Raw genomic sequence first — 120,341 nt, 5'->3', positions numbered from 1 at the left:
AAGCCAGGAAAATTTGTTCCTCCTCTTGGTATAAATGGCACTGAAATGAAAGAAAAAAAATAATTGCAGTTTTCCAAAACATTTTAACTTAGCACTGACTTTATAGTAATAGTTTAAAAAGCAGTGATATATTTTATAAAGGCTTCTTTTTCATTGAGAAGAGACCATAGATTGGGTTGAACGTGCTGGCAAGTACAACTCTGGAAGTGTGCCAGAAGGTGCTTTGTTGTTTGAAAGATGCTGTCACTCTTAAGTCCCTTCTATTTAGTTCCTAAATTAGAGAGAGTAGTTATTGGGAAAGGCTGAGACTTATGTGAATGCAGCAAGTAGGATTAAGTTTGAAAGTGTTTGCCATTTCTCCTTGTGTCTGTGGGAAAGGTGGTTATTTCATAACGACAGTCTGCTGAAGGTAGCAGTGTGACTCAGAGGAGAGGGCAAAGCCCTCCGTGGGAACACTGTGGGTGGCTGTGCTTGGCGGAGCCTGGGAGAGCCACCGAGTCGGCGGACTTGCTTACTGTGCTTGTCTGCACGCCTGAAAGTGCACCCTATCTGAAGGGGTACGAGGTGAGTTGCCCTGGTTCTGAGCACAGAAGGAAGACTTGAATGGAAGCAAAAAAATGACATGGAGGAGTTGTGGATAGAATCCCTGCATCATTCATCGTGCGAGTTAAATAGTCCTCGAAGGAAGGCAAAAATCCATTTGTTGAACAGTGAAGATAAATTAATATTCGCAGAGGTGTTTTCAGTCCCATGTGAGATGCAGGTTTTATTTTAAGAAAATGTATGATTTTGCCCATTTGTTTGAAAGATTTAAATGGCACTTGTCACCATAGCATCTGAATGCCTCAGAATTGTAAATGCTTTTTCCTTATAGTATCTCTATAAAGGCATAGCAGTGCTGTTATCCTGTTATGGTTTTGTAAAGGAGGAGAATTATGAAGGAATTGTGACTCACCTATGCACACATAGAAAGTCTGTGGTAGCAGAGGAAATACTTAATATTTATTATTATTCAGCCAGTTTGTTAACCATGAGGTCATTTTTCCTGGCTTCATAAAATTACTCACAAGTTGTGCAAGCCACACATCATTTTTATGCAGCATAGTTTTATTTTGTTCAAGTGTTTCACTTTTTAGTTATGATAAGCTGTTAACCAGAGCTTTTTACTCTTCTGATGACATTTCCTGTCTTATTTTAAAGCATCAGCCTAACTGAAAAAATATAAGTGAATAGCACAGTCTATTTCTGTAGATAAAGACTACGCAAAAATACATAAGCATTTTATCAATGAAAAGTATGTTGGAGATCAGTGTTCCATTCTTTTTAGGCTTGCTTTGCACTGTAAAAACAGTAATAAGCTTCATATAACCACACTGCTTTCCTCTTTGTCATGATGCTTTCTCACTTTTCGTGTTTGTCCTATAGTTTCAATTATAGTATCTATTTAAAATATAAGTATGTAAAGGGAATACCACTATAGCACATTATTCTTACATGGGCTAAATTAGTAAAATCACTATTTTTATCCATAAGAGCCTTTCCACACAGCACTGCAAGAGCAGTATTTTACTGCTTTTCACTATATACAACAGAAAAGCCTACTGAAAGCAATATTGTAAACGTCAGGAACATCTCACTGAAATTTGGCAGGCACAAAAAATATCAGAACAGCATGTAATCTGTTTTGTTCCTATAAAAAGACACGTTAGGGCTGTAATATGTGTCTAATAACTAAGAAGCTAAACATTTTTTCATTCAAATAAAAGTCTGTAAAAAAAAAATAATAATAGATTGGGTGTATAACCAGAGCTTAAGCAACGGAGGGAGTCTGGCCCAGCTCAGTTCCTAACTTCAGCACTGAAGTAGCTGATCTTAGAGGGGATGGACAAGCTACGTTTCTATAGCGCAGAACTTGTCTGGAAAGGAGCAAGGGCTTTAAACCGACACTCCTGCTTCAATTTGAGGCTGTTCTAGAGGTTGTTAATCCCATATGTAGTTTTAGAAGACTTAGAAAACAGCATCTACATTAGAGCAGTCTCCCCGGGCTGCTGCTTATGTTCCTGTGCTTGTCTGGTGTCACTGTAGGTCTGTAATATGAGCCCTTGCTACAGACACAACTCACCTGTCCTGACCCCTTACCTGAGCCCTTTAGTACATATCCTGTGCTGAGTCATTTTGAGCATGATGTTCCTCTTCTGCAGAGCTTGAGTCAGGGGAATGCACCTTCAACTGGAGCCAAGGGGTTTCATCTCACTTGGCACCGAGAGGCTGGAGTTAGGGTCACACTCATCCAATGAATTCCACGTAGTCTAATTGTTTTAATTTCTTGAATTAACTATTCTATAGATGATGATCCCATTCAAAAATAAAAGCAGAGCAAGAGAATCAGAATGTACTGTTGTTAATTATACCACTTAACAGGACTAAGAGGGAATTTGCATCCTTTTTAAGAAAATCACAACATTCTGTACAGCATTTTCTTTTTCCTGTAAAATTATTCCATGTGTTTTATTGATTAAAAAAAAAATTAAAGAGTCTAGTGAGCCTCCTTTGTAGTTTGTTTGCTTTTCATTGATATCATTCATAAGAATAATATAAAGGCATCTCAGTACCTAAAACCGAATCCATCTACCTGTCAATAGAAAGCTATTGTAGAAATAAGCATTCGTGCACAGCATAACATCAAGGAAAGCTTGAATGTGGTCAAGCTGTCAGAAATACACTGCCAGTAATTGTACGGATTGTGTACTTACAGCCACATTTGAAAGCTTTTCAGAGGACCATACAACTTCCTGACACACATTTGTTTTCATGACATTACATATATAAAAGTTGAAGACACATTCATTCATCTAACCATTCTTTCTATCCAGTGATTTTTCTGTACAACTTATTCCTGTGACCCAAATAGTCCGTTGTCTTGCAGTTGTAAATGATTCATATCATCTTTCTTAAAGCCTAGTAAAAATTTGTATCAAAACTTCCTAGAAGACAAAGATTACACCTTTTATATCACAGTTAACTTTTAGAAAACATTACAAACCATGTAATTACTTAACTGTTATCAGAGACTACTTTGATGGTGAATCACAATTCTCTTATAGCAACATCCTGTCTAGTCATAGGGGAGTGCTTACCAAATGTCCTACTCTGTATATATCTGATCATTAGAGTTTGCTGGACATTTTCCATGGGAGTATTTCAATGAAAATCAGAAAAAAAGCCACTTCTATTTTTGTTTGTTTGTTTTAAATTGCCTTTCAATGGAATTAAAGAAGAACTAGAATCACTTTCTCACAGCAAGAAGTGTAGTATTATATATCATTTACACAAAACTAGATTATAATTCATTGCATTTCGCAGAAGCAGCCCTAACACTTCACATTTCAAAGGCAATAGCAGTTTATGCAGTGGGTGTGGTTTGAGCCCTGTAAGAATGAAGAGTCATAAAGATTAAAGCACTGATGAAGTTTAGCAACAACTGGCTGATACCACAGTTTAGACAGCACAACTGGATTCTGTTTAAAAAGTGGATGATAAAGTGAGCTATCCTCAGTGCAATCATGTTTTAATTACAAAGACTGAGGGCTGACACCCCAGAGATATTGGACTTTTCTCATTCAGTCAAAAAAAGGGTGAGTAAAAGACCCTCAGGCAGATTTTTCTTCTGACTCCAGTACAGCGGGGCATAGTGCTCCTTTACTGCTTTCCCCCTCTCGTGCACTTACCCTTCTGCCCTTCTCCTTTTCTGTAAGTCTTGTTGTAAGTCTTCTCAGAAAGGACAGACATTCCTCAAGGGCTCACTGAATGTTGCACCTCCTAGGGATTTTCAAAGAAATGGGAGGGGGAGCAGAAGTATTCAAAGTGGATTGCACATTTAGATCTAGTGGGCCAGTTGTCTTGGCACACTTTGTCCATCCTTTTTGCACACTCTCTGTTCACTTTCAACAGTGGCCATGGTGAAATCCCACTTCTCAGTTATAGTTCATCTTGATTTGGTACTGGAAGTTAATATTTATTGCAAAGCTTCACGTATCTGGTTCACTATTCCATATGGTCCTTAGGGTTTATTCATGTTAAGGGTGCCATTGTTCTTCCTCCTGGGGTAAAGGAATAGGATCTCTCTGTCTAGTGAAAGTTTCTTCATATCGTCTTCCATTACAGAGCCTTTTCATCTTATCAGAGAGGATAAGATGAGAAACAGAGGATCTCCTCAGTTTTCCCTAAAAAGCATTTGAAGTTTTGCAATTTTGTGACAGTAGACATAGTCTGATAAAGTAATTCATTTTCTTTCCTTTTGGGGAATTGTATACACAAACCTTGCTGAGTATTCTCATCTCATGGCCCAAATTAATAGCCATTAATAGCTCACTTTCTAGTTTGCTAGCTCATAAAATCTCACTGACAAGAGCCTATTACTCTGGCCTCAGTCATTTTACACTATGCCACAACAGATGCTATTACATCTCAAAACTTCCAGGGTTCAGCTGAAACTTCCCACTACCCTGTTAGTCAGAAAGAAAAAAGTTCTGGTGGTATATGTGTTGTAGGTTTTGAGACCCTCAGGAACCTCAAAAACTACTCAGTTGCTTTTTGCCATTTATTTGAGGGATCTGCCAAAATTAATTCACAATCTCTGGCCTCCTTTATGTCATGAATTTCCAGTATTTGGAAAGATGCCTATAGCTCTCAGCAAACAGTCATTAGCAAGTGTATTTAGAGAGCAATGTGTGTCTTACAAGATACTGCTGCAACATAGTTCGTCCTTTCATGCAAAGCACCTTAAGGTTCCATTCCAGTTATTGAGGGCTGGCCTGTTTGCCCCCCAAGAGAATTTTTCTTCTAGGATAAGAAAGATTTCTGCAACCTGATAAAGAACACTTGTACATCCAGTCAACTAGATGACAGTTGATCTCCTTACCACATTTTATGCCCCACCCACCTGCCTGATAATTTATCTTTAACTCAAGGTTTAGTAGCTCATGGTAGATAATGTAGAAAATGATCAGTTGAGAATAGGTCCAATTCAGCAGTTATGTGTATACCAAAAGGGGTTTTTTTTAATATTCAGTATTATTTTTTATTAGCTTAACACATTTAAGCTGCAAACAATATAAGAAAGAAAAAAGAAAAAAAAACAACAACAAAGCAATGCCTTAAGACTTAAATACATGGCACCTAATTAATTTAAAATTCAGTGTGATTGTGGGAATTGTTAAGGGAGTCAGGTTTGCTAAAAAATGCCTACCAAACAATGGAGCAACTCTTTGTGACAGGCAAATAAAAAGCAAGAATGGATAGGTCTTAATTCCACAAACCAGAAAACAACCACTATGTTTTCAAAATAGAAATGATCAAAAATGTAAATAGAGGCATATTCTGAGGAGATAGAGATTCTCGTCTTCTCATCATGTACTTATAAATCCTATCTGAGAAATATTTTCAAGATACCCACTATTTTTATGAGTTCAAGTGGTTATTGGAGCTGTATCAAGGTTAATGCTTTGGTAAATGGGCTGAAGTTGCTGGGGTAGCACACCAGCTGCTCTAGAGAGCATGAAATTATGTAGGCTGCATTAGCAGGCTCCCATATAGGGCCTCACTTTTGGGGGTCACATCTGAATGGAAACATTTCTTCACTGGCTACCTTATTTCCCATTAATATAATTTCCCCATGACAGGCACAAGCTTTGCTCACCTGGAAAAAGAATTGGTAAAAATATGTATATACTCTGTGTTAGGTAGGACATAGTTCAGTCAAAACAGCATGGAATAGGTAAATGTGTGCTGGTATAACTAGAGTGGGAAGCAGTGCTGTGCATCAGGAGCAGGACTGGAGAGTGAATGATACAGCTATTGCTGAGGATATGATGCCCGCACTATATGCTTTTTGAAGGTTTTACTTTGAACCCTGTCTTGAATATCAATTTCATATTCATTTTTCAGAGGACCACCTCACTTTAAAGGCCATTAATGTTATTGCTGCAGGACTGCTCTTCAGATCAGAACACTGGCATACTTGCCTTTGCCTGTAGTGAAAAGGAGCCTTAAGCTACCTATGGCTGCTGTGTTTTCTCCCTAAAATCCTGACTTCTTCAATATTCAACCCCATTTAGTCCCTCCAAGGTTCATACTACCTGGTTAAGAAATCAAGTGCATGCTGACCCAGCCAGACCTTCAAACATTTTGCCATGGTCTATGTTGAGTTTTTGTCATCTCTATTAGCCCTTTTCTGCTCATTTTTAACATTTTTGGTGGAAAACAGGTTACTTAGTTTAAATTTTTTCCTCTGGGATGGCTTGTGAAACAAGGTAGGTTATTGTTGATCACCATGTGAGAAAATCAGCTTCCCAAAGTGGATTTGGATGATTCTCAGAGGGGGATGATTCTCAGAGGCTTTGAGATGCATGGGGAGGTAAAGGAGGCAACTCAACAGATCTGCCTTTTGTCTGCTTTTATAACCCATGTGAAACTTCCTTTGTGTCCGTCTGTGTGTGTGTATGTTAGTTTTCAGCCACACCAACCCCCTGACTGCCTCCTCACACCCTTGTACAAGTGCTAGTACCACCACAAGAGGTAGAGTTGGGAATGCACAGCTAGGCAAAGAGGAGACTGAGTCCAGACTTACCTTGGTTCAAAAGCACAGAAAGAATGCATCACCTATGGCAGGCATGATCCATTAACTGCTGTACCTTGTGACTTTTCAACTGTGAACGCTAAGCTCAGGAACAGGCACTAAATATGGGGCTCAGTTTGCCTCTCATGGGGCGTGCATGTGTGCGCGCCTGGGGAGGGGGCTCAACGTACCACTTTACACATTGCTCTACATATTACATACTACTTTAGGTGTCTGACACACCAGTCCTCCTGAACTATATGACTGCTTTTCCCTTCAAGTCAGCAGCATAGGTGTTTCTGAAACCTGCATAGAGAGAGTCTTGCTGCCTGAATTAGCTGTCCACCCTTTGCATGCAGAGGCTTTCGAAGGGAAGCAAGACTACAGGATATTTTCAACTGTCACTGATCTTCTGCCCTCTATGTGGATTCCCAGTAGGGGCAAAGCAACTATCTTGTTAATAATACAATATGAAGAATACAGAAATATATCTACTAAAGTCAAATCAGCCATGATATTCTCAATAATGGCTTGGAATTAAATCATGGAATGAGCTAAATACTACAAATAACCAATCCTTATACATACTAAGAAGTCTGTCTTCCTGGTTGTTCATTATAATTCAGTCAATTGAATAGAAAACTATAAATCGGCCCAATGGCAGAAACACATAAAAGAACCAATATTAACCAATATTGGGTCTATGCAGTACCAAGTCCTGTCTCATGTCATCCAAAGCAGATACCATGGGCATGCAGGCAACCAGCTTCCCACAAGCACTCTTCCAGCCCGCAGCCTTTTTGCAGCTCAAGGTCTTCAAAGGCTGGGAAGGTTTCCATGTGTTTAGCAATCCCTGGCGGATTTCTGTTCCCTGACCTTGACTGGGAACCCAGGCTAACTTTAAACATCTGCCACCCTACAGCACTGCAATCTGCACCTGCATGCTCCCTGGGAGAAGAATCGTCATCTTCTGTTTGTGCTGATCTTGCTATGTGGCAGCTTCAACAGACATCCCTCCCTCATGTATTGTAAAAGACAGAGTACAACTGAATCCATCAGACTGATCCATGCCCCTTCTAGTATGTATTTACTATGTCCTTTTAAAGGCATCTCTTTTCCAGAGCAAAGAATCTTAATTTACTTAATTAGCCTTGGTATTGAGGCCATTCCTCACCTACCTTACTCTGTCTCAACTTTTCCTAGTTCTGCTGTAGCATCTTGAGATGATTGAAGTAAAATTGCACAAATGGCAAAGTGCTGTTTTATTCTCTACTTATCACCTAAATAGTTCCTAAAATCTCATTTGGGTATTTTTGACCTTTTCCAGTTTAATTCCAAAACCGAATTATTACTAATGTCTAAACTACATCCTCACAGCTAATTTTAACATTTCCTTTTTAGATATTATTTTATTTTAGTAGCTTTTTCTTTTTTCCTTCAGTGCAGCCCTTAATGTAACATTTTTGTTACAGACATCATGTGTCTGCCAAAAATAATAACTGATACTTGGTAGCCCTTCCCTCAGGTAGCCCTTCAGACTGAAGGGTAGCCCTTTAGACAAATCACATCAAAGGACTGACCTGGAGCCATACACCTTGGCCTTCTGTGTGTGTAAATTACATCACCTTCGCAAGAGCCCCTCCCAGAAATACATTAACAAAAAACTCCTCAGTTTTGCATACCACAGAAACTCTGATTCTGTAGCCACTCCTCACAGATGACAAAAATGGAAATACCTGAATGTTTTTCTGAGAAGGCTGGCATTAATTGTACATTTTGTCATCACATTAAAAAGCTAGGATAACACGTATTCGTTGTAAAATTCCACAATAAAGCTGGTTATTACGTATATGTTCACCAGAATACCTTTTAAAAAATCAAATATTTGCTCAGTATCTTCCCTCTGCAACTTTTAATTTTTCCTGAAAATGCAAAAATTATAGTGATCTTTTTGTAGTGGAACTGATCAAGCGACTTGCTTCCCACAGTCCTTACCATGAAGAATAAAGCTTTTTCGGCCCTTGCCAACAAAAGTGTTTCTTCTAATGTGCAAGTAATCCATATTTGCATAGAACCAAGCCTGAAACTTTGCAAACCAGCTCAGGCAGATATGGTGGTTTTGGCAAGTGTCCCTGTGATCACTGACAAGCAGACACAACAGGGTGCTATAAAACACATCATTAAACAACAAAGACATGTAGAGCAAAGGATGTGTATCAGGCCCCTTTTTAAATTGCAAAGATAAAAAGCACTAACCAAACTGTTCTCGGAATGATTTTTTTAATCAGTGTAGGTGAACTATAATAAAGAATATTTTTTCTGAATAAGTGTAATATGTATAAAATAGCTGAAGAGAGTCAAAAAGGTGAAATACTGCACAATAGAGAAAACCTTGTTTTCTATAACATGCAATATATAGTTCAGGGTTACATGAGAGGGTTGTTATCAAATGCCTTATAATCTATTTAAAATAGCAGTATTCATCTAAGGGAATATTGTTAAAGAACACAATAATTCTCACAGTATTTATTCTCCTATGATGTACTCTGTAGATACAGACAAATGTTGGTCTGAGAAGCAACACCCCGGGAGACAGCCTTTGTGTGTGAGAAAGTATTTTTCAACATTGTGTCTGGATGAGGAAGAAAGTTTCGTATCCTTAGGGTATATTTATAATTAGAATGATGTAACTGAATCAAAGACATTGTTTCTTCGGAAACTGAGACATCTTAGTCTGCGGAGGTTATTTTAGGGTGGGGCACAGGGGGATTCTAGGTTTATTTCATCTATTAAGAAACCTTTTTTCTCTATGCTGTGGATCTTTTCTGTTATTGTCCTTTCATTAGAATCCATTAATTAGTGTTGTTCTTCTTCCTTGTGGAAGTACAGATTTTCATCCTTGTCCCAGAGCTGCACATGTATTTATACACTCAGCGCAGACAGGAGGAGAAGCGGCTAGAGCTGCTCTCCCAATCACAATTTGCCTACTGGTCACTGGATCGCACTTGATGCTGAAGCTGACGTTTCTGCCTTAGGTAGCTGCACCTTGAAGTGTCTGTTTGCAGGGCTCCTGTGACACCATGAAGAGGAAACCCAGGGACTGCTCTGAGACACATGAGTCATTTCTGGTAACGATTGACCGAGGGCTTCAGAGTTCGGAAGTGGCGGTGTCTGGGGAAGTGCTCACAAACACTGAGTCCATGTGCAAGTTCATGCGTTGGGATGTGTAACACATCTGTGTGTCCTAAAAGAGTAAGTACATGAAAGAAATCAATGTGAGTTATACAGGGACAGGTCCCTGCTGTACTTCCATCAATGATTTTAATGTCCTGGCAGAGCTTTCTTGAACTACGTGATGTCCATAAAGAAGCAATGTCCAAATAAATACCTGTTGAACAATCCCACCTGTTGACAGGCTTCTTCATTTTAACTTACAATTCAGATTCAGAATGTTAAAAAGAAATAAGAAACTGAGAGAACACGTGTACTTTTATAGCACTCCTGAAATAAAAGCTACGATCTGTGTCACGCCTAAAGGACAATGACCTAGATGCTGAGAAGGGTGAAGGAAGGAAGCATTTCTATTTCAATTTTCCAGCCAAACTGTCTTTTTCATTACACAATGTTAATGCCAAGAAGTTTGAAATTATTCAGCAGAAATCATGGTTACAAAGTAGAATACATCCGGTATGAAAAGGTAGAGCCACAGATTTTTATATTTTCTGGAACTGTGGGATGGAGAAAATGAATGTTTCTCAAATACTCTGAATATACACTATTCAACTAGTGCTGACAAGGCTAGATAGGCTGAAAGTTCCACAGCACACAGGTACCCTGCACTTTGCACTTCTTTCTGATTTCTTAGCAAGTTGAAATCCTCACCTCCCTGTTTTTACTGGCTTCAATTCACATTGTCTGCCTGGATACTGGCCTGGCATCTAAGCCAATGTAGGCAGTATTCTGCATAGGCAATACACCCTCACCATCACTGCCAACTTCGGATGAGTTGTGTGGCGAGGCTCCCGGATCCTGTTGCACTCCTGCATAGGTGAGGGCATATTCTGCAGGAATTTCATTTAAAGGAGAAGATACAGACTCAATGTCACTGAATGTGCAATTTAATACTCGAGGAAGAGAACCACTCTACGCTGTCACATAAATCCACCTTTTACCACGATTCTACATTTTTCTGACGCCAAAACTCGGAAAGAGGCATCCCCGCCCCTCCAAAGCATTGTCGCAGGGTACCCAGGGCTGAGGCGGCGGTTCCCGCCGTGCCGGTGGCCGGTCCTTGCTCCGGAGCCCTCCTTCCAGCGCAGCGCCGAGCAGCGGGCACGCAGCCCTGGGCAGCGCCAGCCGGGGCGAGCGCGGGTGTCGCCTCTAGGGACGGAAACTGGGGGAGAACCGAGGGGGACAACCCGGCTGCAGAGTTTGCAGGGGACTGCCGGGACCCCGCCGGGACCCCGCCGGCGCGCACCGCGGGTGTGGCGGGGGGGGGGGGAGCTGCCCCCGGCCGCTCCGCGCCCGCGGCACGCAGGGGGCGTGGAGGAGGAGGAGGAAGAGGAGGAGGAGGAGGAGGGGTATTTCGGGACGGCGAGGAGCAGGTGGCGCTCAGTGCCGCGCTGGGAAGCGGCCAGCTCGGGAGCGGCATGGGCCCGGCCTTCGCACCGCAGCGCGCCATGGGCTCTGCGGGCGCGGCGCTGTCGCCGCTGCTCCTCGCTCTGGGTAGGTCTGGCTCCCGGCTCTGGGAAGGGCTCCCGGCTCTGGGAAGGGCTCCCCGCGGGTGCGGGGCAGCGGCTGCGCCCGGCGCGGAGCGGGGGGAGCGGGGGCGGCCTCCGGCTGCCGCCGCCGCCGCCTCTCACCGCGGCGCCGGGGACGGGGCAGAGCCGGGCGGTGAGCTCCCGGCTGCCAGCGCCTCTGTGGTTTCTGGGCCAGAAGCGTGTGTGGTGGCGGTGACCGCGCGTGGAGTGCGATGCCTCGGCGGTGTTTTTAAAGCAGGTTAAACCCCTGAGCTCCTGGATTGGCACGGAGTTCACCTTCCCGTAAAATGGAGTGTGCGTGCGCTGGGGGGGGGGGGGGGAATGGGTGCAGTTTGACGTGTGAATTTACGGTTATATGGCGATTATGCCTTTTTAAAAGGGAAGATGATATTTTCATTGTGAATGCTGTTCCTAATTTGCAAGAGTCCTGTAGGTCTCTTCCCACCCTGTTGGGCAGATGTCGCTCCTTGGAAAAGGACAGGGAAACTTGAACCATCTCCTCCTTCTCTTGGCTGACTAAATTACCATTACATAGATTTTCCTGGGAACTATAAGCCATCATATTCACTTGCCATGAGCAAATTCCCAAGCACTTTCAGAGTTTTCGTATTACTGTATACTCTCACAAACCCTTAATTAGCAAGTCACTGAGAAGAAGCAGCATAAAAATGAGTTTTCGCTGATGAGCTGTTCCAACTTGTTCTTTCCGTAACTATAGCAAACGCTGCAGTGGAATGTGCGGCTGCAGGGTATGAAATCAAATACAAAAATATTAACCTGTGATGAGATATACAGCATACAAACAACCTAGTGATTAAAAAAAAAAATTCTTAAAAGTATCAGTGGGCAAAACATTCACTCTGCACTTTTGCTTAATCCATCCTTTATTCTCCTCGTTACAGTCACTGCACACTGGGACCATTAACATGCCCTGTAATTCACAGGGTCTTAGGACTTGCAAAGGTTTGTAGAGTGGTGCTGAAAGCAGAAGATAAGGACTGATTTTTAGAGGAGCATTCACCTGGCAGTAAGACTGACAGAAGTGGGACTTTGTTCAGTCACTATCCATGATTTGTCTTCATTTATATGGTTGAAAGCTGTCATAATTTTGATTTCAGATGTGTCATGACATTTGATATTAGTGGATGTAATTGCTGAGTTAATACTCACTTAGGCCTTTTTGATCTTGTAGAAGTAGCAGGGAAAAGAAAGTTTCAGGACGGGAGCATTTTCCCTGAGTGATTTGGAGTCCCACTGTGGTGGTACTGTTGTAGCTCTCCCATAATCATTTTCAAATTGATTGAATTCTAATGAGCTGTTTTACTTTCAAAGGCAATATTATTGAATTTAATTGGGCTAGCTTAGCTGAATTAGTACTTCAAGAAAATATTCCAAGTTTAAAATAAACTTGATTTTATGTCAGTATATTAACTTCTGAATTATCAGCTATATTAAATGGACCACGTAGGGGTATTGCTTTGTTGTGTCTCCAAATTCAACAGAAAGTAATGCAACAGTTAGTAAAGGTGTGGGTTATTCGTTGTTGGTGTGTACTTTTGTGTTTGGAAAGTCATTGAGACTTTGTAGATGCTATAAGAGGAAAGGAATAGAAATGCAATAGAACTACCATTTTGATAATATGACTTTGCTACGAACCTTGTTACTTGTTGACCAAAAAGCATATAGCATACAGAAGCAGGTTATGTTAAAAGGAATAACAATAAGCGAAGGACTTAATAGGGCAACTTATACAACAAAGCGTGATGCTTTCTGTTGTAACACACTGCTCTTAGCTGCTTATAGGTTTGCCACATCTGGTTCTTTAAATTTACATTTTAAGCTTCCAGTTTTTTCCTTGGCCTGTTCTTAAAAATCAGAGCCAAAATAGCCCAGCTCTTTCTGATAGTAAGGCTAGTGGAAAATACAGTAGCTTTCCTGGGCTCAATTCTGGTAACATTTTCTTTGGAAAGCTCTAGTGCCCTCATGCTTCAGAGCAAATATTTGAAATTTGGCAGGATGGTGCTATTTGCATCGTCTTGAAAATCTACCTAAATTTGGCCAAGTAGCAAATCTTTGGAAAACTGCATTCCTCTGGAAAGAAATCTATTTTTATTAGCTTGATTCTAACAAATTCTGTCCATCCTTGCTGTGGAGCTTGGTCAGACTTCCTCAGCTATTGGAGTTGTAGTGGGGTGTAGCTGTTTCTGTGTGAGGCCTAGGTCTACACTTGCAAACACAGAAACTCTCTCTCTTGTGTTCTCACATTATTTGGTATTTTTAGAGCAATCTCCGTCGTTCTTTGAGACACTTGCTTTCCAGTTTGCTTCTGGATCCTGGTCCGCTGATTGTCTGTACTGCATGCTGTTAGCTGATTCCTGGGCTCTGGGTGAAGCAGCTGGTTCTCCCTTTTATGAGAATAATTCACTTCAGAGTAAATTCTCATGTGATAGTGTTGGAGGACCATGCCTAGTGGAGGAAATCAAATTTATTGTGGCCTCACTATGCTATCTCAGCAGGCCTTCACATTCAAGCGCACCATGCACCTTCCTCCAGCAACCCAGGACATGAATGATATAACTCTGACATGTTCTTAAAATCCCCACTCTGTGAAACACACATCCCTCATGCTATTTAACTCTGAAGTGAAAAATCACAGCTAAAGAAGGGTTATGCCTTTTGGGCCACAGGTGTGTACCACTTGAGGACCACAAGTCCTCAGGCCTCCCTGTGGGACCCAGGCAGCCTGGAGCAGAAAGCAGCCCTATCTGAAATTGGGAGGGGGGGTTTCTCTGAAACTTTGGATAGAATCCAGAATTTCCAAGTGTGACGCCTCTTCTGTATGGTACATATCTGACGCTTGCTGATGAAAGACATCCTGTTGTCCTGGGGACCTTGTTGGCAATGGGCTATAGAGCTGTATAGAGGGATAGGAGAGGACCCCACTAACATAGTCTTTTTCTTCAGATCACTTTTGTTTAAACTGGGATGAAAGTTGTGATAAAAGAACAGAGTTTAACATGCAAAAGTTAGGAAGTGCCTGAAATCAGTTAGCAACCTGGACTTGTCCCTTCTGTGCATCAATGCATCATGCTGCCCCTGCATGTGGACAAGGGAAGGTAGCGTGATCAGAGAAGAGGCTGGGACTCCTGCCTTGCTTAGTTCTGAAATTAGAAGGCACTGTATGAATGAGGAAGAAAGGTAGGATGAAGAGAAAGGAATATTCCCCCCCCCCCCCCCCCTTGCAAAATTGCATTCTTTCTCTCCTTTTTTTTGTCACAAAAGCCAAGTGCAATTTCAGGCGAGTCATTTAAATCAAATCTTTGACACGTGGTTGGAGCTTTTGTGTTCCTCTCTTTCTCTTTGCTCAGCCAGGGGTTCTTAAAACTGAGGCTGCGTTTTCACGATCTGGTTAAGCTGACCTGAATGTGGGGCTGACGCTGCAAGGACATTTCGTCCACTCCTGACTGCATGTTGCCACCAGTTTCCCTGTGCTACCACTGGGGCTTGGTCTGGGGAACAGGTCAGGAACCCATTTGCCTGAATAATTTTTTCCCTTTTTTGGGCCAGGTCAGTTTTGGAGATGAGCTAAACTGATCCTGTTCACTTGAGCAATTTATTTAAGTGTTAGCGCTGGCATAGGGGACAGTCAGAACTCGTGGCCAGAGGAGGGAGGGAAGCTGGAAAAGTCTCTTTCACTGGTAGCCAGAACTTCCACTGGCTTGAGCTGGTTGTGGAAGTGCATCTTGACATGCAAAGCTGCTGTGTATTCACAGCTGTGAATGAAGTCAATGGAAATTGTACTTTGAATGTGCTAAGTATTCTGAAAAAATAAGGTTTTAGCTATATCACTAGATATCCAAAAGTGGTAAGTACTTTTGACCTTAATCTTTTTTTTTTTTTTTTTAAATGGGGCTAAGGATGATCTCTCATTTCACTTGAGTGTTGAAAAATAAATTCTCTGTCACTTGCAAATACCTATATGCATATGGTCAAAATATGTAGATATGAATCCACAAGGAAGCTGCCAATTCAGTAGGTTAAAGTAGTATACATAAAAAGTACAATGCCATGTACTGAGCAGCAAGGACTAAACTGATAACTGAATAGCAAGTGAAAATTGCACATTTGGTGCAATAAATGAAGCCAGAAGTCCAGGTGAAAATGCAGTGTATGATCGTAACACACGTGCGCACACACCAAGTTAAAGCTGCACAACCCATCTTAATTTCTGCCTTTCTCCCTCTTTGTGATCATCTTTTGTTACCTTGCTGTTTTATTATCATATTTGTGAGTAATGTCAAAAATCATTCTAAAATCTGGAGATTGTTTGAAAGCAGGACCCAAACATGAACTCTTCTTAAACTAGAACTATCTCTAGTTTTTCGTACTTTAAGAGAGTTTGTCAGGTAGTAGGAGTGTTATTATGTATTATTTTTGGAGTTTTGCCTTTCACAGCATTGCACATTGAAGTAAGGCTTCATTCATAATGTATTACAGGACTTGTATTTTGTACAAATGATGTTTATTTTAGAAAGCGTACAGGGTATTACCATCACACTCCTAAACACATTAACAGTTAATATTTATTTGTGCGTAATTTGGGCAAAGTTAACATGAGACCTTACCAACAAGTTTTAACTGTTTGCTGTCTGGCTCTGGAACAATTTTTGAATTGTTCTGTGCGTTTTTGATTCAGTAACACAGAATTTTCATTTAAGAATTCAAAGAAGTAAAAGGACTGATACTCCTTGGTGTTATTGTGTTTCTTAGCCACTATATAAATGTTATTCATTGTGGTCTTTCTTCACTGTTGTTAATTTTGAATGAATGAAAGTGGGTTTTGCATGTGCTTCATGTAATATATTTTCATGAGGGCTAATAACTGGAACTGTCAATGTAATGGCTTAATGTCAAAACAGCTAAATGTGAATAAAATACTTTCCTTTAGGGTTAATGCAGGTAAAAGGGAGTTTTTACATCTTTAGACGAGTAAAGCAAGTCATTTCCCCCAGCAGAAATCTTGAGCAGTCTCTATCCAGTGTTGTTATTTTCATTTAAAGGTTTCCTTTGTTAGGCTCTGTGCAGGCTGGTTCCCATTTCCATGGTGACCATGCCGAAATGCAGACAGGACACAGGCTGGATTCTCATCGGCGTAGCCATGCACTTGCATACCAACACATGTTATCTGCTTGGCTTAGGACACTTCTATTAGCAGTTTTAACGTTTAGGACTTTTTTTTCACATAGGGATCTATGGCCCTGTGATACTGTGCTGTGTTAGGATTTCAGACCCTGTACAGCGAGAGAAAGCAAGTTGATAAGCTTATTTTTTGTGTAAATAAATTGGCTGTACCATTCCCATTCAGATTAGCCAAGGACATCAGAGAACTGTCTCAGCCTTGGTTTTCATTTCTGTTAAAAAAAGATAACGGAGAAGGATTTTTATTGATAAACCTTTAGGTGAAAGACTGACACGTATCTGTGCTAAATGGTTATATGAACATACCCTGTTCTCAAGGCACTGATAAAAGGATAATAAAAATAAATGAATGTGAATTACATGGGATAAATGATACCTTCTGTCTATATTAGCTGAGTGTGAGTGTGTATCCCTGTAAAGCAATATGTGATAACGTTCTTCCTGCTCATGCTGCACTCATTTTCTGGAGGTGGAGAATACTAAAGGCATCTAGTGGAGTCAACATAAGCTGTGTGAGCATTTCCATCGCTTCCAAATCAGGCTGGGAGTTCTGAATTACCAAATAAACTCAATATTCGGAGTGCTAGTAATTGTTACTTTGAATTAGTCCCTGTATGGCATTTCAGGATCTTCAGAGGACTAAGTTAGCTTTATTTTCTCCTGGAGATGCATATTCTTTAAAAATCTAGTAAGACTTCCATATTATTCAGGACTTAAAAGAGGAATTACACAGGCAAAGAAGTAAGATCAACACAGACTCTTTGAATGCAGGACGAGCAAAGACATTTTGTGTATAACTGAATGGCATCTGCATGGTTGAATGTCACACATGATGAATGTCACGGATTCTTTTGTCTCTTTCAAATTACTGGTAGACGGGGTAAAGGGCTTGGAAGTTATGCACAGCTCTGGTGGAACTCTCTTGCCTTATTCCTAATTTATTTTGCCCTTTGAATTGCGCTTCCAAGTTCGTCATTCTTCCTTTATTTCATACAGGGTATTTTTTTTAATCACACAGACCTCCTTGGCTAATACGGTTTGTTATTTCTAAAGAACAGACAATAAAGAAATCTTGAGGAAAATTACTGTTAACAACACACTTCTGGAAGGGAGCGTATTGCACAGTGGAAATACCTAAGGACATAATGGAGTTTGAGGATGGGGGTGGTGGTGAAAGATTGAATTAGGTTTTTACCTTTTATCTATCTATCCACCTGTCTAGCTATCTATCTCAAATATAAGTGACCCTTAAGCAAGAAAGCTGGCAGTAGTTGATGCTGTGTTAAGGCTGCGATACAAAGCTGTGTGTAATGGTAAGACTTGCAGATGCCCAGGCTGCCTGGCCCACTGGATTACCCAGTAAATAATTACCGCAGCCGACTGCAAGATCAGACTTCTTATCTGAATGAGGTATAGTCAACCCATGCTTGGCTCACATGAGCTTAGTGCAGCGATGGATGCCATTATGAGAAGTTGTGAACCCAGCACTTTTTTTGGGATGTGTTTGTGTCGTGCTCTGTGCTGCCTGGAGTAAGGCAGCTGCCCGCAGGTAAGCCAGCTGGATTAGCTAACAGGGTGTCTACCTTTTCCACATACACAGCAGTCACTTCTCGTAACTTCTCTTGTGACTGTTGTGTTCATGTCTCCCTTCAACTGCAAAAGCACACTGGGTAAGAAATTCTACTTCATTATGTAATCTGCTGAAACAACAAATCAGTAAATTACTGGACTTTAAGCCTAAATTTACTCTTGGCTGGTCCCATTCTCTTAGTTAGGTAAATGTCTGCGTAGGTGTCCAACTCAGGGCAACCTGTGTCAAGGAGTTAGTGGCCTGGTTTCTTAATAGCAACATGCTACAAAAAGGAAAGTAAAACACAGAAGAATCCCCTTGATAGACACCTGTCTGAAGCAGAAGCAAGTGGAGTATCTTGTCCCCGGGCAACTAGTGTGTCCTAGATGGTTACCAAATATCATTGCAGTGGGGGGGGTGTGACTCAAATGTTTCTGTGCCTGTACCCTTATTTGCATTTTCTGTTTGAGGAGAATGGTAATTGCTAACTGAAGAAAAGCACAACATTTTATTAAATAGTTTTTCACCGATTCTACTTTCTTAACTGTAAATTCTAATAAGACAATAAAAGTAGTGCTCTAATAATGAACATGAGAGCAATTTAATCCATTATTCCTACTGTGTAGTATAAAATTCAGTTATCTTTATGTGCAATACTTCAGATGGACGTAGAACTGATTGGATTTATAGATATTAAACTCAGATTTAGCTGAAATTTCTCAAATGAGAATTTAGCTAACCTTTCCTAAGTGGAAAAAATTTAAGTGGCCTGACACTTTGTCTAACTATGCCCACCAAATAGAGTTCCCATTTAAATATGCCTGAAATACATATAGGTCAAATTTAGAATAGCAGAAATGACTGAAATTGAAGTTACTCGATGATTAAGATGGGCAAAACAATAAATAGAGAAAAAGATCTAGCAGCACTGCTTGGATAGTCGTCCTTTAGTAGCTCTGCTAATAATAGTTATCCATTTGACTGTAGCCAAATATCCTTTCATTTCACTGTCTCTACTCTCTTTTTTGTTTTTGTTTTCTATTCCAAACTGCCCAAAGCCAGTTCATCATATTGAACAGTAAAAAAATACTTCAAGAGTTTCTGGAGTTGTCTTTCTGAGAAGTTGACAGCTACAATAGACTTTGCTTCTCCGAAGACAAAAAGCAACTGTTCTGCTTTTGTGGAAGCAAGTATTATCTCCAGAAAACTCTTCTTAAATGTACATGGGCCCTTCTCTCTGACCCCAAAATGTACAATGGCTGCATTTTACAAAAAAGGTAACTTCTTTCCAAACTCTGACTAGAGATAGCCTGTCACCCACCTGACCACAGGCATCTGGATATGCCAGAGTCTGGTGTGCAGGCTGAGGGCTGGGAGAGTGCATGTTGCAGCCCCGCTTCACCTGAAACCTGGTCCCCTGTCCCAGAGTGCAGAGTTAGGTGCCTTGGACTCAGCAGAGACATTTAGGCGGTTTTAAAGTGCACAAAAAGTATTTGCATGCAAAGCAGGTTGGCTCCTGCAGTTAAGCAGTGGATCGAGGGGAGTGTTTGAACTCTATCCTTCTCAGGCACCTGCATGAGGTGCCTCTTTCCCCTGAGGTCAAGGGTGGGGAAGAATTTTGGGAGGTAGGTGTCTAGTTTAGCTTTTTTTTTTTTCAAGAAGTAGCTGCCTGAGAAGTGATGGTAATAGTCACCTGGGAAATGTGGGCTTAGTTCTCCCTTGAGGCTCATGGCGATGTAGACTCGCCTCAAACTTTTCCAGAAGCGTCTTTGCTGCCAGGCAATAAAGTAGTCAGAGAAGTGCTCTCTACCTCTACTATTGAAACCAGGTCTCAGCTCATCCCGGGATGCATAGTTGTGTTTCCAGGCAGATAAGCAAAGACACATCTTGCCTGTGGCCTAATGTCTGGGGCACTTAGCTGGGAGGAGAATTCTGGGTTGGCCCTTTTGGGCTGCTCACGCAATTCACATTTGGCAAATAGGCAGTGCATAAAAAGAAGTTATTTAGCTATTTAGTTAAATCATTTAATTATTTGGAGCAGAAATTATTTCATCAGGAAGCATTCATCACCTCTGGCCATGATACCAGAGTGGGCCTACACTAGGGTAGGATACCTTGCTCTTAGACAGGGGTGCTTCTACACCTGTATCGTATTCTAAATTTTTATGTGACTTTGTGCTATTAAGCCTAGGTGACAGATAATTTTAAGTCCATTCTGGGTTAGGCAGCTGCTGAAGTCTGGGCTTCCTGGATTGTTTTCCTGATTTTAATGAGCCCAAATTCTACCTAGGCCCTATCTGGTGCCAGAATTGATCATTTCAGTGTGCATTAAGGAGGAATTTCAGGTGAGTGATTGGGACTACCTACCTGCCATTCAGGCTGCCAGGCCATGAGCTCCCATTACAATCACGGAGAGAAATAGTCGTTACGTCTGCTATAGGAAAACAAAAGTTCTGATAATTATAGCTCTTCCAACTATTGTATTATATATCCTGTGGTGGTTTGGAGGCTTTCTTGTTGCAGGAAGCTGATGTAGCAAACTTTTTACAGCTGAGGCTGATGTTGTTTCTGGGGCTGTCTGTACAGCGTGGAAAGCTGAGCTCCCGGCTAGCTCTTGAGAAGCTGTGAGAGAGGAACAGGGTCCTAAACGCAGTGTCCTAAACGGCGTGATGGCAGGGTTGCTCTCGAGCGACTGCAGTCCTCGCACTGCAGGCTGTGACACTGCAGTGGCAGAGGAATCGATAGTGATGGCGAGTCCCTCAGCCTTTTTCTAATTTAGCCTTTTCAGGTCCCATTTGACAGTGATTATAATATGATCCAATACACTAATATGTTATAATACACTGAAATTTTCATATAGCCTAAAGTGTGATATGGGTAGGGAACTACAGACTCCTTTGGTTGCTTTCCCATCTTCTTGATACCTGTGTGCAACCATGCATTTTCGTCTGTGTACAAACATGTTTTCATAGCAGCTGAGATGAGCAAATGCAGCAAATAGGGTACAGAGATAGCAGTCGCATTGGTTTCTCTGTGATGACTTGCATTTCCTTTCTTACGGTCATAATGTGGCTCATGCTTTTCTGACTATATTTGGAAATATTGCTGGTTTAAAAAAAGGGTCAAAAACTGATAATGTGGACACAAGGGAAGAGAATTTGCTGGAGTGAAATGCTGCTTGAAAAGTCAGTTTTTATCATAGGGAAGCATGCAAAGTTTTTTTTTATCATCATTACTTGCGAAGCCAGTGACCTAACTGCACACATAACACATGTGTGTACAGCTTGTTAGCCTCGTACTTTTAATCTCCTTGTGGTATGTTGAGAACAAATTGTGGTACTCTAAGGACAAAGTTAAAACAATCCTGTTTGTTGTACCAAGATAAAAGAAAAACTGCAGGTCATATTAAAAAGATGTAATTTATGTGATTTTTCTGTAAAAGAAAGTTTTTCCTACTGAACTTAATGATGGAAACATGCCAGGATAATAAATTTTAGTAGGCTTGAATACTGCTGTGTTTATTAAAAACACATAGGAAGTTGTCAGTCCTGCAGGAACTGCTCTTAAGCATTACTTTGGAATCAGTCCTTGTGTGTACAGTAGGCTGTTGAGATTTCTTAACTCCAGATGAACAGCAGCTTCTTAGTCTGCTGTAGGAGCCAAGGAGGGCAATGTGTGGGCCACGAATAGGGAGTTATCGAGAGAAAGACAAGTCTTTCGGAGTAGCTAATGCAGTCGTGGGTAAATTTAATTAGATCTCTTACTCTGCAGCAGTGCCGGAACAGTAAAATAGGCAGCACCTAGTTGTGTTATCCCAGTCTCTCCTACTTTCATTCACAATTTGTGTGTTGTATCATGTTTGGGTTGCTTTTATAGCAGGTTATTGGTAACTCTTCAGTGCAGCTTCTTGGATCATAAACAGTTGTAACTGAAAGGCAGTGACTCAGGCTTTCACACACTCGGAGGCTTTCAGACTGGAAGCTGACCTACTTCCAGGAAGGAGTCAGCCAACTAAGCCAAGAAAACTTGTTGGAGGGAGGGAAAGGAGGGGAGGAAGAGGGATGGGAGGGAGGATTTGTTACTAAATGAGGCATTGTTTTTCCTTTCTTCTGGGTGGTGGGGGGTTTTTTTGCGGCCTATAATTTATTTCTACACTAAACGTTATAATCTCTGTTAATTATTAAATAGTTTGAGATATTGTAGCTGATGTGAAGAAAATGTTGGTCCCAAGATAAAAGAAAGTAAAACAAATAGATGAAGCAGAAATGAAGACTTGCCTTTTAAGGCTTCTGTAAACATAATGAAATATCAACAAAGTAATTGGAGTGAGGATTATAAAATACTGTGACTTCTAGTACAAAAAATCCAGTGTCTTGCTGATCGCATTCTTTGCTCCTTTTGATTCCTGTCAGAGGTTCATGTTGTCTTTATTTAGAAGGTTGTTCTCAATAAGAAATCTGATAGATTTAAAATAAAAACAGATTAACTGTGATTATAAAACTGGTGTTTCAGTACATGAGCTGAAGATACCTACTTGCCATTGTGCGTGTATACTGATGAGGTTATGCATCTTCAAGAAAAAATTACAAAAAACAGAGAAGTAAATATACAAGAGAAAACTAATGAGAAAATATTTTACTTATATTGACCTTATTGGGTAAAGGTTAATATACCTTTCCAGATTGAATTATAAGTAGTCCTCTATTTTCCCTGCATTAAGTGGGTTGGATTCCACATAGCCCTCACCGAGTATACTAAAGCTATATCAAAAAGGTGTTTTGTATTTATGCTCACCTACAGAAAAGCCCCAAACAGTGCAACCAATATAGAATTACTTGTTTTACATGAAAACAACTTGATTTGATGTCATGACCTGTGCTTGCACACAATGCACATACCAATACAGTAAAGCGGATCATGCTGAAGACTAGTATGTTAACAAAAAAAAAGCGGTTCCTTTTTTGGGCAGATTTGCTCCCTGAACAAGCTCATTGCAGTGAGAATTGCTTGGTGGCTTCTGAAAGCCACAATGAAGAATATCTGTACTGCAGTTCAGTTGAATGAAGTAACTGCATGCTGCTTGTTTTGTTCTTTATGTATTCAGTCTTGTCAATAAAACCTTCAAAACACAATGTATTATGAAAACTGTTCAAATTACGAGTTGTTCATTCCATAAGAATAGTTGACTAATTCCAGTTGGATTATTGCTCTGATGACGTAAGTTCTGAATAATAAGGGAGTAACTTTACTCTTACACTAAAATATTGTTGCCTTTTAATAAAAACACTAAATATATTTCATATGAAGCAAATACTACTTGACTGCCTTCTTTCATAACTTTATTACTTTCCCTTCCTGCCTTCATTCCACCTTCTGCCTAGTATTTCAAGGACAGTAGGTGATTATAGGGTGAACAGTATCTGTAGGTGCCTGTACTTCCTTACTAACTTTGGAACCTGTGAGCCAATTTCAGCAAATTTTTGCAGAGGGATGAAAAAAATAACCAGTTGGGTATTGGAGTGAAACAAAAGTGCTTTTACAAGTTCCCTGACAACTAAGGAGATCCAGTGTGACCTTGCACAATACAACACACCAGAAAATCCACTCTAAGAGAGCCCTTAGAAATACTTCAGTCATGGAGAAAGCTTGAACCAGAGTGCACAATCCGCTGTGAGACGAAGCCAGCAGAAAGCAAGAGTGATGAGTTCTGTCATCCCTCCCACCCCTGTCTTTTCTCTACCCCCAGCAGGGTCTGACAGGCTTCAGGGCCCTGCCAATGTGTGTTCTTTGGAGGAAGAAGTCTTTGAGACCAAGGGGAAAATTTTCTTTGTGGAATTTGTAGTGGCTCTCTTGGAGCAGATTAACATAAAGGGCAAAGTAAAGCCCTCTTCTGGAAAGAACAGATACTTTAAAAATGCTGGACTGAACAATTAAGGCAATGTAGGCTGTACACATCTTACTGGCTGCCAATCTATGAAACTGCTTCAGGAAGCAGACAATAATCCAGTGGGATTTTCTTGATTTTTTTTTTTTTTTTTTTCCCAAAACAATTGGCTAAAAAACCCACGCAAGAATGCGTGTAATACTATCTTGGTTTTACCATAATGCCAGGTCATGGCCTTGGTCTTCTTTAGTGACTACATGCTTACCCCTTCCACCCCCAAACCCCCCCAGTGTGCTGATGACTTTGGGTTTGGGTTTGTCAGGGTCCGCTGCCCTGTTGGAGGTGGCACACGGGGCAGCGGTTTTAGCTGTGGCTGTGCTACCGAGCAGAGGGGAGCTGCCAACCGAGGCTTTTTCTGTTCCCTCTCCTGGCGTCGTTACTGGTGTGAATGCTCACTCACAAAGACAAATGGTTGCTTACCTGGATTATATAACAAACTTTTTCTGGTTTATAGCTAATAGTTGTTCAAAGAAGCATACCGTTAAGGAAAAAAGATGATGAAGTATCCTTCATTGTAAAGCTTCCTACTGGCAAGGGTAATACTAAATAAATTTAAAACTAATGCTTAGTGTGAGGTGGATCCTTGTAGACTCTGGTCAAATTCCATCCTGTCTTCTTTTTTCTTTTTACTGTGATTACTAGACCCATTTTATGCAAGCCATAAATAACAGCAGCAGTGAATGCCTCTGTTTGACTGGACGTTTTAATGAGAGCTGAGACTTGGCATAGCTGAGTCTGTATGATTATGGGATTCTGTCATATATTGCTATCTTAAATTGGAGCATCACCTTTGCAATGTAGTAGAAAGTGATTGAAAATTCAATTTTACTCTTTAGACTGAAAACAAAAGGACACGTCTAGTATGACACTTATGACACAAAATGCAGACTAATAATATTTTTAGTATATTTTATTAAACTTTTATAAACTTATTTCACAAACCAAGTAATCAAACACACAAAATCTGATTTCATTTTTTCTCATCCAATTAAACAAATTTTTTGGTTATACTGTTTAATCTGAATAAGGGGTTACAATCAGACTACTGTTATAATCATGACATTAAATGATTGATTACCAAACGTATATTTCCTGCTTGCTCAATTTAAGCTGTGAGCTTTGCTTACAAAATCAAAACAATTATGAACTGGGTGTACCTAATATGAGCTATTACTTCAATAAACTTGCTTCAGCTTGTACTTCAACGGCAGCAAACAGAAGGCATTATAGCCATCGTTAGACATGTCATTTATAGTTACGGAAGAATTTCCACACGTTTGGGCTTAAAGGTGCACAGTCAGAACATGTATTGTTTTTCATCCTACTAGGAGCAAGAAAATGGTGGTGCAGAAGTATAAAAGCAGCTATACTCCTACACTGCAGCTCCTGTGGTATACACTGCAATAATGCAGTTTCTGAAATACGGGAATTCCCAGAAAAAAAAATACCATGCAAAGAGATACTGGACTTTATTGGAAAGCTTACAGTTCCTTTTATCCCATTAAGGATTTTTTTCCAACTTTTCTTGTCTGAAGCTTTGTGTTGGGAGCTACTCTGCTTGACGAAGCTGCCCTCTTTAAGCCAAAGCGCCCAAGCCTCCTACCCAGTCGGTGGAGAGGAACTGCTGCTTTTGAAATCTTCAGAGGGGCCTTCAGAAGCTTTAAGCTTGTATCTGGCTTCCTTTGTTCCATGCAGTCTGTTTATTTGACTGTAAATAAAGTGCCATTTACAGACAGAAATTAGGATGTGGATTTTTACTTGCCCGTCTAATCTCTCATCGTGATTGTTCGGTCACAAAGTAGAAGTCTGTCACCAAAAGCTATTAAAATCCAGATAGTGAATTAGTTTTCTTTATTTCAAGGTTCTTAAATTATCAAAGTTCATTGCCTGAAGGCAGCAACAGATACTGAATCTTTCCAGCCTAGAATATACAGTACTTTGAACCTAGATGCTTCAATGATTGGCACCCTTTTAATGCATAAGAGACCCTCTTATTCTGGCACAGGCTTAAAATAGGCTAGAAGCAAACTTAGCATTTTCTCTTTTTTTGGCTACAAATGCTTGAATTTCTTTTTCTGAATACTGTATTTATATAGATGTACAAAATGGATAAAAGATGTCCTTATAGTATAAACACTATATAAGATGGAGGAAAATGGCAGGACATTGCCTAGTATTTTATTGCAAGTATATACTTGCTAGGCGCAAATAAAGTAAGATTTGTGTGGAGTAGATCTAAAAATCAAAACCTTGTTTTCTCATTGCTTTTTTGCTCTTTTCTTTTCGCTGCCCTTGACTGGCTGCCTGGCCAGAAAGTGAGGATGAGAGAGGCAGTTTTGAGAAGAGACCTGTGGTCTGGTGGACACTTTTCCCATTATTCCAGGTAGAAATTCTTGCCCTCAGAGAGCAGCACTCTGATGCTGCAGTAGTGCAAATGATTAAAAAGACTAAAATCAAGCCCTAGAGGTAAATGGGAAGGATGGGTGAAATGGTTCAGTGAGGAGGCGGGATGGGAGGTTGGGGAGAAAAAAAGAGCATTGCTTCCCTAAGCCATGATGAGGCCCAGAGGAACCACAAGGAGCTGAAGCATCCCTGGGCTGGGCCAGGTGGTGTCTTTGCTCCTTGGAATCAGCACCCATCCTGGAGAAAGCAGGACCACAAGAGTGGCCCTGGAAGGTCCAGGGAGGGATGTTGCAGCACTCATGGGAGGGCAAGGGGTTACGTGGAAAGGCAACGTGTAACCCAGCACGTGTTGTGTTGACTGCTGTCTGACTTGTCACAGTGCCCTAGGGGAATTTGAACCAGCACGGGGACTTCTGTTCAGGCTGTTTCGTTGTGACATCTGATCTCTGTAGTTTTATCCAGTTCTGGAAATTTTTATTCTGGCTGTAGCATTTAATAAAACCCTCACCTTGGACACAATTCAAAAGATCTTCCATGCATTTGCACCGACGTTGGCCAATGCAGTTAGACAGAAGACATTTAGCAAAGTTACCATATGGTTAGCAGTGTGATTTGCTAATAACCGTGTAACAGAGTCCAGAAAGTCAAGAGTTTTTCTCTACATGTCATTGGATTTGGGGTCAGACTGGAAATGTTTATCATTCTAGGATGCTTTTGGCTCTTCATTCGAGAGCTAGGGTTTATTTCCATGTGCACCATATAACTTGGAGAGTTCTTCTTCTTCTGTATTTACATGCGGGATGGCATTGTGGTATAGTCTCTGTGGTGTCTGAGAACAGGGTATGCTAAATTGTGCTTGATTTTCTGACTGAGGATAATATAATTAGAAAACATCAGACCTAAAAATAAACCTAGGATGTGACATGAGCAAAGTATTTTGATAAAATGCAAGTATATTAGATCACAAAAGAATTACTGGCAATAGTCAATATCTATCTTGACTCCTCTTTTCCCTCTCTGCAAAGCTTAGACATGAACTATGAATATATGTGGTTGTGTTTAGTGTTAAAAGTATTGCAAAACACAGAGTGGTATGTCTGTACACATTCTCTTCTCCAGTCTTAAATAACATGACTCAGGAAATATATTTATCTCTAAGGATGTTTCTCAAGGAACTATACTTTTAGCAAAGGGTGATTTCTTGCTTTCCAGAGGCCAGCTGTAGATAGTGGTTGTTTGAAACAACTAATATATGATTTCCTGTTTTGAGTTTGTGGTAAGAAAGTAGTAACTGTGCAAGTTGTATTTAGTCTTCTGCTAGTAATGTTTGTGTTTTCTATTCTATGGGCGAAGGTACAGAATTCATTGAAATTTTTTATGTCGTGAACTTTGCCTGCAAACCTGGGATTGTGATTTTAATGTTCTCACTATGATGTTATTATTGTTATTACTATTACAGCTAAGCTACTGTGATGGGCTGTTTTATGCTGATATAATCCCTGTTAACCTCTCTTCCAAAGCTGGTTTTGGGACCTGGAAGAGAGTGATACCAACAACGAGCTCTCTGCCCATCAAAACTAGAGAAACGCTTAGAATTTAAGCTTGTATTTTTAAGATGCCAAAGATTGTCACATCTCTCCTTAAAGGGTCCCTGTTATAAGGGATTATCATAAAGGCTGCCACTTTGCTACACAATGACTCGTACTAAATAACTATGGTGAGGCATATTTTGTGTGTGTACAGCAGATAAAACTCATTCTGTCTGAGCACACAGGAAGGGAGGGGAAACATGAGGGATGTTGTTTAACTCATGAGCAACTCCATGAACCTGCCTCACCCGGGAAACCTCGGGCAACAACTGCACAGTGCAACCACAGGTCATGATTTCTTCCATCACAGCCATTTTTGGAGGGTTTTCAGGAGCCCTAAGGTGTTCCTCAGCTGGGCTGTAGCTTCTTCTGGGGACCCCACCATTGTCTTAGTCCTTCCACCTCCAAGCTGGGGGAGGAGTTACCTACTCCCAGCTATTAGGGGACTCTGGCCCTTTTCCTGCAGCTTCTGTAGTGGACATTCTCCTAGATGTCCACCTACAGCTCTTGATCAGAAAGAGATGAGGTCCTTTATGAATGAGGAGTGGGCCCCCATGCCCTGCAAACTCTTGACACTTGGGACCTTGTCCCCAGCCCACACTGCCAGTTCCCCCCAAAATGGCATAGAGTGGCATACCCTTATTCCTAGGCATGCAGGTGCCCAAGGAAAAGCAATTAATACCATGACCACAGCAAAGTGGAGTTTCAGTGTTAAGTGTCATGATTTATTAATGCAGTTCTATCTTGCATGTTTGTATTTCTAAGTTTTCCTGTTTAGACAACTGTTCAGACTGTTTGGACTGAAAACAAAGCCTTCTGACGTGATAATGACATGACTCAAAAATGTAGGTTTTCTGATGCAGTAGATAATCTGATTTTTGTTCCAGTGCTTCAAACATTAAGTTGCAGATAGACACTAGAAAACAAGCAGTATTAGCAGTTACAGTCAGTGCATTTTCATTTTAATGAAAACTGGCTGGATGGCCAGGCCCAAAGAGTGGTGGTGAAAGGAGTTAAATCCAGTTGGCAGCCGGTCACAAGTGGTGTTGCCCAGGGCTCAGTATTGGGGCCAGTTCTGTTTAATATCTTTATCAATGATCTGGACGAGGGGATCAAGTGCACCCTCAGTAAATTTGCAGATGACACCAGGCTGGGCAGGAGTGTTGATCTGCTTGAGGGTAGGAACGCTCTACAGAGGGATCTGGTCAAGCTGGATTGATGGGCAGAGGCCAACTGTATGAGATTCAACAAGGCCAAGTGCCGGGTCCTGCACTTGGGTCACAACAACCCCATGCAACGCTACAGGCTTGGGGAAGAGTGCCTGGAAAGCTGCCTGGCAGAAAAGGACCTGGGGGTGTTGGTCAACAGCCGGCTGAAGATGAGCCGGCAGTGTGCCCAGGTGGCCAAGAAGGCCAATAGCATCCTGGCTTGTATCAGAAATAGCATGGCCAGCAGGACTAGGGAAGTGGTTGTCCTCCTGTATTCGGCACTGGTGAGGCCACACCTCAAATGCTGTGTTCAGTTTTGGGCCCCTCACTACAAGAAAGACATTGAGGGGCTGGAGCCCGTCCAAAGAAGGGCAACAAAGCTGGTGAAGGGTCTAGAGCACAAGTCTTGTGAGGATCAGCTGAGGGAACTGGGGCTGCTTAGTCTGGAGAAAAGGAGGCTGAGGGGAGACCTTATCACTCTTTACAAGCACCTGAAAGGAGGTTGTAGTGAGGTGGGTGTTGGTCTCTTTTCCCAAGTAAGAAGAGATAGGACAAGAGGAAATGGCCTCAAGTTGCACCAGGGGAGGTTTAGATTGGAAATTAGGAAGAATTTCTTCACCGAAAGGATTGTCAAGCATTGGAACAGGCTGCCCCTGGAAGTGGTTGAGTCACCATCCCTGGAGGTATTTAAAAGACCTGTAGGTGTGGCACTTAGGGACACGGTTTAGTGGTGGACTTGGCAGTGCTAGGTTAACGGTTGGACTCAATGATCTTAAAGGTCTTTTCCAACCTAAATGACTCTATGATTCTATCATTCTATGATTCTAATGTACCTCAGCAGGCCGTTGATGTTTTTGCTGTGCCATAAGCTTAACTTATGCCTTAAGGTAAAGGAGGATAACAGACCTCTGAATATTTCTTGCCTCCCTTCAGCTAAAACATTCCCATTAGTAATGCTGCAACTTTTGTTAAGTCAAACAGTGAATGTGTCATTGATCTCTGCCCACAATGCTATAACACATGTAAAGAGTGCTAAACAGGCATTATGCATGGGCAGATGGATACTGTAGGGAAGAGGCTGGTTTTTTCTTGCACGTGTCAAAGGCTACATTTTATTTTCTTCTGTTGGGGGAGCTGGCACAGATGAAGACCTTTTTCACTGGGATCAAAATTCTTCTTTAATTGCTTCTGTGGTAATCGTAATCTTTCTGTTAACAGGCATTCTTCATAACTGCTGTGAAGCCTACAACGTTGGGCTCCTAGAAGCAAAAATATTTTCTGGTCCATCAAGAGAGCAGTTTGGATATGCAGTTCAACAGTTTATAAATGAACAAGGCAAATGGTAAGCAGTTTGAACAGCTTGTTATATGTCCAGTTAAAAGGTTAAGGAAAAAATGTTGCAACTGGTTTTTCTTTTATAATTCTGCATTGCATTTAAACATATTCCGGTTAATTCCTTTTTATATTAGAGTTATCTTTTTATGAATAAATACTTATGTTATTAAAACAAAAGTTGAAATATTCTAAAGATGTATGCATGTGAAGGTCCAGGCTTTTTTCCTTTACACAGTGCGATCTGAGGTCTTTCTTTCTGTTAATCTTTTACTTTCATCTCCAGTACACCAGTTTCCTCAGACTCACAATTTCTGTAGAATTTTAACTCTCACTTCATTCCTTCCTATACCAATAGCATCTTTGTTACACATTACATATACGTGGGATATTTTTCCATTTTAATGTTGTTGAGGTTAAAACAAATGATTAGGGCTGGAAAGTTCTAATTATTAATATTAAAATTAAGTGAACTTAAATTTATATCATTTTCTGTCTGATACAGCATTAAGTGTTCATTTCTCAAGGGATGGTGTATCTGGATGTATATAACAACACAGTCCTAGCAAAGGCCTGCCATCCGTTGCATCTCTTCAGCCATAAAATTTGATGTGAAATCCACTGTTGCCACAACATTGGGCTTGATGAGTAATTAGTAAAATATTTTTTCTATTAATGTTGGTTTCAAAAAGAACTTTAAAATATTAATGCAGAGTAAGCCCATTTAGTGGAAAACACATTGTTTCCTCTTCTGCAGCCTCAGCAACCACAAAGCTTAAGGTGTCTTTCATAGCAAGGACTATATGTCTATAAATAGTTCAGTGGTACTCAACTACTTTAAGTGGTTATTTGTGTATACAAGGTTTTAAGTCTATAGCGGAAAGTCACACAAGTTATATCGTAAGCTGAGACAACATTTTAGATGTGTCATTCTTCATAGCTTGAAACAGTGTCAGAACCAAAATAGCCACAAACTGGCATGTTTGCTTAAGTGATGATGGACGGATAGTGAGTGACTGAACTTTTTTCAGTAAAAGGAAAGTAAGATGTCAAAATCTGAAATCCATGGAAATGCATATGAAAATGTATTTTACAGTTAAAGTTTGGAAAAACCCATACAAAAATGTTGAGCTAGCTGAGACATTTATGCATAGCCCTGCACAGAGACACTGTGCAGTTGCAATTGGTTGTATAGGCAAAGACGTAAGACTACCTAGATCTCACTGCGTCTCCGCCGTTACCGTGTTTACCACCAGTGACCAGGAGGCAAAATAAGAGGAGAGCAGAGCTGTATCCTCCAAACTAAGAGCTTGGCGTTTCCTCTCCCTCCATTGGGTAGGCTCCCAAGCTACCCCAGCTCCTCGCCTGATGTTGTAGTTGCTTCTCACTGCATTTCTGCCTGCTTTAATTATGCATTTAGTCACCCATAGATCAGAGCTCTCTTTTTTTAAAATTTCTGTGTAAAGCCACTGAAGGAGAACAAGAATGTCTGCCTGAAGTGAATTGGATGCTTTGGCTCATACATGGAGAAACTATGTCTTGTGTTTTACCCTCCTTGTAAGTTTTTCTATAAGCTTGCAACAGGAGCACTAGGTTCCAGACTCACCCAAGCTGTTTATGTTTTGTATTTGCCTGTTTTATTTTTAATTCTGATATAAAAACTCCTCTGCTACCGCTGTCTTGGATAATGTGTGGTGGAGTTGGGGAAAGAAAGTAACTTTGGATTAACTTTTCCTATCTTCTCCCAAGTATATGGATATTACGAATCTGGGAGACTTTTCTGTAGATAGGCACTTCATCATTTGTTCATTCACTGCATGGCGTCTGACCATAGCTCCAAAAGTCAGCGAATTTTATCAGCTCTTATTCGAGTAACCATGACTTGTTAGAGACTCTTCAGTGAAGAAAAGCTTTTTTCAGTCTCCCTTTAAAGAAATAATTAGACAAGCTTAAAAAAACTCAGTCATGGTTTACTCTCTTGTTCTCTTCATTTCTAGGCTATTTTCTTTTTCTTGGGACAGTAGAGCTTTTTTTTGTGTGCATTATTTAAAAAAAATCCCAACACTCAAGCTGTTCAGTGGAGTTGGTTTCTCCTATAAGCGACACAGAGGCTGCAGTGCATGTGCAGAGCGCTTGTTGACATGGCTTAACTAGAAGTGAGATAAACAGCCCGAGCTTTGTGTAAGATCGGGACGCTGTTTGCTGTCAGAGGGGAGCATTTATCACCGTATGCTTTTATGAAGAGACTGTCATTGTGCAGCAAGAATCTGATGCACTTGAAAACTCTGTTCAGGTACAGTGGGGTGGCTCACCACATCAAACACTGCTGGGGTGGCACCTCTGTCCAAGGGAGAGATTATCCAGAATCTGAGATCCACCAGAAATTTCATCACTTCCTAGACCTTGCTTCTGTAATAATATAAACATGCAGTGCTATATTAAATACAGCTTTAGAAATCCTCCTGTACTCTTTGAAAGAGCAGAAAGGAGATACACACAAAAAACGTCAGATGCTAGTTATATTATTCAGCTGTGTTTCTGGGAGGTACATCTCCTGAGGCAATAAGGGCTATAGAAAATGATAAAGAGAGGAGAATTTTTGCAGAATTGGGACTGCATGCAAGCAGTGTGTTACCACTTTTGCTTGGAAATGAGTTCAGAGAGAAGAGGGAAGACAGTCCAGCCAGGAGCGCAGGGCTATAGAGGGAGCTGGTACGTGTTGGGAAGCTGTGACACAAACCAGCAAGGGGGCCCTTTTTGTGTGGAGTCAGATGATCCCAGATAATTGGACACTGGTCTGCTGTGCATTGATGGCATGTGATGCTCGTAAATAAGGACAAACTCGCAAGTCAAGCACAGCTCAAGCTTTTCACGGCATCTGGTGGGAATTTCAAAACAGGAGCTCTTTAATGAAGTCAAGGAAAATTGTGAACACCAAAGAAACTCGTCAATTAGAAAAGTTGAGGCAGTCCACCACACAAGTAATTAGCCACAACAGAAACATCATTCAGTTTACGCTCTGGTTCTCCCTGTCATGTGATGATTTGTGTTTGAACCTTAAATTGAGACCAAATTCCCCGTTATTTTATAAACATAATCTTTTAGAAAGGTGGATTGTACTCTGTCAAGTTTGTCTTGAACATGCATGCCCTGAACAGCAGCTGATAGTATATTCTGCAAAGATAACAGTACCTAATCCATGCTGAGATTTGGTTTTATATCTGTCTCAGGTGAGGAAGATTGAATAGCTGAATATAGCTGTTAAAATGCTTTTTCCTACCATATGTCTCTTCAGTCTGTGGATACATCCCACAACAGAGCTAAAATCTCAGTCAGCTGTTGAGGTGCTGTTTGGTGTCAAGTTGCAGCCACCCTGCTCAGTTGTGTCTGCATGCTTAGGATTTGGAATTTTTGAGTTTTGTTTTGGAATTTATGTTATGGGATTTTTCTTTTTTAAAATATTTTGTTTCATTCCATATCATGTCAGTAATGACACCTTAATATGCACTGCCCTTACTGATGTATCACATAATCATTACACTACTGAATAGTTTTAAAAATCATTGCATACTGCTCACTCGTCATCAAAGCCCAGCAGCCTTTCTCCTGAAGTGGTGTGTTGCCTCTTCAGACCAATAAGATATATTGGTGAAAAGACACATTTCTGTAGTAACTTTTGTTGAAATCAATACATTTTCAAAGCCTTCTGCTTTTAATGAGGAGGGTGATTTCTGCCAACTTTTTTTTTTTTTTTTTTTGTTGAACAAAATGCTGCCATTGTTACAGCACTGTCTTTTCAGTGCCAGCACCACTGCTAATGTTGAGTTCTTTGCCCAGCTTTTGCTTCCCCCGACTGCATGCCCTACAGTTTGCCTTTTTCCTGCTTGGAGAAACAGCTCTGGCTTCTGTCTTCTAGGCCTTTTAAGTTTGTCAGTCAAACTCTCTTGCCATAGCTTGCTGTAGTTTTTGAAGTTTTGAGTCTTCTGTTCCAAGGATCTAAAGTTTTAGATGGTGATAAGTGTTTTGGGGTGTGCAGAGAAGTATCTATGAAAGTGAAGAGTTTTCTGGTCTTCATATCTATTCATCACTTCCTGTAATTGTAGGGAAAAGGGCCAGATGATTTAAGAGGTCCTTTCTACTTTTATTTTCCTATTTCCTATTAGCCATCTTTGTGTTTAAAAAAAACACACTAAAGAGCAAATGCATGAAAAGAAAAAAAAAAAAAGAAACCAGAAAATATAAAACATGCTCTGACAACAGCTGGGAATTCAGCCCTTCGCCATGAATTCTGATTTTGTTTTCTGCCACATCACACTTTGCCGGTTACTAGCTTTGTCATGGTGTAATTTCCCAGAAATAATTCCTGTTGCACTTTGATCTGCCACTCCTGCAGTCTGTGTGGTATGGCATTGCCGCTGAACTTTATTTGACTTCATGTAGTTCCATTGCTTTGTATACAGTGTTGAGACTGATTAAGCAGCTGAATAATAAAATCAGTGGCAATATTAAATGCTAATCACTATAGTATTGTGTAAAGATAGTCTACAAGGACACATAAGGAAGTTTTGTAAAAATAAATATTTAACTCATGGCTGAAAAAGACCCTTAGTTAATACACTGTACATGATACAGTTTATTTGGAAACAAGCATTTTCAAGTATTTTATTACTCATTTCTTGCATTCTTTCCTGATGCATTCTGTTTCACTCTGCTTCATGTGCATCCTGTTTAATCACAGTAAAAAATATTTTTGTAGTTAGCAGGATGCTAGCCAGATACTCTCTTGCTTTCTTCACTTCTGATGTTTCAGAAAGATACACATGCATTTTCCCAGAGCAGTATTGTGTAACTCTCTACTGTAATGGTTTATGTTAATTTTCAAAGGCAAGTAGGACTTGCTGATTTCTAATGTAGATTAAGCTAGTATTAAGCTCAAGTAAGGCTCAGGATACGAGAGAAATAATAATTAAGTTATTTCTTAGGACCTTTAAGATTGGCAATTAAAAGTAAAGGGCTAGGCTTGGCAGAAGTTGGTTAATAACTTTTTCTCAGGAGCGTATTGATGGCAGGTTAGACTAGTTAAGTCAAATAAGGGAAGGGGTTTAATAGCTCTGTTCATTTCTGAAAATCACAGTGTCAGTAATAGTTAAATTCTGTGTATGGAGTGGCATTTTTTGGCCTATAGCATAGTTACAGCATTGAGATTCATGGACACTACAAATCTACAAGGAAGGCTAATACAGCAAAGGGGAAGGTAGTGTAATAACTTCTAGTAAAGTATGAGGAGTGCAAGCTAAATTAAAGACAAAATTAAGTTTGCTTTGGGCACAGTTGGCATAGATTTAGATTTGGGTTTAAAATTAGATGAGATTGTCTTGTTTGGCTTACATTTTTCTGTTTGTACCACGGAACAGCTACAAGGTTAGTTTTAGGGCCAGTGAAAGTAAAATACAGTTGTGAACGTTAAGTTCTAGAAGTGGACTGGGTATAAAGAATGATGGTTTCTTGGTATAAAAAGATGTCTGGGTTGGAATTAATGTTGAGGCTGGGGAAAACAGGAGTTTCAGAGCCCACATTACTGCTGAGCAGCATAAAGCCCATGGAGTGAGCGCAAATATGCATGCTGAAAGGGAGAGAACTGCTTTTTGTAAACTCTGTGGATGGTGTTTGTCTCTAGTTTATGCCAACAGCAAGGGTGAGGCTTGGAGTTAGGCTTGGAGTTAGGCTTCGATTTGGGGACAGCTAGTGCTTAAGCATGCATCTCCTCCTCTTCTTCTCCTCCTTTCATTCCTACTCTGTTTGTGAGTGAATCTGTGTGCTTTGGGGTTCAGGATAACCCATGGCTGCAAAACGATGCCAGTGCAGTGCAGAGATTTACAGCGAGTTTCGTGACCAGACAGAGTGGTGCAGGCAGTATTTCCAAGATCCGTTAAGGTCATTCTTTGAATAGTAGCTGTCCTCCTGCAGGGACTCTGAAATACATTTGCCTTCTGGGAAACTTAGAAAAAACATACAAATATTTATAAATGTACACAGTGCAATGTTCAGCTTGACAGTTAATGCTGAAGAGCTGTTCCAGTTTCAGATATTACACATGCAGTGCTGTCATCCTTTTTAAAACTGTTTTCTGTTTCCACAAAAACTGTTAGCCCTTTCTCTCTCCCATCAGCCCAGTTAGCATTTTATAACTGTAAATAACTCTGTAGTACCTAACAACGGGGGGAGACTGTAACACCATGTCTTCCTCCTGTCAATCGCTATTGACTGGCTCCAGTCCTCTCTGTCACTGCAAGTGTTTGCAGGTTGTATCATCTATCGGCACATGACCAATGGAGTAGTGTCTCATGAGCTCTGGTTATTTGGCCCTGAGCTGTGGTGATTCTGGTTTCCACAGTGCAGAAAAGGCTATATTCCTCAGAAAAGAACAGGAAGATCAGAGGCCTCCTCACAGCTAGTGTAACATACACTGGTTTTATATAGAGAGGTCTTTATATGAACCTGAATTGCAGGTTTAGAGATGCTAAAAGGTACCCAAGTTCCTGTTTCCGCTGCCTGCGTAATCACTGTTTTTCAACAAGGTAATTGAGAAGGAGTTAGGTATTTTTAAATTACTCCTACACACAGAAAATAGTATCTGAAGTTACCCCCAACCAAACTGGTAAAACAGAATTGCATTATTTGTGCTCTTAAGTTTGTGTTTAATTGAGAGGAAATAAACTAAAAGAATGAAATTAGCAGTGTTTTCTTTGAGAAAGCTAAAAAGGACTCAAATTCTTGCTTGTGTATCTAAAACTATGTATTTTTATCAAAGCTATTTTATTCAAACTAGTTATAAAATTGCAGCAGTAGTCAGATGATCCCTGGGAAGTTAATATGATATATAGCAATTGCTTTGAAACACAATAATTGTATAAAATTTGTTCTTTTTATAGTGCAAGGTATTTGCATTAGCTACCTATAAAATTTTAGAGGATGACAATTTTGCTTTTAGGAACCTAATGACCAACTAAAAAAGATGGTTTCTTATGAAACTCCATATTCTGTACTGGGGTCCCATTGCTTGTCCTTTTACTATCCCATAAATGCATTAATTACTACTGTAGACTGTTCTGTATGAAAGGAAAGTCATATTGCTGCTGGAGCAAATACCCACAGTCTCTGCTTTCTAATCATCTGTTTCTTTTTTTCATATCCCTTGAGATCATCTTCCTCTGATCATATTTTGCCTTACCCTTGTTTCACTGCACATTAAACTGTGTAAAGCATTGTCCTTCTCTTCCAGCCCTGTATGGCCCTATACTGTCTGGTGGTTTCACTCCCTCAGACAGTTGTGCTGAAAAATAGGTGTTCTTAAGCAGTATTCCCCAGGGGGTTAATTAACTGGTTTTGTGAAGGCTTTCAGATAAAAATTAAAGGGGTCTTGAGGAGCAGATACTGGAGGGGAAACCTTACGGCAGACGAAGGAATGAGTCAAAGTGAATCACTTTGTGTTGTAGGCACAAATCATCATAAGTCTTAACTTTCTTGTTCAGGATTAAATACTTTGTGCAGCAGACTCTTATCACCTGCAGTATTTTCTTTCTGACTCAGTGTTGTGAAGGTGTGGTAGTGTTCAAGCACAGACATAAGCATTTGACTGTTGCTGAGCAGATCCTGTAGGAAATGCTTCTTATCAGTTAAAAGAGTAACTTAAAAGGAATCAGTTAACCGTTAACTGACAGGACAATAAATTTTTTGTCTCTCTATAATCCCCAACGTATATATTTCTAAATTTGTATTCATCTGTATATATTAATATCTTTGCTGTATTTCTTCTGACACTACAACACAATGTCACAGAAACAACAGTACACATATTTGAGGCAGCCTAAATCCCAGAGGCTTCTCCACTGAAGTTGCCCCTGGTGAATCCAGTGTATTAACATGCAAGTAAAGCTTCTGAACAGCTCTGGGGAAGACTCCTGAGTGCCTTAGCTGCTATATCTGGTAAAAGCCTCTTTACCTGTTACCTACGGTGTGCTATGCAATAATGCTGATGGACTTTTCCGGTATCATTAAAGACCTAATGAAGTTCCTGTTACTTTAGGTTGTTGGTGGGTTCACCCTGGAGTGGCTATCCCGCTAACAGAACTGGAGATATCTATGCATGTCCTGTTGGGACGTCCAAAACCACATGTAAAAAATTGAATTTACAAGGTAAGTTGTAACGAATAATATCTTGCTACAATTGTTCAGTTTTTCCTTGTTTCTGTACCAGGCCAATCTATCTTATTAAATCTTTTCTTAACTATCTCTCTGCATAATCTCAGTCTCTGTCATGTGTGCGTATGAGTGCACTGCAAGGACTCAGTGCCAGCTACTGTTGAGACCCGTGTGTGTGTGTGTGAGCAAAAATTGGTGCCTGCCACTGGAGTCAGGCTGGCGGTGTGCGCGCCCCAGCCTGTGGTGCCAGCTGCTGGAGCCACTGGGGTCTCAGCATCAGCTGCTGGAGCAATTGGGGTCTTTTAGCCTGTAGCCATGGGGCGGGAACGGTGTGTGTTCCAAAACCAGCTGCTGGGGGGGACCAGGGCTCTGTGTCAGTGAGGGGCTCCGTGCTGGCGGCTGGAGCAGGACCGCGGGTCACAGCCTAGGGGGGCTGATGCGGGCTGCTGGGGGGGCGAGTGTCAATATCTTCCCCAAACCAGGTGCGCATGAGTGTGTGTGTTCACTAGCAAACTTTCAGCTGGACCAGCCAGCTTAGGGGGCCTCAGGTCCAGGTGTCAGGCGGGTGGGGGGTCCGTGCTGGTACACCCAGGGGGACCTGCGAATGTGGAGTGCATGAAGGATGAGTGTGTGAGTGGATATGAAGCCTTTTTTGTCTCTGTGTGTTTGCAAACTAAGTAGAAAATGGGATTCACTTTTGGATACAGTGAAAATATGAGGGAGCAGAGTGTGCTGAGATGCCTACTTTACGTTTATTTGTGGCGCGGAGCATTTCTGTCCTCCACTGCTCCTTCCAGGCTTTTGTGTAAAGCCTGATACTGGATCAGAGGAGTCTGGTGTCCTGAGGAATGTAACAGTAGCTGCTCGGCTGCAGCTACTCAGCCAGCCAAAAATACTCAATAGGTAGACCGTTTCTTCCTCTCTTTTGCCTTCAGCTCTCTGGAGGGCACATACTCTAAATGGCCATACTTAATTCATGTCTATAGTTAATGGTTAGCAAATTTTTGACAAAGATTAGCTTTCATTTCTTTTGTCTCAGAATTGTATGCAGCCATTTGGAAAAGGTGTCTTAGATTCTGAGAAATCAAGCTTTCGAAAAGGAATTCTAACTTACTAAATTGTTTCTACATCTTATTTACTATTCTGTCATTACTTAATCTCTTTTTGTTTCAGCTTTAATAAATATTCCAAATGTGACTGAGATAAAGGAAGACATGAACCTTGGCTTGACACTGATACAGAACTCAAAAACGGGAGGATTTTTGGTACGTATCAAGGACATATTCAGTACACACAGAAATTCCTAAGGAGAATGAAGAAACTAGAATTCTCCACATTTTTTTATAAGTCCAAGCTGAATGTATTTTATTATGCAGCATAGATTAATACATATTTTGCATATTTTAAAATATTGCATGCCACTGTCATTACCTAGGGTCCAAAACCGGGAAAATTACAAATTCTCTCCTTCGTCATTTATCTAAATATCCTATGGAAGGGCACATAATTGAAGATTCTGTAATTTAAGTCAGACAACATAGGCAAGAATATTTCCACGATGGACATCTTTAAGGCAGTCTTGTATAGTTCTGATTATGCTTTCAAAAGACAGTATGGGATCTCTTCTCCACCATACGCACTTGCACAGTGACTGTTCTCCTGACATGTTAGGATTTCTAGTCCCGTGGGTCTGCAATATGTTTTATTTGGTTAGTGAGCTGGAGGAGGATGCATTTTCTGTGTGTATGTTCTGCAAACCACTCTCCTTGGAGCCTGTAAAACAGATTTCATAATTGAAAGGAAGTTAACGCCTATTTAATATGCTTTTTTACAATCTTAACCGTAAGCATGAAAACTGTTGCAGTGTAGGTGTATTCCAGTTTGATGCATACATTGTAGGCATGTGCAGTAATTAAGTGAAACAATATACTACAGACAAAAGAGCTTTGAGGCTCACTTTAATCTTTGTATTTTTCTGTTGCATCTTCCTAGTAATCGCAAAATTATTCAAATGTTTATTATCTTCATTACCACATAGCCCAGTTCACTGAAATACTGAAAAGTAGGTCTAATTCCAGCCTTTCCAGCAGGTCTCTTGCTGCAAGTTAATAATGATAAAGTTAATCATAACTTCAAAATACAGCAACAGTGCTCTTCTTGATTGTTGGTTTGAGAAGAGATTGATTAAAAAAATGTTATTCTGTCTCTTGGATAATACCTTTAATTACTGCTAATACTGTCCCATGTATACCCACTTTTAATCAGTATCAGTAACCAGGGATTTAAAACATCTCATGCAGAAAAATTTGTATTTTCTAATAATATTTGAACTTCTTTCAGTTAAGAAGAATTTCCTGATCCATACGTTACTGAATAGGTCTCCTTAAATTGCATAAAGTAACAAAAAAAAAAAAGTTGAATGTTAAGACATGAACAGTTAGCCACGTCTTTGGTGACAGGAGCACTTTTTGCCATAAGGAGAATGGGGTACTGGAGACAGGTGCTTATCTGTGACTCAGCCTCAACAAATATCCAAAGCCCCATGACTTAGTTGTGGCAAGAACTGGACAACAAGCAGAGACTGTCTGCTCGTAATTGCAAGCTGCTGCCAGCCAGGACTTCGCTCCGAGACGCTGCCTCTGTCAGCTGGCCTCTGTGGTGGGCTCTGTGGGTTATGCTCAGGGCTTCCTCCTCCCAGCTCACTGTGCTCCTTCCTCCTGTGGCTGCTTCTCTCTCAGCCTCCATCCGCTTGCACCAGTCTGTGCTGCATCCCTGGGCTGCTTGGCTGGAGCGTGACCCAGCCTGGCATGTCTGTGCTGTAGCTCGTGAGTCCTGCTGGTTCAGCTGTTTGGTGCCATGTGATTGCCTCCCCCAGGTATCCTAAGTACAGGGCAGTCATTTCCACACGCTCATTACATTTTTCTGAGGCATGCTGAGTCCTGTTGGAAAGGTGTTTAAGAATTTCACTGATGGTTAACAACTTTTCTCCGGATTTCTGATCTAAGTTTCTATCAGTTTGTTCTTGGGGCAGTGCTGTGCCTTTAGTTGAAAGGAACAGCTCCCATATCCCTGCATGTAAAATCTCCCTTCTGTATTTAACACCCCACAATTGTTCTCCTTTGTCCTTCACTTTGCTAAACAAACACAGAGTTTTTTGGCTGAAATGTACTTTTTAAAATATACCTCTCGAACATGAATGACCAGATCTATGCAGTATTCCACATGAGTCTTTCCAGGGCACTATATAGTGTATTTGATATTTCTGTGTCTGAACTGCAGGTGCTTCTTGTCACATATCTTTAGGCCGTATTTGCTTTGCATGCTGGCTGCATGCTTATGATCACTCTGCAATCAGCCAGTGCCTGATCTATCTGCTCCTCTCTTCCACTCAATGAGCTCCCAGTTTATATCCCCATTTTTTAACATTAGTCCTTGAGGGCAAGTCTATGCCCCTTTCTAATATTCCGCTTTTCAAGTTCTTCGGCTCTTGAGATGTGATCTCTGAGTTTTCCCCTGCATTAATGATGCATCTTAAATTTCTGACTGTAACGATGCTAGAACATTAGAGCTTTTCTCTTTCTTTTAAAGTGATCAGCAAAGTTTATTAGAACATTTCTATTTTTTTCTCCAAGATTAATATCACAATTTTGAACTACCACTAATACAGAAGAAAACTAGAAAATGGGCAAATGAGATTGATCTGAAAAGAAGTTTGAATTAAAAATAACTTTAAATTAAAGACTAGTGGCTGTCCTCCAGCTTCATAGTTACTGATATAGACAATTTATTTTGTACCTCTCACCTCTGTAAAGATCCATCTTTTCCAGTAAAACTAATCATACCCTATGTAGCAGCTAAAAAGAGCACTTATTTCAAGGTCAGATAACATAGATATACTTCCTTTCTCTTGTGTAGAAAATCTGCCATCTTGTCAAATGTTAGGATAGTCTGATGTGGTCTACCACTGGTAAACCAGTGTGTGATTTAGCTAATTTACCGTTTACTTCTGCCTTTACCTTTTTTCCAATATTCTTGAGAAAAGAGTAATAGTGCTGTTCACTCTCTCTTCTCTTCCTGAATAGAGATGGTGCATTTTCTGTTTTCCAGGCTCTCCCGACTGGATAGGGCAATCAGAAAGTATACGTAATGAAGCTATAATTTCCTTCAGAGCTGTTGGACAGAAGTTATGTAGAGGTTATGTTTTTAACTTGAGTTCCCCCCCAAATATCCTCATGACAAAATACTGTCTCAGTATCTGTCTTTTTTATCTAGGTGCTTTTGTACCTATCTTTCTAATATCACAGGTGTGGCTGTCATGCAACCAGCTGGTTGATCCAGCTGAAAACGTTTCTTTTTACAGAGATCATTTTCAGCAAAGAAGCAAGATTATTTTCCCCGAAAGGCAATGAAACATGTAGCCCAGGGGTATGTGAGGCCAGGGCCAAACTTCTGCTTTCAGCGGCAGCTAAATAGGACAGTGCATACTGCGAGACTGCACCCTCACTGGAGATGATGAAGTTTAACTTGTAAATATTTTGGCAAAGTGAATTTCCCTTGGGAACAAGGCTTCCAAATTAGTAAGTGTGTGTGTGTGCGTGCATGCACTGATCACAAAACTCTTCAATCTGGTCACACTGTTGGTGGTAATCGGACGTACAGCAAGAAAAGCTCCTCTCTGCGTCTTTGCAGCGACCTGCATGCTCACGGCTCTGATGCCACCTCCTGGTTAGTGGAAGTAGTTCTCTGCACGCTTATAAGCGATGTGCAAATACCAACCCTAGCTTAAAGCAGCACAGATTCTTTGCAGACCAAGTCACGCTCCCTAGATGTTACAGCTGTGCATAGTCTGGAGGGGCCAGTTTGCAAAAGGAGGCACTAGGATAATCATGAATAGAAAATCCTTTCAATGAGAAAGTCTATGAAAGGGGTTACACTGTCACCATGATTGCAAGGGATTTGGCCTGATAACCCAAGAGGGCTCCTCTGATCCTATATGCCTGTAGTCCTGTTTATTGTGCTTTTGTATATGGATATGGTGAAACAAGTATTTGTTATTTTTATAGTTTCTTTTTGTTGTTATTTTTAAGACTTGTGGTCCCTTGTGGGCACAGCAGTGTGGAAGCCAATACTATGCAACAGGAGTCTGTTCTGAAATCAGTCCAAGTTTCCAGATCCTAAGAAGCTTTTCTCCTGCTGTTCAAAGTAAGGCAACGTGCAAAACAGATTCAATTAAAAAAAACATATCAAACAAAATCAAGATACGTTGTGTCAGGGACTCTTAATTTTGGATTTTTTTAAAAATGTATGTGCAAAAAGCAAAGTCCTGTGATTCACACGTGGGGACTGACAAATCGTTACCCAATGCCGATACGAATATGGATTCACCCCTCTGAATTCAGAGGCATTGCACCAGCACAGGCTCAAAAGTGCATATGCTTCTATTGAGTCCTCATTCTGGCAAACCCTTCCTGATCTAAAGTGTTACCTGTGTGAGACATAAATATGCACCTCTGGATTTATCCAAAGAGTTGTAAGTATATTGAGACTGAAAGTGCATTTAATGTCCACTTTTTGTTTTAGAGTGTTCCTCTGTCATAGATGTTGTGGTGGTTTGTGATGAGTCAAACAGCATTTATCCCTGGGATGCAGTGCGAGCATTTTTGAAAAAATTTGTACAAGGCTTAGACATAGGCCTTAACAAAACCCAGGTAAGTCAAAGACATCTTTGAAAAAGACACAAAAAAAAAAAAAAGGCAATGGGGTTTATTAGGAATTTTAAAGGAAACCATGTGTGCTTTAGCGTAACTACAGTACCTCCCCCAAAGCCACAGATTATGCAGTTGTCCTGTATCTTTCAGTATTGTTTTTTTTCTCACAGCTAACCTATTTCAAAAAGGATTAGTAATTTGATTCAAAACACAAACCAACTGAAACAGAAGTCTAGGTTATATCTAGGGGAGTCAGACCTCTTTCATGCATTAGGTGTAAAAGTAATTAAAATATAATCTGTGGGGATGTGGTAAAAGTAGAACAGACTTTTTATGGGCTTTTCATATGGCTCTTACTTGCCAACTGCTGCATCTTTAAAATAGGAGTTTTTCCTGCTTGGTTACTATCTGATCTTCGAGTTCTTTTTTCCTTTTAATTTGATGATGATAAGGAAAATTTTGTTGCCTTTTTTAAAATATTTTCTGTCTTTACAGTTGTCCATTTTCCATAAACAATACTGGGAACAAAGACTGGGGCACTGGAAATCTCTCTCCCAAAGGCTGCCTTCTTCCTTGGGCTACTTTGGAAGTGAGGTGCTTAAAAGCTAGGCTTCCTGCTCAGTCCTTTCTGAACCTCACCTTTAGCATCTTCTCTTTTTTTCTTTCATACTAAATATACATCTTAGCATATGTCTTTATCTTCATCTGTATTAAAAATAAATAAGGTTTGCAGTGCTGTCAAGTAACTAACCTTTAGGATTTCCTTAGAAGAGGTCAGATTGAGGTGTTGTCAGCTTGTAGAATTTTTGCTATTTTCTCATTTTTCCCAGAGCTCCCTGTGTTATTGCTATCCATCAGCTCTTCCAGAAGTAACCAAGCAAATGTTTAATGCCTACTATTTCAGATTGTTTGCATTAACATATTGTAGTCCATAATAAATGACATAAGGTGCAAGAGCATTTTAGCTTTCTTTGCTTTCCAAACATGTTAATATTAATTGGTTTTATATGTGTTGAAAGAAAATTATAACCCCATGTGCATCTGCAGATCTTTTACTCCAACGTGATAAATAAGTAAGTGTCATGATTCTATGTAACTGTAATGCGTGGTAATCTAACGTAATTTCTTTATTGCATAGGTGGGTTTAATTCAGTATGCTAATGATCCCCGTGTAGTGTTCAACTTGAATACATATAAAACAAAGGATGAAGTTGTTAAAGCAATGGAGGGAACGTATCAGAAGGGAGGAGACCTCACTAATACTTTCAAAGCCATTGACAATGCAAGGTAAAACACATCGATGATTACTGTGCAACTATTGTAACTTACCTTACAAGGCAACAAGCACATCCTGAATTTCATTCCCACTGGGAGTGCACGTCCTCGGAGCCTCTGAGGAGGTTCCCAGCAGCAGGCAGAATCCTTCAGGTACATTTACAGTGCCCCATGCAGAACAGTACAGGGATGTGTAAACTAGACTTGCTGAAAAGCATGTCTTTAAGCATTGGGTTAAACTCTACACTAAAGTAGTTGTGGTACCCAGCAGAATTGTTTGGACTGTCACAGATGTCTAAACACGACAGTGCATTGAACACCATGGACAAGCTTTTAGGAAAGATACAAAGCCATTGAAAGAAGTAAAGTTTATCCAGGGATTCAGTGGGACCAGTAACATTTGTGTTTGCAGGTCAGGCTTTGGTTGATTGCGGAGAAAATAAAATCTCTTGTCTGTTGTTAGTTTGTCACTGCAGCACCAGCAGCGTGAAAAATAGGAAAAACTTAAAACAATGTGCTATGACTCTGAATATGTATACAGACCAGGTCTGTTTCTCAATAGGAAGATGCTATTTTGCAGTTGAATCAAGGACAGGACTCTAGGCCAAAATACATGTTGAATCAAATGGCCTTGAAAATTTTGTTTAGGAGCAGACTCAGCCTTCAATGGAGTCCATATTTGCAGTAGTACTGAGGAACCTGTTATTAATACTCTTCCCCTTTTGTTTGAACTCGGTGGAGCCAATTCCTGGCTGCTCTGGTGTTACAAAACAATAGTTCTGACAAAAACCCCTTTTTATTTAGAAACATTTGTACAAAAAAAATTGTTTTCCCTGGAATGTACATTTCTATCAGAAATACCATCCAGTCCTACTTGGTTGTTTTTTCTGCTTCCTTGATTATATTTCTGATGGCTCTTTGAGCAGTGCTTTGAGAAGAAGCTATCAGGAGCATAATTGAAAATTCTTATTGCAGATTGTTAATTTACAAATAAAAAAGCACTACAGATGCACCTTATTCTAAGTCAGTGATGGACATATTCATTACAATATATATACCAAATTCCATCCATTATAAATTGACATGTGATAAATCCAATATTTTATAACAGACAGTATGCCTTCTCACCTGAATCGGGAGGACGTCCGACAGCCACAAAAGTCATGGTTGTTGTGACGGATGGTGAATCACACGATGGCTCCAACTTGAAAACAGTGATAGGTAAATGCAACGAAGACAATATAACCAGATTTGGCATTGCTGTAAGTAATACTATAATTATATATATTATTGCAATTTTTGAAAGATCATTTTGTTGTTTATGTATGAAAGTGTATGTTCTATACATAAGCTGTATATAATGCATGTATTGTTACACTGGTGGGCCTGAAATTAGGTGAAATTAATCTTTATGAACTAGTGAAATACTGGTCGTCTTTAACTGCCTGAAAAACCAAAACCAATTATTACCTGAGCAACTTCAGTGGTTTTCTCCTTTGCCTTGGTTTATGTATTTTTCCTGTCTGAATGGTCCCTTGAATAGGAATACAGTCTGATAAGCAATTCAGTAATATGAATGAAGGTAATTTTTTTTTTTAATATGTACAATGTTTACTGAAATAATACAGAAGGAAACACCATGACTTCCTTCACTGTTCTTATTTTGTTCTTTTTTACCCAAGGTTTTGGGATACTTAATAAGGCATGAACTTGACACTAAAAACTTAATTAAAGAAATCAAAGGAATTGCTAGTCATCCAACAGACAAGTATTTCTTTAATGTGTCATCTGAGGCTGCACTACTGGAAGAAGCAGGAACTCTTGGAGAGCGCATTTTTAGTATAGAAGGTAAAATACTCAATGTCTCTGAAAAATTAGATCAGATTCTCTCAGCTGATGAACTAAGGATTTCATTTAGCTTCACCTTAGTGTAGTACTGTGAAAACAAGGGGCAGCTGGAGCTGCGAGCTGCTCCCCAGGAGGGCTCTGGTTTGCACAGGTGTTCCCTCAGCTACCCCACCCTTAGTAAGCCTGAGCTTCAAGTTAGTTTCTGCAGTTTGTAGGAAATATTCCTCAGTTGCTGAAAATTCCAGTCTAGTCAAGGGCTTCAGGCATCCACTGGGGACTTCTCCATGTGCATCCAAATGTATTTGGAGCTAATTACCACCGGAGGAGTGAAGGTATCTTTATGCTTGTCAGATTCACCTGTGTGAATGCTAAGCAAGTGTAAATTTAAGAAGCAAATCAGACTAGGTTACTGATTATAGAACTGAAAAGCTACAGTAATGCAATCTGTGTGGCATCTACCAGGCTCCATCCCTAGCATCACCCACAGTCCTCTGTACTCTCTGGAGGAAGGTACTGTAGAATTGACTCAGAGGCACTTCATTCCCCCAAAAGCCAGCTTTTTAAAGTCACATTTAGACCTTGCTTGGGAGACTTGTGACCTGCCCTCAGCCCTCCCTAAGGAGCTTTTCATGGCTGCACCCTTCCTGTGCTCAGGATGAAATCTTCCCTTCTCTTTCACTTCTATTCTTTACTAGGCTCATGCTGCTAATCAAGTCAAGGGGATAGGTTGAGCTCCCCCTCTTGGGTGTTTTTGAGTACTCCTGTTGAATTCCTGTTACTTGAGTCCCATCCATCTAGCTTAGGAATTATTCCTGGACATCACAGTATTTTTCAAGACAATTACAACAGTTTTTGTAAGTCCTATATGACAATAAACATTCATATTCTATTTGAAAGTTGTGAATATACAGTTATTAAAGCTGCTAAATTCAGTGTATTATTAGTTCTTCCTAGGAAACATAAAAAGATATTAGCCACAGTGACAAGACTGTGCAGACTGATTCAAGCCATCTTCTGCCTCTTTTTGGAAGAGATTCATAGCATCGTGGCTCCATCTTATCAATTTGCCATTAAATCCTCCAAATATTCTACAGCTTATCAGCTCTCAGATTTCCGTTGTTTCTAAATGTTGGAAATGCTTTAGCAGAATTGGTGGATTTGGAAAAACTAACATACAGTCCCTATATAGCTACACTCAGAGGCAGCAAGATTGGATCTCTTGTGTGGTTCTATAGGGTTAAGCTTATATGAATATTTGTTTTACCAGGTACAGATCAAGGTGATACATTCCAAATGGAAATGTCACAGGTGGGCTTCAGTGCGTATTACTCACAAAAAAAGGTATGTGAATTGAATTATTTAATGATACAAATAGATGTAATTACGTAGACATAAATGCTTAGAAGTGCAACAAAATAAGACTAATAAAACACAATGACCAATTTTAAGGTTATTTTACAAGCAGGAGAATGTCAAATTATCCTCCTTTTTTTTTTTTTAACTTGAATACCACTAAAATTACTTCTAATAGGTGGTGTATATCTCTAAAATGAAAAAAATACACATTAATATGGAAAGTTGAGTAACAGTTTCTTTCGTGTAATGATTTTGAGATGTGTTAATCCAATGATTTCAGTGATTTGAGTTCACGTAGCATGAAAAATTCAATTGCTCCAAGTTAATATTTTGCAGTTGAATAACTGAGGAGAACTGAAACCATATTGTAAAGCTGGTATATTTCTGGGCAGTCACTGAGATATAAATAAATCAAATCTGAAGAGAATTTGTCTAATATTTATAAAGTTAATAATATTTGTTTAAAGCATATTTCATGTAGAAATTAGAAAGAATAATAAATTAGATATATTTTTCATGCTAATAAAATTTAAGATTATCTTGACCACATAGGTCCTTTTTGTAAAATTCAAGTGTGGTTCAAGCAGCTTTCAACTGAAAATACAGGCAGGTTGTTTCTTTCTCATAACCCATAAAGATGAATGAAATAACTTTTAAAAAGTCCTCTGTATTTGCACAAATTGAAGTTTTAATTTACCAAGCACTTGATGCTAGGAAATGGCAAAACTTAAGAAAGGTTTGGGGGTTTCTTCAGGAAAATTACACATCCTATTTTTATTGCAGTTTTCTATAATGGTATCTCATTCAGTAAAGAATTTTAATAATGTGAATAATCTAAACTATGTTTGTTTTCTGCGTACAAGTCTAAGATTAAATATTTATGTATTAAGTATTTGTATAATAAGCCATATTAATTTGGATTTTAGATTTAACTGTTCTCTCAAGGACATCTCCTTACTTAAAGAATGAAATTTTGTGTCTTTTTCCGTCAGCTTTTGTGTGCTGTCATTGGCACTTTAGTTGTCAAAAAAGGGGCTTTAGCTTTTTCTTACAGTTTTGTTTGTGTGATCCTCAGTCTTATAAGGATCATGACTGCATAAAAGCATAGAATTGGCAAGCCCAACCTCAGGGTGGACAGGCTTAGGAAATTATCACAGTGTTTAAATAAACCCATTTTGTCTTGAGTTGCAGTGCTCTGGGAGCTAAAGCAGTCACTTATCCTCTTGCAGTAGAGGGGTGATAATCCCTCTTAATAGGGCAGTAAAGTCCTGCATGTAAGTGGTAACTATAAGCAGCTCCAGTCAACTGCTTGCACTCATTAGACTGTACATCAGTACCTTAAATACAGTGATGCAGGAAGTTATGTATGGTAACTTCAGCTTTGCTCACGCTTCTTCTAAAATAAGTAGTTCTAAAAATGTTGATTTTTATTTTTTAAAGGATGTTCTGCTGCTGGGTGCTGTTGGGGCCTATGACTGGAGTGGAACAGTAGTTCAGGACTCTTCAGAGAGAGTCACCACCTTTCCAAGCCATGTGTTTGAGAAGATTCTACAGGACAGAAATCATAGCTCTTATCTAGGTAAAGGGCTGAAATACAAATCTGGAAATGTATCAAACCTTTATTAAGATATTAAAGAACTTGGAAAATTCTGCTCTAGTCAGACTCCTGTTAAGAACTGATTTGCGAATATGAAAATAATTTTGCATCCAAAAAGATTTTATTTACTGGTCAACAGTTCATTGAATGAAATCTTTATTGTGTTTTTAAAATTCTACTCATATCAATATGGTAAGCTGAAAAAAGATCAGGCTTTGTCACAGAGACATAAGAATTCATGGGATTTGAAAAGGCTGCTTAGTGTATCATACTGATTGTTATGGGTACCCTGTGTTTTAATATTTGTATGTACTTCCCCAATTACATGTGGATGAGAAGTTGATTGACTTGCTATCGTTCCATCTGTGCCCACTCTTTTCTTGGCCTTTCCCAGTTCAGTTTATAGTTTTAGGAATATTGCTGCAGTTTAGCAGAGGTCTTATTTATAACCCCCATGTATTTTCTGACACATATTTTTGTAACCCAATAAAGCCAGTCAGTTTGTCTTCTCAGTTCATTGAAATGTTTTCTGCAAACCTACAACATGCCTGCTCTGGCAATTCATCTCTGAATAATGCTACTACATTAAGCACCTATGACTTTCTTATCCTTGAAGTTATTTAACGTGATGCTATTTTTGCAACTAACATGCGCTTTTCCCTATGGCTTAGCATTACTTCTATCGAACACAATGAATAAATCTAAACCTAATTTAATGAGCAGTAGCTCTTTTGCATGTGTGACCTCTTCAGACTTTCTATTCCTCCCTTTTCTAGAATAATTCTTAAAAGGTCAGGTCATTTCCTTTCAGCACTTCTCCACAAGGCACTTCTAGCGTGTTTGCCTTAATCTTTTTGGAACAATGTTCTTGCCTTTTCTGTCCCTTCGTTTCCCTTCCACCTCCTTCTGTCCCCCACTAAGAGCTCTCCGCACCAACTCTCTCTCACCAGCTTGGGGGAGCCCAAGCTAAAGGGCTGCTTGCACATCACAGCTTGCTAGATTGGCTCCCGTTCTGCACTGCACCCTCTCACTTCAAATGGCTGTATGCTGTATTAATTAGGAACACGTGGCCTTAACTTGCAGAATAAAATCTTGTTTTGTTGTTGCTTGTTGAACGTCTAGTCTCCGGTGATGTTCTCTCCCTAGAAAAACAGTGTCTGAACACAATCTGAATTAGACTGGTATATGTAATGACCAAGGCATAATCCTTTTAGACTGTGCTCCTCACATTGTCCTGCAGCTTGCTAAAGACCTGCATATTCTGCCCAGTCACTGGGATTTTGTTATTCAGTTTAACTATAGTCTTTATAAAGGATGATTTTATTTTCTTCTGTTAAAATAAATTTGCTGTAATTAAACCACAGAAATGTAAAATATGTACTAATGCTAGATTTATAGTGCTAATACATGTTTAAAATATTTGCAGGTATTAAAAGATGTTTCCTGAAAGCAAATAATGTTAGAATAATGGGGATGAGGATTAAAATGTTCAAAGAAGTTCAATCAACCTAAGCCCTTCAGCTGACAAGCTATTAATATAGCCTGTTCTATTCAGCCAAAGCACTGGGCTGTGGTTTGGTGAGCTGTGGGAAAATGCACTGCAAGCTTTGCAGAAGCTAGGTGTTCCTTCCCAGTTTGAAGGCTGGCCCAAATGTTCATCTCATGTTTCTCTTTATTTCTTCATTCCAAGGATACTCTTTGCACTCTTTTTCCTATCTCCTTCACAAGCATGACATTTTTGTGGTCTGTGTTTTACTGAATAGGCTAACTATTGTCCATGCTATTCTGCAAACCTGTTTCAACTTGATGTGTGTGTCATTGTTCTCTCCAGAAGACTACTGCAAATTTTATGCATATGCGACAGCTTAACTTCCCATCTGGAAGCATCGTTCTCTGTGACTAACATACCAGATTGACTCATCCTCTGTGCCTTTATGGATAACCAACTGACGACTTGTAGTTAATGGTCTCTCACACATGTTAAATGTTGGCTTCTCTCCCCAGGTTATTCTGTTGCTGTTCTCTCAACTCAGAGCTCCGTCTATTTTGTTGCTGGCGCACCAAGATCCAACTACACTGGCAGAGTAGTGGTTTATGATGTTGACAGCAATGGTAATATTGCAATTGTGCAGTCCCAGAGAGGCGAGCAGGCAAGTGTACTTTGGTCATGAACGCAGATTTTGCAGGCATTTGTTTTGATTGACACAGCAGTAAATTGCAGTGCATTTGTTTTGAAAATTCCTCTTTCTTGCAATGCGTTTAGAATCCACTTGAACTTTTCTCTGCCACTAGACTATTTCAATGAGGTTAACTAACTCTTAAAGAGTATTTTACGAAGTCGTCCAATTAGTGGTAAAAGATAATATACAAAGCTACTTAATGTATCATTCTGTCAACACCTCTAATTGGGAGAGACTCAGTGAGCTCCACTCTGCCTGAGAAGTTGCGAAGCAGATGACATCAAAAGAGAGATTTGGAAGCTCATTATCTTTTTCTCCATTTGGAAAAGAGCAGTGAGTTTAGATGGTTTTGGTTTTGTCTCTTTGTAAGACAAATCTGAGAGTAAATCAGAGATTGGGTAGTTTCATGTGCAGAGTTTACTATAAAAAAGTATACCTTCCATAGCTTATTTTCTATTTGCATTCTTACTGCCAAGTGGTAAAGCCATAGCAGCAGCTACTGGGCAGAAACAGTGGACATATGGCAAGGATATGATTCTTCAAACACTGGAGTATGTTATATAGTAATTTCATTCCAATGGGCAGTTTCATTCATTAGTATTGGACTATTTCGGGGTTTAAGTTTTCTGAGTCAGGTGCTAAAACATTATGCTTTACAAAATCCCCATACAAACATGACTCTCTTACTACTGATTTCAGATTGGTTCCTACTTTGGCAGTGTGGTGTGTTCAGTGGACGTTAACAGGGATTCTGTGACAGATGTGCTGCTTGTGGGTGCACCAATGTTTATGAATGACCTGAAGAAAGAGGAGGGGAGAGTATACATGTTTTCCATCACAAAGGTAAGAATGGCACTGTAGCAAAGCTAGCATCAGCTTGTTGCCTCTGCATCCATGATAAGTGCTGATATTTTCATATGCAGCTGGAGGGATTTACTGTTGTTCCCTGGGCTACAGTTTTACTAAGGAAAAAGCAGTCCAAGCTGCAATAGTACTTAGTGGCAATGTCTGTTCTGTTAAATCAGAGAGTGATCAGAAGAGTGATCCCTGGCCCCACAGCCAACTGGTGCAACGGACTCGCTCAAGCCAGCATTGCTTAGTGCTAGCTTCTTTCAAAGCAGACTGGCCACATGCATGCTAAAAAGCCTTTGGCCCTGGACCTCTTCAGGGCCTCTAAATCACTATTTAGTGTATCTTTTTCAAAGTGTTAGAAATATTGCAAGTGGTGTTTTTGTAACGAGACACGGAGCATGTGCTTTTCCTGGGGTGTGGCATAAGGGCAGGGGTAAATGGTGCCAAGCCTGCCTGGCTAGAGGACTGCGGACGGAGCCCTGCCCAGTGTGATCTCGCCCATTGTGCTTTTCAGGAGCCCCTGCAAACTTTCCCCAGAACTGCTTGTGCATGTAATCTGGAATAAGCCAACTGGAACAGACCAAAATGGAGTCAATAAGCAAGCTAGTAGCTAAGCACTATTAGTGACCAGGTGCCTGCCGCTCTACGTGGCTCCCTGGTCCTGGTTTTAGGCACTGTGCTAGGCACTGTACACAAATACAACACAAGGTTGACCATTTCTCTGAAAAACTTAGCTCAAGGCTTTTGCTAATTAATTGTTTTCCATTTGATTTTGGCAAATCTGTTCAACACCTAACAGTATTTCCAAAACAGTTCTAATAAATGCTCTTCTGCCAGTTTTCTCCATTGTTTTGTAGACTTTCATGCTGGATGGTTGCTATTACTCATGTTGTCTCCCTTGTTCAGCGAAGCTATGTTATTTGTCTGATGCTTGACTGACTGTTTTTTATTCAGACCTGTAGTAGGTGTTTTCAGAATATCTGTATTAACAGTCCTGAAGCCTCTGGCACTTTTGAACAGTGTCTCAGTCAATCGTTGGATGTCTGGATATGCAAAGTAAATTAATACCTGCCATCAGAGAAAATGGAACATGGCCTTTTTACTAAGTAAATTGCAATCAAATAAATAGAGAGGGAGGACCATCCTCTTCAGCAGCAGCTCACAGTCAGATCATCCTGTAGCAACAGGAAACTGTACCCTAAGGCAATTTCAAGGTAGACCAAGGTACTGGAAGTGGTACTGCTGGCAGCTGACATTGGTCTTTGTGACTGTGGAATTAGACACAAAATATGGAAGAAAAGAAAAATGAAAGCATTTTTTTTTTTCATGTTTTGAAAACGGAATAAATTGGAAGACTATCCTTACAACTTTTAGTCTTTGCCAAATGTTAGGTTTAGAATTGTTTAAAAGTTAAGAATAATGAAAGAATGGGGGGGTTTTATGGTTTTTTTTAAAGAACCTGGATTTGTGCAACTTGTCCATGTTGTGCAAATAATATTTTCTAGTCATTTTTAATAAATAACTTGGCTGGTATTTCTAAAATTTTAAGCACAGTGTAATAACTGAGGTTAAAGATGAGAACAATATTTGCCAGAGAGTTGAATTTAAGCTAGTGTAAATGTGATTATTTAACTATAAAGATCTCCAATCTTTCTTTCTTCATTGGCACTGGAGAGGTCAGGAGTTTAGCATTTGGACACATGTTTTTTGCATTAGTTTAGTTAGGAAATTCCATTTCTATTTCAAAGAATTATGTCCAGTTACATAATTTCCATTCCCTCTGCATAAAAACTGGTAATCCAAAACTGGAAACTGTATTTTTCAATATATTGTGAAACTTTCAGAACAGTCAGATGAGGACATTGAGAGCATTTAAGCTTTCTACATATGGTTATATTTGCTGTTAGTGCTTTGCATAGCATACTTTGATTTCGCTGTGTAATGCTTGCCAAGACTCTGAGACATAATGCAAACTGAATGGGCAATACAATGGGGAAGGAATTCAGGGTTGAGCAGTCCAAGGGGAATGTACTGGAAAACAGAAACAAAAAACAATGCACATAGATACCGCTCCTATGTCTAATCTGGTGCAATGATAGCTGTGTTTTTGCTTTTTCTTCTTTTTCCTTTTTTAAAGGGAATTTTGGATCAACAAGAACTTTTGGAAGGTCCACAGGGGTCAGAAAACGCTCGCTTTGGATCAGCAATCGCAATGCTTGCAGACATTGACTCGGATGGCTTTAGTGATGTTGTAATAGGTGCACCACTGGAAAACCAACACTCTGGAGCAATTTACATTTACAATGGATTTCAAAAGACTATACGTATCAAATATTCTCAGGTAAATAACTTCATTGCATAATGCTGTACTCAGTGCCTTTAGATCTGCTAGAGGAAAACAAAAGAATTTTCTGTCTTTTAATTGGCTACTGTTTCATCCTCTTAAAGGCATACTGTTATTCTCATGGCTTATTTCAAGTTATGTGCCTCTCCTTACTTCAGCTGTCAGCATTCCCTGGTTGATGATGTGGTGCTTATAACTGAAGCATATAGAGGAAAAGGACTTGCAAGATGCTCCATCTGAGCCTCTTATAATTTTTGGTGCCTGCATATGAAGTCAGCTAATTTCCTATACATTTTTTGACACCCATTATTCAGGTTTTTAGAGTTGATGTACAGCAATGAAGATTAGATAAATCCCAGCTCTGTAAATTATAAACATGTAGTATTAAAGGAAAAGACTTTTGAGGGTCTTTGCATATCCTATATGCTAATATAACGGTAATTTTAATGTCACTTTCCATGCAGACTTTCTGGTTGCAGAAAGTATTTGTTAGAAGTCCTGTTAAGCTTCCTAGGCTTTGAGTTGCTCAATGTGAGATGGAAAAAGTTTCCAGTAAGTACTAGCTGGCATACAGCAGTCAGTTAGTTGATCTCCCAAGACAGAAAAATTTAGTCCATTGTCTGCTCCAACAGGGGAGGAAAAAGTACTTAAAAGCATCTGAGAAAACATCCACAAAAGCATTTTGTTCAAACAATACGTTGTGTATACAGAGAGTATCAGTGAAAATCTATTGCTTAGGCTGCTATCTACAGACTTAAGCACACTTGTGGCAAACTCAGTAACCGAACTCTCTTTCCCAGAAAATTTTAGGATCAGATTCTGCTTTTGGACAACGGCTCCAATTCTTTGGAAGATCAGTAGATGGCCATAGAGACTTAGATGACGATGACATTACTGATGTATCAGTTGGTGCTGATGGAAATGTCGTTCTGCTATGGTTGGTAAACTCTTTTAGAAAGGAAGTGCTTAATGATTCAGATGCAAGTTGAGCATTTAGTTATTTAAACAGCAAAACAAACAAACCAAAAAGCTCTTTCATTCCATGTGTTCAGAGCTAACACACTTATTGCCTCATCGCTGCTATCGTGGCTAGCTGAAAAACAGCATTAGACTAAACCTCTTTTAAGCATGTATCATCAAACCGTCAAAAGCCAAGGCAGCCTCGGGGGCAGAGCCAGAGCACGTGGTGGGAAGCTGGGTGGTGGAGGCTGCTGGGAGGTACCTGGGCAGGGATGGGGAGGGCCAGGAGACACCCCTGCTCACTGCTGCTGTGCAGGCATGTGGTCCAGAGGGAAGGGGCAGCAGCAGGGAACAGGGCTTCCTTGAGAGTATTTGTAACAGCAGGTTGTACTTCAGTAGCCGCAGTGTAATTTTGATAGCTGAGCCTGAGACAGATGAAAACACTTCCCACACAACCTGCGTGACCTTTACTGGCTGGTAGGCTGATATGGGGGAGAGAGTTGTCCTGCAGGGTAAGGACAGAGAACAGTGAAAGAGAGTCGGCACTTATTTCTGGCAAGAAACCATCTTTTCTGGCATATGGCCATTGACAGAGCAATCTGAGTACTTTCACAAAATAAAGAAGAAAGGCTTCACAGAAGCCAAATCTTCTGCCTCCCTAAGTACTGTTTATTTTCCACTACTTGCTTGAGGAGCTAAATTAAAATGCAGCTTGCTTTTCCTATCTGTCGCCTGTCCTCTTGCCTGAGGCTCCCCATTGTAAGAAGAAAAACGTCACTGAATTGCTACTTATTTCATAATGAAACAAGGTCATTAAAAATGAATGGTCAATTTGGACCTTTGACCCACAATAGACCTGCTGCTGGTGCTGGTGGCAATTTCATTAAAGAAAATTATGCTCCTTGGAGTACCAGCATTTATTTAGATTTGATTAATGAAGATGCTCGCTTTTATTTCACTCTGGCATTTGGTCTGATTAATGAGTTTTACTTTTGATTAAAGTGTTTGTTTTACATGCAGGGTTCCTTTGAAACTGTTCTTCAAAATCTTGATTAATTACATGAAAAGTTGTTTTTCTGAAAAATAAGATTGTTAATTAAAATGAAGAATTACCCTTCTTCACCTTCCCAGAGGAGCTCAGTAACTTCCCTAAAGGAGCAGAAGAAGGTTACTTATTGGGAAAACAGGACAAGGACTTTATTCTCTGTTATCTTAAGGGAACGATTAGAGCATTAGGATAAAGACATTGATTATCTGTTAATTTGACATGATAAATTATTTATTGTCATTACTGAAAGGTACTGTATCAACAAATTCACTTATATGCAAAGAAAAATAATTTTACTGATGCCATTAAAAAATGTTTACATTGGGAACCAAAAAATCAATGTTACATTTACAGATAGTAATAGACAACAGCTTCTATGTTACCCAGTGCTCTTGAAAATCACATGTAACCTTTTAAAAATATTTTTCAGGTCACGAAGCATTGCAAATGTGTCCATAATTGCCTCATTTAAACCTGAGAAAATCAGTCTGCTGAACAAGAACACAGAAATAACTGTCAAAATATGTTTTCAGGCTACATTTAGACCTGCTAAGAGAAATAATCAAGTGGGTAAGAGTATTTCAATGACTTATCTTATATTAATTTCTTCAAAAGTCCATTATTCATATGAGTAGTGGAAATTCTGAAGATATATTAGATTGAATGTCAAGAAAGGCAAAATCAGTATAAAACTTAAGTGCTTGAGAAAGTGTTTTTAAGACTTCCTTTCATCACTGGCTCCATAATCTTTGAAAAGTGAGGAATTAACAGTATAAAGGAGAGCTATATCCTTGCTGTTCAACAAACCCCAGAAAATGTCATTAGTGAGAAGCCGATTTTTTTCAACCTGCTGGTTTCAACAGCAGACTGCAAACTTTTCTTCGCTCTTCAGAGAAAAAAAAAAAAAATTCCATGGGCTCAGTGCAGATGTCAGTGGGGAGAAGCTCTTCTTTTCAGAGGACAGGAGAGCACCAAATATTTCTGAGACCAGCACTGGCCTCTCATGAAGCTATTTAGTTAAACGTCATGGATAACACCAGTTGGACTGCTTCAGTGCTATGTATAGTGCCTTTAGGAACTCATGATTGTGAGCTATAAAATAACGGTGAACTTCCACAGCATATTAGTCACAATATGAAGAGAAGACAGAAATTATTATGTGATTGAAGGTAAGATGCAGATTCTTTATAGTCTCCTCAGAGTTCAGGGATATTGTTGCAAGGCCCCTTTATCTAGCGTAATCCTGGCCCTGCTGTCTGGCTTCTTGCCTGAGCTGCAGGCTCAGACATCTGCAGTGGAGACTGGATTGATTGCCATTTAATGTGCTCTCTGTGGATGAGAACTTACGTCAGGATTTAAACTTGTTTGACTGCTTTGGAAAACACAAGAGAAAATTTTTTCATTTTGAGACTGCTCTGTATTTAGCAAGCTACGAAAAAAGTAAAATACTTAGTGTGGTTTGGAAAGCCTGGTCACTCTGTAATGTTGAGCGTAGTAATGAGATCATCGGCAGTCATAGTCAGCAAAAAATGTACTGTTATTCTTCTTGTAGCTATAAAGTACAATGCAACATTGGATGCAGATCTCCAGTCCTCTAGAGTGACTTCTAGAGGATTGTTCAAAGAAAATAATGAAAGGTACATGCAGAGGGATCTTGTGGTACGTCATGAGGAGAATTGCATTCATGACATCTTCAGTGTACAGGTAAGTGCAATTGCAAGCAGTCTTATGTGACAAAAAATGATTAGAGGAAGATGTTGATGAATTTTATGTCTGTAAGATGAATTTCATGCATGGTGTACTCAACTATTTACATTTCTTAAATCCCCCACAACTGAAAAATACTTAGTAAGATTCTGATTTCAAAGAAACTGTCAAATTCAGCACAGCTTTTTAGGATAGAAGAGGCAGTTCTTAATTATGTAATTCAGCTCTGACATAACACAGAGCCCATAGTCCATAGTTTCAATAGATTTTAATTTCCCTCTGAGTACATTTTTCTGTAAGAACCAAGACATACATGCAAATGTTTTTTCTCAAACTAACAACATTTCAGGAAGACTTCTGATGCATGCTAGCCCTAGGTATACACCTAGGAAAAAAATTAAAATAAGCAAGTCTTCATCTTTCTCTACAACCAAAGATCGAACACAGCCCTGAGAGTTGCCTTAAGCTCCCTGCGTGATGCTAGGTCAGGTAGAAGACTTCTATTCCTGCTTTGCTTTGCTTTGCAAATATCTTTGACTTGTTGATCACATTTAGTGCCATTGTGGAGCCATGAGCCATAGGGCTAGAAGAGTATTCATCCAGTACTAAGAAACAGAGGAGACATGAGCTATGTTGTGCTTTAGTGTTGCTCAGGCCCAGCTGCTCTCTGTGATGGTAAGGCAGAGTGGAATAGGAATTTGACTTCTGCAGCCAGGTGAGCATGAAAGTCACCTGGTGGTGTCTTTTGAGGACCAGCTTCTGCAGCTGCAGAGAATCTGCATGTTCCTTAGCCCTAGAAGTGACTGTGATGAATGGAGTCTCCAGGAATCCTAGGAAAATGAGTTTTATCATGGAAATGGCACTAAAAGCTGTTTAGCAAGAGGAGCTCACACTAGGCAATCTCACAAAATTATTTCAGTCAAGAAATGAAGCTTTGTACTGTTACTTCTTGTTTAGAGCAAGTATGATTTTACTACGCATTCTCAATTTACAATAGAATTACCGGTTTTACCCTGTTTGCTGTGCTGATAGCTATGATCTGAACCATGTGTTTTACAGGAACCTTCCGATGCAGTGAATTCACTTAGTTTGCGCATTGACATTGGCCTTGCAAATCCTGGCTCCAGCCCTGTCCTTGATATATATTCTCCTGCATCTGTCGCCTATAGTGTAAGTATGCAGACTTACTATCGAAAAATACATGTCCATATACACATGTCCATAATGTGTGGCCTCCACAAACACCAAAGCAGTACATGCAAGTGGAAACTGGTGTTCTAGTTAAGTCACTGGGCTGAAAGCAGGCATCTGGGGGGGTGTCCCCTGATTCCTTTTATACCTTTGTCTGTATTGCATGGGCTTGCTCTCACACACACACATCAGCCACCATGGCATAACAAGCATGTTGGTTGAGCCATGTCACTGTTAATGTGAACTTCTAGTTGATGGCAAAGATGAACTATTTTAGGTTAGTTTATCCTACAATAAAAGAGTACATAAAAGAGAGATGGAACCCCTTCGATTACATCACATTTGTTGTGGGTTAACAATAACCTGCCTGCACTGTTCTTATGGATCAGTTGACATGTAGTAACATGTTACTCAGTGTTAACTTGTTCATGTGTCAGAGTTTTTAATGCCCTTCAGAGGGATTTCCTTATCCACAAACCAAAAATGTGCTTCACCTCAAAGGTATTTGCACTCTACTGTCTGCAGATAATTTTAAAGTTGAGCCCTGTCATTCAGGAAATGTTTTTGTTTTTTGTAGATTCCTTTTATTAAAGACTGTGGTGAAGATGAACTTTGTATCTGTGATCTTGTTCTGAATGTTCAGCGGAAGGCAGATGATGGGTAAGGGCTGAACCAGTGGAATTGATGGGGCTGGGTGTTAAATTTTCACCAGTTGGTTTGTTTGTAGGCTTTGGATGAATTTCTAGATGAGAATGCCTTTCTAGTTCAACATCTACTTAGAAATAGCAGGGATAAAAAAAGCAGTAGCATTTCTGTCTAAATAACTAATCAAGGAAAAAGAGGTATGATAGGAACACGGATACAGAAGCAGGACTCTTGTCAGCTTAGACAAACCCAAGTTTTGGTACCTTAGGGATGAGGACATTGTGAGCATTCAGAAGAATCCTGTCTGGCTGGCTGCTGTCAGGAAAGGAGGCACACTGGGAGAGCAGCAGTGGCTGCAGCAGCCATCTTGGTCCCTCCTGCGGGGAGCAGTGAGGATCCTGCAGCAGCCTGTGCCACTGGGGAGCTGAGGTCAGCCATTCGGGCAGCACATATTCCAAGTCCATATGCAGATATAAGCATATGTGTACCGTACGCAGAGAGACAGGGCGGCCTCTTCTTGGAGCTGCCATCTGGGACTGCTGCCCGCTCTCTGCCCACCTTCCCACCAGGGTAGAGCCCTTGAAAATTCAGCAAAGTGACTTTGACCATACATAATCAAGGCTCTATACTTTGAGAAGACACTAATTCTGTTTGGTTTTAAGAAACACCATCACAGAGTTTCTTATGTCAAAGCGTTTAGAAAGCAGAGCATTTAAGTGCATAGAATGTAGGAAGTGTCTTGCTGTGCTTGTTATTTGTTGTTGGCTACAGGCAACACATTTTCATGATCCACAGCTGTTCTACTACCTCTGTTTACAACAACGGACTTTATTTTCCAACAGTAAACAGCAGTTTGTTGTCAGCAGCAAAAACAGAAGACTAACGTTCAACGTGAAATTGAGAAATAAAAAGGAAAATGCATATAACACCAGAATTGAGGCTACATTTTCAGACAACTTGTTTTTTGCTTCATCGTCTTTACCGGTACGTGATACCCAACCTCACTGTTTCTGTTATTGCCACTGATTCTCGAGGTTCTCACAGAAATTTTTTTTCTTTTTTCTTTCTAGTAGTGCCTATCCCAGGAAAGAATATGTGTGCAAACCTCTCTCCCAATTTATTTTCTTGGATACTGGAATTATTCCCTTTGGTATATCAGTTTATTTAGGTCAAGGAGAGACACTGCCAACTCAGCATAAAAGTTGGCAACCTGTCGAGTTTGACCTCACCTCAGTACTTCAGTCATCTTTTCCTCACTTTAGGCCTTGGCACCCACATCTTCTGCTTGACTCCCAACAACATGCCTGAATGCAGTTGCTGTGCCACAGGGAATTTGTATTTGATAAATTAAGCATGCAGCATTGATGATGCGGCCTTAAAGCACAGGCTTTGGATCTAGAAATAATGTTACTGCCAAGGCCATGTGTTCCAGCTAGACAGTTAATCAGATTGAAATGATTGCTATACCAGAAGCTCTTCTTCTAATGAATTTTATCTTACAAAAGGGAAAAGAAAGGAATTATACATACTATTTTGGGGAATGCAGTAAATCTATAATCTCAACTGTTGCTCCCAAACAATTCATGAAGGATGAAATCCAGACTTCAGTGCTTGGCTTATGTGGTCAGGCTGCTACTGGAGAGGTATGTGATAATCCTAGGGATGAAATCCAGAGCAATCCCTATACTGAAGGGAGAGGAGGGATAGGAGGATTCATCACTGCCCAAGAGCAGCATTTTCCTGAACAATGAACTGGCAGAAGTACTCCACACAGCGCTGAGGGTGCCCCTCTACCTCCCCATCCTGTTGTGCAGCAAAATTGCTCATTCCACTCATGCAAAAGACCACACTGGAGCTAGGATTTTCTTTTCCTTTAAAAGTTCATTTGCTTAGAAGTATTTCAGCCTGCAAGTGAAGCTTTTGACCAAAAATGTGCCTGCTTCAAAGCAGGAAGAAAAGCATAAGCTGAGAATATATGGGTGTTGTTTTTTGGGTTTTTTTTGTAGCATAATTCACTAATGGTAAATGTCTGCTAGGGATGCTTGTAACAAAAGACAGTACATTTTAATGAATTCTTTTCAACGTGATGATAACTGGCTATGGTCTATGAGTTTGTCTTTGATGTAGGACGATGACATGCAAAATATTCTGCAAAGTAGTAAATAAACTCTTATGTATTGTAGATTTTCCTACAAAAAGTACGGTAGAGTTCCCCTCTGCACACTAACTTCCACAATGAGAGCACTTAACTAGCTCTCAGGTCATGTAAATATGTCTGCAAAAGTTCTGTAAAAACGCTGTAAAAAAGCATTGTAGGAGTTAATGCTGGAGGTGACCTGTACTATCTAGCCTGTATTCCTTCTTCTAAGCCCAGCACAAAATTCTAACCAGATCATTACAGCTTACAAGAAATCGCATGGGACTGGTCCTTGTCCCACATTTCTCCTGCCTCTCTCCTAGCCCTGCCTATGCCCCACCCCTCTGCTGCATCTCTAGGAATTACTGCCATAGCACCTATTTGTACTACTCCTTAGCGTAATACGTGTCCTGTTGAAGATACAGACTGGGAACTTCCTCTCTGCTTTATCAAAACCTGATATTAAGATGACTTTTCTGTCTGTTTCCTCTGCAGAGTGATGGGACTGAAGTCTCGTGTCAGACAGGAACAGCACAAAGTACAGTCATTTGCCAAATAAGCTATCCTGTTTTCAGAACAGGACAACAGGTACAGCTAGCATGGCTAAATAACCTTGAATGATACCCAAAAGCTTTTTTGTTTTGTTTTGCCCTAAATCTGCACTTACTGCTGGTGAGAATTTCTTAGATTTGGCAACAGTTAACTTCCCTTTGGGTTTCAGAGGCATTAAAAAAAGCAAACTAAGGGCTAAACTTCTGTGACTCCCTGCCAGATTAAAGGAAAAAAGGCTCTTGAAGCACATTTGTCCCTACCCACGGCTTTCAAATGCTACTGTAGCTTTGTAACTCTTGGAGGGTGAGGGCTCGGGGCAGAAGCGGAGAGCGTCGTGCGTAGCCTCCTGGGAACTGAGCACAATTCCCGTCAAATCCCTCCTTCTGCGTGAACCTGGGGTAGCTCCCTCTCCTGCTCTGTGAATCTCATCTCTCCAAGAAAGCAGTATTGCTTTGAGAGGGGGTGGGTGGCCCACACAGCCCTAGGATAGACCATATATCTTTCTTTTCTCATATATACCATAAATCTCGGGATATCCATGGTTTTATGGAACTTAATCTCTTATTCCTCAAGGGCAGAGCAGAAATAGGCTTCCAGCCTCTAACACAATCAGCTGGAGCAATAAGAAACTTGCTAGAAAGAATAGAAACATGACGTTCTGTGGCAGGGGGAGCAAAATCAAAAAAACTAATTACATACAAAAAGTTAAGTTTGTTTGGAATTTTTAATGGCATTGGTCAAAGCTCACCTGTTGGAACGAATGGAATAAAAGAGTGAATACAAAGCTTGTGTTAGTGCTAGTGTTTAAAAGCATGTAATTGAAGCAATCCTGAATACCTTTTGTTGCAGCTTGTAGCTAGTTATACACAATTTAAAAATGCAAATAGCTCATGTTTATGTAACAATGCCAATTTGTAGGGGAAAGCGAGAACAAAGCAATTCTAGAGTATTAGAAATTACTGAAATATTGTATAGAAATCGGTGGAGAATTCAGATACAGAGGGCAATTCTAGGTTGTTGCACATATGAATAATTATGTTGCTATTGGGATGTCCTTTGGATGTTGTACCATCAACTCATTTACTGTATGTTCCTTGTGTCATCCATAGGTATCGTTTGATATTAGTTTTGATTTTAACCTGAAAAATCTTCAGAATGTGGCAGTTCTAAGTTTTCGTGCATTGAGGTAAAGTATATAAACGTATGAAAGCAAGTTAGGTATTAATACCTTATTTGTATAAAATAATATTATAACACCTGACTTAAATGTGTTTTAATGAACAGTGAAAGTAAGGAAGAGCAAGACTTGGACAACCAGGTCATCTTATCAATTCCTTTGCGATACGATGCAGAGATTCACTTCACAAGGTATGCTGAATGATGTAAATAGTCACTGTCATTTTGCCAAGGCATTTGAATATAGTAACAGTCTTGAAAGGCCACTGAAAAGATAGTGAAACTTTGTTTTCATTTTGGAAGTTGTAAGAAATTCCCACTTCATCAACAGTAGCAGAATTTTATGTTCTTCCGATAATCTTACATGTAAAAAATTATGGAATGTGTAGTAAGAAATCGTGGATCCATGTTTACCTCTGCACAATTGTTACAGATGCTCACATGAATTGGTATAAAAACCAAACAGTGCTTGTAGTTTTGATAATATAATTAGGATATACTATATAATAAGGTTGGGCCTCTGGGCTCAAATGTAGTGACATTGCATCAAATCTAGAGTTGAAGTGATCAAAACGAAACAAAAGAACAACAACGAAAAAAGTGCCCCATCTCAAACTCTCAGCAAAGGGGGGGCGAAATTATGAACATAATTAATATGAACCTGGACCAAAAATATAAACTCTTGTTAGCAGTTTGAGATAATGATTTGAACTAAAACCTGAGGTGGCACATGGCAGGTTCCCCCTTGCTGCAGCTGCGTTGGCATCAGGAGCAGCACACCCTGCTTTTGCATGCACCCGCCCAGAGACTCTGGCTCACACCTACCCCTTCCCTCCTGGTATCGGCCCTCTCCCCTCCCTGCGGACGGCAGGTCAGGGACGTTGCAAGAGGGATCCTTTACCCTGGGAAGGGCAGTTTGTGAGGGGAGACAGCTGGGCGGGCAGGGAGAGAGAGAGACAAAAATCCCTTTAAGACTGATCTTCATATCATGCCCTTGAAACCTCTTATCTTCAGCCCTGGAAACCCCTGGTGGTTTGGGATGCACTGAAACAGTAATTAGTCTGTTACTGTTCCAAACAAGAATGATTTCAGTTACAGTTTAACTTAAATTAGAACTGAAACAAAAATACACTGGTTTGACTCTCAGATAAAGATAGGATATTTTACTTTTCATCAAAGTAAAGATGAGTTTATCTTTCCCAATTACTGAATTTCTAGGATAAACTACATGCAGTTACATTTCCTGCACTTGGTCACTTTTTCTTGGTGAAAAAATGCTTTCGCATCCCGAAGTATTCCAAAATTTGTAAACATAAACTGATAGAAAGTAAATAGTAATTATTCAAAGAATGACAGAAATTTGAAAAAGAGGAAGCTGCTTAAAAATGCACAGCAACAATGAATTCAGGAAATGAGTATTCAAAGATCACCATAACTACAAGAACTGTTGGCTGCGTAGGATGACCTGAGCTGGAATAGGGACCACAGTACAGAACATTAGTTGAATAACCTGCTTTGCGGCAACAGTTTCAGAATATTCGGAGGCCCTGCTTTCACCGTGGCTAGGTGCACCAATTCTGGAGTCACGCAGAATTTTTCAGATTATTTTAATTGCAGAGAAGCATTTGAGTCAGCGATGCAATTTCTTTCGGCTCTCTGAGAAAGTCGCATGAGACTTCAGCAGAAGCAGAGTGTTTGTTGCTAAAGTTAGCAGCAGCACAGAGACTACAGGAGCATCTGACTAGGGGGCTAGCACAGCAACTTAAGCAGCCTCCTAGGAAACTGAGGTGGTGCAAACTTGAATCAGCATATTTAGTTAGCCGTGAAATATGTACAGAAACTCAATGCTTCAGAAAAGGCCAGGCATGGAGTCTATAAAAGAGTTACCCAAGGAAAAACAGGGGTTTGAATTCAGGTGCATCTCCTGGGTATGAGAAAATGCAATTTCATATGCAAGTCAAGGCATGAAGGAATACCTACTGCCAGAAAAGGATTAGTTATTCTTGGAGATGAGTCAATTTAAAAGAACTGAATGAAATACACATTAAGCCAAGGTACAATTTTAAATGCGTCCCTTGGAGTTAGCTCATTTTTACACTCTTCCATTTAGGAAATACCTATCTGGAGATAGTTCCTTCTTGAGTGAGGTAATATAGCCGAGGAGCAACCTCTTAAAATACAAGGGTTGAGAAAAAAGTGTTGTCTTGCTGAAGTGAAGCCTTTATAGGGGAAATCTCCTGATCCGAGTTTCTAGGAGAAGAGGTAGGAATCAGTCTTACCAGTGACTCCTGTAAGGACAAGGAAGCTGATACTGTGCATCCTGGAAGGACTGGAGATTTGAGCAATAAAGAAGCTGAAAATGCATCACACGGGTTTTCCTAAGAGTGCTTGTGAGGAGGCCCTTCAAGGAAAGGGCTCATGGGAGGAAGTATGGAGGACTGAAAAGGATCCATGAAGCAGTGTGGAGGAGCACAACTGATCAGGAAGCACCTCTGTGAGACTGCACACACGTTAATTTGGGATTGTACGCACAGATGTTACCCAGGTTAAATGGGGAGAGCGGCACTGGTAAAGAGGATGGATTTGCACCTTGTGCTACAGGAAGAGCTGATGTAGGAATCATGATAGCCCCTGCTCCTTGTTAACTCACTCCCTGCTTGCTTTTTGACTGCTCAAATTAGCCTCCTAATGAAAGCTAATGATGAAGAGCAGACACAGTTCTGGGATGGTTCAGCAGAGGAGCTGCTCACAGGTAGCACATGGATGTGATGCACTACACAGAGATGCTTTCATTGTCTTTGAGCATGGTCCCAGCTGGCTGAGCCCCTCGAGCATCCATGGTTCCTCACACCACGTCCTTCCATCACACACCTGTCATTTCATGCTGTGGTGGGCTGCAACCACCCTCATGTAACTTTGGAAATTTTGAATTTTGAAACACATAAATACTAAAGAAAGTGTCCCAGAGGAGACCAAGGGCTACACGATATGTACCATCCACACAAGCAGGGTGCTGTGTGTGTTTTGACACCCAGGCAGCGTGGAAACAAGCCTGCCTGTGGTCTATGGCGTTAGGGCCCAGGATCTCCCTCGGAGTCTTTTGGTATTTGCTGTTATAGGTGTACCAAGGGGGGGCGTCGAGGGGGCCTTTCTGAGGAGGGAGACCACTGCAAGGCTGAAAGTCGCAGTTTGTGCCTGGGAGAGGAGCTTGCAGTATGGCACTGAAACACCATGGGGTGCAGGAGGCTGAGGGAGCCTGCGTCTCACACAGCGCTCCTGTCTTACCTTCACATGCTCACTCTGGCTCTGGGCTTCAGTACACTGTGTATTTTCTTAACCAACTTTGTACAATTCAAACAGCAGTACAAGTGACTGATTTTTCCTCTAAGTGTACTTCTGACCTGTTTCACGAAGGCACATCCAGTAACATATGTTTTCAAAGCAGCTGCCAAATTGAAATGTATTGTTTTATGGTTGTTAACTAGGCTTGCCAACATCAACTTTTATGAAGTATACTCTGGTCATAACATTCCTTCCACTGTGAATAATTTTGAAGATATTGGCCCCATGTTCAACTTCTCCATTAAGGTTAGTAAATGTTTCTGGTTCTGGTTCGAGAAGCTGCCTTACCTCCTCCTGTAGCCTGGTCCCAAAACATAGCTGAAAAAACATTCCTGATTTCACTGTCTGATTTTGATGCTTTTTGAATCAGTCAAGTAAGAAAAAAAAAATTGCAAATAGCTGGGGGATAAATACTTACAGTCATTTTGAGGTTAAGGATGAAATTTGCACTTACTGCACAAATAGAATGGAGAAGGGATTGGTCCTGCACTGTTTACATATTTAGAAGATGGTTAATGCTTAACTTTAGGCCAACTTAGACTGTTTTTTCACAGAGCCTATTTGTCTTCTGCCAACTTGATAAAGGAAAACAAGTCTTTGCAGGCTTGACTTTGAAACTTGAAGTTTGGCAAGAGTTAAGTGCTCAAACCAGATGCAAGAACTAGCCAGATCACAGCATTTATTACATAACTCAGAAAAACGTAGATCCAAATATGCAACGTGGAAGAAACTTAAATTACGTTCCATTTACATTCCTGTAACTGCTACTCTAAAGGACTGAATGACAGGCCTATTGGGTGTGACAGAATATTTGCTTTTCAAAACATGTTTCATGCAGTTAATACGAGCTTTGCTAAGGAAACAGACAGGGACCTGAAGCTATACAGTACACTTTCTGCTTTACTGTTGGCATAATGTAATTACTACCATAGTAAGTGTCTTAGTACAAAAAACATTGATGCAAAAGGAGTCCAGTTCTTCCATACTCATCCATGATTTCTGATTTTCTTGCTATGTCACATAATTTAAGCATATGTAAGTATAGCTGCCTGAATTAATTGTGAGTTATTTGCTTTGCAGGTAACAACAGGAAGTATTCCAGTAAAGATGGCATCTGTAAAAATCTGTCTTCCGGAATTGACCAGCAAAGACAACCCACTGATGTACATAACTGCAGTCAGCACAGATCAGGTGAAAAACTGAATTACATAAACTGCTGTGCTTTGAGGTTTAATCAGTACCACAAAAATCAATTATTTCCCTCATAGTGTGGCTGAGATTCAGAGAATCTATGCTCTTTCTCCTTGTCCCTTCCTCATAAAGGGAAGGGGGAGGACTACGATGTCAGCAGTACACTAGTCTGTTACTTGGCAGATGTGGATTATCTTTATGGTCCACGGCTGACTTTTCATATGACTCTGGAAATCTTCAGCTCGGTCCTTCTCCAAGTTCCTGAGAAGGTTACAGTAAAAATGGAATTTTTAGATCGGGACAAACCCTTCAGGTCAATCTAGGGGGAATAAAATTACCAAAAGAGCTGTTTAATTCTGACCAAAACCACATACAGTCTCTCAGTTCCCTAAAGTATCCAGTGTTATACAATTCACAATCTAGCCTTTTGCAGCCACCATCTCATCCCAGAAATATATATTATTATGATGACTATAAACTCCTGAGTATGATGTCACCCAATTTCATTCCTGCTGTCTTTCCCAGGCCAGAGGTGTTACTTGTCAAGCTCAGATAAATCCACTGCAAATAGGGAAAAGACCTTATTCTGCATCTTTCACAAAAGAGAACTTCAGAGCTTCCAAAGAACTGGTGAGTAAGACTCAGGGCTGCAGTACCGCAGGACAGGGGCACAGAGCTGACCCTTACAAGCCCACTGCTGTACCTGTGGGGACAGCTGTGGTGGGGGTGGCATTCGTCATTCACAGCACAGGAGTGCAGCCTATGGATGTTCTCACACACACTGCATCTGCCTTAGATAGAAGAAAAGGTGCATGTTCTTCACAGCCTGCAAGCACTTAATTTGTATGCACAGAATGGCAAAGGCAAGGGCAAAAAATCAGGATGTTAACATTTTTTAAAGTGTACGTTTAATGCATGCTGTTGCCTCTCCTTGCTGTTTCCCCTGGAAGAACTGTAAGAATGTGAAGTGCAGTACCATCACATGCAAACTGGAAGACGTTATGCTGAAGGGAGAGTACTTTGTGAACGTGTCCACCCGAATCTGGAACGGAACCTTTGCTGCTGTGAGTATCAGCTGCATCTTCATGAAGGATCCAATACTCAAATATTTCCTAACTCCTGATATTTTTCAAAGTTCAGTAAAGAGACCTTGCTATCTAGAAAGACCTTCCTTTACATTGTTGTGTATACTTGAATCTAAAAGTAAAGCAAGTAGTGAGGCTGCATGATGGAGCTGATAACCTTCAGTCCAGCACAAAACCTAAGAAAATGCTGTGAAAATGTAATCTTCACAGCTGAAAAAAACATTTTCTATGTCTGTTAAATTCATTCAAGGGGAACTACAGTTTCCACAAAACTCAGCATAGCATAGCAGAGTACATTATCATCATAGCCTGGAAAATAATGCTGCTTTTAGCTTTTGAAGATCACAGCCTACATAGTAATCGTTTTAAGTCACATCAAAATATCAAAAGCCTGTTAGTGCTGCCAGTTATGTTTGTTAGAGAAGGTGTGGAAATTTTTTTTAATTGATTTTTTGTGTTTATTAGAGTTGGTGTCAAGGAAAGAGTCCTTGCTTAAAGACCTACAGGATGCTTAAAAATACCCATCAATAATATCTTGACTTTCCCATTTTAAATCACCATGTGTCCTCCAGGATATAACTCATCATGAATTACCAGACTTTTGAAATGAGACCATGTTTGCTTCTTAGCTAGGCAACCAACCAAACTGTCTTGGAGTCCTGGGTTTGCCTAGAGCATGAGGGACATGACGCAGTCTCCTTAGTTTGTCTGGCAAGCCTTATGGCAGGTATTGACATTTAACAGCAGGGCTGTTGTCAGCTTTAGCATTCAGCTCTTAAAAGGAGAAGGTCAGGTTGATAATGTAATATACAAGTGTGTGAAGGAAAGCATCTGTCTGTCTTTAAAGTTTGTATTTTTCAAATCGGCTGGGTCAAGACCACTTGTTAGTGCTGTCAGGTACGCAGAAGGTGGAGACCTGAACAAAAGGTTGCTACCCTTGCAAGAGAGTGAGTGGAAATAATTTGTTTACCACTGGGCAATGGGAAGGAAAGATCCCATGTCAGAGTTTTCCTCTCATGTCCCATTTTGTTACTTTCCATTTGATTGTCAGTGTTCAGTGCAAATAATCTTGCAAGCACTCAATAATGCACATAGTCAGCCTTTTTATTTAGTGGCAATCAGTCATTGTCCAAGAAGGGGATAGCAGGCTTGCTGGTACCTGCTAAGCAAAGCAAACAAAGATGTATTTGGGAATTAACGAGGTGCTTTGAATAGTGTTCAGGTGGGTTTCTAAACATGTAGGAGCGCAGGACAGACCACTTGGGCAGATGGCGACAGCGCAGGCGTGCAATAACTGTATGCTGCAGGGACGGTCAATTTGGTGTGCGTCGGCTGCTGCGGACCCATGGTTGCTCACGTTCCCTGTGTCAAGCCCGCCATACCTGGCCCTGCCACAGAGAAATGGCTGCGGAGGCAAAATGACAGAGCAAAATGACACAGCAGGCATTGCATTTGGTACGGCTGGCAAGAGCTCCTGTGCTCCCACGAACCTGAGGCCGTTCCCGGTGGTGCTGTAGGGAGTGGGGCTCTCTGTGCCTGCCGCCTGGGGAGAAGGGCAGCGGTGAGCTGGCAGTGTCTGCACAGCCATGCTCCTCTCCTCTCAACACATGCACAGAGGGAAGTGGGATCTGGCACAAGGTCCCTTTTCAAATGGGAATTGGCTTAAGATTTTTGTCATCGTCTTTGTTTAAGCTGAGGGAGCAATGTCAGAATTTGAGCAGTGGAGAGGAACAGATAGTGATAGGAAAAAATAAATGGGGAAAAACAGAAGCATTGGATAGAGGTGAGGGGGGGAAAAAGGGAAAGAACATCCAGTTTCCATTTCTTTCAAAGGCCAGAGATATATCCCCATCTGTCTTTTGTTGCTGAGCTATTTCTCCCTTTCTCACTGTTATTTTCCCCCCCATCTCTTTGCTGCTAACAGCAGTGACAGCTTTGAAATAACTATAAAAATGGATATATAATCAACTCCTGTTTTGCTTGAACTATATGTTAAAGAAAAAAAGCCAGTTCTCCAGCTTCATTGCTAATAAGTAAGAAGAGCAAAGTTAAGTCTGGATTACTGATACATTATTACTTTCATAGACACGTTAGCTTGGGACAAATAAAAAGATAATTTTAATTTTCTTAATACTGTGATTTTTTGCTGGTTCTGAAGTCTTCGTTTCAAAGCAAGACAATTATTTTAGGATGTCTACATTGTAACTGATTTGCCCTGTAATAGAGCTTTACAGGTTTTTTTAATCTTCTCTTTCAGTTAACTTTCCAGACATTACAACTCTCTGCAGAGGCAAAAATCGATACACATAACCCTGAGTTATTTGTAATTGGAGAGAATACCCTAACTGTAAGTGATAGATAAGTATATTTTTTTCAACTTCTCTATCTTTTACTGTATTAAAGGGATAATATTTAGTTTTCAGTGTCCTTTGGGAGTACATAGCAAATTACAAACTCTGATGACATTTGATTATGTTGAACTAATGTATCCTTTTGGCTATATACAACCTCCCTTAAGTTACTAAAATGTTTGCATTTCAGCCAACTGCTATCTAAACCAGACTTATTTAAAATCTGTAGATGGCAAATAGAATGTAGAACTATCAGCAAAACTCAGTTAGAAACTTCTGAAATTCATTTAGCTTCCTGTTCATGAAAGATCAAAATGTGGACTTCTTTCTGCAATGGAATTAATTGTTGTAGATAAATGAGCCCTGGGAAACATTTTCACAAATCTGATTTATAGTCTTACTTCTGTAAGTGTATTTGGTTTGATGTTTGTAGACAGATGTTTGGCACAAGTCTCCAGCAAATATACTTAATCTCATTTGTAAAAGAATGTGGAGTATTTTTTGCATTTGGAATGGCTGTCAAATGGACAATATGGACACAGGTAATCTCAAGAAAAGTCTCCAAACCGCCGCTTTATTAGTGTAGAATCCTTCTCCTAAGGTTTCCGTCTGCTATATACAAACATAAACAACACTTGAAGAATACATTAGTGCTGTGGTGCTGTTGTAATAAAAAGATACCTTGTTCTCTTGGCCTATCTAGAGAGGAACACTCTGCCATTTGCAATACTAAGTTTAGAATTATTTTTGCAGGATTTACGAGCCTGTTTTAGCCATAAAAATAACCAAGGCCACTGAAGACCAAAATGCAAGTTAGTAAGGGAGTCAAATATCTGTAAGAATGTGTAGCATAGCCCATTCACAGGCAACAGAAAATTCTGTTAAATATGTACGAAGGCAGTTATTGATTGATCTATCTCAATAAGACCATAATTCAGTACTATTTTTTGTCATTGTTTTCTCATGGATCACTCCATTTCTTATGAAGAACCTCTAAATAGACACATTTGTATTCAGGGAAAACTCCAGTGCCTGAAGAAGCAAAGGTAATATATGAGTAGTTCTGGAAATAATGCCATGTTTTTGCAGAAAAACTACATGCCTGTATTTGAAGTGTGCTGAGTGCCTCAGCTTTGTGGCATGGTATTATTTCTGCTAGGAGATGAAACTCATTAAAACGCAATGCAAATATTCCAATTAATTGCACAGGCTTTTTAGGTAGCTCATAAACCATGTATTACTAGGTATTTTTCCACAGTTGGAGCATGACACTGCCAAATTTACATTACTAGCAGTTCTGTTGGTGATTTCAGGAGAACCAGAATTTATTCAAATGACTGTTAAGTCAGTTGACAAATAAAAGGTAATTCCTCAGCCAGCCATTGAAACATCTGCAGCTGGGACTTTTACAGCTCTGAGGCAGTGGCTGAACAGACCCTGAAAGTTATCCACAGCGCTCCTAAGAAACACAGTGGCTTTTGTTGAGGCTTACAGCCTGATCCTTACTCGATAGCCTCTTGCCCTGTGAGAAGTCTTGGAAAATGTGCCTGCTGGTGGAGGTACACTCTCCCTAGGGCAGACAGTTTGCTTTGGCACTTCAGTGATGGAGGCAGTACCCAGCACTGCATATACTTCTTGGCAGGCCAGCAGTGATACCGAGTCTTTGCCCTTCATGCTTCCTTGGGAATAGGACAGTGCAGAAGCAATCTGACTTTATTTCCCTACTTACCCTGTTATTTTAGACAAGGGTGGTAGGATTCATCCAACTTAATATCTGCATTAGTCATCCACATCAGAGTTAGCCCTTCTATAAACCCTAATCTGTAGAAAGAATAAGTATTTCTGAGATGCAATTCATCTCATCTTAAAGATGATCCTCAAAATAAGTAGGATGAATTAGGCCCTACAAGAGCCTATCCTTCTCCATTGGAAGCCAAGGAACTATATTGTAGATACAACACTAGATGAGGTGGATCCCAGCCATGGTATCTTACTGACCACAGTTTGACTTCAGGGAAGATATTTGTTCTTAGGCATCGATTTATCAATGATGGAGAGTAGCACTCTCCATCAGTGCTACTTCACTGCTGATCTAATGGAGCAAGCATTACTAGGCAAACTGCACATACATATGAGATTGGCTCTTTAGTTCAGATGAGCTGGGTTGCTCTGTAACCAAATGAATTAATATTGCCTTGTGATGCTATGTGGGGAAGCTGCGTAGGTATCTTTGCGTAAAAGCTTTCAAATTTTTTCCAAGTTGGAAAGGACTGCCAGCTGGAGGACAGAATGTTAACCTGCTATAATCATCATTATGGCCATTCGGTTAGAAAATACACAAAGCCATCCTGCCTCAGTGAAATGAATACACATAGCCACACCTAGCACAACATTGGAGCCTTCCAGCAGAAATTACTTAGATCACTGAGATGTCAGTCCAGTGCAAGTTTCCCAGAAAGCTTAAGATTAAATTACACCAGACAAATGCACTGAGCAAGCAACCCTGAGAAAGTAAACCAATGTGACTTCTTTTATCATGTTTCAGGAAGGAAAAAACCTTTATGCTAAATGCATGTCATTTCAAGATTAAATCCAGAGATCTGACAGTTCATAAATATTACAGCGTCTCCCTGAGCAACTATGTTATATGTAACTATATAGTTGGTCATACCCAACTAGATAGGGTATCACCTGAAAACTAACTTCCAGACACCGTATGCTGTTCTGGGAGCTCTCTGGTATTGCTTGTAGTTCAGGAAGCATAGGTGTGCTAGAAACAGTCCTGTTTGACACATACCTCTTAAAGCAAATTCATGCAGTTGACTCAGGAGAACACAGATTAACATGAGAAGATCAAACAAGTTGTTAGTGGTTTCCCAGAAGGTAGGAACAGCAGGCAAAGGAGACAGAGGTACCTGCCGAGCAGGATGGGAGAAATTTCAGCAGACACAGTGAGTGCATGATGGTGTCTGGCCTCCTACAGCTGCCCGTCACAGATAACAGGCTCTGACAGCTCTCGGTTGGAAGTAGTTCTTCTCCAGCTGATGCAGCAGAAGTCTGTTTTGAGCAGATGGGGCTCTACACAAGGCTATTCCCCGCACACCTGAAAGCATGTCTAGTTTACCTAGTGATGGTGTATCCGTGCGCTATGGGAACAACTCTGAAAGACCTCCTGTTACTGGAGAGGCAGAAAGCTGGCAGGAAGAGATTGCTTCTCTGCCTGTCGTGTACGGCCAAGAGTGATGAGGGCCCCTGATCGTTAACTGGCACTGCCATGTGCCATGGTGGTGCAACCAGGTACCTGTGGACACCAGTGAAAGGGCTGTAATTGCCTCGTGTGTTCCAGTCATTGATGCTAGAATGTGTGCAGTCCAGCTATTCTTGATTAGTGAAGTATTCGATTTACAAATCCTACTTTACATGCAGTTAACATTAACCCCTAACGCACAATCTCTCTGTTTTCAGATCCCAGTTACAATAATGAAGCCGGATGAGAAAGCTGAGATACCAGTTGGTGTTGTGATTGGCAGTATATTGGCTGGACTCCTCCTGCTGTTAGTATTGGTTGCTGTTTTGTGGAAAGTAAGTAGGTGTTTATATTCTTAAAAAGAAAAGCAGAAAGGGATGAATACATTTGGGCTATTTTCTTTGGAATCTCTCTTCTCTAGTGCTGAACGAAACCACATGCAGTTTGGTGGTGTCATAGTTTAACCCCAGCTGGCAACTAAGCACCATGCAGCTGCTAGGTCACCCCCTCCCCGCTGCCCCCTGGTGGGATGGGGAGGAGAATCAAAAAAAAGTAAAACTCGTGGGTTGAGATAAGAACAGTTTAATAATTGAAATAAATTAAAATATAATAATAATAGCAATAATCATTGTAATGAAAAGGAAGATAACAAAAAAAAACCAGTAGTAAACCCCAAGAAAAACAAGTGATGCACAATGCAATTGCTCACCACCTGCTGACCGATGCCCAGCCAGTCCCCGAGCAGCGATCGGCACCTCCTGGCCAACTTCCCCCACTTTATGTACTGAGCATGACATCCTATGGTATAGAATATCCCTTTGGCTAGTTTGGGTCAGCCGTCCTGGCCATGCTGACTCCCAGCTTCTTGTGCACCTCCTCGCTGGCAGAGCATGGGAAACTGAGAAATCCTTAGCAACAACTAAAACATCAGAGTGTTATCAACATTATTCTCATACTAAATCCAAAACACAGCACTGTACCAGCTACTAGGAAGAAAATTAACCCTGTCCCAGCCGAAACCAGGACAGGTGGTATGAATAATACTGCATTGGCATTGTGCCCTTGATGGGAAATTTCAGAAGGGCTTTAAAAATCAAAATTCTGAAATGGGTCCCTATAGAAATTGGCAACGTGAAGATGATAAATGAGTTTCCAGTGGTTCAAAACAGGGGCTGTGGCATGTACTTTTTTCATTTTGACACTGCCTGCCTCCTTCCATAACTCCCCAGCTGGGCTCTGAACTCCCATGATACTGCCAGTGGGCAAGGCTGGGGATTAGAAGCAAGGAGGGAGAGGATATAGACTGAACAGACAAAAAGAGAACAGAGAAGGGCGAGGGCAAAAAGTCATTTACAAAGGATACCTAGATTAAGGGGAGAGAAAAGTTTTTCTGTGTGCCAGGGCACTGGCCCTTGAAGGACTCCTTTGCACACCAAGGCAGCATGGAGATGCCTGTATCTTGGCAGGGAGACAACTGGCTACTCAGCACTGCTGTTTTGGCATTTAGTTGCACCAGGCAGGAGTTTAAGTCCCAGCTCCCTTCATTTTAGAGTTAGGAATTGTCTACAAATCAAACACTGTATGTGTGTGCATGCACACATGTGTATTTCTACCATCACACTATTTAGCTTAGCTGAGAAATGTAACTATCAATGACTCACTGCAATGTGGTGTTATTTTAATACTTCTCACAGCTTGGCTTCTTCAAGAGACAGTATGAGAAAATGACACAGGATATAGAAGATGTCGATGAAATTACAGAACTCACAAAGGACAAAGACTGAAGATGATGAGTTATGTGGATAAAGAGAGGAGATCTGAGCCACCAACAGTAGTCGTGATCCAGCCGGTTCTTCAGCTGGAGTGCCTTAAAGCTTAGTAACATTTAAACATTTTTAATGGAAGTGTCTTGTTATAGATGAAAATATTTTACAGATTCTACTCTATTATAAGAGTAACTGCAGGACGGTTTGGTTTTTTTCAAAAATGATTTATAGTGCCTTTTCTTGTAAATTTTTGCTTTTCAAACAAACTTAGCCCATAGAACTGGCAGGTCCGGAGTTTACAGTAACATATTGTGCCAGCAACCCTTCTCCTGATCCACTGCAGAGTGAAACAGAGCAATTTATTTCAGATTATTGTGGAACAGCATCAGTTCGTAATTCAGTTGACAAGTACCATATGTGTAAAGGACATTTTCTATTAAGTTGATGATGAATGTGTGGTGAATACTGCTTCCAGACTGGGAGAAGAAAACTCATTTATCATTGACTAGCTCCATCCTTATTGTTTTAGAGAAGTAACTTGCACCAGCAAACCTTGTCTTAACTAATCTATAAAGTGGGAACTGCATATGAAGATGTCTGTCTGGGTGCTAAAGGACAACTGGATGGGCAAACTGTTCCAAAAGTTCACCATATTCCTTGCACTAAGGTCACAACTAAATTACTGAAGTACATTGTTTTGGGGAAATATTGTCAAATGGTATCTATAACTGCCTTCTGCATACTTTCTCTCCGAGAAGAAAATATGAATTTCGTAATCACTTACAGCATGTTCTCTGCAATGTTATGATTAGTTTTCAGATTTCATCTTGAGAAGCACTACCACTACTGTTACACTGGGCTTTATGCTCGCAGTCCCTCTGACATCAGTTTGGCTTTTGACATAAATAAGGAAGACAGTCAAGATCTTGCCTTTAATTCTGACTGAAAGATTTTGCAAGACTAAAAGCATGAAGTGAAATAAAGGGGATGATGACTGAGGAAGTATACATGTTAGAACAGAGGACAGTGAAGACCTAAGCTCTGGAAATTGTTTACTGCACTTGTTTCTTTAGCATCTCAGTGCCCTCCAGGAGACCAAAGTTCAGTATGACCTCCTTACCCGTCACATTTTATTTGGTCCCACATGTTCATGTCTTGATGAAGTTAACTTATGTTTTATACAGTAAAGTACTGTAGTGCTCTGGAAGGAGCTCTGAGCACAACACTTGTGTGACTTTGTGTTGGTTACACACCTGAAGTTGATCACATGCCGTTATGCTGCCTGGTTTTAATGAAAGCTCAGTCTTAAAAAGACCCATGCTATAAGACTGGTAACAGTCAGGGGAATTGGCCTTTTGGCTGCCTTTCTCTCTCATGGCTGGCAATTATGCTTATAATCAATTGTGAGAGAAGATGTGTGTGTTGTCCTTATGTACACTGCCATGCAAGTCAGATTGTTTCCAACTCGAGGTGATTTACTTGCAAACATTTAGACGTGCCTGATTCAGAACCCAAAGTCATGTTTTCTTTCCCCCAAAGCTAGACTGTAATTATGCTTAGGCACCTTTCAGATTATTTTCTGAGGGACTCTTGAGCATGTTTGAAAGTTTTGCTCAGTCTTTTTTAATCAGTAATCAGTCAGGAGCCAACCATCTCTTTGGCAAATAACAGCTTCATTTGCAGTGACAGCTGGATTGTGCTCAGTGTAGTTTTATATGTGTTTTGGATTTATTTTGTATCTATGAAATGTTATGTTTTGGGGTGGGGTTTTTTTTAACAATCTGAAAAACAATCCAGATTCTGATCTTGGTTGTCAAACAAGATTGTTGCCATCAGCTGAGTTTGTGACCAAAACAATTATTTAAAAAGTAAAAAAAAAAAAAAAAAAAGTAGCAATTGCATAAAGCTGAAGAATAAGCTCCTGACTTGTAATTATAAACCCTGAGGGCAAATGCTCTGAACGTAAAGATAAAAATTTGTCTGCCTCAATTCTTGTATAAACTTGTGAGGAAGAAAACAAAACCCTACACCCGTTTGTGTGGGAAGCTCCTACATAACCAGGGTCATGCACTCCAGGCCAGAGGGGGAATTTCACAACGCAGCAGATGGCAGCATCTTTCATTTCTGGTGCTGCTTGCAAGGGAAATTTAGGCATTCAGCCAGATTTCCTTCTCCCACCTTCGGTGGGAGGTACAGGTCAGTATCTGACATCCAACTTCTTTTGGGGATTTAACAGTTTATTAATCAGGTAGCAATGATTAAATTCACTGGTTTCACTGGGTTTTATTTTGGCCCAGACAACAGGATTTTCCCCCCAGCCTGAACATAATACTTTTTCCCAAAATAAAGGGAAGGCATAGCAATGGGTAAGGTTTCTGTATCCTAACCACTTCAAGTTATTAGTTTTTCTTTTACAATTAATACTTAAATGGCTAATTCAGTTTTTGTAATGGGTGAGTCTATTGCACTTTTAAGTTGGCACAGCCACAAATAATGCTGGAAATATTATGTATATTTTGTATTATGCGCAAGGGGATTTGTTTTTTTTTTTTTTAGTTTTTTAAAACAGCACGTTACAGGTGAAATAATATTCTGAAATGTTGAGCTTCAGCATGTACTTCTGTTTGCGCTTGCAGCAAGAAAAGTCAGCAATACCTTCAGCAAACTCAGATATAACTTGATTCTGGTCTTGAAATCTAGCTGCTGACTTCTTGAAGCACTAGAATCAAGTCCAAAATCAGAGGTAGTTTCGTATGAGCCTATGTATAGATTTGGGATGTACAAGAGAGTTTATAATCAAACTGACTTCTGAAAGCTAGCATGTAAGCTCTATGGGAGCAGGGACTTTATCACTGTGGTGCCTACCTGAAGGCCTAACAGCGTTAGTACAATAAAAACAAGAATACTGCTGAACACAGACTCATTTATTTTTAAACAGCACGCTAAAGAGAAGAAATGCCACTGAAAAAGCACTACATAAAATGGGGCCAAATATGTCTTTGTTCCAGTAGCACACAGTGAAAACCGTAAGGGGATGACTCTGTTAGGTATACAAAGAAGCTGCACTTGAAGTCTTGTAGGTTATAGTCATAACACTACTGGTAAGCTATATTGGAGTGTAAGTCAGATTGCATTAGTTCTAAATATCTGTATTTGAATAGCTCTGGTTGAACAGTTGGTGTTAAAACCTTACCATGGTCAGGCCTTCCTATAAACATGGGGTTATCATCACTGGCATCTAAAATTACACCGTATTCTGCCAGTCTTATGCCCTGCACTTTATACTATGTACAGAATTGGTCAGGAGTAGCATGTCCTGACACCAGCTCTAGCTAGTCCCCACCGTACATTGGAAAAGCCAAATGCAACAAGCAGGAGCACGGTGGGAAAGGAAGAGAGGGAGGAACTTAGCTGTGAATAGGAAGACAATAGGAAGACAGTCATGGCAGTAACTACCACCTGAAAACTAGCCACTTCATGGAGCTTCCTTTTTTTTTCCCCACTTTCAACTCCTCCATACTTTTAACAGTGGTACATAAACGTTCAGGCTACCAACTTAAAACACTTCTATAATACAGGACCAGATGACCCTAATCTTAAGGCACAAAACTCCATGTTTCACCAAGTCTTAGTGTTCTGCAGAATTGTAAGCCAGATTCCTTATATACTGACTGGTGTGTATTACCCTTTATATCCAAAACTGAGGTACAACAAAGCTTGCAAATTAAAAAATAAAGAAAATGAAGTATGAAAATGCATCTCAAAATCTATAGCTAATTGCCTCAACTTTTTATTGCCTTTAAAGGTAATAAAGTGTACATAATTTTCACAGCCTCAGAAAAGTTGAGTGCTATCTTTTAAGTCAACCTTTCTGCCCTCATTTGTGATCAATTGTTCATATGCAACCACAGGTTTTGGTGTGCTAGCAGTTTTTAAAATGTATTAGTGTCTCTTTCTCTTAAAACAGTCAAAATGGAAGTTTTAAAACAGAACTGCTATAAAGATACATCAGGATGCTAATTTTTGTAACACTTGTATGGTTGGTTTATTTTTAAAAAACAGGCCTAAGGTACTCAAAGAACCTGCTGATTTATAGTCACCAGCCTATTCTTAACTCTCTTTCTTCAAGTACCTCCACAGAACACTTAATGGAAGAGCTCAAGATTGAGTTTTCAGAGCTTTTTGGGGGACAAGGGGTAGCACTCTCTGCTTTCACATACAATTTCACTTTGTTAATAATTAGTTTTAGCAGTTTTCTTCCTTTTAATGTTTTTGATGGAGCAAATTAATGCGTTGTTAGTCTATAAAACTGCAAATTCCTTGAACAGCTATGGGAAAAACGAGCTGAGAGAAGAGCTAAAAATCTAGTTCAAAGTTGAGCAATCTAAAGGCTTCATTCCTGAGTGCGACAGTGGCACTTTCATGAGTGACAGCTGAAGCGAGCGCCTGTATTTCTCAGCACAGCCAGCACCTGAGCAGGCTGGGAGCTGCTCCTCCCGCACAGCCGTCTCTCGGCTGCCATCTCCTGGGTAGGCTCCTTATAACACGGTCCCATCCCTCCCCCGTTTATTTCATGACAATCCATCAGTTACTGTTTCCATAGTACGCATCAGGCTGACCTGCTCTTGAGAACAGAGCAGAATGAAAGATCAAAATCAGGAGAGGAAACTCTTAAAAGTAAGCAATGCTGGTATATGGACGTTCTGCCAGACAAAGGGATCAGTGTACTCAAATGTTGCCAGCCAAGACCAAGACACCTTTTCAGAAGGACAAATCCTCGCTCTGAAGACACACACTTCCCTTCCACAAACACCCCTCATCTGGCAGATCTCTGCAGGAATCACACGATGACCCTCTGCTCTGCAGCATCTGTTCCTGGGAACATCTGTCTGCAGCTGGAGCAACCACCTCTGCAGCATGCTGGAAGAGCCAAGGAGGGGTGGGATTACCCTCCCCTATAGCCAAGGCAGAGAAACAGCTGGACTCATCCCAGAAAGCTAGGACTGCATTGTATATTCATCTGCAGCTGCCTATCATCCCACTCACGGACCTCACCAGAACACAAGGTAGCCCTCATCCAGCAGCCTAGTCCTGCATGTGTGGAAACCAGGACATGTGCAGCCACATCTTTCCCTGACATGCAGTCAGACACAGCTGGGATTCATCCCCTGGCCTGCAAAGTTGGAAGCACTTCTGGGTCGCTCCAGACATAGCCTTAGGCAGCTATCTTAGAGTAATCTGCCCTCTTACGACAATACTGCCCTAGCAGAGAGGGTAGCCCTACAGAGGGAGCCGGAACACTGAGCTCAGAGTATGGATTTAAATTTCAGTGAGATGATACATTTTACCTCTAATTATGCACATCATCCCTCCTAGGGGCATTTCCATTTCGCTTTTAGATGCCAGCTGAAGAACCCGAAGTTACACAAGACTGATGCATCATTGTTCCAGAACAAAGCAGTACTTGCCTCATGCACAGCTAGGGACACAAAATGACATTTCATTGTTTGACCATGGCAGCATACACACATTGTAACACTCAGCTGTGACTCAGTACAACATCTCTTCCATTCATTGTTCCTGGTCACTGTGGGGAAGTACACAATTATTCTTTCTCTTCTTTTCTGCACCCTCCTTCCCAGCTGCATTGCTGATGGGGAAGGTGCACTTAAGGTCACCCTGGAGAAATCTTCCAGGAGACAGCAGCACTAGAGAGGCACTAGTGCACCACAAGAATTGCCCCTGATCATAGGGCCCCAAGTACAATTTAACTGTTCTAAATACCACTATTTTTCTGTATCGGAGCACAGCACCAGTATGCAGGCACTGTATAGGTTTTACTTCATTCATAAACCATCCACTACAAGGCAAGCTAGCCATTTATTTTTGTGAAATTAATACACTAATTAGTTGCATGCTAACAGCAAACATGAACGTGGAAAAAGGAACACCAAAAATGGGAAAGTTTGTGTATTTCTTTCTTTTCTAAAAACAAAAAGAACTACTTGACAGAGGAAGTGATCTATACTCAGGGGTAATCTGTACAATTCCCCGTAAAAATGACATTCAAATAGCAGAGGGCTTCTCTCCAGCCTCTGAAGCAAAGGAAAATTCAACCTTGAACTTGCTCAGCTCTGCCTAGACAATAGGGCCCACATGGTTTGGAGGCTGCGTACGTGTAAGCATGCAAGGAGCAGCTGCTGTCCTGCAGAAGGACTTGCTCACTTCCATTTAGGAAAGTGCATCAGTAAGTTAACAAGCACAGTTTAACCTTGCTTCTGCCTGAAGTTGCATGTTTCATTGGGGTTTACTTAATCCAGATACAGTAACCATCACTAAGTATTAAAATGGACTGAGATCACTGGGGGAAAAAAGATCATCGCCTATTTTTCTCATTTTGTTTTGTGTAGCTAGCAGCTGTTTGTAGATTTTTACTGCAGACACAATGAAATGGATTATATAGCTAAGGCTTAAGTGTTGTGCGATGTAATGATACCTAAATTTGAGCAAATTATTTTACTTTTTTTTATCTCATTTCCCTTCCTTTATATCTATCTTGTCTACATTGACAATGATGACTAGATAAAACTGCCTCTTGGCATTAGTAAAAATGCCATACACAATGGGACTTTGAACTCTTAACATCTAAACACTATCATGGCACAGTACAGTAATATAAATAAAACGATCCTACTCAGATGAGCAGCTCATTGTTTCCAGTGGAAGCACAGGCATATTATGTCAGTCTCTTTCTCTTTTAACTAGGTTTCAAAGCAGTAACGAGAAAAACTGTATTAAAATCATAAATGTGACTATAAATGCATATATAAACTGCAAAAAGTTCAGTAGACTCACTTTCCTTTGAAAAACTAATCCATTTCGATGGCTTTGAATCCTAGCATGTCTAAAGTCAAACTACTAAAACTAATTAAACTTATAGTTGTCTATTTGTAATAGCTGGCGCTTTTTTCCTGCAGCACCATACAATTACACAGCCAAAAAAGCTCCTTCAAAATTAACCATGTCTAGACATCAAGTAGTTACAGGTTTGCATGTTATTGCTAATGCAAGTTTGTTGCTGGTAGAGTATCAGATCTAACTTTGAATCAAGGTCTGTCCACATTTTTTTAATGCAATGACTTGTAATATCAGCTGCACAGTAAAAATGTTTCTGTGAGACAGAGCTACTGGAACAACCACTACTAAAAAGTTAGTAACTCTGGGGCATAGTTTATATTTTCTTCTCTCTCTGTACCAAAATGTTTAATCTACTTCAAGTAGCTTTCATGTTACACAAAAGTCAAAATAGCATAAAGCTTGCAAACTGATTCTACAGTCATATAAAATTAAACTACTCAGGACTTTTTTTAAGATTGAAAAAAATCCAATTGTCCTGTTGTGACCTCCCATACAGACAGTGAACAGACTACCAATGTAAAGGCATTAAAGTAGCATATATCACACAGGACTAAACACCTTGCAACCAAGAATTTTAGGGAAGATTCTTTTAAAAACTGACTCCATGTTAAAATGCACAAAGAGATGATTTCAAAGGAGAGTCAAGAACACTTAAAAACCCTAATTATTACTCATTCATTTCATTCAGTCCTAATTAAATTATTCAGATTGAAATGTCTATTACAACTGCTTAAAAACATATAGATTCTCTGTAAAAATAACTCCAAGCTAAACCAGTATGCTCATTAGGAACAGTAACACTTTATTTTTAAAAGAGTACAGTTATTTTTCTGAATTTGCCCAAAAGCATTCCTTGTTTTCTTTCCAAGAATATTCGTCCTCATAAATCTCCTGCAAATATAAACAAAGAATGGGAAATATTGTGGGAGTCTGCTACATACAGCCACAAGCCAGGCCAAACAACAGCCATCCTGCTATTATTTACCGATCACAACAGGACTACACAGCACTTGGCTGGCAAACAGAAAAGAGGGCAGCACCCTTAGAACATACTGACTTACATGTGGGCAGATGCTGAACCTGGGGCTGAGCCCCATGAAATTTAGAAAGGCCCATCTACACTGAAGTCAATTCAAGAAAGACATCTAGAAGAAACGATGTAAAAGCTGTAGAGTACACAGCACTCTTGTCTAAAACGGCCCTTTTCACGTGTTGCCATATTAACCTACTGTACCATCATTTTTAGGAGAGTATTTAAGTGTATACAAAAAGTCAATATTAAAAAAATAAATATTACAACAATATACAGGAAGTATTAGATCTTCAGGACAGACTGGACTACCCAGCAGCCGTCCAGTCCTAAGCAGCAAATTCAGCAGGGCTCTGAGCCCCTGATTTTTCTTTCCGAGACCACAGAACTCCAATCTCCTGAAAGAGGTGTCAGAAAAGTGGAGTCATGCAGAGAACATCACTGTTACCACATGCCAAGTTCTGTCTGGGAGCGAAGGCAGAGGTAATGCTCATTACTTGCATGCAACACTGGTTATGCAATGAGGCTCTTTCTAGACCCAGGCTGGTCTCTCCGCACATTGTTATGTGCCCATACCAGCTTTGGGACCTCTGCTCATCTCTTCATGGTGTGCTCTTGCTCAATGCTTTGTGCTTTCTCGAGGCCATGGGGATAAGGGGAAAACGGAAAGAAAAGAAAGGCCACTTTTACTTGCAAACTGCAACACTGTCTGAAGCAAAGCTGAGTCAAAGTTATTCCACAGGCCTGTGCAGAACTGAGTTTTGCCACTGAAATGAGGAGAGCTCAGGGCTCCTTCACTTTGACGCCAGGATGGTGTTAAAAGGAAGACGAGCTGGATGGTACAGGCAAGGGAGGGCCTTCCAGGTGCCCTACCTGCCACAGATGGGCCTGCTGCATTAGAGGAAACTCACTGGTGCTAGACATTGGTATCCCATCAGGAGCAACTGCTGCCCATAATGCTTCAGCGGCTTCCCTTAAGAGCAGCAGTAGCCTTTAGCCCAGCTGCCTAAGACTCTGGCACAGGCCTAAAATCAAATTTGTCCCCAAACATACCTTTTTCCATATTGGGACAGATGCTTTTAAGGTATTGATGCAGTACATGACAGCTTCAAGAGATTCTGCTCTGTGTGGAGAGGAGACTGCAATAATAACACTTGCTTCAGTTATTGGAACCACACTAGGGAGAGAAGAGGAACAACAGCAGCTTTAGCTAATGCTTAACGTCAAGAGCACCCAAACATTGTGGCCATGTCACGTCAGTATTCTGGCCACACGCTCTCCTGACTCATTCATACTGAGCAAGTGTCAAGCCATGTCCAAAAGATTATACACTTTTTAAAAGAAAGAAAACCACAACCAAAATCAGTACCAGATGTGAGAATTCCATGCTTTAGAATAAATAAACCCACCAGACATAGGCTTCTTTCTTCCATTCTTTCTTTTTTTAAATAAAGTCTATGGAATTAAGAGGCAAAAATTACTAACTTGCAACAATGCATAGGAAACTCACTGGTAGCTGGCTTAATAATGAACAATAACAAGTTAGGAACAGCCCGTTCTTACCTAAAAACCTAAGAAATCATCCCAGTTTGCACAAGAATTTGTGAAAGAAGAAATTAAGTGCCTCAAACTATGCAGATTTTGCAATAAAACTTAATTTTTGACAAATTCCGATTTCAAATTATGAAGTTTTTCCTGTTTGGTGCGTTGTTTTCCAAACTTAAGTAGTGCAAGGGGTTTTTTTGCTCCTCACAAGGGTAGTATTCCCAAAAGCTGCCTCGCAACCCTCCCTCTATAGTAAGGCTCCTCTGGCAAACAGTTCATAGGAAAAATCTAAGCTTAAATGCTTTGAGCTGCCCTCAAGAGAATCACGCTCTCTGCTGATGATAGAGGCAATCTAAGGAAACTACACCTCAGAGCTAATATCCTTTGCGATCACCTTCTAAGTTCCTCCTGCTGAGAGAAAAGGAAACAAGCATTTGCAACAGACTGTGCAAATCCTGCTAGTTTCAGCGAGAAATCTGATGAACAGTGAAGCTCAAGAGTACGTCAGACACTAGTACTCCATGTTTTGAACCCAACAGAAAATGCTTATCCAAGACTCAAGGAACAACAGGAGGTCCTCCAGCAAGCATGGCTGGCAATTACCATACCTCTCCCCTCCCCATAGTCTAGGCTTTCAGGTTCCCTATGGCATAATTTGACTTAAATCTGACGAGAACAACATTCTGCGGCACCCCAATGGAAGAGAGAAGAAAAAAGAAAGTGTTGCCAGCTTCACGTCTTTAAAAAAAGACAAAACAAACCAACAGCCTCCTCTTTCCTGGAATGAAATCTCAATCCCTTCTCCCCACTTTCAAACCACCACACCAGCATCAAGGATCCTGCAGGCTAAATGTGCACTCCAGCAAACACTACCAATACACACATTTCTGAAAAGACGATTTCTCAAATTTAGCTTCGCAGCGAGAGCTTGATGCTGCAGCCAGCTTTGCTGCATTACAGTTTATAAAGACTCCTGCACGTCCTGCAACTATGTAAGCACAGCCATGCACCAGACAAGCATTAATATTCCACTTGCAGAAGGATGGGGTCTCGCCATACATACCCAAGTCTATGGTGCACTGCAATATGTTTGACTGATGGCCATTTCTGTCTAACATCTCTGCAGATTTTCTTTATTTCCGTCTCTGCCATTGAGGTATATGCTTCATATTCTAAGCGAATCACTTTCTTCCCTTCAAAATTATTTCTTGTAGTACCTAAACACAAATGATTTATCAACCAAAAGCATTGAGTAAATAAATATATATGACATATTTATAATATATATTATATTATATATTTATTATATAATAATATATTATATATAAACACTGAGTAAAACCCAGGTTCTCCTGCTATGCTCAAGGTCAGTACTGTGCAAATATAAACAACGTCCCCTAATCATGACTGTGTAAAGAGATTCTTTGAACAAGAGAAGTCTTTAATATACACGGAAGAATTTAGTTTACACAAGTCTGCAGCCTGTAATGCCCAAGGCTGGGACATCTTCTGTGGTAACTGCTAAGGTGCTATTATTGCATTTGCCCATGCAATGTTTAAGTGCTCAGTATTCAGGAGCCCAGTAGCACTAAGGTTTAAGCACAAAGGGGTTTCAAGATCTGTACCATGTACATTAAGCAACAGGACAGAGCTATCAGCCTCGACCTTCACCAGCCCATGCGTAAAATAGTCCTTTACTTTCAACCAAGATCTGAGTTGCAGGAGCTTTCACACAGGCGTGGACCTGCGGTTTGCATAGACACAATATCCCACTTCCCACCTTGAACAAGCTGTGTCCAAGGGGATGGAAGAATAGCTCCCAAGCAGTCCTGTACTCCAGAGCTGCTGTTCTGTCCAGCCCTAGGATAGCCACACCAGCAGGGAAGCCTCTCACCATTTTGTCCCAGTGCAACTGTTTAAGAGCTGCCATAGTCTTGTTCTAAATAATTCAGAACGTGTTTTCTAAACATCCTGGGTTCAGTCCAGGAATTTATTTATTTGAGAAGCACGAGTCTGAGGTGTGGACAATCTAGGTTCCATTTATTAGACTATTAACACACCCAGAGATTCAGCTCAGAAATATTAAACTCACCAATGAACAGAGACACTGCCCCACAGTATGGTGAAATGACCAGCTCTGACACTTCATCTACAGACAGCTTTTCAGACTTGAGCTTGATAAAATCTTTTGGCACATCTTCACTTTCATCCATAGCTCACTAGAAAAGCTGAAACCAAACAGACTGTTGTTGGTTTTGGTGATACTAGCATTGGCCAACTGCTTTTTATCCAGTGGAGATGGCCCACTTCATGCAGAAAACATGCACCATCTACTTCCTCACCCCAAGAGACCAGTCACCATAGCAAGTTCACTTCTCAGCAGACTTGCTGAGAGAATATTAACTGCAAATATCAAGCAATAACCTGGTTTTTAATGCATACAGGTTCCTTCCTGGTAGGAAAGTCTGGTCTGGTAGGACGAAACTAGAACTGGTCTGAGGCCCCAGTTTAACAGTACAATCAACCAGCATGGACCACTGTGCTAGTAAATCTGTGGTAAGATTGTCAGCCCCTCCTCCCTATCTTATCCTGAAATCAAACACGGTTTAAAACAGAGATTTCTGATAAACACAGATTAGAGTTCTAATCCTAAAGTTTAATATGCTCTCCAGGATATTCAGGACCTCATACTATCGGTCTGTTTCAGTGACACAGGAGACAATTCTAATTGCTCTGAACAGAAACCAGTCATCAGTTCATCTAAGAATGAGGAGGAAAAGAAGTATTTTGAGCAGCAGCAATGGAAGAAGCTGCAGTAAATACATGGACTGGCACTTGAAAGCATGCAAAGAAATTAAGCTATTCTAAGGACACCTATTCCTTTGACAGCAACAGCCAAAAAAAAAGGGGGGCAGGGGGGTTTAAGCAGCAGTTAATTCTTTTTCTGTATCGTCTTTTCCGTTAAAAAGTGGCAGGAGGTTTTTCATTATTATCTTATTTGGGCAAGCTGGGTATCTACTGACAGCCAGAAACAACTATGAAAGAATAACAAGACCTAAAACACAAATTCAGAACAATGCCTGACCCCTCTGGCAATTTTCTTCCATTTACTGCATATGTGTTAATCATTTATCGGTGTACCAGCTTATAGTTTCTGGTCAGCACAATGGTTCTCTCCAGCAGGAAATGCAAGTTATGCTCTCTCAAAAGAGTACCGGGGTGGTGGGAGAGAATTGCAATTACATCTCTGGACCTAAACAAACAAAGATTATTGGAACATTACACAGAATCCATGAGATATTTTAGCACAGGATGACACTCCACAGGAAACTAAGCAAGAAGCAATACCTACCTAACAGAACCTGGGCAGATTCAGCCTCCACTAATTGGTGGGATGATGGCAACCTCGTCTCCGGGCTGCAGGACCAGGAGCTGATCTCCAAGAAGCACGTACTCCTGCCGAACAGCAAAAACCACTTGATCCTGGATGACAGCAAGCCTGAGGGGGATTGGCAGGAGCACAAATAGGTTTCTAAATAGAGTGTTTGCATTTAACCATGAGATTTCATTAAACAACAAATTGGTGCAGTCTGGGGCAGCTGCGGTAAATACCACTGAGACTTACGCAACTCTGCTTCCAATATACTTTCAAAAATAGAACAAACACCCACCTCCTACTCTTGGATTTTCTTGTGGTGGCTAAGGAGAAACCAACTCAGTATAATTTTCCAAAGTCAGGAATTGGATTTGTCATAGGCCTACATCAGAACAAACCAATGTATACCAGACCCATTTCAGCAGCTTCTAACAAAGAGGCAGGTAACTCAAGAGGCAGCAATCATCCAATTTGGGATTAGAAGGAAATGTTCCCCTGATTCAGTCTGGCTGGACTGGAGCAATTTTCTTACATGGCAAGAAGCATTGCAGGATGCTGTTCGTGAGATCTCATGAAGATTCAGTGGTCAAAGAGTTGCTCTTGTTGTGTAACCTCATAGTTTATGAGCCTTTGAGTCTTTCGTACTTACAGGTCTGAAATTTGCTATTGATAAGGAGTGGCAACAGAACTAAGAGGGCAGATACCATGCGTTTTCTGGCAGATATTCTATATATTTTTTGATTTCACATCTGTGAGATGTTGCTGTGAGAATCCACAGCTCTGGATACCACGAGGCAGGGAGTCACTTTCACGACTAACTGCAATCACACAGTGAGTATGAGGGCAACACCAGTAAGACATTAGAAAAAGAATGCCAACATTTTACTTTAGAAGGTACAAGCATGATAACTGTTATTGTTTGAGACTACAAAACCTGGCACAGACAGCGGAGAGCTGTATTGCCTAGAAAAAAGCAGCATGCCAAAAGGGTACAAGTAAAAATCATCTCATTTCCTACCAGCCAGATAGACAAATGTAGGCAAGGCACAGGCTGAGCAAAACACAGTAGCACTGACTCAGAGGGCAGACTGAAGGAAGGGACTGTATGAAAGTAAAGCAAGCCACTGTGTATCTGAGCGCAACTATGAAACTGAAGTGCCCATTAGAAGGATGGGCTCTAATTAATGTCACTTGCAAGTTAATTCATTGGGGAGAATGGGTGGAACAGAAGATCATTGTCAAGTATGCTCAAGCTGCAGTTTGAATATCCATTAGCAAAGTGAATAGAAGTCTGTGGTCAATGCCCTACAATTATGTTGAGTTTTTCCAGAAAAGCTAGGAGCAGAAGCATTTTCCAAGAAGGCCGCTGTGAAGTAACTGCACATGCAAAATGTACTGCCCCAAGCCATCACGGATAAAAGGACAAAGTTGACAAACTATGGTAAACCGACCAAAGGTGCTGCTGCTGCTTCTGACACCAAGTATTAGGCTGCAAAGTAAAATACACTCATTCCCTACTGCCTCCTCCGCGAAAACACACTTAGTCTCAATTCTCTGTGAGGAAAATGCCCCTGGTCTAATATTTGGTTAGAGCTTCTCATCTGGAAATAGATGCCATTGCTAAATAGTTAATTTTTTTCATAGCCTTTGAGAGAAGATCTAATAAAGGGTGGTGCCTAAAGCAAGAATTTGGCACCTAAGTTCAAAGTTACAGAAATTCAGCACTAAATCCTGAGGACCTCGACCTCTGTTATACCTTACTTTTTTTTTTTTCCACTCCCCCCTCCAAAACGGTGTTGCACCTTTGTCTATCAGACTCATTCTTGACAGGACTGAGCACCTTCCCTCAGCCTTAACCTGAAGGGGGATTTCTGCTGACACCCCCAAAGAGCACCAGTGCCACAGGGGTCCTTACAGCACACACCTAGCGCTCCCTCAGGGCCAGACTCCCTATGAAATGCAACCAACAGTGGTGGGGTTTTTTTGAAAGCAGAGGAGGTTGAAAGTGGCTGAGTCTACTTCCTATGTAAGGGTTGAGTGGATGGAAGCCTGTGGCACGGCTTCAGTTCCCTTCCTGACCTGCCTTCCACAGTGTGCCGTAAGTTCAGACCAACGGCTAACAGTACAGTTAAAGATACGTGATCAAAAACACCTGCACATTATCATTAATTTCTTATGTATTGCCCTGGCTGTGCTTGATCCCTCCTTGAGACATCTCACCTTCTCCACAGGTTAATAACACAGCTCAGTCTTCACGTGCAGCAGAGTTACCACGCCGTGGCCCCCCTGGACAATGGGCCACACAGCCTAAAGTAGCCCTCAGGCTCAACTTTTGGGTACGTTTATTGGACCTAATTTTGCCTTGCATATACATAAAGCTACAGCATTTTTCCAACTGGCCAAACCACAAAACTCTTGCTGCAGGTAACAAGAACAAGCTACTGTCACTGTTTTTATGGTATCGAAGTGCTCCAGCTCAACGCTAAACGCTGAATTTGTATTTACCAAAAAAACCCCAACCACGTTAAACTTCGTGCACCTCAGCAGTAGCTGCCCCGAATACCTTGGGTGAACCTTGACGATCTCCTCCCAGAGCTGCAGAGAGGTGATCTGCCGTGGCACGGAGAGGGTCTCGCAGCGCAGCCCCGCCAGCTCCGCACTCCTGGCGAAATACAGCACCGATACCTGCTCGGGGAACAAACGCCGATCAGGGGGAGCGGGGCCTACTGAAAAAAATCCCGCTATTGCACATTAACTTCTCCGAAAATACCAAAACAAACAACCGAAACCAAACCAGCGGAGGAAGACCTTTCCCTGGCTTTTTTTAATGCCAATCAGCTCTGTCGCGTTCCTCCTTCCCCGGCTGCCAGAAGGAGAGCAGGGAAGGGGGAGCAGGGGGGGCGGGTAAGTCAGCGCGGATCCATGCCCCGCTCCCGCCGTCCAGGCCTCGCCCGCCCGGCGCCTTCGCCCGCCGAGGAGAGGGGCTGAGGGAGCCCCGCCGCCCTCCCCGGCACCCGCCGCGCCGCTAGCCGGGGCCCGCTCTCCAGGGGCGCCGGCAGGCTACCCCTACCTGGCAGCGCATGGAGCCGCCGTCCCCGGGCGGGCAGCCCGCCGCCGTGGACTCACAGCCCTCCGCCGTGGGCTCACGGTGGCGCCTGCGCCCGGACGAGAGGCGCCGGGCCCGGACCGCCCCCTGCGGCCTGGGCCGGCAGCGCGGCGCGGCCCGCTACGGCACAGTTGGGCCTGGCTGGGCCGGGCCGGGCCGGGCCGGGCCGGGCCGGGCCGGGCCGGGCTTAGCGGTGTGGCGTAGCCCCGCTCCGGGCCCTTCTCCCGCACGGGTGGATAACGGAGGTGGGAGACGGCCCTCGGAGGGTGGTGGGGGAGCAGGGGGTGAGAGGCCGTCACTTTGCCCCCCAAATGCAGCCTGTACTTGTGGGGACAGCACCTTAAAAGCCAGATTTTCACATGGGCTCAGTGACCAGAGTGCATGGGGATTGCAAATGATTGCAAGCATCATGCGTCCACTGCTTTGCATACATTATACATCCACTGCACGGGCACATAATAGGTATACGTAACCTGTAAAAGCTGAAGATCCATCAAAATGCTGATAGAGGATTTCTGGGGTAGGCCCTGTTTCAGTGCGGAGATTGCCATGGCATCTGTCTCCCTGCGGACAACTGTACGCCTTCAGCAATTGCCTGCATGGAAACATAGCATGGTGGAAGAACACTGGCTAACCTCCTGCAGTTTGGCGCCAGGGAGGAGGGGAAGGCGGCGTGGGCTATGTGGCAGGTGCTGCAGAGAGACCCACGGCAATTGTTCTGCAGGGCACAACTGTGCCCTGAAACGGTGTCCTTGTGGGTGGCCAGGGTTATTTCTGTGCTGTTTGCTTGGTAACACTTGTAACCGCTCAACAGTAAAGGAGGAGCTCATCCTGTCAGGCGAACCAGGGGGAACTCTGCAGTCATTATCAGCAACGTGGAGCTTGTGGTCAGTGATTGTGATTCGGGCAGGTGGTGAGGTGGAAAACATCCGTCCTACCTGGATGCAACATTATCAGCAAAAAAAAAAAAAAATGCCCTCAAATAAAGAACTACTATCCAGTCGTTTCAAAAGATGGCTGAGAAAGGAAACAGACCTTTCTAAGTAGTAATTCTTGCCTCTGGGGTACAAAGACAACGAAAGTTAAAGTGATAAAGTTTTCCAAAAAAATGTGCAACAGAAATACAATTATTTCCATGGAGCATGTATTTTGTACCAGTTACCCAGTACACCATGTCTTAATCCTCTGCTGCAAGGAACAAGTAAGTTATTTTTTAAAACTGTTTTCTTTTGTTTGTGAATGATTAATTACTGTTACAAATTGAACTCTCCTCAAGACAGCATGTGTCAAGTGAATAAAATGGTTGCTTTCTTTTTTCTCTAGGCTGTGTATTTTGGATCTATACATCTTAAATGACATAGATCACTTTGACAAGGTGCGTATGACCCAGCCAGTAGCTAGCAAGTGGCTGGCATGTTTTTGCTGTGCAAAAGATGTGCCACAGGTATCTGTCCTTAGAGTAAAGTGGGTGAGTGCTGGGCTCAGCTGGAGCAAATTAGCCTCTCAGCCCAGAAAACAGTGAGCTGTTTTCAACGGTGAGCTGATAAATCTTTCAAAGATTTATCCATACATTTAGGGTTGAATTTAGAGTTAGGTTGACTATGGAATAAGGAGAGAGGAGTTACTGGCAGTGAATTTCTGGATTTTCTTTATTTGAGCTCCAACTAATGACTCACCTAAGCCAATTCTTGAGTATCTTTCAAAGGATGGGTCAGTCTTCAGCCCTGTGTTGCATGACTTAGTTAAAGGCAGAATTTGTGCCTAGAAAGCACAGGAATAGAGTAGGATTTGTGACTCTGATAATCTATTAACTATGCTCTAGAATGGTTAAAAAGAGCTTAAAAGTTCTTAAAAGTAGGAATTAAGTTGAGGTGTAATACGAATGTCTAACACAAAACTCTCCCTAAATACCTCTTCGTTCTGGAGCTCTTTTCTTCCAGGAACACCAGCCTCAGCAAGAGGTGTGACTACTACACTGCTTGGTTTGCAGGATTCAATTTTATTCAGATTGCTTTTTTGTTTGTTTTTTTGTTTGTTTGGCTTGTTTTGTGATTTTTTTTGGGAGTACAGATACCTACATAAAATGAAATGGGAGATGTTTCTAGCTCTGGAGGAGATATGTTAGCTCTGTAGAGACTGGGATTTCAAAACCATCTCTTCTCTCTTTTCTATAGGCTAGCTCCACATGATTTTCCCTTAAAATATTTTCTGGTTTGGATCCTTCTTTCAGGGACCAGTTTCTTCTTGCAGCTTTTGGTTTGGAGTGTTACTGTGAGTAGCTGCAATGTATAACGTCTAGTTCTAAGTGTTATTTATTGAGTCTAATATTTTTAATTAAATCTTGTCCTAAGCCATGGGGCCTTGCTTTAGCTAACAGGTGTGTATGCGTCCTCCCATACCAATATGTATATTAGCCTCTCAGAATGTATTTCTTTTGGATGTCTTTACTTTTAAAAGCTATGAAGCTATGATGAAGCCCCCCAAAGCAGACATTTCCTATTCCACTTTCCAGCCTTTGTTAGTTTTAATAATGTTTACTACTGAAAAAGTGCAAATCTTACTGTATGAAATTCCCTTACACCACCCAAATAGACCGTGGCTTAAGAGAAGTTCAATTCTAATAATACTAAGGAGAGGCAAATGGTGAGGAGCTGTTACTCCTGCTAATTTATTTCTTACTTACCAGCAGCAAACTTTGAACTTGAAGAGCTAGCTGGAGTATACCCAGACACTAAACTTACAGTCTAAGGCACTGATTCTGCAGTGTGCTGTTGAATAGAGAGAACTACAGCAAAGTCAACGAAACTTAAGTAGGTATACTCGTCTGCTAGTCCTAAGCTATTTTTGTAATAACTTATTACAAGAATTGATATAAAACATGACTGGATGCACTGGAAAAAACAAAGAGGAATGAACTGGAGACATATTGTTAATCTTTGTTTCTTTTTACCAATGATTTACTTAGTATCACTGCAGCAAAAATGACTCTCTGCGACCACACAAAATTGTGATGGTCTAACCTCTAGTAGATTTTCTGTTTCCGTTTGTTTTCATTTTAGACCTTTTCTCAGGACTATTTGGGATAAATCATGAGTTACTGCTCTAAAGTTCAGATTTATACTTTGGAAGTCTTCAGAGAACTTTTTACTCCGGTTTTACTGTTGTGAAGAATTTAAGTTGTGTTGGTGCTAGACCTGAGTGCATCTTTGTTATACACCCAAGATGTGGATATTGATGCGTAACACTGTATTTAGAAGAACAGACACAATTCCTGTGCTTTGAGCTTCCTGAAATAACCAGGAAATATAAAAATGGTCATGATCTGGAATAACCCTTCATTACCTGTTGCACCCTTCACTTGTCTTGGGCAGCCAGCCAGATCTGAAGTCAGTTTAGCATTAACTTCCTGCTACTGAGTTAATTTAAAAAAAAACAAAGCTGTTTGGAATAACCTACAAGGATCCAAAAGTGGGGCAGGTATAAGAGGTATGTCACCATGAATTCCAGTCATTCCATTGAATTCAGGTCTGAACTTAGCCTCATACATGTCAACGCTGGTCACAATCTGGAAAATATCTCCTTCCTGTTTTGGGAGGAAGGAGAGCTGTTCCTTGAGTTTCCATGGCGGAACAATTGAGAGAAAAAAGTGAAAATATGAATCTGTCTGAGGCACTATGACCTCTAGGATTCCTGTGTGTGAGGTATATGTGGCCATTTGACCAATGTCTTTAACATTCCCCTTGCCACTCTTTGAAATTGTCTATTACAAAACAGATGGTGCAGTAGTTACTTTTTGAAGGGCTGGAAGAGCATGATCACATCTGGAATTAATCTTTAGCTCCCTAAACCAATAGATCACCCAGTTTTAAGAGGGCCTTCCAATATAAACGCATTGCACAAGTACAGAGAAAGAATACACAGCTTTAAGGCAGAGTATAAGCAGTCTGGAACTATAATTCATAGGCACACAACTCTTTCTGTTCAACTGTCTCATTTATGGGCAAGTCTACAAATTCTTTTCTACAAGAATTTCTTTTTATTTTCATTGAGCAACAGCAGTAAGTGAAATATGTAACTTCTTAAGTGAGATTTAAAAAAAACCATAAATTTTCAGGTTTTATATAAAGTATTTTCCTTTTCTGTTGATAGCTATGGTATTCCTAAAGAGATGACCTCTTTCATTTTCATACTGTCCTTTGCCCCAAAGGATAGCTAAAGGTTGTATTAAACCAGCATGCACACCAGCGTCATTCAAATAAAGCTAGCTATGGAGTTTTGGATGATCATTAAACAGTATAACACATGCTCTGAAGAATGATGGGAAAGGGCATTAGGGCATTCAGTGATGATGCTAAGGTTAAAAACTGTTTCTGCAATCTTTGATGTCAAGGGAAAGCACAAGTTTTAACCCATAGAACCTCCTATTTTAAAGTGCCTTGTACTGAACTACCTGGCTAATATTTGATTTAGATAATCTAAATATTTAAAATATCAAATATGTTATCTGTCATTATGGAAAAAAAATTGTAATGTCAAAAATGCATTACTTCCTGCAAAGGCCTTGAATTTGTGTAACAAAGTAGTTGTAAGGGCAAAGAATTTTGAATGCTACCAAATCTACAAGCTATGCCTCTGATACTATGTTTAAAAAGATAAAATTTCTCTCTTGTCTGTAGTATTTTGCTTGGCTTGTATGCTTTTCTGTCCTCCTTTTGTAAAGCATCTAGCACAGGGAGACCTGCAGATAAATAATACAGTGTTAGTTTATATTCCCAGATTAAATTGTTGGCCCTCTAATTATCATAACGTGTAAGAATTTGAAACATTTCACAAGGTAAGAAACATTTCACAATATGGATTTGCTGAAGCCCATGGAATTCCACAGGAGTTACTCTGATCTGTGGGTGGCTGATAAAAATAAAACCAACTTTACCCACTAGTTCAGAATTTGGGTTTTGAGGTAAACACTTGTCATATCAGATTACAGATTGCAGCTACCCAACCTATCAATTCTTTATAATCATTGTAGCTGCTTTGCTCAGCTTGAAAATGGAAGTTTTGCTGAAGTTTTTACAGTATTTCAGATCAGTATCTTTACCTACCTCTGGGGGCACACACAGCACAATTGTGATAGGATATTCTGCAAATGGCAGTCTAGCTTAGGTTTAGATTCTGGTTGTATCACATGGTTAATTCTTTCGATATCTGTTAAAGTATTCTAGTTGGTTTGCCTTCAATCTTTTCCTTACACTTAAGATGTAAAGATTATATAGCTGATTCTGTAGAATGCTGGGCTTGTATTTAGACATCCTGATTAATTCTACATTTAAAGTTTAGCATTTTTGAGTAATAGAGTAAAAAATGCATACACTTTTATAAGCACTCCAAAGAGACAGTGGCACAAGAGACACTAGGAGTAGATCTGCACTTACCCTAGCTGGGGGGTTGGCTGCAGCTTGCATCATGCCATGTTCCCATACCTACCTCCTTGCCATCTATGTAGGACCCTTGCTGACAGTCTGCAGATGTTCATCATCATACAGTCAATATATAAAACTGAATCAGTATTCGTATTGGAAGTGTTGTATGCTTTTCACTCGCCTGTCTCGCACATTTCCAGAAAAACATGGCTAGATCTTGACTGATAATGTCTTCCACTGAGGTTGATCAAAATGGAATTATTTCCACCAACCTATATGCCCTGTGCATATTCAACTCTTCTCTGTGTTGGCTGACAACTGGAATGCTTTGTAAATAAGAAAGGCATTTCTTCGAGAAAGATTATATTCTGTTGAAATTTTTCCAAACCCTGGAAAAAAATTGTGTGATTAGTTGTGAAAGCCAGTCACTTGATAAATCTTACTTTTTAGTATCAATCAGTAGTTTTTCTGAGGGAGATAGGTTGTGGCTGAGCAGTTAAGAATTAGTTCAGTTTTGTACTCAAATTCACATTAAGAGCCATGCTATATCTTGGCATCCAACTAGGAAATTCTGCTTACAACTAAGTAATATGGGATTGCCTGTACTGCAAGTGAATAATGAACACCTGTCTTAAACAAACTGTCCAAATTCTGTGTGCAAAACTGAGATGCTAAAGTTTCTATGGCTTTGTTTTGACTAAAAGTTTCATTTTCTATTACATATAACGGCACACATATCCACATGAGGGCACCAGCTGACATCTTATTCTCAGACCAATGTGTAATCTGTTTCTGAAATGAACACGTCAATCAATGGTCACTCCATCCTTATACTTACAGAGCTCAAGTAAAGATTGAACTGTTAAATGTTGCAGTTCCCAAATTTTGTTTTATTCTTTTTCAATTCTTAGGGCAGCAATATTTTTATTTTCCCTAAACTCTGCATTCAACAGAAATCTTGAATAAACTTTAATCACATCGAGATGTGGGGATGTTAAGTTTTTAAAAGAAAAAAAAATAAACTTCTTTTTTAACCTGGCTGCATAATGGAATGTAAGTGAACTCTCATTAAAATTGGTAAAATTTATTATTTCTTAGCTTTGAAAGGAGAACAAAAATCCCAAGGTTTTAACCTCATTTTTATTAAATCCACAAAAATATGCAGTCAACACCCATTCCATTTGTAGAAGTTATACAATCTTTTAAAAAAAGCATAGAGTAATTGGTGCCCTACTCTGGGATAGGCTGAGGATTCAGGACCAAGATTGTCCACTTCCTTTCCCTGCTGAACTCCAAGAACGTTGACCAATGTAAATACAGTACAGGAACGATCACATTTCCTCTCCCAGCTCCCAAAGCACCAGGCAATCAAAACTGCAAAGGCTTGAGGCTTTCTTCAGGGGCCAGCAGACTGCATGCTGTAAGGAGGATGTAACAATATATTAGCTAAATAGGGAAGGTTACCCAAGCAGACTGCAGGGTTATTTGACAGAGGTGACTGCGCACAACATGAAATGATGTAAAGGGTATTTTTCTTTGAAATCAGCTGAACAGCATTTTGAAGGAAAGAGAAACTTGTCAGGAACTTCCAGAACGCTTCGGAGGGTATTCACAAAAGCTGTTTTAGCCTAGTGAGGCTAATCTCCCTAGACTCTAAGCAGTGGAAACCCATAGACTTTTCCAAAGAGTGATTCAGAAGAACCAAATTAACTTCTTTTCTTGCTTGCCCCGGGCCAAAGCCTGTTTCTCCATTGGCTGTTGAGGTGGTCTGGAGAAATTGGCCTCTCGGGGCTAATCTTGGTCTTAGTGAATACTCTCTCCTGGGGACAGAGAAACAAAATACCATTATTTAAAAGAGTAGAGATATCATGGTATAGTATAGCCTTCTGGAGTGGGGAAAGCCTAGGAAAATTTTTTCTCAGCAGAAAGCCACACAGTTGGAAAAGTCAGAAGAGGTGTTGAGCTGAGGACTATGCTCAGTCCTTACTGCAATGCAGATATACATAGACAGAAGCATGTTTCATAGCATAAGAATGAACTTAAGCATTGGAGCAGACATTAAAAAATTGTGAAGATGTGAATCTCCTGGAAATCCCGATGGAAAATACTGACTTTAAAGAATCTTTAGGTTATTTTTTCTAAGAAAAAATCATAATTTGGAAGGACAATATCCTCCCTCTAGCACAGTAATTTAGTCTTGCAAAATTTACAAAAGTATTCTAAGTGCAAAATTTACAAAAGTATTCTAGGTCCGAAATACTTAAGTGACTATTTTGGGGAAAGAGGAAGAAGTTAATATCTGTAAGATCCCTCCCTGCATCACCTATGCACTTAAAAAGAAAAATTCTCCATGCAAGTGTTTTATGTCCGCTGAATATAAACTAGATGCAAGCCAGAAAATGTTAAGGTATTTATGTATATGGACCTCTATTTTGCAATATTGTTTTGGCACCAGAGCTACGTTAAGTGATTATTTCCTTTCTTCCAATACTACCAAGAGAAATGCAAGAGATGCGTAATAGATGCTTGTTTGTCATAGGCCCCAGCAAGTAGCTCTGGTGTCTCAATGATAGCTGTATGTCAGGATAAGGGAGGAGGGGAATGAGAGTCGTTTGGTTGCCTTCTTGCGTTGCTTTTTTTCCAAAGCACTTTTAAGGGGAAGTAATCAGCAGAGCCAGTAAGTGTTATAAGTGTTACAATAAAAGAGGTTCTAGTTGATCCATAAAGTACTTGTTCAGCTATCTAGAAGGCCGGATTAGGTGAATATATATCCATCAGCTGAAAAGCCTGATGCCTTGGAGACGCTGGAATATTTCTAAAGATTCTAGATAATTGATTTTAACATAGGTCAGACCTCAATTTCCTCAACATAGTTGATAATATAGGAGAAAAGAAAATTTCCATGTCCTGAGAGAAGATAACAAAGCTAATGATGCATAACAGGGAACCTGAGACTTAGCATGCACTGAAACAACAGAAATAATGCCGAAAATGTAGCTTTGTTGCTGAGTAAAACCCTGAGAGGGACAGTACCCTAAGCACTATCAGAGTGTTCATACCTGAGGGGAATTGTGAAGCCGATAACACTCTGCATGCCAGGATCCATTTGGTGCATGTGAGTCACGGCCTCTTGGGTCTAAGTGGTACTGACAACTCAGAGGAGATTTCGAAGGTATCACAGGAACTACAAGAACTAAGATAAGGATGAAAAATAAAAGACTATAAACTGAAGCTGTACTGCAGAGTGGTGGCAGCACTGGCTAGAGTAGCAGCAATGTCTGTGGGAAGCTTCTGAGCTGAGGTCTGTCAGAAAGGATGGGAGTCATTTGACCTAATTTTGGCTGTCCAAAGGTTATTTAACGAGCCTTAATTTGTTGCCTAGGCTTCTCCTGTAGTTAATGAAGAGGTAGAGACACCTTCAGAAAGCGGTTCAAGTCTTTTACACCAGCCTAACTTTGAGACTTATGCTCGGTAAGGTGTTTGCTCTCTAGAGGAAACTGTGGAGCTTCACTGACTATAGAGGGATCGTCTGGGACTAGGTTAGACACCTAACTTTTAGACAGCTAAAGTTAAGTGAAATAGTCCCATCAATTTGTAGGTGGTATTGTGCATTTGCAGCTCATGTCTGAATAATGATCACTTCTACACGGCTTGTAACTCAAATAAAGTTTTAATAGTTGAACTCTTTCTCATATTTAGTATGTGGAGACCCGGGTACTAAAAATTACACCAAAATAATGACACTGATGTGGCACAGGAGAAAGCAGTGATGTAGACAAGCAATCCAGATGCATGGTCATGCATGTGCGAACAAAGAGTGCAGGCTTTGAACACACAAGAATCCTTGTACTGGGAAGTGGCAGCTCTGGAAAAAATTTAGAACTAACTACGGAGGTCGTGTGTAGTGTTTTCGTCGCCAACTCTCTCTTGCTAATAGGTATTCAGAGAGGGCATGGATCTTCCTGTATACTTAAGAGTTTCTCTTCCTTAGCACTTCAATTTACAAATAGAGTAAATTGGTTCAAATGGATCATTTCACAAACTGAATCCAAATGTCTTAACAACAAGAAAGTTCTGTGATACAAGCCCTAAAGTCTCCTAAAAGACTCCTGCTTTTCCAGTGCTGTATTTGGAATAATGCTATTCAGTAAGTAAAATGCACATTAACAGGAAAAAAACCAACAATCTGTTTATTAAAAGAATAATCCTTCCATGAGGAGAAGCACTAACATGTTTTCCGTGGATTAACTCAGATGACTTACCAGATATCTCTACTAGGGAGATCAGGTAGTGGTATGATTGGTAAAGATATTAGGGCAGTTATGGCAATTTCTTTCCAACTGCCAGGTAAAGACAAACATTTGCTAGTATAAATGATATTTGAGTAGAATTATGGTGTTACTTTTTTTTTTTTTCCCCCCTCTTAGTTCAGGGCACATCCCAGTTGTTTTTCCCCAGCACATTTCAGCCTCAAGGCAGTCCTCTGGCCTCCCCTTCCTTAGTCTGGACTTCTCCTGGTCTCCTCAAATTTTTATTTTTAATAAATATTTATACAGTTTTATTTAATAAATATATATACCCACAGCCAGGGAACTGGCTCATTTTCCAGGCAGCAGCAGGACCTAGACATACTTGCTCCTGGCTGGTGTTTGCTCTGAAGGACAGACAGCAGCAGCCCTTTTTCCCCCACCTTTGCAATGAGTCTAGATACACCGCACAATGCTTCAAGAGTGTGGTAAAAGTGCTGCCCATAGCAGCTTGAGAGAGGCATACTCTGTGCTGATGTACAGCAACAAGGGCTCTGGGAATTGCAAACCTCGGTCTTTTTTAGAGAGGTGATGTCCCTCAATCAAATTCTGTAGGACTGATACAAATGGAAAGTGAATATTGATTAAAATAGAGGAATGTTTCTTTGCCTTTCCATTTTCGATGCAGTGGTAAAACCACTACTGAAATTCAGGTTTTCCTGGCTGGCCAGGATTTATAGCTAATCCTAAGAATAGTCTTGTCACTTCCTCTTAAGCCTATATATCTAAACAGTGAGAAGTAAAAAAAACTGGAAAGTTTGAAGCATACCACATCTGCTTAATACATGCAGCGTGGTATCTGCAGGCTTGAGTTTCACGCAGCTTTATGTGCTTTCTGCAATGAGAACATTTACAGTCTCTTTTTCAAGAATTTGCACTTACAAGTCTTGTCAAAATTCATAATACCCTTAAAGTATTTCAGATAACCAGTTAGTGATTACCCCTTTTTTGATAATGAGCAGATACACTTCAATCAACATGATGCTAATGATTACTGGCCTTGTATTAAAAGGCTAACAAAAGCATTTGTTGCCATAGTATGTACACGAGTCTAATTCCGTAAGCACTTTCAGCTAGTGTAGCCAGCCTCGCCGTCAAATGTGGTAACTGCTGAAAGCCGTCTAGCCCCAGCCAAAAAAAACTTTGCAAGGAAAGTGTATTGGTTCACCATGCAGCTGCACGGACATTGATGCCAGCTCAGGAGAGAAGGTATGGGTGGGAACAAGCAGTGGGAAGGTGGAATCATTTATTTCAGCAGCAGTGTGGGGTTTATGCCAAAATAAACTGCTCATGGGTCTACTAGCTAAGGGTTGCCAATATAACAGTGATATGTAAGTAGAAACTCACACTGATAAAGTCTTTTGTTAGTCATTCATAAATTTAAGAACAGAAAAGCAAACCCAGATTTCAGAAGAACTTCAGGAGTCTGATACCAGAATGTAACTGTTCTCTCAGTACTAAATTCAAAAAAGAAACAGTTTAAAAATTTGTGCATAAAGATGGGCATGCTGTTGTCAAAGAAATTAAGGTGCAAGTTAATGAAGTTGAGTGCATTTCGTCGGCTGTCTATGCACATCATCAGCTGACCTATACAGGTGGGGTCAGGGTGCTGGTACCCCCAGACACAGGCTGTGATTGTGGGCAGACCTAGGGGTGGTTCCTTGAAAGTAAAATTGTCCTATATTTTGAGAATAAATCTAGACCCTGTGACTGGTTTATCAAATTAGAAACTCACAAGTGATTAGTTGAACTAAAGAAGTGGTATTTGAAGTTATGAGGAGAAATCTCTAGAATATTAAGTAACCTACCATTAAGTGAGGGCCTATGGATTACTCAACTAATCTGGAATAAAGCTTTCCCTGTAAAAGTAAACTCTCCAAAGTAGAAATTGATAGGGAATTTCCTTTGGGCTCAGTACTCAGATCTCCGACCTGGGAAATGAATGTGATCTATAACAAACCTAATAGGGGCTCAAGTGCTACGCAGCCTCCTCCAGTGACCCCAAGGTAATCATTCTTTTCTTCAGTGCTTCTGTTGCTACTTTCCCTTTAGTAAAATCATCTTGGGAATGCTTCTGAGGACTGAGGGAAAATGCCTCTTTTTAGACCTCTCCTCCTGAACTCCCATCTCAGTTTCACACAGCTCCACCATCAGTCCAGTTTAAAACTGGTCATGTCCAGTTTTAGCCTCTTTGTTACTGCAATTGAATGATGCACACACTCATCCACACATAAATTAATATGGTTAGTGGGAGCCTGTAGCTTACAAGCCCATAGTAGATCTGAGCTGTTGCTTTGGATCTTTCCCTTGGATTTGAACAGAGAGAATGGAACTGTTTGTGATTTCTTTTTCAAAAAGTTGTTGCTCAATGTAGTGATGCTTTTTCTCTGCAGCAAGATGAGTAGGAGTTGTTAGTTAAAAGAGTTAGTTTTACAATCCAGTGTATGTGTGACAAGGGATATAGTGTACATGAGGAACTGTGGTTTGGGAATCAATTCTACTGTCTTGTCCATTTTTTACTCTTTTAGTATGTGACAGTCCTGGTTTGTAGCCTCTCTTGGGATGTCAGAGATTGTGAAACTGAAGGTAACAGGGACAGAATTAACTTCAAGTAATTACTGACCAGTCTCAATATCATTTATACCTCGTGTACCTCTTTTAGCTTTTCACAATGCTCTTTGACCCAGCAGAGATAATGAAAATGTAGTACTTGATGCAATTTACAGCACCACTTTAGCTATACATGCAAGCTGTAAAGACTTTTCACCTTGGCATTGCCTTTGTATGTTGCTGAACAGAGATCTGTCTTTTTGCCTTTTCCAACTATGGATCCTTCTTCTCTTTGGTCTCTTCAGGAGGCTAGGGCAAATTATAGCACATTGCTTTTGGCAGCTCTGAAAGAAAATCCATGTCCTCACATTGAAAGACCAGTATTTGAAAGGACTGTATATAGATATGCCACATATTACCAGCACATGAATGAGATATAGAGCAACACTTTCAAGAAAAAGGACCTGGGATGAAAAAGCAGAATATCTTTCTTTCAAAGACTTTGCATTACCACTGTTTCTACACATTCATCTTGGAACTTCTTCAGTTCTGTCTTGACCACTGTCAAAGATGTTTTATTGTTAAAGTGAGACTACTGGGGCTTCAGAGACATTGCTACAGTTTAGTAAATGCTGAGGAAGGTATCTCAGCTTTAACTGTTAGAATATAAAGGGGAAAAATAATGTAAATTATCAAGAACAGATTGTACTTCATTCTGTAGGAACTGAAGTACTTTAAATAGAGTAACAATCTTTTAAACTAAATATTTCCCAGCGTATGAGAGTTTTCACAGTACTTCTACCCCAAGAGGAAACTTTAAATATGATTAAAGTACATACAATGATGCTAGTAAGTATCCTTTTTAAGACCAGTTTATATAATTTCATTGCCATGCAGACTAAAGTGGACTAGATCACCATAATCTTCAAGCTTAAAAACCTGTCAAGCTGGAAAGAGGGCATGACAGCACAGAAGTCCCAAGCAACAAGAGCCTGTTAGCATTCATGGAGGGTGTGATACTGAGAGGCGTTCTAAGGAAAAACAAATCACTCAGATGCCTTTGGCCACACTATTAAGTAAAGCATATATATTTCTGCAGAAGAAACATAACACCACTCTGTCTGTAGGTGAGAAATCTGCATGGATATTCACTGATGTGTGCTTGTCACTGACATCTGCTGCAAAACTGTCCCAGAACTTGCACACCTCGGTCATTGATGTGCTGGGAATTCACTAGCCTTCCCCAGAGCAGGGGATGATCCCCAGCTTCATTTCACTGAGCAGTCCCAGGGGACTAGAATCCCTCCGGTGGGGTGGACAAATTTGCAGAGTATATGACATGAAAATAGTAGGTATTGATGTCGTGGTTTAACCCCAGCCAGCAACTAAGCACCACGCAGCCGCTTCCCCCTTCCCCTCCCAGTGGGGTGAGGAGGAGGAAAGGGAAAAAAAAGTAAAACTCGTGGGTTGAGATAAGAACAGTTTAATAACTAAAGTAAAATATACTAACAATAGTAATAATGAAATATAATAGTAATAATAATAGTAATGAAAAGGAATATAACAAAAAAGGAAGGGGGGGAAGGAAAAAAAAAAAACAGTGATGCACAATGCAATTGCTCACCACCCGCTGACCGATGCCCAGTTAGTTCCCGAGCCGCGATCCGCGCCGCCCGGCCAGCTCCCCCCTGTTTATATACTGGGCATGACGTTCCATGGTATGGAATACCCCTTTGGCTAGTTCGGGTCAGCTGCCCCGGCTCTGCTCCCTCCCAGCTTCTTGCACACCTGCTTGCTGGCAGAGCATGGGAAACTGAAAAGTCCTTGGCTTAAGATAAGCGCTACTTAGCAACAACTAAAACATCAGAGTGTTATCAACATCATTCTCACACTAAATCCAAAATACAGCACTGTACCAGCTACTAAGAAGAGAGTTAACTCTGTCCCAGCCGAAACCAGGACAATAGATAATATGCAATTATACATATTATAAATTTTGCAACTATCTCAAGTTCAGTACCTTTGCTTGGTAAAATTTGCAAGTGGGTAATTCTCATACCACTTGCCTTTAATTGTTGGCATATAACAACAGTATTGGCCATTACATCAGTGTTAGACTTAGTCATGGGAAAGGAACAGGATAGTTGCTGTAAACAGTCTCGGGAAGCAGATCAGTGGCAGAATTGATTTAAACTGACCCTGGCAATGAAGTGCTCTCATCACAGGGCTCTGCAGCCAGGGCCCATTAAAATAATCATTTCTTTTCCTTGGTGTTTTTGAAACACTGAAACTTTGTCAGCCTTGAAACAGAATGAACTGCCAGGAGTGTAATTGTAGATGGCAATGAGGTCTCTTCTGATGTTGGTTGTCCTAATTCCAATACACAACACTGAGTGTAAAACACAAAACTGTAGGTTACTCTGCAACAGATTTATGCAAAGAAAACAAAAATCTTAGTAGCTCCCTTATCTGCCCCTTTTATTTTAGTTTTGCTCTGGCATTTCTAGAGTTACCAGCTGTACCAGTTTCTGAAGAGGCTGCTCTTCCAAGAACAACTTTCTCAAGGGGTGAAAGGAAGAAGAATAATTCTGTAACATGCATTTTTAAAGTTTCCAGAAAAAAAATATTACTTTTTTTCATCTCTTCCAGGAAAGGCTTAGACAAGACTTGATTTTTTTTTTTTTTTTTTTTTATTTGAGGAGCAAGCACTGGACCTCTGAATCAGTCAAGATAATTGGACACCTGCTATTACTCTGGGAATTACCCCTTGAAGATGTTAAGGAAAATTTTTTCAGAACGGGATCAGGCAAGCACTGGAACAGGTTGCCCAGAAGGGATGTGGAGTCTCCATTCAAAACTCAACTGAGCAAGTCACTGAGCAGCCTGACCTGATGTTGAAAGTAGTTCTGCTCTGAGCAGGTGCTCGGACTGGCTGATGTCCAGAGCTCCCTTCCAGTGTCAATTCTTCTACGAGTCTATTATTTTGAGGACTTCCACAGAAAGTGCTTATTTCTTCAACTCTTGCACTTCAGTTCTCAATGGATCCCTGTGCTCAGGACCACGCATTTATTGCCTACTCAAACTTGTCAGCCCATACATGGCCCCTTATTAATCAGTAAAATAAAATAACTGACTGTGGAGGAGAAAATGAGAGAGCCAGAGGATTTTTACAAGTTAAATGGGTATTTTAAAAAGTGGGACACTTTTCTTAGGAATTTAGGTAAGAACTGAATAATCTTGGTCACCAATAATAGAAGGTGAATTTCTTTTCGCAAAAACTACCTTTATAGCAGCCTGACACCATTTTCTTGAATGGGGTTAACACTGATCTATATATTCTTGAGATCAGAACCAGGTCATTGTTTTTTAATAGCCTGGATGCCAAAATACTTCTGTGTGCTCGCTGTTCTGACTGCAGTTTCACATGGTCAGCGGTATTAAATGTTTGCAGTCAGCCCTGAGACAGAAAAAAACCATCAAGTTCATGTTTTTCTTCAGCTGAGGCACAGTCTAGATTTTTGCTTTCTGTCCAGGTATTGGGTTTGGACCACAAAATGCTGATCCACAGCTGAAACTAGCCCAACATTCAGGGCTGTTCCTACCCAGATTTTTTCTCAACCCATTAGGTTGCAAACTGTTCAGTTGCAGAAAATGCCATTATTTGTGTGTCTTTCTCAGAGAGCAGGAGACCTGGTTCCACTATTTGACCCATTTCTGTGGGTTTCTTTCAGACCTCTCAACATTTGTTTCTTGCTGGCTGAGTCTCCAGGAATGTAAGAAACAAAGACCGGCACGTTTTTTGCCTGCAGCGCTGAGCAGCACTGTGGCTTCTCTGGTTACCATATATCCCAACACGCAAATGCATGGTGCCAGCTCATGCAACGACATGCGCTATGCTACGGGCTGAATAAAAGTGTGACACAGGATTCAGCTGCATCACTTTCTTGCCTGCAGGTCTACACTTTTCCTCTCATTCTTCCTCAGTTTTGTGCATGTAGAGCTAAGGTTTGTGGGTCATGAGCTGAATGCAAAGGTCTGATTCACCCAGTTTAACTGAGGGACTTAAATTAGGAGCATATTTGCCCTAGGCTACCTTAATAGCCTGTTAAGAAAGAGAGACATTTTAGGGGGGGAAGTTAGGGGTGAGCTGAATAACACTCTGGAAAGATTTTCTTTTCTATTTCAAGAGGGAGCTAACAATGAATGCATTCCTGATTAAGGTACCTGGCCAGCTACCTGGAGTTAGGTGAGATGAAACCAGCCAGAGTACAAATGCTACAAGGCCAGCGCTAATCCCACACAGTCCAAGCAACAATTTTATTTTCCTTGCAGCCCCTCAGATCTGGCCTGTTTAACCTTTCTTCTGTCCTTCAGTTATCATATGACAATGGCACTGTGCTTACTAGCAATGTGTGGGCTCCTACCCCACAATAATTCATTCTTCTTTAATGGAGTTGTTGGCAGCAGCAAGCTACCTGGTATGTCCCAAGGTCCAAGCCTGCTCACAGGCTGGTGCCACAGACCAGAGAGGATGGAAGCAGAGGGATGGAGTAGCTTTGGGAGGCAGAAGAGCAGCAGGTAGAGGGGAGAGAAAATGAGGTGCTGAGCTGAGGAGGTGAAAGACAGGAAGATGAAGAGAGGAAGGTGAGGGGATGGTAGAAAGTCTTGGGTTAGGAAAATATGCATCTGGGCTTTTGGGAGGCATGCAGAACCCCTGAATCCTGGCAGGGGCCAGAGCTGTGTGAGGTCTGCCTCAGTGCAAACAGCTGCTCTGCACATCACCCTGTGCTTCAGCCCTTCCACCCTGTGCTTCAGCCCTTCCACCCTGTTACAGAATGGAGTCCAGCAGTAGCTCAAAAATGATCCATGAGATTCAGATCCTGATTTGGATTTGATCCTGCCACCCTCAAACACTGACTAACAAACTAGTTCAGAAGTACAGAAAAGGTGAAATATGAAGAAACTAAAAAGAAGGGAGAAACGCAAAGAAGTTGACTGAAGAGGAAAGGGGAATTATAGCTCATGTGCCCCGGATTCTGTAGGAATTTCTTTTTCCTCTATTGGTTAATTATTTCCAGATCATGTACCTAGCTGTCATTTTGTCAATGTTTAATAATTGTCCACTAGTCAATACTAGGTGCATCTCGCTAGCCTCCCACACTTTTGGGGTCAAAGAGAGCTTTCTCTAGCTCCTGTCAGCTTTATCAGGTGTTGCCCACATTTTTTTCTGGGAAAAGACTTCAATCTGGTGCAAAGGAAGTCCTGCAGTGGTTTGGGACTCTCTCTGTCCCACTGAAGCTTGTGTGCGTGAATAAGGGCAGTGGATCTGGTGCACTCCTTTTAACTGATAAGCCCACATTTGGGGCCATCTTTTATCTCATTAGAGACAGACAACGTCTTTTAGCATTTCAAATTTCAGTGTTTTCTAGAAGACATTTTGCTTCATCTGTAAAATGTCATGAAATTAATATCCTGGCTTTATGTGCCAGACTGGCTAATAGAAGCGGGAATGGGGTCTAGCAATAGTGTTTAGGTTTTTGTCCTGGAGGTTTCCTAGTTTGTTTCTGACCATCTATTTTTGTCTATGATTATTCCAATATTAACCTTTTTATGACCAGATTAATTTTATAAATATGCAACTAGAGGTGGGCCCAGTCCAGCCTGAAAATTTTTGTGTACGTTTTGTGTGTTTATCTTTGCCTCTGTGTGTGAGGCTCATTTCCAAGGAATCCAAGCCTGGATCCAAATCCAAAGTCCTCAGATGGTCCCTGTCACTGCAGAAGGCTAAACCAAAACAGCTGAACACAACTTTGAAGACATTTAGATTCTAAATCCTGGTCCAAATGACTTGAATTCCTTTCCTTCTCCCATCCCTTTAATCTAGATTAAAGATAAGATCTTGGGAGCACAGGAAAAAGAAAAGAGAATATCAACAGTTGATATTAATTGCCCTCTATCAATCCCTGAAGAGTTCTCAAAATATTTAGACAATCTGATGTGAGTAACAACATTCATAAACTAAATGTGAGAAAGAAAAAAAGCTGGTAATTACAGCAGAGTTTAAACATCGCATCTGATAAGTAACAAAGAGCTCTAAATATAACAGATAAAAAAGATAAAACAGAAAGCATAGTAAAGAAAAAAAATCAAAGCATTGTCCTCAATGCCATAGAGGTCACATGAATTAAATAACTCTAATGTCTTTCCAGAAAGAAAACATCATTAAAAGCCTGGAAGAACTGAGTTCTGAGTTAATTCTTCATCGACATTCAAAGCACTTCCCCCTCCCTTCCATCCCAGCATTTTTCCTAAGGCCTTTTGCTTGACCCATAAAAACCATGTAATTGTCGTAAACAAAAACTAAACTTCTGACCATTAATGGAAGATTAAAACTTTGTAAGAAGTAGCATGGAGTAATCAAGCCTTAAGCCAAGAGTACGTTCAAGGTCTGAAAGAGGCTCTATAAATATGAATAGATGGAATTTATTGATTTTATTACCATTATACACTGTGTTTGCTGGTCAGTTATATTTATTAAGTGTCAGTTACTAACAGATTTGTTTGATTTAAAGGTAGAATAATTGTTAATTCCTTATGGCAGTTCTGCAAAGTAGTAGAACCCAAATTTTTACCAAAAAGATCCCAGTCAGTGCAATTTGCAAAAGCTTGTGGTGGGTTAGCCTAACCCAACTTTTTGGAAAATAAAGTGTGTCATACATGATTCTTCTTACTGATCTTGAACAGACAGATGTCTTAAAACCACCTTTAGTCCCTCCATACAAGGCATTGAGGCAGGCAGTTTTTCAGCATCCTCTGCCCAGCACTCCCTTCTCCCTCCTGCTGAAACCTCCTCACCTTCTTCCTTATTGCTTTACATCTGCTGATCTTCTCTTTCGTCAGTCATTTCTAACAAAGTGAAGCAGTGAAGTTTAATATACTTCACTCTAGGGTAGCGAGTATATTTTTTCTGGTTTTGCTTGCATTTACTTATAAGAAGTTAAATTTCAATGCAGCCCTACAATATTTTCATTAAGATGAAACACTGGGGGCATTTCCATTGAGATGAAGAATATGTCACAATTTTAAGACTGTTTCTCATGTGGTTCTTCAGTGACATATATTTTTTTCCTGTTAAAAAAAAAAACAAACCCCACCACAAAGGGAACTGGCCTGGGGAAAATGCCACTATGATACTGTTAAGAAGTCTGACTTAAAGCCAAGCAGCATATGCAGAGCGAATGCTCAGTCCACCCATTGTGCTTACAGCCACAGGGGGCTGAGAATAAGACTCTATGAGATTTTAACAAAAGTGTGGTAAAAATATTCTGGTATAGCTGCCTCTGTTTCTGAAATCAGAAACCTTAGTTTCTAATTTAACTTATACTATGTTACTTTAACATATTGTTTTTTATTTCTGTGTTAGCACTGCATTATTATGCATTTAAAGAAGAGCTGTGAAGAGAGTGCAGCCTGCCCCTTAGCATACAGCAACATTAACAACTTTAACCTGGGTACCACTCTTACTCCAATGCAGATGATGAGCTGCTGATAAGGAGTCCACAGCTGCAGACGTTATGGCCATGGTACATTTACTAGCTAGTTTTTTCCCCAGAAAGCAGCCTATGAAGAGCTATTTCAGTCTAGTCTGATTTTGAGCAATTTTTGGACTGTTTCCAGTGGGACTAAGGAAGACCACTTTCAGGCATAGGCCAGAATTACGAAGGTGAAGAGAAGAATCACCTTTGTTCAGTTTTAACTCCCCTGTGGCCCAAACAGCGTGATTTACCAGAGAATCTGATCCATCTCTGACAGTTTTCCTTTCAGTTAAAATAAAGATAATAATTGAAGGCCACCTGATAGCTTGGAAGTGCGGAAGTGCAAAGCGAAGAGGGGACAGCATACCGTGCTGGCCGGTCTCCCATGAAACACACCCTTTAGGGGGCAGAGACCTGGTGTAATCACTGCCACCTCACATCATCGAGGTGGCCAAAGCAGAAGGTGGTTCCCAAAATTGCAAGCACAGCCCTGGTCTTTTCTGGTGCACTGCCTCTTACTTAGGGCTTGGAAGAAATCCGCTGTTCAGCCTCAAGGAAAGGAAAGTTTGTTAGCTAGAATATCAGCTACAACCTTCAAAACAACACTTGTTATTATATTGTCACAGAATGCCTGTAGATTTATGAGGCCTTGGGAATACAATAAATTAATCACAGTAGTACTTGTTTGTTTGTGTAAAGATTTGCAAAACAAGTAATAAAGTGTTGATGTGATATTTTTTTACTTGGAAATCTGTTAGATCTGGTTCTGGGTCTAGTTTCCTGCTGTAAAATGAGCTGTTCTGGAATACACCTAGGAAACCAGGAGTTGGTCGAATGTGATTAGGATTTCAGGAGTCACAGTCACAAGTCTTATCAAAAATCATTCAGATCCCAAGTTTGATCTTCCTTGTGTTGTTCTTTAGCTGCAACAGTCTTCCATAAATTTTACAAAAACTACATGATACAATTTATAGCATTACAAAGAACTATCTAGGGAAAAAAAGGATTATTAAAGGTAATAGGCATTGACTTTCCAGTAAAATAAATGAAAATAACAAATGGTTTTATTCTGTCTCTTAAAGTAGTGAATAATTGAATAGAAGCTTTCCGTTTAAGAAGACTCAGATGTTTCTTATTAGGACTGCTAAAAAGCTTAACAAACCGTTTCAGAATTTGCCAAATTACATCCATCTGCATAAACTAATAAAATATTAATGATCATTTCCAGTAGTTCTGAAGAGGTATTAATTCAAAAGTTGATATATTAAGCATTCTTCACAATCTAATTCAGTTCTTATCCTTCCTCTCACTGTACATTAGAAAACACAGTGTTTTACACCTAACGCACACTGAAATCACAGATGTCCCTACATGCTGTATCAATGCCAGCCTGAACTCCTGGGGACTTCCATGCTATCTGCATGCTACATTGCCTCTTGAAGGAGTCTGTTTTCTCAATTGATGACATTGCACAGCTTTTATTTTTGGCAAGGCTTTTTCAGTAGAGTGACATGATGTGAAATAGAATAACCTGATGAAATACAGTAAGTTAATAATAGTGTTGTACACAGAGCACCTTTCATCATGACAGATCCGAAAGAGTTTTACAGACTGTACATAGAAAAATCATTCTTCACCCACCACTGAAATGCAGTTACTGCTGGAGAAGAATAGGGTAACCATATCATGCCAGGAATAACAGCTTTTTTGGGTAAGGAAAGTTAAGAAAAATGTCTTCATATGAAACAATAATAGGAATATTTAGGGAGGCCGGATCTAATTACTAGCATTTGCATTTGGTCAACGTGTTTAAAGGATTTCTTGTAAATACATGAATCAGTAATAGAGATATGGGTATCCATAAATACTTCATTTGCCACAAGTTCTTATGACTTAATTTCACCTTTTCTCAGAAGCAGCACCTTAAGCAGCAGAAAATAAAGGAAAAAAAAATCTATTTAAGGATTGTTTCAAAATTTACTCAAAGGAGAAAATGCCATTTAATCACTAAAAGCTGTCTTCAAAATGCTCACATTTTCTCCCAAAGTACTGGAAAATTCTAACTCTTCCATCTGGTGTAATTCAAACAAAAAGGCATTTTGAGTATGTCCAGGTAGAATCCTGTCACATCAGAATCTGTGTCAGGGTGTCATTTAATGCAATACAATGCTGGCAGTGGCAAGACTGATGTTATATTTGCTCTCAATGGTTCATGATACATATGCATACGTTGGTACTGGGAATGTCAGACCCAATGGAACCGCGAGCTATAAGTATTTACAGTACAGATTTATCACTCTTGATTTCAAAAATACAATTAAGTTGCCATAAGTCATCCAAGCCATGGTAATTGACTGTGTATGTTCTCCCAGCCTTTACTAGTTGCAAAGTCATTGAAACAAACTTAAACTTTTTCCTTTCAAGATTAAGTCTGTTTGCTGTGGGCTAACAGTGCTCCCCGTCAGTGGGCTCATTTGATGTGCTGTACACTTTGCAGACTGATCATGTGCTCTTGCTGCAAAGAATTATTGAAAACTAAAAATGATCATATCAAGATATTTAGGGAGAGATAGAGGGATCATAGCATCCTCTGTTTATTGATACTTATTGCAGCATGTAAATGAGCATCAGTCATTTGTATGATATGGAGTAAATCTAGCCAGATGTGAGAGAGGAATGTATTCATTGCTTCTTGAAATATTGGAAAATTATTGTAAATTGAGTGGGAAGTGAGTAAGCATGTGATCAGTGCATTCATTACCTGAAGGGTCATAAATGAAGAGTAACAGTTAAATGGCAGTAGGTTAAGCTGGCAGTGAATTATCCATACAGTGTCATAGGGATTAGTCTCATTGCATGTCAATATTGATTCGATGGAAAAGGGTAGTAAAACTACAGTAATTAGTTTTGGAAAGTGAAGTAAACATGAAGGAGGCCAGGAGTAATAATAAAGTCCACACTGAGAGGTAAGGAATATGGGTTGGAAGTATTAAACTGTGATTCAGCCTGAAAAAATGCAACCTAATATAACTAGAGAATCTAGAATTTCTGGAAATTAGCAAAACTGAAAGGTAGTAACAATGGGCAGCAGTTTGGATATGTGTAATGTGATCTAGTGCCTAAATAAAAAGTATGTTTCAGGGCTAGACACTCATAGAAGAACAACAGAAGGCAGTAAGGGGCAGCAGGGGCTGAGTTACAAATCAAGTTGAAAAACTAAACCTATCTGGAGCTCTGACAGGAGAGTTGACTGTGCTGAGTAATAGCCATGTAGTGCTCTTAAGTTTGATATGATCTGAAAAGTGAAAAGCATCACTCCTGTGGATTTTTTGCGCACTGCTATAAGGAAATTCTCCCATCCCCTCCCTCCTTGAGGCCTCGCTTGAATTTCTATCTCACTGATATCTCGGAAGTTACCTTCACGTTATGATTGTAAACCTATTCCCCTTATCTCAGATTTCACTCTCCAGCTCCTTCCAGTCTTCCATGCTGGGAAAAGCCCTATAGACTGTAAAAAAGGAAATAAACCTTTTTCATAGAATTTTTGCCAACTCTACAGAATTCCCTAGCTTGAAAAAGCTCCCAGCAAAGGCAATACTGGGGGGGAAACATGCAGCAATTAAGGATTTAGTCTATGATCAGGAAGGCTTCGATTCATACCCTACTCAAGCCCGGATCACCTATTTGATCCCAGCGTTGTTCTGGCTCTCATTCCTCATCCTTAAGATGGATTTAATAGTCCCTCTCTACATCACAGAGGTCTTGTGAGAATAAATATGCTACAGATGGTAAAGTACTCAGACATTAGAGTCCTGAGGGCCAGAGGAAATCAAAAGTTATACCCATGTATCTGTCTTTGAAATCATTTGAAATTGAATGGACAAAGCTTTCAGAGAACATGCTAGAGACAATTGCCTAACTTACAGCACATATTTTATTCAATGAATTTTATTTCCATTATGCTTATGAATTGTCCATGAGTGGTTTAGGAACACAAGAATTCCCACCCCACCAGGAGGAGTGTTTAATAGAAGGCAGGCATTGTGGCACTGCAGCGGGGAGAGCAGCGCAGTGCACAGCCTCCCCCAGCACCAGCCTCCCAGCTCTCCCCTGCTTGCGCAAGACTGACTTCTGCAGTTAGTGGGTTTTGCACATATATGTTGTTCAGTTGATTGCATACAAAGATCAATCCCAAATGTCATTTCCTGGAATGTTTTCCCTTTTATTTATTTTTAGATGTCTCCAGGTATGCCCTGAGGCTTACTAGAGAGTTGAAGATCCCAATGGGAAGGACGGGATGTTTTTCTCAGAAGAGAAACCAAAATGAGCCCATTACCATCAAGCTGTTGCAAACATGGATGGAATTTTATGAATATGTGATCCCACAATGAGAAGCATCTCAGCGTCAGCCAGCCTACCTAATGCATTTTAGCAGTGATGCTCTGTGTGTGGTAGTGCTTTATCCGTATGTTAGCTAGTACATTTATTAACTTGACCTATATTCTGAGACTAGACAGGATCTGTGTTTGAGTGGGTTTGGGGCTTGGTGCAAATATTTACAAATATTTACAAACAGGGCCTTGCTTTCTACCAGTGAATACTATGTCTGCATTTCTAGTCTGGAGCTTCTTTTTTCAGTAATAGACTTCCTATATTTTCAACACTCTGGTTTGACCAAAAGGCATTTTTTTCTTGATTAAATCTGTTTTCTTTAAACCAGCTTTTCATCAGGAAAAGGCTCATTGACGCTCAAGATCACTTTCTTGTTACACAAAACTGCTAGTTGACCTTATCAACACGCTCATTGTTATGAACTAATTCTTACAAGCTTTGAGATCATTATCCTCTTACTGAGCCGCTAGGATGTGGAAGCAAAGGCAGACAGAATATGTGATACTCCTCCAGGCCACAAAGAAATCATTAGCAGAAGGCAGATTAAAATCCTGATTCCTTGTCCAGTATTTAGATGATGCCTTTTCCTTGCTAACTTATCCTGTTATTCAGTGTGCTAATGCAATACAGTGTTTCTTACAGCACTTGAGTTTTGGTACAGTGTTTTAGAGGAACATAACAACTACAATCATAGTGGCTGAACCCTCTTGGGTTTTGTGCACAGGCTAAGAGAAGAACTGAAAGAGAGATAAAGCACAGCCCTGAGAGTGGGGCATGGGTTTGATCCTCTGTAAGGTGAAGTTGCCCAAACAGATCACTAGGCAGTAGCTAACTAAGCTTTTCCAGCTTACTGGAAAAGAAACCATCACAGTTATTTCAGAACCACAGTAAATCTGCCTTGTTTTACAGAAATAATCCTAAATAGCCCCCCTCTAATTTGAATGCTGTTTTTTCTAGGAGAAATGGTGACTTCTTCTGCAGAGAGATATCTGCAAAACTCTACAATGTGGTATATAATCCTTTTTTTTCAGTCTTTATGGGGAAAAAAAAGAAAACTTTTAGGTCTTGGCTACTTTTTCCTATTAAATATGTCTTGGCACTTGCCTAGATTATGGAGTAATCGCTTGCACAACATCATCCTTTAAATAGGTCAGCCAAAACTCTATATCCAAATACACTCTAAGCATTGCTCAGATCTCACTTAGAGTTTTACAGTTGGGTTCTGTCTCTCTAATGGTCTGAATCAAAACTGTGGATACATCCAAATACCCTGAAGCAAGGGTATTGCAAATGCAGATCCAGTCTGTCTGGCACAAGTCTTTCATTTTCAACTAAGACTTCTTTTTTCTTCTCCTTTTTTCCCCCCTTCAATTAAAGTAAAAGCACATTGTTATTTCATGAAATCTAGAAAAGATTATTTTCCAGGATAGGTGATATTCGTATGTGAAAAATGATAAAGCCTTTAACTTGCAATGCATCTTGAGTGAAACCAACGGAGAAGAGTAAAAACATGGAAATTCAGCACATATGTTTTGTAAAGAAAACCTATTGTCCTCCCTGGGAGACTTTGTTTCCCCAGCTTTTTAGTCAATGCTTCTTTGGCCCATAAATCAATATGGAGGAGGTCCTGGTGCTCAAGCCTATGTTATTAGCTACAGTTGCAGAAGGGTTATATGTGTAGTAGGATGGGCACCAAAGGTCTGGAAGAGACCTCTCAGGACATTACAGTAGTTGTGACTGTTTGAGGTAATCACATTATATACAATGTTTATTGTTTTATT

The 120,341-nt window shown here is 40.5% G+C and overlaps 3 protein-coding genes across 3 annotated transcripts; 1 reads left to right on the top strand and 2 right to left on the bottom strand.

Annotated features, from left to right (window-relative positions):
• The first annotated feature begins 26,644 nt into the window (after positions 1 to 26,644).
• ITGA2 (integrin subunit alpha 2) lies at positions 26,645 to 80,247 on the top strand. Its single transcript, XM_050913217.1, has 30 exons — positions 26,645 to 26,667; positions 30,473 to 30,631; positions 38,708 to 38,817; positions 39,997 to 40,088; positions 43,911 to 44,025; positions 44,404 to 44,531; positions 45,670 to 45,818; positions 46,918 to 47,068; positions 47,489 to 47,654; positions 48,922 to 48,995; positions 50,451 to 50,589; positions 52,612 to 52,757; positions 53,487 to 53,630; positions 55,777 to 55,980; positions 56,784 to 56,920; positions 58,422 to 58,561; positions 59,544 to 59,695; positions 60,758 to 60,868; positions 61,467 to 61,549; positions 62,377 to 62,518; positions 64,167 to 64,259; positions 65,333 to 65,409; positions 65,508 to 65,591; positions 68,885 to 68,987; positions 69,822 to 69,932; positions 70,458 to 70,562; positions 70,883 to 70,996; positions 73,275 to 73,364; positions 76,834 to 76,950; positions 78,310 to 80,247. The coding sequence occupies exons 1-30, from the start codon at positions 26,645 to 26,647 to the stop codon at positions 78,397 to 78,399; spliced, it is 3,549 nt and encodes a 1,182-aa protein (XP_050769174.1). The 3' UTR covers positions 78,400 to 80,247.
• Positions 80,248 to 86,078: 5,831 nt separating this feature from the next.
• LOC127027467 (molybdopterin synthase catalytic subunit) lies at positions 86,079 to 91,070 on the bottom strand. Its single transcript, XM_050913222.1, has 5 exons — positions 91,016 to 91,070; positions 89,967 to 90,102; positions 88,938 to 89,091; positions 87,383 to 87,506; positions 86,079 to 86,190 (listed from the first exon to the last, which is right to left on the bottom strand). The coding sequence occupies exons 2-5, from the start codon at positions 90,085 to 90,087 to the stop codon at positions 86,122 to 86,124; spliced, it is 468 nt and encodes a 155-aa protein (XP_050769179.1). The 5' UTR covers positions 90,088 to 90,102; positions 91,016 to 91,070; the 3' UTR covers positions 86,079 to 86,121.
• A 176-nt stretch (positions 91,071 to 91,246) lies between these two features.
• LOC127027469 (molybdopterin synthase sulfur carrier subunit-like) lies at positions 91,247 to 94,368 on the bottom strand. Its single transcript, XM_050913223.1, has 3 exons — positions 94,321 to 94,368; positions 93,814 to 93,935; positions 91,247 to 91,373 (listed from the first exon to the last, which is right to left on the bottom strand). Exons 1-3 carry the CDS (start codon positions 94,330 to 94,332, stop codon positions 91,247 to 91,249), a joined length of 261 nt encoding a protein of 86 aa, XP_050769180.1. The 5' UTR covers positions 94,333 to 94,368.
• Positions 94,369 to 120,341: the final 25,973 nt, after the last annotated feature.

Source organism: Gymnogyps californianus, chromosome Z, assembly GCF_018139145.2.
Source record: "Gymnogyps californianus isolate 813 chromosome Z, ASM1813914v2, whole genome shotgun sequence".
NCBI lineage: Eukaryota > Metazoa > Chordata > Aves > Accipitriformes > Cathartidae > Gymnogyps > Gymnogyps californianus.
This window is presented reverse-complemented; position numbering and strand designations above follow the sequence as displayed.

Excerpts from the sequence above, each read along its gene's own strand:
- ITGA2 (XM_050913217.1), top strand. The coding sequence starts at position 26,645 with ATGAGGCCCAGAGGAACCACAAG. Across the intron at positions 30,632-38,707 it reads ATAAATGAACAAGGCAAATG|GTTGTTGGTGGGTTCACCCT; the intron begins GTAAGCAGTTTG and ends CTGTTACTTTAG. Across the intron at positions 65,410-65,507 it reads CTAAGTTTTCGTGCATTGAG|TGAAAGTAAGGAAGAGCAAG; the intron begins GTAAAGTATATA and ends TTTAATGAACAG.
- LOC127027467 (XM_050913222.1), bottom strand. The coding sequence starts at position 90,087 with ATGGATGAAAGTGAAGATGTGCCAAAAGATTTTATCAAGCTCAAGTCT. Across the intron at positions 89,092-89,966 it reads GGCAGTGTCTCTGTTCATTG|GTACTACAAGAAATAATTTT; the intron begins GTGAGTTTAATA and ends ATTTGTGTTTAG. Across the intron at positions 86,191-87,382 it reads CTGTCCCAATATGGAAAAAG|GAGATTTATGAGGACGAATA; the intron begins GTATGTTTGGGG and ends TTATATTTGCAG.
- LOC127027469 (XM_050913223.1), bottom strand. Across the intron at positions 91,374-93,813 it reads ATCGTCAAGGTTCACCCAAG|GCTTGCTGTCATCCAGGATC; the intron begins GTATTCGGGGCA and ends AATCCCCCTCAG.